At 46.3% G+C, this 144179-nt stretch overlaps 3 protein-coding genes across 9 annotated transcripts; 2 read left to right on the top strand and 1 right to left on the bottom strand.

The window, feature by feature from the left end:
* Positions 1 to 2588: 2588 nt before the first annotated feature.
* On the bottom strand, positions 2589 to 38352 carry LIG1 (DNA ligase 1). 7 transcript variants are annotated; one of them, XM_057711940.1, is made up of 28 exons: positions 37421 to 37499; positions 30544 to 30617; positions 28304 to 28393; positions 25669 to 25810; positions 24415 to 24541; positions 22538 to 22636; positions 20871 to 20978; positions 19874 to 19990; positions 19575 to 19650; positions 16993 to 17073; positions 16656 to 16712; positions 15679 to 15851; positions 14917 to 15083; positions 14425 to 14501; positions 13479 to 13570; positions 13162 to 13261; positions 12178 to 12263; positions 11624 to 11739; positions 10478 to 10573; positions 8368 to 8478; positions 7759 to 7830; positions 7210 to 7354; positions 7010 to 7092; positions 5274 to 5426; positions 5111 to 5164; positions 4358 to 4501; positions 3119 to 3211; positions 2590 to 2954 (listed from the first exon to the last, which is right to left on the bottom strand). In XM_057711940.1, the coding sequence occupies exons 2-28, from the start codon at positions 30558 to 30560 to the stop codon at positions 2871 to 2873; spliced, it is 2760 nt and encodes a 919-aa protein (XP_057567923.1). In that variant the 5' UTR covers positions 30561 to 30617; positions 37421 to 37499; the 3' UTR covers positions 2590 to 2870. The 7 variants fall into 7 exon arrangements, with proteins under 7 accessions (XP_057567928.1, XP_057567923.1, XP_057567925.1 ...); XM_057711942.1 differs by lacking the exon at positions 37421 to 37499 and adding an exon at positions 37224 to 37396; XM_057711943.1 differs by lacking the exon at positions 37421 to 37499 and adding an exon at positions 35221 to 35239.
* Positions 38353 to 39547: 1195 nt separating this feature from the next.
* Positions 39548 to 64081, top strand: ZSWIM9 (zinc finger SWIM-type containing 9). Its single transcript, XM_057713464.1, has 4 exons — positions 39548 to 39615; positions 39696 to 40088; positions 48449 to 48761; positions 61112 to 64081. The coding sequence occupies exons 1-4, from the start codon at positions 39593 to 39595 to the stop codon at positions 63299 to 63301; spliced, it is 2919 nt and encodes a 972-aa protein (XP_057569447.1). The 5' UTR covers positions 39548 to 39592; the 3' UTR covers positions 63302 to 64081.
* Positions 64082 to 70232: 6151 nt separating this feature from the next.
* LOC130838133 (zinc finger protein 239-like) lies at positions 70233 to 76444 on the top strand. The gene is made up of 5 exons (XM_057710892.1): positions 70233 to 70392; positions 70698 to 70847; positions 72067 to 72213; positions 74277 to 74675; positions 75806 to 76444. Exons 2-5 carry the CDS (start codon positions 70842 to 70844, stop codon positions 76442 to 76444), a joined length of 1191 nt encoding a protein of 396 aa, XP_057566875.1. The 5' UTR covers positions 70233 to 70392; positions 70698 to 70841.
* Positions 76445 to 144179: the final 67735 nt, after the last annotated feature.

Raw genomic sequence — 144179 nt, forward strand, 5'->3', positions numbered from 1 at the left:
ATGGATTGTGATTGGAGGCACTGGTACGTATGTACCCATGGATTTCAACATACAGAGAGAGATACACAAGTAAACACATACATCACTGTGTGTGCAGGAACACGGGAACATATATTCTCTGGCTAAGAGGACACAGAAACAGTGACACCTTAGTATTAATGAACACCTCTAACATCCAGATCTTGACTTCTAAATACCATTCTCCATTAAATAGGAACCAAGACTCCTAGAAGCAATGGCTGATTTCATGTCTGGAGCAGGACAAGTATTATAAGATGAGCCTAAAACTTAACATCTTGTTGTGCCCTAAAGCAAGAATGTGCTCAGAGTCAGGGGGGCATGTCAAAAGAACACAGAGGTCAGCTGGAAGACGCTCCACTGGCCATATCATGGGCAATTTGAAAATCAAAGTAATGATAACAAATTATGTAGGATAAATAGAAACCAGGAGTCTGTATAAATATAAATAAAAAGCAGAACGTTTGACAATATCTGGACAGCTTAGAGCACCTCCTCACAAAATACCAGTTTCAAAGGAGAGTCACTTTATAAAGGGGAAACCTGGCAGACCCTTTTCTTAGATGATTAAAATGAACACCATCAGTAATATAACACATCAAAGTGACACATTCCAATTCATATCCAATCACGAATTTTTCCTGCAAACCTCCCTGGCGGCCCTCCGGCAGACTCTTCCCAGAGCCCAACTCCAAGCGTCATCTCTCTGATGGGTTCCAACAGTTTTTAGAAAGAGGAACAGGATTCCACCAGGGGGAATATGGTCTCTGCTGCTCCCCTCAGCTCCAGGCTCATCTCTTCAGGGTCTGCGTACTCCAGCCAACAGCAGGATCTTTTCACCCACAGGCCTTACCATGTCACTTCTCTGCCTGTGGGATGTTTCCACACCCTTGCAGGGGCACACGGGCAGGGCTTGCCATGAAGCACTTTAGTTGGGGACTGAGTACAGGGCCTCCTGCAGACTGCCCAGACCAAATCTTGGCCATTTCTTAGATTGTGAACCTGGGGAAAGTAACTTACATCCTTGTGCCTCAGTGTCCTCATCTGCTCAACGGGGATAATGAAAGCACCTACCTAATGGGGTTATCACGAGGGTTCCCCCCCCCCCCCAACGGCAGAGGGACATGGCAGCCATGCCTTTTCTTTTTTTAATTGGCTGCGTTGGGTTTTTGTTACTGCACACAGGCTTTCTCTAGTTGCAGTGAGTGGGGGCTACTCTTCGTTGTGGTGCGCGGGCTTCTCATTGCCGTGGCTTCTCTTGTTGCAAAGCACAGGCTCTAGGTGCGCGGGCTTCAGTAGTTGCAGCACATGGTCTCAACAGTTGTGGCCCACAGGCTCTAGAGCGCAGGCTCAGTGGTTGTGGTGCACAGGCTTAGCTGCTCTGCAGCATGTGGGATCTTCCTGGCCCAGGGATCAAACCTGTGTCCCCTGCATTGGCAGGCAGATTCTTAACCACTGTGCCACCAGGGAAGCCCTGCCATGGCTGCTTGAGGAGTGTGTTCACATGAGCCTCTCAGGGGTGTGGGGAGGAAGGGCATGTCCCTGGCCCTGCTTTCCTCAGGAAGACCCCATTCCATGCCTAAGGGAACCACAGGCTCCATGCAGAGCCAGACGGTCACTGGGATCCCCAGACATACAATATTTAACACAAATATGTTTCCTTAAATGTTTTATATGGACACACATTAATTTGCCAATGCTTTAAGGCAGAGCTCTTTTAACTATGAGAAGCAAACCCCACTTGTACAGTGGTATGATCACAATGGGATTTAATTATTTTCTCTCATCTCCATCCCACCCCCAGGACAAGCAGCCCAGTTAGGCAGCTGCTGCCTGCAGTTCACTGGTTAAGGGTTGTCAGGGCGATTTTCCTGGCTTGTTCCTCATGCTCACAAAGAGGCAGCCCCAGTGCCAACCATCACATCCACAGTCAGGGCATGAAGAAAGAAAGGGCTGCCACAAGCAGGTCTCCTTTTTCATCAGGAAAAATAGTGCCAACTACATGCCAGGCACTGTGCTATGCGTTGGGCGATGTAAGAATGAGGAAAACAGGTACGTCCACTGCCTGTCCTCCCCAGTCAGGTCTGGAAAACTGTGCTGAGAATTCAGAGGCCAGGCGTGGTGACTAAATGGCAGGTGGCAGAGGTAGGAGTCTCACACAAGTCACTGCACTTAACTGTCTCCCAGCGGGATGGGGACTGCTGGAAAGGTGTGGGGCCTGAGGCTAGACTGCTGAGTCAGAAGCCTGGTGCTGGTCCTCCCAGCTGCAGCCCTGGGGAAGCTATTTCCTCTCTGTGCTTCCTCATCTGCGAAACAGGGCTCTCAACATGCCCATCTGGTAGGCTTGCTGGGAGGTTAAATGAGTTAATATACAGAGTTTAGAAGGCTACTGTCCAATAAAACAGCCACTGGCCACGTGTGGCTATTTAAATGCAAATGAAAATTTGACTGCTCAGTTGCACTGGCCCCACTTCAAGTGCTCAACAACCGCACGTGGCTGGTGACGGTCACACCGCCCAGCATGGACCTGGAGTGTCTCCAACGCTGCAGACAGTTCTACTGAAGGTGCTGGTTTCGACCATTCCTGGCACACTGTTACTCGTTACCAAAGTGTGAGCTGTCAGGGCTGTACCCCCAGAGGCCAGCAAGGACACAGAGCAGGTGTTCAATAATTATTTATTGAAAAAAAATGACCGAACCCCAGAACCCAGCTGAAACCACCCCCTCACACACACACACACACACACACGACTCTTAAAACCCACGCACACAGCAACACCAGATGTGCTGAGCACGAGGCGATGCCCCTGGGTCCCCTCTGCTGCCCTCCACCCCCAGGGAGAGCAGGGGGCCTAGTAGAAATCTTCCAGGTCAGAGTCTGGCTCTGTACCCTGCTGGTTCTGAATCTGACTTTGCTTCTTGTATAGACAGGCCACCTGAGGTGAGAGGGTGGGTGGTGGGGCGGGTCAGAAGCCCTGGGGCTGCCCTACCCACTTCCTCACCGAGCCAGGCCAGAGGCCACCACCCTCTCCAAAGAACAGGCCTGGCCGGGCAAGTCCACCCCTGGGCCAACCACCCACCCCTCTACTGTGGGCCTCACCTGGGCACTGGTGGTGGCCTCCTCTGGCTTCTTGTCCTCACGGACGCGGATAAACCGAGGGAAGCGAAGGGAGATTCCCTTCTCGCTATCCACCTGCAGAGTCGCGGGGGAAGTGGTGATGGGGACCGCCATGAGGGGGACCGCCCGTGGCAGCAATTCCCCATCCAACGTCTCCTCCCCACTCCTGCACCTCTGGCCTGTTTCCTGATCCATACCATGGGGTTAAGGATGGGTCGCTGTAAAAATTAAATAAGGTAATCGAGTGCTTGGGGCCATACCTGGTGCAGGAGTGTGTAAGAAACACAGCTGCGGTGGCTATGCTTTATGCTGTTATTATAATTAGGGCCGAGAGGCACAGGAGCACAGGGCCAGGGGTTGGATTCTAGAACCAGACTATGAGGTTCAAATCCCAGCTCTCAACTCTCAGGAGCTGTGTGGCCCTGGGCCAGTTACGTTCCTTGGGGCTCTATTTTCCCAACTGTAAAATGGGATGGTCGGTGTTTTTGTGAGGATGAGTGTGAACGAATGATGTGCCCGCTTCACCTAAATGCTTGATAAACACTGCTCCCGTTGCTTGCTACCAGGGGACCCCGACTTCCTGAGGTGGAGCACGAGTGAGAAATTTCAAGGAGGAAACTAGATAAAAAGTATGAGATTTGCCTTTACATGGAAGCCGGCTGCTCAGCAGAAAAGCACATCCTAAATTTTGAAGGATTGGAAAAAATTCCAAAGGGAGTGCATATTTAGTTTAATATTCAGTTTAAATATTTAGTTTAATATTTAATATTTAGTTTAATAGTTCTTCAGTCAACTATACTTCAATTAAAGAAAGAAAGAAAAAAAAAGAACCTCCAAATAGATGTCTCTAAGAATCCATAAGAGAAAACAATATAATTTGCATTTTAACAATATTATTAAGATTTGGGATCTCTGTGGATTTTAGGGTTGATCACCTTGGTTGATAATAAGCTGAATTTTTGTGCTAACAAAAGACATGGACCGATAATAGTAAAAAAAAAAAATTTCTTTTTTTTATAATGAGACTTTGACCTCATCATCTGAAACCCAAATAGAACACAAGCTTCAGTCTTCCGAAGCATCACGCAGGAAGAATAGCCATGGGTTCCAAGATTCACCCCCCTCATTCCCCCCCCACCCCCCCCAGCTGGGATTCCTTCAGAGGGTCTACCCTCCTGAAGGAGGTCCTTCCTGCTGCCCAGATGTCCCCCAGTTACTCACCAGGCCCCGGGCAGCGGGGTAGATGGGGGAGAGGGAGAGGTCTGCGCACTTCACCTCCCACACCGCGCTGGGGTCCAGCCAGTGGTCCGGGGCCACGGCGCCGTCAGCTCGGACGTAGGAGCGTGGGGCGGGCAGCACCAGGGCCTGCAGCCGGCAGCAGGGAGGAAGAGAGAATCCTGGATCTCAGGATCAAGGCCGAGGGTTGGGGGCGTTAGGGACTGAGGAAAGAGGGAGGAAGATGGGGGAAGGGGACAGACACAGATGCCCCTCAAAATAAAAAGCTAGGAGTGATGGAGGGGGAAAAGGGAGAAGGGAAGAAAGGACAGAGAGCCTGGGAGCTGAGACAAGAAATTAAAGGCAAGGAGAGTCAGAGAGAGGAACCGAGACTCAGAGATGGGGAGTCAGAGACCGGGGCGGGGCCAGAATCTAGAATGGGACAGGCAGGACCAAAGACACGCAGCAAAGCCAGAGCACACCCCAAACGCCTGCGACCAAGACAGCAAACACCCCCAATGACTAGGGGCTCCACTGGCATCCTAAGGGCGAACTCGGGGAACCAGCAACACGCCCTCCCTGTTGTGGGTGTGGCCGAGGCACTGAGCTGGGCGAGACGAGGCTCCCTGACCGGTGGCTCTGGCTGGTAGCTGGCAGGGCTGGGACGTGAACTTGGACGTGCTGGCCTCTGAAGCCAGCTCCGCACACCCCGAGCCTCCTGGAAGGTGCGAGCTACTTGTACGGGCTGGGAAGGCTCACCTGGAGGGTCTGGTGATGCGCCTCCAGCTCCTCGTCGCTGAAGCCAGTTCCAAGCTGTGAGGGGACAGGTGGTCAGAAGCTCCGCCTCCTCCCAGCTCCCGCCCGCCCCCAGGCTGAGTGGCGTCTACTCCCCTCCTGCAACTGCGGTCCGCCAGCCCGGCACCTTGCATATGGCCTGCAGCTCCTCGCTCTCGTCGTCGTAGGAGGCCAGCAGGAAGCCCCCGTACCGGCCGGCCCGCTTCCCCCGGCCCAGGTAGGCGCCGATCACCACGAGGTCCAGGGTGTCGCCCACACCGTCAAGGTAGTCCTTCTTCAGCTGGGAGGAGGGAAGGCAGGAGATGAGGGGGGCGCTCAGGTGCGGCCCCCACTGCCGGAGGTCAAGCAGTGGCAGGAGGAGGGGCTGGCTGAGAAGACCAGGACTGTCACTGGGAGGAGACTGGATGTGGAACAGGTTTCTAGGCTGAAAGGGCTGATGAGAGAGAGGGGACTCAAGGGGAGGCAGGACTGAGGGGACAGGTCGGGTGGGGAGACCTCAGGGGTCACCCTGGATCCCCCCTTCCTTCCGTACGGGGGCACGTTCCACTCCTTCACACGGAGAACACTTATCCATTCATTCCAGAAACATTAAGTGCCAACTGTGTGCCAGGCAGGAGCTCAGCCTTGGGGATACAACAGCGAATATTTCTTGAAACAGGAAAGGATTGTGTCTGCAGAGCCGCTTACAGCCTGGTGGGGTGGGGGTGGGGGGTGGACCATAAACAACTAATAAACACACGACGAGGGACTTCCCTGGTGGCCCAGTGGGTAAGACTCTGCACTCCCAATGCAGGGGGCCCGGGTTCGATCCCTGGTCAGGGAACTAGATTCCCACACACCAGAACTAAGAACCCACATGCCACAACTAAAGGACCCTGCATACTGCAATGAAGGTACTATATGCCACAACTAAGACCCAACACAGCCAAATAAATAAATAAATATTAAAACACACACACACAGAAACCCCGCCCCCAGGCCCAGCCAGCTGAGCACCCAGGTCTCCTGGCCCCCTGCTCACTGCCCCCTCTCCACTCAAGCCCCATCACCTCTTACCAGACAGCTGCCTCCCACCTGTCAGCTGCCACTACTGCCCAGCACCCCGCCCCCCGCCCCCCACACCCATCGACCACCCACCGAGCAGCCAGAGGACCTATGCCACATGACAACCAGACCAGACGACTTCTCCCAAAACACCTCTGCTGGCTTCCTGAAACCCTTGGAGGAAACCCCAGTTTTATTTTACTGTACTGCGCTGCGTGGTCTGGGACCCACTCTCTGCCCTGACCTCACCTCACGCCTCAATGGTCCTCGACCTCTGCATGCGCCAAGCTTGTTCCTACCCCAGGGCCTTTGCACTTGCTACCCGCCCCACCCCCCTTGGCCGCCACCTGCTCTGCCCCTGATCTTCACGTGACTGACCACTTCCTGTCCACGTCTTAACCAAAATGTTGCCTCTGGAGAGGCTTTTCCCAATCACCCAATGTACTGCAGACCGTGGCTGGCCCCGAGTGGACTTGATTTCTTCACAGCTCTCCTCACTCCCCGACTCTATCCCGTTTGCATCTTGGCTGAGTTTCTGGTGAAAGGCAAACTCAGAGGGAACAGAAAGCTCCTTGGGCTCCCTCACCCTGGCATCTGGGGTGCCTAGCCAGGCAGTTTTCCACCAGTCCTTGGTGAATTTGTTCGTGGGGACTTGCGAGAGGAGCAGAGCCGGGGCCAGCTACAGTGGGAGGTGGGAGGGACTGAGCAAAGGGCTCTGGGGCTTAAACAGGGTGAATGTGGGGAATGGGTGTGGACCACTCAGCAGGGACAGACTTCAGGTCCCGAGCTCAGCAGGAAAAGGCAGATGGCAGGCGGCACCTTGAGCCAGTTGTGCGACCTCTTGGCGATCTCGTAGGTGGCGTCCACATCCAGGGTCTTCACCATCAGCCCCTCGCAGGAGTCTGGGGGAGACATGAGAGCCCTTGTGAAGCCCCAGCTCACAGCCTCACAACAGACACAGGCGGGATTCTGGTCCAGTCGTCCAGGGTGCGGACGCAGACCTCGGCAGATGCCCTCACCTTTCACCGACTGCTCCAAGAACTCGGCGATCTGGTCCGTGTCCTTGGTGTCCAGGGAGGTGGCGAAAACAAACTCGCCCTCCGTCTCCACAAAGTTCTCCCGGAGCAGCTGCCGGCGTCGGGAAAGGGGCTCACGTACCAAGGACTGCAGGGCAAGAGAGAGAGATGGGACGTTGTGGGGGAAATAAAGAGAAGCGGGATGCGGATGGGTCACAAGTCACCACGTGGCTTAAGGCAATGCGTATGAAGAGGGGGTTATTTTATACTTCTGCAAATTCTCTAATGTCTGGCTTAAGAGGGACCGGATTCTCACATCTGCTTCTGCCTTCAGATGGCTGCAGTATGTTGTTCCAGTCGCCAGGCAGGAAGAAAATCCCCCTCACACTGATGCGGAGCTGGAAAGGCGAGGGCCTCACGGACCACACTTTGAGAACCACTGCCTGAGCGTGGCTTCCCAGCTCAGTGAGGAAACCCTGACTGCTGGCTCCCAAGCTCCCCCTCCAACTTCCAGTCACCGCCGGCTGACCCGGACATGACACCGGAACTCACCTCTCCACTGAGGTAGATGAGGTCGAAGGCGTACAGACACACCTGCACCTGGATCTCCGCCGCATCCACCTCCTGGGTCATGGTGGGATGGAGACCAGGAGTGGGTTAAGGTGAGACGGGGTTAAAGTTGAGTTTCTCCCATCATGCCTGAGGCAGACACCCCATCACCTGCCACTCCCCCCTTCTCCCCAGCCAACAGGCTGCACACCTGTGAGGGCAATGCTGCTGGCCACAGGCACTGAATTGTGATGGCTCTTGGCTAATCCCAACCACCTTATTCCCCTCTGCTAGGTATTTGCTCTCCCAGCCTTCCTCGCAGCTATTAGGGGTGATATGACACAATGCTAGCTGATAAGAATAAAGAAGTTTGCTGGGGTGCAGGTTGTGGGGACTCCTAGAACAAATCTTTCACAATGAAACAGATCTTGGAAAAGAGCCCTTCCCTTCTTCCCCTTGGCATGCTGGGATGAGAACGTGATGGCTGGAGCTGTGGCAGCCACCATGCAAAAGGCTGAGAGAACTACATCCCAACTGACAGCTCTGTCTCTCTGGGATTGGGCAGGACTGGGTGGAAGACGAGGGCAGGCGGTGGAGCGGGGCAGAGGCTACCTTGCGTTTGCGGGTGGTGAGCACTTGGAATGGCTGGATCTGCTTCTTTTCCCGGTCCCAAGCCACGGCTTCTGTGTCCAGGATGAAGGATGTGACTGATGGGAGTTTAATCTGAAAGGTGAAGAGGGAGACCCAGGGCTGGTGAGAGGTGGTGGACAAGGCCAAAAGACAGATGCAGGGAAATGCATATCTTTTTCCCCTGCAGCTCTGAAGATCCACTGACAAACTGATGTCAACCTCAAAGAGACACATGTGAACACAGACCCCTTCTCTCATTTCCCACTGAGAGAAAAAAAAAAACTAAGTTTTCTGAGGACTTACTATTTGGTCCCACAAACTGGAAACCCGGGAGCCTCTGTCATCTTCCTCTTCCTCCCTCTTCACTGTCAATTACCCCATGAACTTGTCCATTTCCACTCCAAAATCACTAAGCCATCCACCTGTCACCACCTCGCCGAGCCCAGCCCAGCCTAAGCCACAGCATCCTACCAGTCTCCCCACTCCTGCACTGACCCAGTTCAATCCCCTCTCCTCACAGCAGCCAGGCTACTCTTGGCAAACCCCAAATCTGATCATTGCTCATCCCTGATAAAAACCACCCCATGGCTCCCCCAAAGCTGTGGGAACTCGCCTTGGTCAGCCTGTGGTCCTCCCTCACCTCACCGGACCCCCTCAGACTCACTCTGGGCACCCAACACACTAGCCTGTTTCTTGAATGGGCTGTGCCCCTCCAACCACCAGGCCTTTGCACATGCTATTTACTCTAGAATCTGCACGACTCCGGGGGCACCATTCACACTGTATCCTGGGCTGCGCTTGGTGACAGCCCTGCTTTCCTAACACCAAGCAACGTCTTATTCTTTGAAAGGCTCAGAGAAGGCTGGACCTTTTCTTCAGAGCCCAATCTCTGAGCACACGCATAGAGACAACAGCAGGACTCTGATGAAGACCTGCCTGCCCCACCACCTGTGTTAAAGCCCCAGCCTCCAGCACAAGGCTCAGCACAGGGGAGACGCCCAATAAATACTTGAATGAATGAGTGAAAGAAGCCAGATACAAAAGACCCTGTACTATCACCTCTTACATGAAGCTCTAGCACAGGCAAAACTAACCTGACAGGACAAAAAAGCAGATCTGTGGTTGCTGCCGCAGGGGATGGATGGTGGGGGTGGGGAGGGGGCCTGCGTGGCAAGCGGCGGCACGAGGACACGTCTCAGGAGCGATGACAACACAGAAACGTCCTGTATGCTGATTATGTGGGTGTATGAGCTTGTCAGAACTCCGCAAACTCTAAAAATCAGAATCTTTCACAGAAGCTACAACTTAAATTGGTTTAAAAAAACCAGTGCTTGGCACATAACAGGAACTCTTTTAATGCCTGTGCTGTACTGTTACCTCTGTCCTTGCTGCTTTATAAAAGAACAAATTTCCTAATTAATTAGGGCAGGCCAGGAGAATGGCTCTTAGGCCGAGAACTCCTAAAACAGGTCCAAGACCTGCCCTAGGAGCAGAGATGCCCCTGGCTCCAGGGCCCTGGAGGCCCAGCCCTATTTAGACCACGGGACCAGTCTGCAGGCTGGCACCTCCACCCTCGTCCCAAACCCTCTCCCTGTCAGAGAGCGAGATTCTGGCTTCCCCAGGCTCTGCTGCACCAGAGCGGCTGTGGCACCCAGTGCTGGACAAGGACCCCAAGCTGGAGTCAGTAGGGGGTGGTGGGAGGTATCTAGAAAAGCTCTAACTTTCCTTGTGGGGGGGGACAGAAGCTGGACCCCCTTTCCTGTCTTTCTGTCTGGAAGTGTGGCAGCTACTTGGAGACCACAGAGAATAGGCATTGGGATGAAAAGCCCACCAGCCAAGGACAGCAGAGGACAGAGGACCAAGCTGGGTTGGGGAGGACGCTGGTATTCAGCTGAGCCAACCTAGGGCCACCTGCCTTCAGATGTGTGAAAACATACCATCTGCAGGTCTTGTGTTATTTGCAGCCCAACGCACTCCAGTCTCCCTCCAATCAACCCCTCTGTGCTGAGCTGGCCTGGCTGGGCCTCAGCTCCCTGTACCCGTACCGGCAGCCCCACCCCCGCCCGAGGGAGAGCCGGCGGCAGGCGCCCACCTTGGGGATGCGGCTGATGATGTCAGGGTACCTTCCAGTATTGTCCTCCTGATTCCTGCTGAAGATCTTCACCTCTCCGCCTTCCAGAAAGTGGATCTGCCACAGTGGGGGAGGGGAGAGGGACTCAGAGCCAGTTCCGCCCCTGGTGGCCCCCCCTTTCTCCTCTTGACCACACTCTCACTGGCAGAAGGTTCTAGAAGCTCTACAGGAGGAACTGGCGCGGAGACCTGAGTGAATCCTCTCCCTGGTTCAAACAGCACTTCCCAGCCCTGGGTATGGAAGCCCCCACCACCTCTTCTTCATGTCTGGGCCCTACTCTCTTCCCCCTGCAAGCACAGGTGCTTTGGGGTGTGTGTGTGTGTGTCTGTGTGTGTGTGTGTCTGTGTGTGTGTTGACTTGTCTGGATGTTGTTGTGCCGTAAACATCATTCTGGTTTTTATGATTTTACTCATTTTAACACGTCTGGACCACAGCCCTTGAACAGAGCTATGTATATATACACGTGTTAAGTGTGTATGAAACGGTAGTGTGTATATGATATGCTATATATGATTCAAATATGTACATTTTAAAATCGCTCACTATTGTAAATCATTTTATTTTTTTCTCAGCACTGTACACTGAAGACCCATCTATGTTGCGTCTACTGAATCCACTGTGTGTAGCTGCCTCAAGGCACCACAGGACCGTGCTCGCTTATCCATCCTCGGGCAGGGAACACGGAGCCAGCCCCAACTCCCTCCAGGGCAGAAGAGCCACAACGAGCATCCTTACAGCCCAGACCAAGGGTGTCTCCGGCCCTGGGAGGCCAGACACACGCCCACGTAGCTGCACTGAGGGAGACCTAGGGCACCTGTTCTCATGAACACACCCGCCAGCGGGGCACGAGTGCGGCCCACGTTTCTTGAGCTCCCACTGCTGTGGGTCAGGATTTTGACGGTGTTACTGAATAAATTCGATTTTCTGAGAAGCCAGTCAGGTGGCTATGATCGCACCGCTGCCTGGAGGTAGGAACTAAATCTCCAAGAGACGTGCAAGGGCAGTTGTGGCAGAGGCCGGCCAGCCTTGAACTTGGGCCTGAGGGACCCCACACCCCTGCTCTACGGCGTGGCCCTTTCTGCCGGAGGGACGCGTCCACCCCTTTACCTGGGCCCTCTGCCCGTCGTATTTGTACTCGCAGGTGAAAGCTGCCTCCTCAAAGCGCTTCAGGACCTCGCTGACGCCCCGGGTGGGGTGGGCCAACATTGGCTTCAGGGGGATCCCTGGAGGGGTTGCGGAGAGAGTGAGCTCAGGCAGACAGTGACAACCTCGGGGTGATGAAGTGATGAGACAGAAGGAACTCGGGTGGGTGAGCCCTGGAGCGCAGCGCGGTCCCTCCGTGGCCCCCGCCTCCCTCTGGACTCTTTTATGTACGAGAGAACGAGAGTCTGTCTGCCTGCCTCGCTGCCTTCTGGGCTATCTTTGGTACAGCAGCTCTAACACAGAAGCAGGAACCCCGAGGAGAAAAGGAATGGCGTTTGGCACCGGGGGACGGGAACGACTTTGGAGGAGAGGGTTCTGCGGCTTCTTAGAGGGGTGCTCTCTGAGCAGTGGGCCCTCTCACGGCCGGCCTGCAGGGCAGGAGCCAAGGCCAGGCAGAGGGAGTGGAGCCTGAAGGCGGCCGGCCTCGCCTCCCTGGGCCCAGGGCGGGGGGTAGGTACCTGGGCTCAGCCTGCAGTGCTCCGGGAGCTGCTCCAGGCCATGCTCCAGCAGCACGGGGACGATCCGGTCCAGGTCGGGCACCTCGCTGGGGTGGGGAGCGAGAACAAGGTGAGTGGTGTCTTTCTAGAACTCTGCTCTCTGGTTGCAAGATCCGCCTCTGCCTGCCTGTCACCACGTCCCAGGGTCTGCCCCTGTCTATCCCCGACTCCCCTTGTCACCCTGTCTCTGTCGTGGTCCTCCCTCACTGTCACTATGCATCACTCTGACTCTGTCTCCCTTGAGCCGGCCCGCCATTGCCCACCATCTGTCATCAGGAAACAAGCGATTCTCCATCTGGGCTACATGTCACAACCACTCAGGGATGCATTAGGAAAAGTGTTTCCTCAAGGCCAGCCTCCACCTGCAAAGATTCTGACTTAACTGGCCTGGGGCAGGCAGAGCGACAGTCTGTAAGTGCCCACGCAGAGGCAGCGTTAAAGCTGCCGCCCCGGTGGCCCTGGGGGCTCTGCAGGGCTTGTTCGCCTTGTGTGCCCACCCCCTCCGGGGGGCCCAGCCCAGGGCAGGGCCCTCCTGCTCTCTCTGGAACCCTCCCTGTCGCTCCACGGATGTCCTCTCTGTGACTGTCATGACCCCTCAGTGGGCATCAGTCACCAGCCCCCGTCCGGGGCTCTCGTGGCCTCTGCCCAGGCGCAGTCCTGTCTGGAACGCGGAAACCTGCTCCTCTCCTCACGATCCGTGTCTCTCCTGGTCCCGGCTTCACTGACCCTTCACTGTTTGCCACCTCCCTGATCTCTGTCACCATCCCTGTGCCCAGCGCCAATCTTGTCTGGCTCATTGCCCAGTGCTCTGTCACCAGCCCCATGATGGTCACGGACGCTTGTGGGCTGCTGGCCCTGCCCACTTCACCCATGACCCTGGGGCCCTGCCCACCGCCCCCCCGACTGCCCCCACCCCTCTCGCTCTGCCCAGGGCCGCGATCTCACCAGAACGTCTGCTTCAGGATCATGCCTCGTTCCTCCAGCCACGTCTTCCTGGCCTCGGCTGTCCTGCCCTTCCCGGCATCCACCACGGCTGGGGGGAGTTCTAAGACAGGCCCCAGCAGCAGAGGCTTTGGGGTGGGCCCAACCCCCCTCAGCTAGCCCCTGGGCCACAGTGGGTGGTGGTGCTGGGGGCAGTTTCCTCAGGGCAGAGGAGCCTGGAGTGGCAGCGGGAGTCAAGTGGGGGGTGGGCGTGGACTTCTGAAGAGGAGGGCGGCCAGGTTACTCGGGTGGTGGGCATGGGACCGACCACGTGGGCTCACCTTGACCTGGGGGGGTGAGGCTCACGGCCTGGGCGAGGGCCGCCAGCACTGACTGCTCTGCCAGCCCAAGGCGCAGCCGTCCACTCAGGGCTCTGCGGGGACAGCAGGGTACGGGGAGTGGGCTTGTCTCGATCTGTCTGATCCTGCCCTCTACCCCTTCCTCTTCCCTCCTCCAGTCTCCCCCACCTCGACCCTCTCCTCAAAACCAGAGCAACCTCCAGAGCCGGAAGGGACCCAAGATCACACAGCCCCACTTAACAGAGGAGGAAACTGAGGCCGGCCAGTAACAATCACGACCGCTGGCAGTGCCTGTGGACAGAACTATCGGCCTTGCAGGGCCTCCCTTCTCAGCTGCCCTCTGAGAAACTGGAGCGGCTCAGGGAGAGTGGGGCAGGGGCAGAGCCGGGCCTGGAACTGGAAGGCAGCCTGCCCCAGGGCTGCCAGCGCGTGATGGTCAAGAACCTGTCCCCACCACAGGCCTCGCTTTGAGCCAGTGACCTCGGGCAGGAGGCTTCACTTCCCTGGACCTCCATCTCCCCTTCTGTAAACTGGGGTGAGGCTACCAGGGCCTACCCCCAAGAGCTGCAGGGAGGAAGAAAGCACGTGGCACAGGGCAGGGCACCCAAGAAATACTCCAGTGATTTTGTTTTCACTGTCATGGCAACCACCCAAGTGCCTTCCTTACTGTCCCCACTGAGGCCAAGGCAGACATCACTAATCAATTGTGGCACTCTTCACCCATGATCTCCTACCCTTCTCCAGGCAGCACTACTGAGAAGAGGAGCCAACCTGAAAGGAAACCTATGTTCCCATCCCACCCTCTCAGGGCCTGGGCTCCTCCCTAACGCTGTTCTCATCCAAGGGTGGTCAGGGCACTAGCAGCAATGCAGCTGCCAGTCCCTCTCCACCTTCACCTCTCCCCACCCTCACAGGCTCACACACTCACCTGGCGATGAATCGTGCTTCTGAGTGGCGGCAGGCCACAAAGAGGCCTTTGATGATGTCCATCTTCTTGGCTGTGGACTGAAGAGATGGGGGAAGGGCAGTCAGTGTCAGGGATGAAGGGAGTTGAGGGGACCACACCTTCCCACCATCCACAGTGTCTGGGGAGCTGCCACCCTGGAATACCTGCCCCCACCCCCTGCCTGCTCCCCAAATCCCACGGCCCCGCGCTCACAGCACAGTGAAAAGCTGGCTCTCCTCTCGCCTCCCCCCAGTGTTGCCCGCACGTTTATGGAGTCCTGTCCCACAGCCGGCACCAGACCAGTGCTAGAATCTCAAGAGGAGATTCCCTCCCTCTTGAGAGCAGCAGAAGGAAGGCAAGCTTTGATCCCACAAGCAGGACCGAGGCGATCCTGCCCTGAACAGTCTAACCAGAGCCTTCTGGGTCCCCAGGGGCAGAGGGCCTGGGGAGGGGTGAGCGGCGCTGCCCACTCACAGCGCTGCCGGCCAGCTGCGCGATGTCCCGGAACTTGGCGAAGACGCCTGCGGCGGTGAGGGCGGGCGGGGCCCGCATGAGCCTCTGGGTGCTGCGGCTGCTCTCGGCCACCAGCCCCACGTCGCCCTTCTCGGCCGCCTCGGCCCGGACCGACGCGAGCTGCCGACCTTGGGGGGCGGAGAGTGCGGGCGCTGAGGGCGAGGAGGGCTGTGGCCGCGCGGGGCCCCCATCTCCAGCTCCTGGAGCGCCTCCTGACCTCCCGGCTCCTAACGCTCTCCCCCAGACGCTCTCGCAATACACATGGAGCATTCCAGGCCCTCGGTGGGCAGGGAGTTCCCGTCCAGGTAGCCAGCCTCTCCTAAGCACGGAGGGCTCAGCCCTTACCGGTTGCTGGCCCCACCCACACCCTGCTCTTTCCCCACCTCCCCTCATGGCTCTACTGGTCACAATCCTCTAGGACCTCTGCCACCTCCACAAGCCCCAAGCCTCAGCCCCGACCCCGGGTCCTGCTCTTTGCCTGCAGCATCTCCCCCCACCCTCCCACCTGGTCTCAGCGTAGCCCTGGTCCTGCTCTCCCCCTGCACTCTGTCCATCTGTCCCACCCGGCTCTCTGCCCTCGCTGGCCTCTCTCTCCCCATCTCTCCACCTTCCCAGTCCCTCTCCACTGTCTCCCAGGTGCTCCTGGCCTCTCCACTTCCTCCCTCAAAGCACCCCCTACCCCTGCCCCGGCCCCAAGGGCTTCCTCCACAGCCCCCTCCTCACCCGTGGCCTGGGCCACCGCCTTGAGGAGGATGCCGTCGCCGATGCCAAGCTCCAGGCCCTGCTGGGGCGGCCCCAGGCGGTTGAGGCTGAGGTAGAGGACGGGGAGGAGGTCAGCAGGTGACAGGGCCACCACGGAGCGCAGAAAGTTGCTCAGCGTCTCCACCATCCGGAGCCTGGAGGAGGGGATGGGGGGGGTGTGTGACCACCTGGCATATCAGGGTCAAAGTGGGGCTGGCGGGGGGGGGCGGGGGGGGTGGTAAAAGGAATCCGGGGAAAGAGACGAGGAGAGGGCTCAGGACCAGTGCCCCGTGTGTGACCCAAGCCACAGGCACCATCGCAGGCTGCTGGGGGGAGAGGAACTCCCTTTGACAAAGAAGAAGGCGATGATCATCTATAGAGAAATAAGAGCTGACGCGTGCGGACTGTTTTCTAGGTGCCAGGCGTCGGTGTTACGCCTCCGCGTTCTCTAACTCCCTGAGTTCTCACAGCTCCCCGAGCTAGGCATTATTATTATTCAATTTTACAGGTGACGAAACTGAGGCACAGAAAGATTATGTAACTTGTCCAAGATCACAGAGCAAGTGAGTATCAAGCTGAGATGGGGTTCTTGCCACAAACAAGGCCAGGATGTCCTCTAAGGCCGAGGGATGTCAGCCAGGTCGTGGCTACTTCTGATTGGCTACATTCAGCTCCTGCCACCAGGAGGTGGAGGCTGTTTCCCCACATCAGGGATCAAGGTTCACCCTCGGGTCTTGCTTTGACCAACAAAACGAGGCAGAAATGATGGCGTGGGCCTCCTGAGCCTGGGCCTCCCGCCGCTCTGGTGGCCACGCCTGTGGCCTGTGATCCCGTGCGTGAGGGTGAAGCTGAGAGAGGGGAGGTTAAAAGGATTAAACAGCCAGAGGCACAGCGACTGCCAGAGGGACAGAGTCGGGAGAGCCCCCACGGGCCCTGGCCAGGCCAGCCTGGTTAATTACCGAGCAGAAACCTCCTCGATCTTTTCAAACGTCCGTGCCACAGCCAGATAAGGGACCCTGGGGGAGGAAAAGAGAAAACAAGAGTTGTATGTACATCCACGCTGCCCCTCCAGCCACCTGCCTCCCCAGAGACAGCCTTGCCAAGCCCCAGGTACACACAGGCAACCGCGCCTGCCCACTGCCCAGGGCCTTCTCTCCATCCCCTTCAGAGCAGTTGACAGTCTCCCCAAAACATGGTGGAGAGAGATTTGCCAGTTTCCTCCCATTGAGCCTCCAGAGACAGGGCCTCCCTCAGTGCCAGGGACTGCAGGACAGTCTGGGGAGGGATGGGCCTCACCTCTGGCCCGCCTTCCAGCAGGCATCTTCCATGGGATGGTAGTTGTTCTTGGCAGGATTGTAGCTGGGTGGGTCCAGCTGTCTGTGGAGGGAAAAGGGAGACTGCAGGGTAAATGCCTGGGTTGAAGTCATTCTTCCAACTAATATTTATTGAGCACCTACTAAGTGCTGGATACTATTGCAGGAACGAGGGCACGAAAGTGAATGAAAAGAAGTTTGCTCACCTGGAGCTCACATTCTAGTGGGAGAGTCGGGGAAAAAACAAACAAAACCAAAACACAGAAGCAAATATATCATTTTAGGTATTAAAAATTTTTTAAGAAAACTAAACAAAACCAAGTAGGGGGAGAAATCGGGAAGGTAGATGCTACTTCAGAGGGCAGTAGAAGAAGGCCAGAGGAGACATTTGGGCAGAATGATGTGAGAGGTGGGCAGAGTGGGTACCAAGGAGAAGAGTATTCCAGGTGGAGGGAATGGCGAGTGCAAAGGCCCTGAGGTAGAGACACACCTGGCATCTCTGAGGAACAGAGAAGGGGTCAGCGTGGCTGGAGTGCAGCAGCGTGATCCGAATATTTTTCAGAGTCCACTCCAGGAGGCAAGGACCCCCCCAACCAGGCCTCTCGGCCAACCCCTCCCTCACACTCTGGCTGGAACAGCAGGAGGAGGGTGCGGTCTCTGGGTGCCACAAAGTGCCAGGCACCATATTAAGAGCACTACATCTGCTAGCAATCAGTCTTGCAGACAGGGATCCTTCTAACCCCATATTCACATAAGGAAACTGGGCACAGAGCAGTTAAGCAGCTCACCTGAAGTCACACAGCTAGTAAGCAGCACAGCTCCAGAGCTGTGTTCTAAACCTCTACATCATACATGCCTCTAGAAATGCCTCACACTGACTCTGTTAGAGCCACCACAGTCCAGACTCTGCAGTCACACTCCTTTGGGTTAAAATCCCTGTCCCATCACTGACCAGCTGTGTCGTGGTGAGGAAGTGGCTTCCCTCTCTGAACCAGTGTCTCCATCTATACGATGGAGCTACCAGGAGTCCCTACCCTGACGTTGTGAGGTTAAGGAAGAAATTCTGGTGAGGGTTCCCACTCCTTGGTGCATTTTGTGGGGAGCATTTTTAGAGCAGCAGTGACTCCCCAGCCTCAGGCCTATATCTCTACTGAATATGGGGGGGACAGAAGGGCGAGGGAGGAGACTCCAGATTTTTTCAGCTCTTCAGCTGATGCTGATGCACAGACAGGGCTGAAGGATGGCTGAGAGGGACGGAGCATGTGCAGTGAATGTTAAGGACTCAGCATCTGATAAGCAGTGGTCCTCCTGGTCCTTCCTATTATTGCAGAGAGAGATGGCAGAACGCGGTGGGGAAGAAATTCTACAGCCACGCTACCTGGTTCAAATCCCAACTCTGCCACACGCCCCATCTGTGACCTCAGCAACGCAACCAAAATTAATAACAATGATATTAATAATATATTAATGAATAATATAATAGTAATAATATGCTAATGAATAATAGTGAGAGCAGCCACAACTTGCCAAGCTGGGGCGTGGCCAGACCCTAGTCCAAATGCTTCACACCCTCAGAGAGGCCCAGTCATCTGGCCAAGGTCACACAGCTGACAAAGGTGGAGCTGGGATTTCTAAGCACTCCACCATACTGTCCTGCCTCCAGGTCTCACTTTTCTCACCTGTGAAATGGGGGTATCAACAGAATCAATGCACAGAGCTGCTGTGAGGCCTCGATGCATTAGGATAGGGAAGGCATGCTGCCTGGTGCCTGACACACCATTAACCGTGGATAAAAGGGTGTGCTTTCTCTGCCATCAATAAGCCCCCATTTTAAAAGCGAGGAAACTGGAGGCCCTGAAAGTCTGTCTGTCTCCTGGAGGCAGCCATCAGCGATCAGGCTGGGAAGGGTGTAAGAACAACGATCACAGTATCACACGAAGTAAAAATCAGGACATGAAACTTCATGTCAGACAACAACTTTGTTAGAGAAACGTATTTATAAATAACATAAGCATGGACACAGGCTCAGGAGGCAAGATGGGGCAGTGGTGAAGAGAGAGGCCAGGCTTAGGAACCAAGTGGACCTGGGTTTCAGGCCTGGCCCTACTCCCACCCTCCCTGTGTGACCCAGGGAAGACGACCTAACTTCTCTGGGCTACTAGTTTCAACGTCTGTGCAATGGCTGAAATACTCGCTTCCTCCACAGGACTGCTGCAGAGATGAAGTAAAAAGGCATAAAAGAAACCTTTAGCACCGGACCTGACATACAGTAGGCGTTTAAGAAAAGGAGCAGACCATTCCCACAGTGCAGTCACATGCTGAAATGGGGCCAATTAATCTCACTAATAAGGTCTCGACTAGGGTACAAAATTGCCATTAAGAATACCCCCAAAATTTTTATTAGAATTATCAAACCTAATTCACAAAGTTTTAAAGCTGAAAGGATGTTTGGTGATTACTGGTCTCATTTTTGGAGGCCTACCTACCATCAGATCAGAGAGATCTTAGACTCACTGCCTTATTCTGTTTAATCCACTATCATCTCGACAACAGATCCTGACTCACCCCTTGGTCTCATCCTTTCTCAGAGCGCTGGGTCCTTCTTCTTTCTCTTCTTTTTTGATTGCTGGCTTCCTGGGGGCTGGGAATGAAGAGGAAAATGGTGGGTCCTTTCTGCTTCTGACAACCCCCACCTGCCAACCACTTTCCAGCTAGCATCACCCCCATGCCTGGGGAGATGGTGACATGGTGACACAGTAGGAGGTGAGTTTAGACTTTCTAACCCACGGGAAGGCCACACTCTGGAGAAAGACCCACCCGCTTCTTCCCCATGCAAGCCCGGGAGGTGAGGGGGAGAAACGCACAGAAGAAACTGCTGAGCATCTTGGGAGCTTTGGGGGGAGGCTTAGCCTGATTGTCCTCCTGTGGTCCTTGCTTCACCGCCATCTTGGGTTCTGAAACACTTTCTGTCGGGGGCTCTGCTTCAAAAGCAAGAGAGGTCAGTTGGTGATGCAAACTGGTTTTTTTGTTGTTGTTTTTTTATTTTTTAAAAATTTTTTTGGCCACGCGCCATGTGGGATCTTAGTTCCTTGACCACGGATGGAACCCATGGCCCCTGCAGTGGAAGCGCGGAGTCTTAACGCTGGACCACTAGGGAAGTCCTGATGCAAACTGTTTTGACCCTGAGACTTTTTTTTTTAACCCCAAAGTCGTTCTGACCCTGCAGATGGAAAACATAATCAATTCTGCCCTTTTCCTTCCCATTGCATCAGTTCGTAGCCTCTTGGGCCTGATACTTCAGTACTAACTAATGGAAATCCAGCATTTGGCCTGAAGTTGGATACTTTATGGACTGTGGGAAAAAGAAATCTTGGCACCATAAGAAGAAATGTCCCCACTTCTGCAGGTGCAGAAAATCAGATAAGATCCTGCATCCTAAAAATATCCTCACAGTGTTCTTTCTACCCCAGGAGCCTTCTGGACACGCTGACTGCAGGGACTGTTCTATGGCCTGGGAGGGTTAATTTTAACTTCTAAAAACTTGTGACTCAGCCTGGTTGTCTAACTTAAAAAAGTACTGCTCAGTTAAGAACATTCAGTGCCTATAATTTCTGAAAGATATTTTGTTAGAGGATGACTTGCTCTTTTCTCCCCACATGCACGGAGGAAAAATAATAATAAAAATAATAATAGTAATAGAACCTACGATTTCCCCTAGAATTTGCATTTAGACAACACATTGCAGAATCTTATTTAAGTCTTATCTTATCTAAGCCTTATTTAAATTAACTGTCCTCCAAAGATATCTGACCCCCAAACCAGACAGATGGGGTTGGGGGAAGAAGAGGACCAGAAACTCACTGGAGGTCTTCAAGGGCTCAGGGGGTGTTGTGGGCAGGTCCCCTTCTTCTGCTTCCTTCCTTTTGCCCCCTTCAGGCTCTGTGAGGCTTTCTGTTGGTGTCTCTGCTTCTGATGACCGACAAAAAAAAAAAAAAGCCAGATGGCAAAAGGTCACTATGACCCACTCCCCCCCAACTAGGGCATTTCAATTCCTGAGACACTGTGCCCCTATTTGTCCTTTGCTGTGCTGACTGCACATCTGTGAAGTGACGGGAGGTGTGGGAGCCTGTTCCTGGTCAGTCCTGAGCTGGACAGGCACCTCGAGGGAAACCAAACCCGATGCTCACCTGGGTAGCTGAGAAACTGATAGAGAGGGCCAGTCTTTTCTTATAAACCATTATTTTAGAATTATTCACTGCTAAATAGAATCCGACAGGGTTCAAAATGCCAACGATAACTTGTTAGAGATAAAAATCAAGTGTTGTTTTAAGCTGACTGAAAAAGCAAAACCAAAAAAAAAAAAAGAACAAAAACAAAAAACAAAGCTTACCTCCAGGGTAATAATAAAAGCTGCATCAACTAACTTGGGAAAAATCTGCCTTAGTAGAAAGAAGCCCCTCCCCCCACCCCCCAAACCCCCAGACACAGACAATGGCTAAAACTGCATGATTTACAGTAAAATTTGTTACTGACTAAAAATTGCCGACCGGAAATCAAATCTCCACCAAATTCAGATCTTCCCTGGGAAAGATAAGCCTAATAAGGACCTTTTATTAATCAAACAGACAGTGGCAAAGGCTGCGATTATTTATAAGCTCACACAGGCCCCAAATGATCAACGGATCAGGTCTTTGTAGCTGCATTTCCCAAGAAGGATGTTCTACATTTTCAAGGGAAATTGGTGACATCTGCTGGACACCGTACGACCTGCTAGCTCAAGGTATTTTACTTGTCAGTGTTAGATCACACTCTTTGCAATTCCTGAAGTTAGCTTTCTGAAAAGCTGGGTACTCACTGGTGGCATGATAAAAACCCAAGTATTGCACAAAAATCAACATGGAACAGGCAAAGAGGGTGGCAGCATTCAACTGGATTCCGAAGTTTGAGCAACTGTGCAGTGTCCAGGAGACATCCTATTATAGCAACTAATTTGTGATCATTTAAGAATGAAATAAAATATTTTTCCTTTCAGCGTTATGTATATTATTTTCTCAAACGCCCAAGTTGCTAGAACATAAACAAACAGTTGTTTGGACATAACAACTTAAACAGAACAGTAAAGATATTGGTCCTGGGGCACCATGAAAAAGTTACTAAGACACTATGGGCCCTAGAAGTTTGTGACCCTCTCTGCTTTCTGGTAAGATTTACAATAAAAAAGAATCATTTAGAAGAAAATATTTTCCATACAAGAAACATAAAAACAGAAGAGAAAAATGGGAAACTATATAAATTCATACTGAATTAACATGGTCAAATGAATGTATTCCAGAATGCTTTCATGACAAAATTCGCTGGTGGGGGTGTGGGATTCTGATGGACACACATCAATTCTTGGACAGAGGCGTCAAATCAGTGGGGTCCTCACACCTTGTCCTCTCAGACAGGGCCCTACCCTTCCAGATTACACACACACATACACACACACACAGAGTCCGTCCCCCCACCCACGCCAACCAGGGCCTCACCTTCTTCCTCCTCCTTCTTCCTCTTGGGTTCTCTTTCCTTGTCCTCGTCCTGCTCTTCCAGGACATCCTGAAATGTCCGTTTGGGAAGCTGCTTCCGGGCTGGGGAGGCAAAGGGCTCAGTGTGGCCTCCTCACTGGCCCGCCTGCCCCGCCCCAGGGCTCAGACCCCGTGACGATGAGGCCCTGAGAAGGCTCTGGGCCCCTGCCCTTCCTTGGACTTCAGGCTCTGCTGCTTCCTGGCTGTGTGGCTGACCCTGAGCAGGTTCCTTAACCTTGGAAGCCAACACCCAACATCCTCCCTGCCTCACCACTCGCCACACACTATCCTCAAACCCGCCTTGCTCCCCAAATCGCATCTTAATCTCCAGAGACACGGAAGTGTATGGGATTCCCCCACGTGCTGTGCTGTTCCCACCTCAAGGCGTCTGCTGTTCTTGGTGGCAACACTTCCCTGCCACCCTTTCTCGACAGAGCCAACACTAACCCATCTTCCAAGACTCAGGCCAGACGGCACCTCCCCTGGGCCGCCTCAATCCGGAGCTCCTCCGGTGCCCAGCGTCACCCCTAGTACTCCTCATACCAGCACCATCAATGGAAACACACAGTGAGCCATGCACGTCAGCCTAAACGTTCTAGTGGCCACACTGAGAAACGGAAAAAGAACCAGGCGAACTTAGTTTCAATAACATAGTTTACTTAACCTGATCCAAAATATGATGATTCCAACAGGTTTTGAATATTGAAAGATTAGTAACGTTGTTTTTTCTACGGTAAGTCTTCAAAATCCTATGAGCTTACAAGCACACCTTGATTGGGCACTAAATTTTCATCAGAAATACCTGACCTGTGTTTAGATTTTGTAGAATTTACCGTTGAGAAAGTGGATCCACAAAGCCGAGTTGATCAAAGTATTGCAAGGTTTCAATAATTGAAACCAGCATCAGCTTTCCAATTTAAATTGAATTAAAATAGCATTAAAAATTCTGTCCCTCTACTATATAGCACAGGGAACTCTACTCAATACTCTGTAATGACCTATACAGGAAAAGAATCTAAAAAAGAGTGGATATATGTATAACTGATTCATTTTGCTGTACAACAGAAACTAACATGGTAAATCAACTATACTCCAATAAAAACTTGAAAAAAAAATTCAGTCCCTCAAGTCCCCATGGTTCAGGATCTCAGCAGGCCACATCACCCTGCGTCATGTGGGGGGTCTCTCCCTGTCCCTCCCCTGTACAATATCTTCCCAAACCCCCTGGGGACAGAGGCGCCACTCCTCAGACAGGCTTGCCACAGACTGTCCTTCTCTAGTCTCGTCGCTCAGCCAAAGCCACGATCTGAGCACCAACACATGGAGCCATTAGTGCCCTGAAGGCCTTCTCTACTCACACTCCCCCTGCCAAGGACCCTCTCCCCCTCCTCGGTCCCTGCTCACTCCTCTTCTGTCCTTCAGGGCTCAGCTTGGTTAAGCTCTCTTCTAGAAGTCTCCCTTGAGTCAATGGCTCCTCCCCTGGGCTCCCACAGTGAGCTGTGCGGCCTCCAGCACTGCACACATCATAGTGACAATAACTGACACTTACTGAGCCCTTACTACGGGCTGTGCCCAGTTTCAAGCACTTACACATATTCACTTTTAATCCTCCCAACATCTCTAGGCGGAAGGTACTATAATTCTTATCATCAGATTTACAAATAAAGCCCAGAGAAGGGAAGTCACCTGCCCAAGGTCACACAGCCAGTGGATGGTAGAGCCGTGCTCTTATAACCACAACACTAAGATTAGAGCTGTCATGAGGATGGCCGAATGACGCAGAAATCCCAGTGTGGACAAAGACAGGCAACAGATAAAGGGTGGGGCCAGGGGGTCCTCACCTGTGCGACGCTTCGGGATCCCCGATGGGGAGGTGACCTTTGGAGACGTGCTGGAGAGGGAAGGGCTGCTCTCAGGCAGTGTGACAGGACTGGAAGGGGAGACTTGTGGAGAGTCTGGAGCAGGCTTCTGGAAGGGGAGAAAATGAACAATTCCTGAGTGAGAGGAGGAAGGAGGGAGCATCAAGCTATGTCATTTTCCAAACGCTTGAGTACAGAGGGACTGAGCCCCGCTTAGTCCTTGTCCCCTCATCCCCTCTTACCTGGGCTATCACTCCACCCTCCTGCATAGTTTCATGGTCCCAGACTGTCCCTATCATGGACCCCAATAACAATTCTTTTTTTTCTAAAGTAACAGAATCCTTGATTTTTAACTAGGCATGATATGGCCCAATTAAAAACTACACTTCCCCGGATCCCTTGCAGCTAGGTATGGTCAGGAGCCTGAGAACTACACTTCCCAGCCTCTCCTGCAGTTAGGTATGGTCAGAAGCCCCAGGGCTACACAATGCAACGTCAGGGGAAATGCTATATAGATCCCTTGGTTCAAATAACATTCACCTAAAAGCAAGTAGAGTGCCCTGCTCTTCGCACTGACTGAGTGTGGGCATTCACTTGGACAAGGGCATCTAGGGATGGCAAGCAACAGTACAGAGGCCCCCTGGGGCAGAGTGAGCCAGGGAAAAGAAGCCAATGACAAGGAAGAAGTGGCTCCTGAGGGGCCTTGGAGGCTCCGTAAGGACCAGCAACACCAGGGAGTTTGAGCAGCAGGGAGACAGGATATCACTTCACTGTCAACAGACTGAGAAGTGCTGCACTTCGGACATTATCCTCAGAGCAGCCAACGGGCATGAAGGTCTTAAACAAGAGGAGCAAGTGAGCCGAGGCACGTGGAGAAGATGGAAAGCCCTCTGCCAACAGGAGAGACTGGACAGACTTCCGAGCCCTTCCTCTGCAGCAGGCGTTCTTCTCATGTGAACGCACTCACTGCACCTTCGCGGCCACCCTGTGAGGTGGAGGCTATTGGGAGCTGCCCGTTCCAGCTGAGGCTGCCGAGGCATCACCAGGGCAAGCAGCTGAGCCCAGCCCCAGGGCAGAGGCAAGGTTAGGGGCACCTAAACCAGGCACAACCACTCAACGCCTCCACCCCCTGGGGCATTAGCTCCGGAATTCTGAGCAGCTGCTGTGCCCAGCTCCAAAGGCCAGTGGGAATGCCGGTTTCTTCCGGTAAATGCGGGCAGGCTGCTGGGGCCCTACCTGGCTTTTGGGGGACGTGGGGGCTTCCTCCTCCTCCTCCTCCTCCCCTTCGCTGCCCAGGACCCGGGCCGCCTTCCTCCCCGGCCTCTTCACTGGAGAGTCGTCCTCGGACACCACTCTGTTCCGCTCCTTCAGCGCCACCCTGGAAGGGAAGGAAATGGAGGGTTTTCCAGCAGGCAGAGTGGGGACGCCACACCCCAAGTTCCCCAGCCCCTTCATCGTGCTTCATTCCCTTCCCTGCCTTTCAAGCAGTCAATGAACATTTTCTTGGGGCCTCCTCAGCATCTACTCTTAATCACCCATCCACCCATCCCACCTCTCCATAGGCCTCCCATGTGCTCACCCAGTGATGCGCGATGCTGAGGAGCACGTGCAGTCCCTACTGAGGGCAGAGACTGGCCTCCAACATCCCTCTGGAGACCCTCCTTCTTTTAGTCAGTCATATAAGCCCCTGAGTCCCCAAGGTAAGGACTACACTTCCCAGCCTCCCCTGCAGCCAGGGATGGCCACGTGATGAGTTCTGACCAATAGGATGTAAGTGTTATGACTGACGAATGCAACCTGCTCCTGCCGGCTAGTCCTCACTGATCTCTTACCCCTAGAACTTTGACTTGCTGACCCGCTTTGGTAGTGCAGATGAGGGCAGGACAGAGCAGAGAGGGAGGAAGAGAAAGAACCTGGGTCCCAGGACCATCTAGTGGCACAGAGTCACCTACCTGCCCCAAATTATTTAAATAGCTCAGAATCTTTCAAGTGAGAAAAAGGCAATTTTAACTTTAACCAAGTTTACCACTTCGGTTACTGGTAAAGTGGTAAAGCAGCCAACGACTCCCCCGACACTGGCTGTGAGGAACTCCCAGTCTGGTGAGGAACACAGACACGACCGTCAAAACACAGCATGATACGCACGCCGATGGGGGTCACCTAAGTGGCTGAGGAGACGGCTGATTTCCCACCAGTTTCTGCACTCACAGAGCTCGCGGTCTGCACAGAGACCAAGATGTACACAAACAACTCCCTACTGAGGTCAATGAGGATATGCTCACATCATGGAATCTCATCAAAGAGAATAAAATGGGTTTAGATGAAGCGCGTGGCTCTGAGCCATTTTTTTGTGGGGAGAGAACGGAGTCTGTCAAATCTACGAGAGGAGTTGCTGTTGATTTTATTCACTGCTCACAGGGTCTAGAACAGTGCCTGGCACATAGATTCTCAGTAGGTATTTGTTGACTAAATGAATGTATACAGGATGATTCCCCGAATATAAAAGACACATGCATGTTTGCCCATATGTGCCTACAATTTGCATACAAAATAATCCCGCTTTTCCTATTTAAAAATAAATTAAAAGGTGTATAGTATTATCTGTTATATGTCAGGCACGTGCCAGCTACTTGAGATGTAACAGTGACCAAAACGCGAGTCCCTGCCATGCAATATATAAGCGTGGGAAATACTTATTCATTCCACAAATGGCTATTGAGCACCTACTGTGTTTTCCATAACTGACAGTGTTAGGCGCCTGTATGCTTATGTGAGTAGAAAAAAGGTATGGACGGATACACCTCCAAACTGGTTAAGTTTTTCTGGGGAGTGGACACTGGAAGCACTTCAAATTTTTATTTACCTACTTCTGAGTTGCCGTATTAACAATTTACCACGTGTAATTCCCCATGTGGGTATCTATGCTAGAAAAAAAATCTGCACGTGTGCCCAGGGAGTCACACACATAGACTCAACTGCAGCATGGATTGTTTCGGCCAAAAAGTGGAAAGAAGCTACACATCCATTGGCAGGGAATGTTAAACAGTTTCTCCGGCACCCGCAAAACAGAACACGAGGCAGAAGGTAAAAGGGATCCGGGGATCCTCCGTGTGCAAGAGCAGGAAAAATCTCGAAGTCGCACTGTGGCTGAAGAAAGCAAGTGGAGGAACAATATACACAGCAGGGTCCTGATTTTTCAAGAAACTGAAATATGTCACAGAAAAGAAAACCACGTACAATAAGTGTGTATATATAGCGATGTAAACACAAAAGGGGTGGATCTAAAGGTCAAGAGTGTTGATAAGTTATGACCTAATTCTTACTGCTTAGCATCTTTTATGAACCAGGCATTGTTCTATAGGTTGTAAGTATGTTAACACATCTAACATGTGGAGAGCCTGATGTATAGACCATGATGCCCTGCTACCCGTGCGGAAACTGGGGCACAGCAAGTGAAGTTACTGGCCCAGGCTTCCAAACTGGGGATGTGAGCTAAATCTACCCCGAGTACACGCTCTGAAAAGCTGGTCCAGGGGCAGGGTCTTCCCGAGAAACTGCGACAAGGATGCTGAAGGAGAGAACATTTTTCTCTTCTATTTAGATGCAGCCAGGGGCAGGTTCTCTGCCTCATGGAGAAAGGCTGCTCCAGAATGAAGTCAAGGCACTGGGACAGAGCCCTGAAGACAACTCTGAGGCCCTGGATCCAGCTGTGCCTGAAAGCTGCCCCCACCTTTGGCCTTCCCAGTTACCAGAGTCAACAATTTCCCTGTGGGGCCCTGAGATATTCTGAGCAGGTTTTATAATGCTTGCAGCCAAGAGAGCCCTGACTGATAAAGGAACAGCTTCGCCACATCCCAGCCCTGGAACGTACTTTGGAGGGGACTCTGCTTCTCTGGCGCTGTTGGATGTCTCCTTCTCTGGCTTCTTCACTTTGCCCTCCTTCTTGGGCTGAAAAAATGACCTAGAAGAGCAGAAGGGGGGGCGGGGGGGAAGAGAATGATAACAGTACTAATATCCCCTCTAACACACGCCACGTTCCACAGCTTCTGACACCCATCCCCATCCTAGGACGCAGCAGAAGACTTCAAACAACACCCTAGACCAATAAGGAAACTGAGGCTTGGACGGAGGAGGCAATGCTCTGCTTATTTTTCTGCCCCAACTCGCCTCTCACCTGAGAGAGAGGACACATCCCAATTTCCATTCCACAAGTATTAACAATGCACTTACTACGTACCAGGGCCTGTCCTGGGAACCTAGGGGCCAGGCAAGGACCCAGATACATAGAGCCCCTGCCCTGGAGGAACTGACACGCTGGTGGAAGAGGCAGACATTAAGCAAGTGGTAAATATAAAATGTCCGGAGGTGTGATGTGCTCTGAAAAAGATAAAGGTACCCTCCCCTCTACCTGAGACTGGCTAGACTGAGTGGCTTGCTCCCAGAGAGCAGGGTACTGGTAAGGGAAAACAGGCGCTTGACAGTGGAGAGGTCCAGCCAAGTGAGGAAGGTTAGCATCTCCTATGATGTCTTGGGGATGTCATGTATTCCCAATACGAGGCGAAGAGAGGGCGCTTCACCTCAGTGCCCATAACCCCAGGCTAATTATGAGAGTATCAGACACACCAGACTGGGGGACAGGCTACAGGTGTCATGACAAAGAAAGCCTGGAAACTGTCACCCAGAGGAGACTGAGGAGGCATGACAACTAAATGCAGCGTGGCTCCGAACAGGATTCTGGAACAGAAAAGGATGCTAACAGATAAACTGGTGAGATGCAAATGGAGGTCTGGAGCTTAGTTAACAGGAATGTGTCGCTGTTGGTTCTTTATTGTGACCAACGGACCACAGTAATGTAACGTGTCAACAATGGAAACCGGGTGACAGGTATACGGGGACTCTCTGTACTATATTTACAGTTTCTCAGTATGTCTAAAATAATTCCAAAATTAAAAGTTTCCTTAATCTTTAAAAAATATAATAGGGACTTCCCCGGTGGTCCCATGGTTAAGACGCCATGCTGCCGATGCCGGGGGCATGGGTTCGATCCCTGGTCAGGGAACTAAGATCCCACATGCCACACAGCATGGCCAAAAAATAAAAAGAGTAAAATAAAATAAAACAAGGTGACAGAAAGCAATCAAAAGTGCTATCAAGCCAGGCGAGACTGTCCCAGCGTTCTCATCACCTGACAAAGACTCGACCTGGGATCTGTGTAAGCCACCAACTCCCAGGTCTCTGGGGTGACATCCAGGTCTGCGTCTGTCTAGAATCCACCCCCTCCTTCTGGGAATAGCCCTCCATGTTCCTCTTGGGATGCCCCTTCTCCCACATTCTCTCAGTCCCTATGGTTTACATGGGGCTGCCCTTTCACCCAGGGCACATGCCTCAGGCCTGGCCACTCAAGGCCCTGCATCCCCGGGGCTATTACACTGGCTGGTTCAGGGACTGGCATGCAGCCCAAGGTGGGCCAATGAAACTTAACTCTAGTTAATGTTGTCACAACTGGGAGAGAGACCACCTCTTTCCACTGGGATTGCTGACTCTAGGGTGCCACAAGCCTGAGGAAGAGAGCCTGACAGTGTGATACAACATCCAAGAAAGCAGAGCTGAATGATGGAGACACATTTCCAGTGACAAACTTCGGACAACTGGACCTGACTATTAACTCCAGGTTTCACTACACGAGCCAAGGAATTCCTCTTCTGTTTTTCCTGAAGCCAGCTTGACTAAGTACTGGGTTTCTCAACCTCGCATTACTGGCATTTCACTCTTTGTTGGGGGAGGCTATCTGGGCACTGTAGGATGTGTAGAAGCCCGCCTGGCGTTTATCCACTAGATGCTAATTGGAAACTCCCTCTACCCGCAAGGGGTGACAACCAAAAAATGTCTGATGTTCCCTGGAGGTCTCTGAACCTTGCAACTAAAAATTTCGGCTACCGCACTACCCATTTTTCCGATCCCCCTCCCCACTTTCCGTACTGGTCAACTCCTGGAAATCCCTATGTGAAGACTAGCCCGACTTCTAAGATAAGGCGCAGAGTTACAGAGAGGAGCAGAGAACTTGTAGGATGTAAGCTGGGGGGCAGGCGGGGTGGGGGTGGGGGTACTCACATGATACTTTGCTGCATGATGGCGTCAGAATCCTCCCCTCTGCTCTCCTCCTCCTCTCCTCCGATCAGCAGTTCCTGAAATAGACATCCAAACCCTTGGTGAGGATACCGATTGTGCAGAGACCAACACACATAAGAAATTTCAGATGCCAGCAACTTTCAGGTATTGAGGTTTGGGGAAATCGCCCTGAAATCTACACCACTTGGCTTGAACTTTATGCTAAGTTATGGCCTGTCACACATACAGTGTACAGCTGCTTTAACCAACTCAAGAGGAGAATGCATTTGCCAGAAATAAAGAACATCCACTCTGAAGACAGGGATAAATGCTCCCTTCCTGTGACACCTGGGCTAGGAGCCCTTCAAAGACAAGGTTCCCTTCTCAGGTGCCAAGGCCATACTGACTTGCTGTGTCTGTGCCAATCTGTTTTTTTTTTTTTGAAATCTTGAAGGAATGTACCCTCGGTTGTGTGTGATGTACATTTTTTGTTCTAACAAGATATATAACTGTGCTGAGGGACTTCCCTGGTGGCACAGTGGTTAAGAATCCGCCTGCCGATGTGGGGGACACAGGTTTGAGCCCTGATCCAGGAAGATCCCACAGGCGAAGGAGCAACTAAGCCCGTGCACCACAACTACTGAGCCTGTGCTCTAAAGCCTAAGCCACAACTATTGAGCCCACGTGCCACAACTACTGAAGCCCGTGCGCCTAGAGCCCGTGCTCCACAACCAGAGAAAGCTCGCTGCAACTGGAGAAAGCCCACACGCAGCAACAAAGACCCAATGTGGCCAATAAGTAAATAAATAAATAAATTTATAACAAACAAACAAAAAAACTGTGCTGAAAACCATGCTTCTCTGGAGCAGTTCCTCAGAATTGAAAGGCTGTCTCCCGGGCTATAGTCCTTCATTTGACTCGTATAAAACTCTTTTTTTCTATTCCTATTATAGATCATTTCTTGATTATTTGTGTCGACACCTCTTTTCAGAAAGAAACAAAAAACAAAAAACCCACAAAATCAGAAACATGAGTTTCCCCATCAAGAAGAAACTCCCATTTTTATGGACCAAAATGATTTGCTGGTGAGATTTATTAGTGAAGGAAAAGAGTTCCAAGTCAGGGAATGAGACGCTTCCTTTACCGTGTGGAGACTGCTTTTTGTCTAATACAAAGCCATACTGAAGGCCGGCACGTTTTGTTCAGTTGGCTTTTTTTTCAGCTAAGTTTTTAGGTTAGTGAAAAACTGTTTTTAGGTGATTATATAATATCCTTAAATGACTGTGAGATGTAGCAGTGCATCAAATCATAGCCGCGGGTCTAAATAAATCAGCTATTGAGTAGACCCTCGTTGAGGGGGGGGGGGCCTATCTCAAAAGGGTGTATCCTGTGCATACTGGATGATTCTATTTAGATGACAAGAGATGAACCAGGGGCTGGGGGCTATGAAGGGACAGCACAGAGCTCTTCTGGAGATGGAACTGCTCTGCATCTCAGTTGTGGTGGTGGGTCCACAGATCTCTGCAGAGGATCAAACTGCATAGACACAGACAGACAGACAGACAGACACACACACACAGGAGCACATGTAAAAACTGAACAAGGGCTATAATCCAGCTAACAGTACTGTCCAAGGCTAATTTCCTGCTTTTAATACTGGATTACCATAATATGAGATGTCACCACTGGGGGAAGATAGGTGTACTATTTTTTACAACTTTCTGCGAGTCTCTAGTTTTATTTATTTCAAAATAAAAAGTAAAAAAACAAAACAGAATGAAGGCACTATTACTGCTATGGAAAGAAGGCCTAGATCTAGTAACATTTTAACTAATAATGATAAGTAATAGAGGAGGCAGAACAGTGGGTGTAATTGGCTGTTGATTTTGTAAGACAGGGGAAATAAGAACATATGTGTCCGTTAAGTACTGCTCACATTTGCCAAATAGAGACTCTGGAAAGATAACCAAGAAACCAACAGAAGGGGCTGGAGGCAGAAAAGTGTGAGCCAGAGGTGTCACTGTGTACCTCTGTCCTGATTTGACTTTGAACACACACATTTATTACCAGTTCAGTTTTGTAAAAGAAATAGTGTATCTGGGCCCCAGGTAAGTTTTCTAATTCTTTTCCCCAGCCCTCACCTCCTTCCTCTAGGCTCTTCCCTCTGGAGAGGCCTTGCCCCACCCCTAAGGGCTGTAACCGGGAAGAGCTGAATCAGACTCCATGTTAGATGTTTCTTTGACTTTAATCTTTGCTTTTTGCTGCTTTTGTTATTACGATCATACATGGTGGCCTGCCTCAGGGAACACTGCCCCTCTGCCTGAATGTTAAACTAAAATGCCTCTGTCCAGCGCACAGGCAGACACTCTGCCCTGCCCACCTGTGGGAATGGCTGAAATTAACATATCTCCTCACAGAGGCTGGTCATTCTCTGAGATCTTTTGCAAGACTGATGGCCCTTTCACTTTACTCCCTCACAGCCTCTCCCTCTCTGATTCTATAAAACAAACTGGCATCCAGACCCCGATAAAATGGTTTTTAGGAGACTCTTAGTCTGCCATCTTCTCGGTCTGCTGGATTACCAAATAAAGTCGTAATCCTTGCCTCAACACCTCGTCTCCGATTCACTGGCCTGTCATGCAGCGAGCAGAGCGAGCTTGGACTCAGTAACAGGGCCAGGCCCCTTCGGCCCAGCTCGGAGCTGATGGATGGCCAGGAAGCCTCCTGTGGGCACCAGCTGTAAGAGCCGCTCACTTTCCTGGCCTCTCGTGGTGGTTAATTGGTATTTCTCTCATCACACTTCCTGCCTCCACCCCGTGTTCCCCGGATTACATTCGGAGTTTAACTTTCAAATCAGACATGGGGCCCTGGAGCCATGGTTCACTCCCATCTCCTCCAAAAAGTATTTCCCAACCTTCAGACATTCTTCACACCACCTTGGCAGTTTCCACCACATCTACATAAAACCTGATTTTTTTTCACTGAATTATTTTTTTCTGTGAAAAGAATTTTTATTAACTGGGAGCTTATTGGGTGGCAGGCACTATTCCAAGTCCTCATATGAATTAATTCATGCAAAAGCTATTACAATTCATCACTGTCCTGATTTTACAAATGGGGCAACAGAAACACAGAGAAGTCGGGTAACCTGCTCAAGGTCACACAGCCTAATGGGCTGCAGAGCCAGGATCCAAAGTCAGGTGTCTGGCTGAAGAGTCCATGTCCTTAACCACTAATATTCTGCAGGTGAGGAAGGAAGGAGCCCCTCCGTATTGGGATCGAGGGAGATGGAGGCAGCCCCTAGATCTGAGGGCTGTTGAGATTACAGCTGTACCAGTGATAATGCGGTACCATCCTCCCAACCACCCACTCAAGCGTTTTCAATTGTTATCCCCATTTCACCGATGAGAAAAGCGAGGCACAGAAAGGTTAAATCGCTTGTCCTGAATCACAGAGCTCGTAAGTGGCAAAAGTGGGGTCCAAATTCAGACAACCCGGCTCTAGATCCTAGGCAGCCTGCGCCCCCGTTTCTTTCACTTCCACAGACAGAACAACAGCATCGCTTGTCAGAGAGAGGAGACGGCCGCAAAAATAGAAAGAACAAAACCAGTTGGTTAGGTTCTAGTTAAAAGCATTGGCTGCTGGAGGCTCTGAGCCCAGGCCCGCAGCCTTCTTTTTGTTCAAAGGGGTAATTAGCCAAGTGCTAGAGAGGGCTGTGAAAGACACTTGGCACCAAACTGAGCTTTTCTCTTTAAGACAAACTGAAAGAGAATGTAAAGGGATTAACTTTCTCCTTATGAACGTTACTGTTATTTAATGTCATACCCATACACCACCTGGTTTCCTTAAGTAATTCTGTTAATTTTTTTATGTGTGAAACACAAATCAGAAAAAGCCTTTACTGCTTAAAAGAAATATGCTGAAATAAATAGGGATAAAATGTTATGATGTCTGTAAAGTACTTCAAATATTTCAGCAAATGCCTTAAGTTTGCTTTAAAATAATTCAGGGGATTTTTTTGAGGGGGAATTAAGGAGCATATAAATGAAATAAGAATGGACATATTTTGATAATTCCTGGGCCTGGGTAATGGGTACACAGGGTTTCGTTACATTACTCACTCTACTTCTGTGTGTGAAACTTCTACAGTAAACATTACATTCTTTCATTCAGAAAATTAGACGGTGCAAACACAGCAAAATGTTAACAGCTTTAAATCAAGGTGGTGGCATGTTATCCTAGTTGCTCTATTTTTCTGTAAGTCTGAAAATTTTTATGAGTCAAAGATGAAAAAGTAACCTAAAATTGGGAATAAAAATATAATTTGCATATACAGCACAAAGCTCGGAATTTGTGAAAATCAAGGTAGTGAATAACCCAGTCCCTTTCCCCCTCAAAAAACTCAAGTATTGGTACAAGTCCCTCACTTTAGAAAGTTCTATCCTGGACGTGAATTATTTGTAAAAGTCGAGATCAGTTTTTCCCAATCAGTCAGGAAGCCCCTGGATTCACTTCCACACAAGGAAGAACAGAGCCTGGGGCAGAATTCACTGCAGGGCTCCCAAGACTTTTGGTTTCGGGGACAAACAGGAAAGGAAACCTAGTCTCGGTCTTGAAAAAGCTCCCGGACCCCACACTCTCCAAGATGTGCAAGGTACATAAGGATGTGATAGGACTCACATTTTATCCTTCGCTCCAGCAAAGGACAGACCAGAGGAGACTGGAAAAAATGAAGGAAGGAATGAACAAACTCATTAACGAACTCGTCTAAAATCCAATCTCTTGATTCAAAGCTCTTGGGGCTTAGGGCCCTGGCATTAAATACCACTTATATGCTGATTAACACCTCGATTTCAAACAGCCTATTCTCCACCACCACCTCTAAGTCGCCAGCCAACTTCCTCCAGGAACCCAACTCCAAAAATTCCCAGCCCTTCCCTAAGTCCACAAACCAGTCCGTCCTCCCTCTTTTCACTGTCCTTCCCCATCACGTCTTCCCTTCCTGCCTTGACTCGCGTAGATTCCAGTGCAACATTAACGTCTTTCATCACTCTCTTGTTCCTGCCTCTCGCCCTCCGTCTCACCGGGCAAAACCCCTAAGCTGCTGATTCCAGCTAACTCTCCATCTACTCCGTGCCTGAACCCGTGGAGCAGAGCGGGACTGGTCCCCACGGGTCCTTGGGGCTGCAGCCCAAGCCTCTCCATTTCCCCAGACCATTCAACTCTCCTGCTGTCCCAGACCGTCCTTCACGCTGGCTTCTCCAGCTGCCAACATCGCCCCCACCCCCTTCCTCGGCTGAGGAAATGGAAGCCATCGTGAGAAACATAAATTCCCACCACTTTATCTCTGTCCACAACTGCGCCTGCAGGCAGGCCCTCTGACTCCCAGCTGTCAGTACCGCGACCACTCAGCTGTGCTCTCATTTAAGGCCAGTCCCTCGACCTGCGCACCAGATCTCATGCCCTCTCACCTCCTCAAACCCCATGCTCCAGCAAACCTCTCCTTCCTCTCCTGCATCATCAACTAGACCGTCCCTATCAGTTTGCAAATTTGTGACTTCTCCATTTAAATAAAAAACAAAAAACAAAACCCCCCTCTCTTGACCCCACATGCTTCTGCAGCTATAGCCCCGTTTCTCTGCTCCCCTTTCCAGAGAAGTCATAGAAATAACTGTCCCAAGACACCATCTCCAGTCTCTTTCCTCCCACCCCAGCTTGAACCTTCAAGTTTTCCCACATCACTGGGCCCACCCTGCTCATCAAGGTGCTTGAGGACCTCTGGGCTGCTACATCCAGAAGTCATTTCTTGTTCCTCATCTTGGCCCATCAACAGCATGAGAAACTGCTGATTCCTGGGACCTCCCTGGTGGCGCAGTGGTTAAGAATCCACCTTCCAATGCAGGGGAACGGGTTCAATCCCTGGTCTGGGAAGACCCCACATGCCACAGGGCAACTAAGTCCGTGAGCCACAACCACTGAGCTTGTGCTCTAGAGCCCACAAGCCACAACTACCAAAGGCCCTGCGCCTAGAGCCGGACGCTCCACAACAAGAGAAGCCACCAAAGTGAGAAGACTGAGCACTGCAACAAAGAGTAGCCCCTGCTCACAGCAACTAGAGAAAGCCCACATGCAGCAACCAAGACCCAACACAGCCAGAAATAAATAAATAATTTTAAAAATGACTAAAGAATTTAGGGTTTGTAAGCAAGATCTTTCAAACCTGGAGAAAGGGGTGATGTAAAAGGGTCTTTAGGGGTGAACCGTTTGAGGACGACAGGCCAGAGGCTCAAGTCTGCATTTCTTCGAGTTAGTAAAAGCTCACGTTTCCTGACCTGTCCCCTATCCTCACCCCACCTCTGTGAAATATTTTACACCTTTCCCCTAAAGGTGTAAAACATGCTACTCTCCCTCCTGCTCTGAGGTTTAAAACAGCTCAGCATCTCCCAAAAGACAACTCAAGAAGCTGAGACAGGAGAGGCAAAGTGTCTTGTCCAGGGCCATATTGTGGGTCAATGGTGGATACTAGAAACGGAGGGTGCCAGTTCGGAGAACCGCCTGGGATTCGCGTTTAAAACATCCCCATGCCACTCCCAGAACTACTGAATCAGAATCCGGGGAATGGAGGGGGAAATCCGCGAGCTCCCAGGGGATCCTAAAATAAGATGAAATGAAGGAGGTCTTACTTAACGCCTCCTCTCTGCCTTTCCCTCATGCATTCTTCGCAGGCTGCGAAGCGGGGCTGAAATGGGGATGGTGGCCAAGGATTGATGTCCTTAATTCCATTTTCTGCTGTCTCTCCTCACTGATCCCCCTCAGCTTTCAGATGCCAGCTCTCCTTTCCAAATGCTCCTCTCTTCCTGCCAAGTGCCTTCCCCCTGACCTGTGAAGCTTCCCTATCACTGAAGGGCCTCAAGTTCCTTCCCTCTTCTCTCCCCAAGCTCTTCTGGCCCTCCCTCCACCACCTTGGGCAACAATAAGCCCAGATCTTCCAGCTACCCTCTCCTCGGCACCCCCCTCCCCAAACCTCCCCTAAAGCCTCGCCCCTTCCCAGGCCTCGGCCTCCTCCTCGCCGTCCAGCCCGCCCCTTCACTGCCCTTCCCTTGGCTCCGCCCTCTCATCAGGCATACACAAGGCCAGACCTCTCCCCGTCTAGAAGCTTTCTGACCTTTCATAAGGCCTTCACCTAGACCTAGATCTTACCATTGACTTCCCCCTGGCCCCACCACCATCTGCCTGAGATCACCCCGTTAAAGCTGATCCCTCTCCTTCAACCTTTCCCCCGGCCCCGCCCACTATTAAACTTTCCCTAGCCCCACCCCCTTCCAGGTGGGCCCGCCTCCCCCGGCCCTTCCAACTTCCGGATGGCCCCACCCACCCACAGCCTTTCCCCGCCCCGCATCCGTATATAACCACGCCCCTTCCAGGTAGTCCTTCCCCGCCAAGCCTCTCCTCAGATACCGTACGGTCCAGGGGTTTCGGCCCTTGTCTACCTCCTAGCTGGCCCTGAACCTCCGACGGACACCGCCCCACCCCCTCCAGCGGCCCGCTGCCCGCCCTCTCCCCTCCGCAGCGCGCTCCCGGCCGCCTCAGAGTCCTCCACGTCCGCTCCTCTGCAGCCGACCGACTCGGCGAAGGCATGAGCCCCGAATTTACGACACGCGCGCCGTTCCCCAGCCCTGCAGCCCCGCACGGCCGGCGCCACTTGCCTCGCGCCGGGCCTGCGCGCCGCTGTCCTGAGCGTCACACCCGGAACAGCTCGGCGCTCCACTGCAGTCCCAAATTCGCGCCACGGGCTTCGCGCGCAGACTTCGGCGGGCGGGGGCGGGGCCGAGCCGAGGGGCGGGGCCGGGCGACGCCCGCGACGCCGGCGCGCGGAGGGCCCTGGGAGTTGTAGTCTCCCGGGGGAGAGACTGCCAGGAAAGCGGGTGAAGCGAGGAGAGCCCTCCCGCAGAGCACGCTGGGAAGCGGCTCGGAGCCTTCCGTTGCTCTGGATGAGTGGGTGTGGCTGCGGGTCCGAGGAGTGACCAGCGGGAAAAGGGAGATTCAGTGGAAGCTGTTGCGCGAGGCACGGCGGGAAGAGAGGCGGGAGGCCGCGCGGGGCATCCCGGGAGCAAGGGCCGGGCCGGGCCTCAGCGCGGGGCATTGTGGGAGGTGGACGCCGCTCCGGGGCGGGTAGGTGAGTGGGGAGGGGCGGGAAGGGTGCACATCTGGGGGAGGGGAGAGGCACAGCTGTGTGGGACAGCCCGGATGGGAGGTTCCGCGGCGGGCGGGGCTGGGAGGGATTGTGGAGGCTGGAGCCGGCTGGGAGGGGCTGCACGAGGGGGGAGGCGCAGCTGGACGTGGGGGAGCATCTGGGGTGATGAAACCCATGTAAGGACGACGGGCCATGTTTAGGACGAGGACGCATATCTGGGGGTGGATGATAGCTGTAGATGGGAGGAGGGGGCCATAGCTGGGCTGGGCGGTGCATCTGGGCATCAGGGGGCCACAGGTGAATATTGGTGACACTTCTGAGAATTGGCCACAAGTGAATGGGGCACACACCTGTAGGCGAAGGGGCCTTACGGGATGTGGGGAGGACGTCTGGATATGGGAGCATCTCTGGGAAGCAGGGGCACAGCTAGATGTGGCAACCCATATGGGGTCACATCTGGGAGAGGGGCAACAGCTGCCCAGTGTCTGAGACACATCTGGGGAGGAGGGAGCCACAGGTGCATGAAGAATATGACTGGGGAACAGGGGTCCATGACTGGACGTGCAGAGCACATCTGGAGATGGAACAACTTTAGAGGAGGGCACAGCTAGAGGTGGGTTACAGCTCCTGTGTAGGCACGTGGAAGGAGGAGTTACAGTTGAATGGAGGGACTAGAGGTTACCGCCAAATGTAGGAGGCACATCTAGAAGGGGGGGAGGTCCTACCTGGAAGCTGAGAACACATTCGAGAAGGTGTCCATGATCGAGTTTAAGAGTCTAATTTTGGGAGAGGGACCCCAGCTGTACCTAGGGATCACATCTATGGAGGAGGCGACCAGAATTGGAGTTAGAGATCAGGATGACAGGTTCCAGCTGTCGCAGGTATAAAGCAGGGGGTGAGAGGGGGCCAGAGATGGGCTGGAGGTTCATGTCTAGAGTTTAACGGGTATATCCCGCCCAAGGCCCCACCTGGATAGAGGCATCAGCACCGAAGAGGCGGGCCGAGAATGGAGGAAGCGGGACGCTTCGGGAGGGGATGAATCTGATATCCACGTGTCCTCCCCACCCCTCCCACCCAGGCGCCCCAGGATGGAGCCCCCACCCGGCATGGCCGCGGGGCAGGAGGAGCAGGAGTTGCGGGAGAGGGCCTTCTTCTCGTGGGCCGAGTTCAGCCGCTTCTTCGACGCGTGGTGCCAGCAGCGGCTGGCGCTCTTCTTCGTCAAGAGCTCCATGCACCTGGCGCGCTGCCGCTGGGCCAGCGCGCCCCCGCTCTACACGCTCATCGACGTGCTCAAGTACAGCTACGTGCGGCTGGTGTGCAAGGACGTGCGCGCGCCCAGCCGGCCCGCCGTGGGGTGCGTGAGCTGAGCCCCCGGTCCTGCTGGGAGCTGGGGGGAGGGACGGCCCGAGGGAGGGGGAGGCCGCGAGCCCCCACCCCAGAGACTGGGAGGGGAGAGGTGCCAATTAAAACCGCTAAATACACCTTGAAGAGAGGCCGAGAGGGTCAAGGAAGGAGGCTTCCTGAGACGGAGACAGAGCCAGTTTGCTGGAGGGACCGAGGCACATACAGAGGGTGGGCCCCACTTAGAGATTTTAGTAGAGATCCGTGCAGGCAGCGAGATAGACACACACACCCAAGAGACATTAAAAAAGGAAATTCCAGAAACATGGAGACATGGCACCAGAGACACCAACCAGCCAGAAAAACAGGTGAGAGCCAAATGTGGGACACCTACAAAGAGATCAGAGGCTGAGCTGCAGAGAAAGCCGCAGGACAAAAATAGAAAAAAAAAAAATCAAATCCCTCTATTCAGTAAATACAGGTCCAGGTCCCATGTTGCAAGCTAGGGATATTTTACCTGGGGAAGGCGGGGAGTTTAGCAAGACAGAAAAATTCCCTGCCCTTCTGGAACTGTCATACCAGACAGAAGACTGACATGATGTGGACAAGCTCACAAATAGTTGCATCCAGCTGTACAAAAGGCTTGAGGAATCCAGGAGGGCTAGGAAACATACCCAGGTGGCCAGGAGTGTTTTAATTGACCTCAATTTTAAACCCTTAACATTCCCCATACAGTGTTGGGTTTCCAGCTTCCCTTGAAACTCGGGAGGAGCCTGTGACCCTGTTCCTTCATGGCAGAGGGTCACCCCGATCAGAGGGGCATTGGCGCTAGGGTTTGCCCCAGATGCCACTGCTCTCTGCCACCTCATCCTTTGTCACTTCCTTGTGTTGCCTGTGTGGTTCCTGTCAGTGTGTGAGTTGGAGACCCTTGGGTGGGAAGCCATGGACAGAGGGGTGTGCTTAAGAACACAGATTCTGCCTGCTGGCTGCTTTGAGACCGGCTCCATCACTTCCTGGGTGGGTCTCTTTTGGCAACGGACTTCACAAGTCCAAGCCACCGTTTTCTCATCTCTGAAAGGGGGTTAGTGCAGTACCTGCCTCGTGGGGCTGTTAAGAGGTACCATGAGCAGGAAGGCATTTACCCAGTGCCTGGAACACAGGGCGGCTGGGTACAGGAGAGCTGTTACAGGAGTTAAGAGCACAGACCAGGGAGCTGGCAGTCTGGGTACACACCACGGCTCCACTGTTGATAAGCCCATGACATTGAGCTCGTGACGTCCCCTTTCTGGGCCTCAGCTGCCTCCCTGGGAAAATGGGAGAAGTAATGGTATTGATCGCATACATTTTGTGAGGATTAAATGAGCAAATACATGCAAATCCTTCAGAAGAGGGTCCAGGTGAGCGCTCAGTAACTGCGATTCTCACTCACAGTTTTTTAAACATCATTGTGAGAATTACAATTCTCAGTAGCTTAGTCACTGCTTATTCTAGAAACAGACTTGGAGATCCAGAAGCAGAACAGGATCAAACACCCATCATCACCCAGATACCTAGAACATGAAAGCTTGCCAGAAGCTTAGGCCTGATCTGGAACCTCTTCTTGTTAACAGAACCCAATTCAAAGCAACACTTACTGAGCCCCTACTGTGTACATGCTCTTCATGGGGTATGTGGAACCCAGAGAGCTGGTCTCTGCCAGGGTCTTCATGGAGCAGCTCAGGATCTAATGGAGGAGACAGAGATCCCCCCCAAAAGGCCCTAAGTAGTGAGAAACACATTGAAGATGGAGATGGAGGAGGGTAAAAGAGGAATGGTCAGCTCTACTGAGAGCCCCCAGGATGGATCTGGAAGGCTTCCTGGAAGAGATGACCAGCAAATGGAGCCTTGAAGGATTTTGTTTATGTATCTGTGTATGTACAGTGTTTGACTTAACAAACACATGGCACATATACTATGTGCAGGCAGGCACTGTCCATCTACACATATCAGAGGGAGCTGGGGGGCAGGAGGGATGGGAGGCTGTGACAGGCTGGCAGGGGGGCAAGAACAGTGCCTTGGGCTCGGGCCTGGCGACTGGGTGGACAGTGGGTTGGTCCCTGGATGGGGAGCCCAGGAGCAGAGGTGGTTGATGAGCTGGTGGCTGGTGACGTAGGACCCATCGCTTCTGAGCCCTTCTATCCCTCCAGCTGCTCAGAAAGGGCCTCTCCGGTATCACAGCCCAGAGACAGAGGACGGAGTCTGGGGAATTAGTATGTGAGAAAAGTCAGGAGACGTCGCTAGAATGGTGTCAGGCCCAGACCTGCAGGGTTGAGTCCAAGGACTGGGACTTTATCCTGGAGCACTGGAGAGCCCCAGGAGGGCTGTGAGCAGGGTCAGCTCTGGGGGTGGGAAGATCCTCTGGGACCTCATGGGGGATGGACTGGAGGAGGAAAACCAGAGGCCAGGGAGGCGGCTAAGGCAGAGGGTCCAGGGAACACACAGAAGGGCTATCTTTGCGGCCACCCCTTCCCACTTTTCCAGAGGTCGCACAGTGACCTCCAAATCGCCATCCTTGCATCTTCCCCACTCTAGCCCCAGCTCTCTCCCACTCCTTCCTTCCACAGCACTTCCCTCTCTAGAACAGGATGGCCAAGCTTTCCCAATACACACCAGCCTTTGAAAACACAAAGCTCTTGAGAACCTGAAAGATCCAGAAGAAATGGACACGTGTAGTGCAAAACAAAGCAGTGGTTTCTTGTGGGGGGAGGGGGGTTGGCCACGCAGCTTTCCGGGATCCTGGTTCACCGACCAGGGATGGAATCCATGCCCTCAGCAGTGAAAGTGCAGAATCCTAACCACTGGGCCACCAGAGAAGTCCTCACAATGGTACTTTTAGAAGAAGAAAGATGTTTGAAAATAGCAGCTACTTTTTATTAACTGTTTACTAGACACCAGCCCCTTTTCTAATCATATACGTAATTTAATCCTCATATTGAATCCTCTCAACGATCCTGCAAGGTCAGTATTATCATTAGCTCCGATTTCCAGGTGAGAAAACTTGAGGCCCAGAGAGGTTAAAGGACTTTCTCAAGATGACACAGCTGCCAAGAGGGAAAACCAGGATTTGGACTCACACAGTTTGACCACAAAGCCCATGCTTTTAATTACCATTCTATCTCCATCTCTCTCCTCCCTCTCCCCTTCCCTTTCCGCTCATCATTTCAGTCATGGGTCGTTAATATGAGGGTTAAATGTGCCCACACCCTAGAGACTATTTGATCCTAGGCACCAAGCTGTTCATTCATCCAAGAGGTTTGTTTCGAGCGCCTGCTGTGTGCAGGGTGTATGTGTTTTAGATGCTGGGGTTTCAGTGGGAGCACTCTGCATTCAGTGTGGAGCATTCATTACAGATGGGTATCAATCAAATCACCACCCCAATATGTGATGGAATCTGCCTGGGGGTGGTCAGGGAAGGCTTCCTGGAGGAGGTGACTCTGGCTCAGAGATGTGAAGGTTGAGTAGGAGTTAACTAGATGAGAAGGGTGTTTCATGAAGAAGGAAAGAACTTACAGTAGGTTGGTCACAATGGAAGTGGAAAAAAAGTGGATGATTTGAAGAGTCTAGAGATAGGCAGGACATGGTGATGGGTGGTTTCAGTGGAATGATTGATGAGTGGTGTGTCTGGGTGCCTGGGGTTCAGACAGTGGGATATAGCTGTTCACTCATCGTATATTTACCAAGCACCTCCCAGGGGCCAGGAGCTGTTTTAGGTACTAAGGATATACAACAGTAAATAAAACAGACTAAAATTCCTGCCCGCCTGGAGTTTACAGTTAGAGGGGGTGGCACTATTCGCCCAGATAGATGGAGAGAAATGGCATGTTGAGGCCGCCGTAGACCACTGTGTGAGATACTGGGACCCCTGCAGAGGGGACGTGCCATTCTTTGATAAGATGCACGGCTTCCCAGAAGAGGTGACCTCCCCTGAGTGGGGGCTTGTTCTAGGGGCTGAAACACCCAGGCCCAAAGAGGTCAGACCAGAGAGTTTCACAAAAGCCCATGAGTTTTTCTAGATGAATGTACTGGGTAGAAGCCCTTGAACTTGCCATTTTGGTAGATCGGGAATGGCTGCATGTTGGGAATTTCTTTGAGTCTCAGCTGATACCATCATGGTGGCTCCACATTTGTACTTTATTGAGAATGATTTGTACACTTACTATTCTTCTAAATTTGCATTTTTTTCTTTTACTTTAAATTAGGCAAAAAAGTCTCAAACGCTTTATGTAGATTTTTAAGATCTGTCTGTCTCCTGGGTTTTACTTTACTTTCTGCGAAGAAAAGGGGTGTGTCAAGGGTTCCCTTCTGATTTTTGTTTTTTCTTGTTTTTAAAAGAGAACTTATTTATTTATTTATTTGGCTGTGTTGGCTCTTCGTTGCTGTGCATGGGGCTTTCTCTAGTTGTGGCAAGTGGGAGCTTCTCTTGTCGTGGAGCATGGGCTCTAGGCACGTGGGCTTCAGTAGTTGCGGCACACAGGTTCAATAGTTGTGGCTCTCAGGCCCTAGAGCGCAGGCTTAGTAGTTGTGGCACACTGGCTTAGTTGCTCCGTGGCATGTGGGATCTTCCCAGAGCAGGGCTCAAACCCACGTCCCCTGGATTGGCAGGCAGATTCTTAACCACTGTGCCACCTAGGAAGGCCCCCCCCCCCCCCCGCCTTCTAATTTTTCAAAGACAACTCTTAAGTATTTAGACTGGTTCTCAGGGTGAATCCTGAGAAGGCTCCCTCTCCTCAGGAACTGTTTGGAAACACTGTGAAAGCATTTTGAAGTTGTGCTACTGGCATTTACCACCTGGGAGCCAGGCTTCTTAACTATATGCGAGGCCCCAGATGGTCTATGTTACAAGGGTTGGCAAATGAGGAGCCTTTGGGCCAAATGCAACCTGCAGCTCATCTTTGTAAGTAAAGTTTTATTGACACACAGCCACACCCATTCATTTACATATCACCCATGACTGTGTCTGCAATATAGCAACAGGACATATCTACCATCTGGTCCTTGGCAGAACAAGTCTGCCGGACCCTGCTCTATAAACATGAAATGTACCAAAAATGCTGATCTCACCTCCCCTTGGAGAAACACAGACCTGCTTTCAGACAGCAGATGACAATTTAAATATTATCAGGGCAATATACTCTGATTTTCTTTTCCCCTATTTTCTTTTGTTTTTTTACCATATGGATGCCCCTCCCTAAATTGATGTCAGGTGATGGGCCATTCCCTGCAGTTTGAAAACCACTGTCTGAGACAGACTCTTCCTCACGCACAGAGATGTATAAGAGGGTGTTTGTTCAAGTGTTGTTTGTAAGAAGGGAGAACTGGAGACAACATAACAGTTGGCAGAGTTGCAGAGTGGAATATTAAGCAGCAAATAATGAAACAGAAAAGTCTTGAGGAGCTGATGTGTGAAGAAACAAGCTACAAAAGGATATATAGAGTGTGACGCTTGTATTAGTTTCCTGTTGCTGCTGTAACAAATTACTGTAGTAGCTTAAAATAATACAAATGTGTGATCTTACACCTCTGAAGGTCAGAAGTCCAGCACGGATCTCGGTGGGCAAAATCAAGATGTCTGTAGGGCTGTGTTTCTTCTAGAAGCTTCAGGGGAGTATCTGTTTCGTTGCCTTTTCCAGCTGGTAGAGGTCACCCACATTCCTTGGTTTGCAGGCTCTTCCTCCCCTTTGAAAGCCAACAGCATAGCATCTTTCAATCTTTCTCTGATTCTGATGTTTCTGCCTCCCTCTTCCCCTTACAAGAACCCTTGTGATTACATTGGGCCCACCTGGATAACCCAGTGTCTTATCGTGAGAGCCAAATTTAATCATATCTACAAAGTCCACTTGCCATGTACAGTAACATTGCCTGGCTCCTGTGACTAGGATGTGAATATCCTTGTGGGGCTGTTATTCCACCCACCATCATGCTAGAAAACAAAAATTTCCCAAGTATACTTTTATTTATTTTTTTTAAATATTTATTTATTTATTTGGCTGTGACAGGTCTTAGTTGTGGCATGCGCGATCTAATTCCCTGACCAGGCATCAAACCCAGGCCCCCTGCTTTGGGAGCACAGAGTCTTAACCACGGGACCACCAGGGAAGTCCCCCAAGTATACTTTTAGAAAAAATGTAATACACATTCAAAAAAGTGCACACATCCTACATGTGCAACTTGATGAATTTTCCCCAACTAAAATGCACATGTAACCAGCACCCAGTACAAGAGACAGAATATGTCCACTGCCAAGAAGCCTCCCTCCATTGTGCCCCCCATACCCATTCAGGGTAACCACTATCCAATCTTTGGCCAGCAGAGGTTCGCTTTACCTGTTATTGAACTTTCTATATAAACTACAACCTTGTGGTGGGTCATCTTTTGTGTCAGGCTTCTTTCGTACAGGTTTGTGAGATCATCCATGTTTGGGAGGATAGTAATGGTTTGTTTATTCTTCTTGTTGATTAGTATTTTATTTTTAGAAATATAACTTATTTTCCTATTCTATTCTCTGTTTGGGTTGTTTCAAGTATTTGGCTAATACGAATGGTGCCGTTATGAACATTCTAGTACACATCTTTCTGTGCTCATCTGCAGGGATTTATCTTGAGTGGAAATGCTGTTCACAGAGGAGGCACATGCCCAGCTTTAGTAGGTACTGCTACTCAGTTTGCCAAAAGTGATTGTACCATTTCACACTGCCATCAACAACATCTGAGAGTTCCAGTTGCTCCACATCCTCATCAACACCTGATGTTATCAGTCTCTTTTATTTGCTGATGTGTAGTGGCATCTCCCTAGGGCTTTTTTTTTTTTTTTTAATTTTATTTTATTTTTATTCCCTAGGGCTTTTTAAATTATTATTATTATTGAAATATAGTTGATTTACAATGTTGTATTAGTTTCAAGTGTACAGCAAAGTGATTTAGTTACACACACACACACACACACACATTCTTTTTCGGATTCTTTTCCATTATAGATTGCTACAAGATATTGAGTATAGTTCCCTATGCTATACAGTAGGTGCTTGTTGGTTGTCTATTTTATGTATAGCAGTGTGTATATTTTAATCCCAAACTGCTCATTTATCCCTCTCCCCTCTTTTGCCTTTGGTAACCATAAGTTTGTTTTCTATGTCTGTGAGTCTGTTTCTGTTTTGTGAATAAGTTCATTTGTATAATTTTTTTTAGGTTCCACATATAAGCAATATCATGATATTTGTCTTTGTCTGACTTACTTCACTTAGTATGATAATCTCTAGGTCCATCCATGTTGCTGCAAATGGCATTGTTTCATTTTTTTAATGGCTGAGTAATATTCCATTGTGTATATATACCATGCTAGGGTTTTAATTTGTGTTCCCTTGATGCCTAATGAGTTTGAACCCCTTTTCATGTGTACAAAGTTTTAAAACCTAGTAACATACCTTCCATTGTTTATAGGTACATTAAAACATGCGGGAATGCTCAATACCTAATTTGGGTAGTGGCTACCTCTAAGGTCAGAAGGAGGGAGGGGACTTTGTTCAGACACGGTTCACAGATTGCCTCAGCTTGCAGTGTTGTTATTGCTAAATCAGAAGTGGATACAGGAGTATATAAAATATTTTATTTCTTAAAGTTGGTTGAGGTAAGTATAATAAACAATGCATTCACTTTTAATAGAGCTGGGGGTGGTGGGTACAGCATTCTAGCAAACAGAGAGCACTCCCCCACGTTCCAGACTCTTTTTTTCAGTGCTTTCCAGGTATCAACTCTTAATCCTCACAACAACCCTATGAGAAAGGTATGATGGTTATTACTTGTGTTTGAAGAGGAAACTGAGGCCCAGAGACCCAAAGGGACCTGCCTAATGTCACAAAGCTGAGATATTCTTAAGACCCTCTACTCTTCTCTGTGCTTGAAACATTTCTTTTTTTAAATTTTTATTGAAATATAGTTGATTTACAATGTTGTGTTAGTTTCAGGTGTGCAGCAAAGTGATTCAGATAGATATAGATATAGATATAGATATAGATATAGATATAGATATAGATATAGATATAGATATAGATACAGATATAGATATAGATTCTTTTTTTTTTAGATTCTTTTCCATTATAGATTATTACAAGATATTGAGTATAGTTCCCTGTGCTATACAGTAGATCCTTGATGGTTATCTATTTTATATATGGTAGTGTGTATATTTTAATCCCAAACTCCTAATGAATTCCTCCCTCCTGAAACAATTCTTAATGTTAAAAAAATTATAATAAGAATAAAGGAGAGAGAGAGAGAAGGCAGAAGAGGGCAGGCGGCAGGGTGATGTGACTGGCGGCCGTGGTCGTTCCTCCCGCAGGCCCCCCCAGCCCGGCTGCCCGGCCTTCATCATCGTCAAGCTGAGCCCGCTGCGGGACCGCCTCGTGGTGACGGAGTGCCAGCTGACCCACTCGCACCCGGCCTGCCCGCTCGAGTTCGCCTACTACTTCCGCCCGGGCCACCTGCTGGCCAACGCCTGCCTGCCGGTGCGCACCACCAACAAGATCTCCAAGCAGTTCGTGGCCCCGGCCGACGTGCGCCGCCTGCTCTCCTACTGCAAGGGCCGCGACCACGGCGTCCTGGACGCCCTGCACGTGCTCGAGGGGCTCTTCCGCACCGACCCCGAGGCCAAGGTGGGGTCTCCGGAGAGGCAGCCTGGGGGCGGGGGAGAGCCACGCCTGGGACTCGGGGATCATTCATTCATCCACCCATCCATCCGCCCACTCATCCATTCACGCTTTTCATTCATTCCTTCGCGCATTCATTCATTCATTACTTATCGAGGCGTGGGGTGGGGGTGGGGGCGGCCGCCAGCAAGACACACACGGCCCCTACCCTCAGAGAACTCATCCTCTAAGGCAGTGCCCTCCGGTAGAAGTTTCTGCGGTGATGCGAATGCCTTGTGATTCTGCGCTGTCCAGTATGGTAGCCCTGAAGCCACACGTGGTTATTGAGAACTTGCCCTGCAGCCAGTAGGACTGAGGAACCGATTTATTTTTATTTTATTTTTATTTTTATTTTTATCTGCCGCACCTTAAGGACATGTGGGATCTTAGTTCCCGAACGGGTCCCGCCTGCAGTGGAAGTGCAGTGTCTTAACCGCTGAGCCGCCAGGGAATTCCCAAAATTTTAAATGGTGCTTCATTTTCATGAATCAAAATGTAAATAGCCACTTCTGGCGATTGGCTGCTACAACCTTGCAGTTGTGGAGGGAGAAACCAAACATAGACAGACATCCAAATATGATATATCACGGCACTAGGGTTGCGGCTAGGAGGAAGAGGATCCAGAGTGATGGAAAGTGCTATTTAAGAAAAAAAAAATTTTTTTAACTGAACTACACACATAGAATATGCACAAATGAAAAGTATAGAGTTTGATTAGTGTTCGCAAAGTAAAAACACCCCTGTGCCCACTACCCAGATCGCATCTTAGTAGGGAGGGTGCTACATGACATAATATGATGGATTGGGGAGGAGAATAGGGTGAGGGCGTGGACAGGGACAGTTGTAAGGGTGCTATTTTAATGTGAGTGGTCAGAGAAGGCCTCTGTGAGGACATGATGGTGAAGCAGAGGAGACAGACTGGAGGGAGGGGATCCCCCATTTGGGCTTCAGAAGGAAGGAAGTTCCAGGCAGAGGGAACAGCCAACGCAAAGGCTCAGAGGCTGGAGTGAGATCCATGTGTTGGAGGAACAGTGAGAATACCACTTGTCCGTGGGCAATCTTTGTGTTGCTTTGATCCAACTTCAGAGACAGGGTGGACTTGAAGGGAAGTGAGGAGGGAAGGAAGGAAGGACGGAGGGAGAGAAGAAGGGAAGAAGGAAGGAAGAGAGGGAGAGAAGAAGGGAAGAAGGAAGGAAGGGAGGCAGGGAAGAGGAAGGAAGGAGGGAGGGAAAGAAGGAGGGAAGGAAGGAAGGAAGGAAGGAAGGAAAGAAAATTGGTTTCTCCTTCTGGCTGTGCTTTTCTCTCATGCATGGAAGAGGTCTCAACTCAAGATAGAGATGAGGTGTGAACCCACTCTCCAGAATCAAGTCCAGAGCACTCTTCCCATCTCCATCTCATGCCCAGTAACCAGCCCTCTTCAAGCCACCAACCCAAACCCACCCCTCTAGCCATACATACTATTGATCATAATTTAGCTAATGTTTATCAGGCACTTAGTGTGTGCTGGGTGCTACCCTAAGTGCTTTATAAATTGTAATTCATTTAAATCTCACCAGCACACTGTGAGGAAAGAATCCACCATTCTCATCTTCATTTTACAAATAAGGAAACTGAAGCACAGAGAGGGCAAGTAACTGACTTGAGGTCACACAGCTACTTGACAACAGAGCTGGACTTGAGACCTACACAGTCTGGATTCAAGGCCATGCTCTTCACCACTCTGCTATTCCCCAGTTTGGAAATGAGGCTCAGGCTCCTCCCTGTCAGTTCTAGCTCTTCCCTGGAAACACCCTATGTAGGGTCGCCCCTGCAAGAAGCAGCATATTTATAACAGAAAGCCTTCAATGTCAAGGGAGCATCCTTTAACTTCCAGTTTGGAGACTGTCATGAAATCTAGCCTAAACCAACTTTGGCTCCTGGGTCTATGATTTGCCCCACCTTAATTTTTTTTAATTGCATTATAGTTGATTTACAATGTTGTGTTAGTCTCAGGTGCACAGCAAAGTGATTCAGTTATACATATATACATATCTATTCTTTTTCAGATTCTTTTCCCTTATAGGTTATTATAAGATGTTGAGTATAGTTCCCTGTGCTGTACAGTAGGTCCTTGTTGGGTATCTATTTTGTATATAGTAGTGTGTACATGTTAACCCCAAACTCCTAATTTATCCCTCCCCCACCTTTCCCCTTTGGTAACTATAAGTTTGTTGTCTATGGCTGTGGGTCTATTTCTGTTTTGTATATAAGTTCATTTGTATCATTTTTTTTTAAGATTCCACATGAGTGATATCATATGGTGTTTGTCTTTCTCTGTCTGACTTACTTCACTTAGTATGATCATCTCTTGGTCCATCCATGTTGCTGCAAATGGCATCATTTCATTCTTTTTTATGGCTGTGTAATATTCCATTGTATATATGTACCACATCTTCTTTATCCATTCATCTGTTGCTGGACATTTAGGTTGTTTCCATATCTTGGCCATTGTGAATAGTGCTGCTGTGAACATCAGTGTATCTTTCCAAATTAGACTTTTCTCCGGATATATGCCCAGGAGTGGGATCGCAGGGTCATATGTTGGCCTGCCTTAATATTTTTGAAAGAAATGAAGAAGTTCTAGAAAACCAAGAAACAGACTAGTGAAAGGGTTCTTCCTTTTTAAAAAAATATTTAAATATTGGCTTTTTGAATATGTAAGACATTCACATGGTCCTAAATTCAAAAGGTACAAAGGGGTATGTAGTGAAAGGTCCCCTTGTCACCTCCTGTGCCTCAGGTCCCCTCCTCAGAAGCCTCTGGAGTGTCAGTGGCTTATGAACCTTTTACACATCTTTCTGTTTGTGACCCAGCGCTGTCCAGTGGAATTCTCTGTGATGCTGGAAATGATCTGTGTCTGCGCTGTCCAGTAGGGTAGCTCTTGTGGCTATCGAGTGATTGAAATGTGGCCAGTATGACTGAGGAACTGAATTCTTTTTTTTTTTTCTTTTGGCCGCACCGCTCAGCACGCGAGACCTTAATTCCCCAACCAGGGATCGAATCCGTGCCCCCTGCAGTGGAACCGCCGGACTGCCAGGAAAGTCCCCTGAATTTTTAATTAACTTAACGGAAATTTCAACAGTCCCATGTGGCTAGTGGCTTCTGTATGGAACAGCACAGCTCTGTATACAGATGCATTTGCATGGCTTTATTTTTAACTGTATTTCCCCTTGCCCCCTCCCCCAGCAAGGTAGCACATTATACCCACTTTTCTGCATCTTGCTTTGTATATTGGGGCATGACAGATGTTAGCATCTTTTGTTCTGCCTCTGGGGTGGGTCAAATTCCCCTGAGAAAACTCCAGCCACTTGGCTGGCAGGTAAAGGCCAGGCTGGCAGCTTTTGGGAGCCACTTTGGGGAAGAGGACTGGAGAGCTGGCCTTCCATCAGCAAGATACACGGAACTACGTGCCCTCCCCCCCCTCCCCCGCCACTGCCCTGCTATCGGATGGATCCAATGTCCCCAGGGCCAGCAACCCTTTCTCTTTTACCATCTCCACAGAATAAGCATGAGCTTAAGAGATCTAACTGCTTCTAAAACAGTCCTCATACCGTTTGTTTTAACCTCCCTGCAATGGTGGGGTTTGCCAATTCCTTTTGAGGACTCTACTATTGGTCCCAATTGATGGGGTTTTGAGGGGGTTGTTTTTTTTTTTCTTTTTTGCTGGGGGGAGCAGTGGTCAGCTTGTCCATCTGCTTTCCAACTTCTGAAGTTTGGGTCCTGTTGTCTCCTTTCCAATTGCCTCTATATCTTTAAAAAAAAAAAAATCCCTTTTCTATAGATGTACTTGAGGGTCGGGAAAGAGTGAAATCAGCAAGATGTGTTCAGTCTGTCACCTTTACACGGAGGTTTCATCTGGCTTCTTTCACTTATAAGAGACAGCAGAAGAGTTCTGGATATTATTCTCTTCGCTTCTAGCACTTTCCTGAAGGAGGGTTTATATTTGAGAAGCTGAATGCCTGGAACCCTCTGTGCTGAGGTTGCTCACTTGGTCTTGGGAGGAGGTCAGACAAGAAGAGTGTACAACAAAGCCACGGCCATGGTTTGTGGGCAAGACTGAGTGGCTGCTTCAACCAGGGAGGTGTTAAGACCTTTCATAATCTGCCCCGAGGCAGTGATGACAGGCTGAGGTGTCCAGTCTCATCTCCATTACCTCCTTTGTGGCAGGCTCCAGGGTAACCAGCAAACAAGCTGGCTTTCTGGGTAGAGATGGCTCTTACACAGAAATGTTGCAGCCCTCTCTCATGTGTGTGCTTTGCCTTCTGAGAAAGGTGAACATTGATCTGAGTATGCTCCTTTTAAGAATACTAACTGGTCAGCTGGTACAATCTCAACAGAGGACAATTTGTCAATATCTATGAAAACGACCAAGTCACTCACACTTTGACCCTCTCCCTCTCCCATTACTGGGAATTTATCCTGCAGATGTAGTTGCACAGATGCCAAATGATTTCCATGCAAGGTTAATCATTGTGCTTCATGAAAGCAAAATATTGGAAACAACCAAACCCCACTCATGCGTAATGGTTATGTAACTGGTGGGACATCTGTCCACGGAATACTATGTAACTTTAAACGAGAATGAGAACAGTTCTAGGAACTGACCTGAACAGATCGCTCAGTTACAAAAAAGGGGGGAAAAAAGCAAGGAGCAAGACAGTGTACATAATATGTTGGAGGAAATAGGAATTATATACCTGGCTTGCTTGTATTCGCATAAAGAAGCTCTAGAAGAACAGCAGGAGATGTGGATGGACGTAGGAATAGTGAATGGCAACAGAGTGGCTAGAAAATACAAGTAGGAAGAGGACCTGATGCTGGATAGCTTTATATTTGACTTTGGGACCTTGTGAATTTTGGCACACTTGAATAATTCATTTTAAAAGAGAAGATAAAAAATAGACAATCGTCCCAATGTGCCTCACTGATCTGTTTCTCTCTAGAAAACTTTGGGGTGAGTGATGAATATCCTAAGATGTGACAGTCAGGATGGCCTGGGTTTTGCCTTAGTAACAACCAGCCCTGGAATCTCAGAGGCTTACCTCATTGGTGTTTACTTCTTGCTCATTGGCCAAAGCAAGTCATGTGACCCTGGTGAACTGCAGGAGGGTGGAGAGATGCAGTCTTGCCAAATGCCTAGGACAGGAGAAACCTGTGATCACTTGGCACAGGGGAAAAAGACAACCACAGCCTTACAGAGCTGTTTCTGAGGGTCTCCCAGAGCCCTGTCTGAATCTGGGGCTCATGTTTCCCCTGCTCTGTAGGTACCCTGGCCTCTCGTGGCTCAGTCTCAGCCTTTCTGCCTTTTCCTGTCTCCCCAAGGGAATCTTCTGTGTGTCCAATAGGCTATGTTTACATCAGAGCAGCCATTTGGGGGGTGATATAGTAACAGCTAGAAACTTGATTTTATTTGTACAGATATACACTAAAAATTTTATATACGTTCTAGCTGTGCCATTTCCTGGCTGGGGAACATCGAGTAAGTTGTGAACAAGTTATGTAACTTCTCCAGACTTTGGTTTGTTCATCCGTAGAATGGGGATAATAATAGATATTACCTCATAGGGTTGTTAGGGTTGTGTGAGGGTGTGTGTGTGTGTGTGTGTGTGTGTGTGTGTGTGTGTGTGTGTGTGTGTGTGTGTAACAGTGCCCGCAAAGTAGGAAGCTCTATATGGTTTAGCTATTTAGCTATTATTTTTATTCCCTCATTTTGGGGAGGTGGGGAAACTCTGGAGAATAGTATTATTCTGTTCACGAGAAAAGAGAGGCTGTGTGCCCGAATATAGGAAGAGGTGTGGGTGGGAATGTTACGTGGCATGGTTTCCAATGTTCACATTTGTGGAATCCGGTCTATGGTCGACGCATCCCAGTGCCACCCATTTGTGTGTCTGAGGCAGTATCTGTGCTCATTCGCATCCTCCAATCTGCTCCTCCCTGGGCTGTTGCATCCCCTCCATCCACTGTGCACCTCAACTCAGAGGCCTGTGAGTCAGGACCATGCGATCGATCACTTTTGTGAAGAGTCTAGTGGTCAGGTACACGGACCCTGGGCCCAAACTGCCCTGATTCAAAACCCAGCTCTGCCGTTTACTATGCATGTGACCCCAGGCAAGCAACGGAACCTCTCTGTGCCTCAGTTTCCCCACCTGAAAAATGGGGATAGTAATAACAGGACCTATTGTTCAGGATTCTTATGGGGGTTGAAAGAGTTAAGGCCGTGGAACTGTGGGGTTAGTTCTCCCCAGCACTTTACACGTGTGAAATCTCCTGTTCACATTTATTCATCTTTGGTTTGCAAACACCTCTCTCTTCCCACTCAGAGGTGTCTTATTGGCCCTCTGTGGTGCCTGAAGCAGCACTTGGCACATCTGATGTGCTCAGTAAATATTTGGTAGAGAAATTCATTCATTTATATATCCCCTCCCACCTTCATCAAATGTCACCACACCCCTTCAGTGTCACCCACACATCTTTCTCCACTTTTTTTTCCCCCACCATCCTTAATGACCTGGACTTGAATCCCAATCCTGCCACTTGTTAGTGCCATGACCTGGGGAAAGTCACTTCCCTGGTGTATTCAGGGTCCCTAAGCCCACCCTCAGGTTCAATGGGGCCTCACAGAACTCAGCAAAGCCGTTATACTCACAGTTACAGTTTATTACAGTGAAAGGCTACAGAGTAAAATCAGCAAAGGGGGGCAGGGGGTGGAGTCCAGGAGAGACCAGTGGTCTTTCCCATATGGACACTGCTTGTTTCTCCCAGCAATGATGTGTGACAGCATTCATGGGGCATCGCCCACCAGGAAAGCTCACCTGAGTCTTGACTCCAGGGTTTTTATTGGGTTGTTTTTTTTAATATACATTTATTTATTTATTTATTTGCTGGGTTGGGTCTTTGTTGTTGTGTGCAGGCTTTCTCTAATTGTGGTGAGTGGGGGCTACTCTTTCTCGTGTTGCATGGGCTTCAGTAGTTGTGGCACACAGGCTTAGTTGCTCTGCAGCATGTGGGATCTTCCCAGACCAGGGATCGAACCCGTGACCCCTGCATTGGCAGGCAGATTCTTAACCACTGCACCACCAGGGAAGTCCCTTTATTGGGGTTTGATCATGTAGACATGACTGCCTGGGTGGCTGACCTTAGTTTCCAGCCCTTCTGGAGGTCAAGCCCAAGGCCCCCACTATAAACCAGTCGTTAGCAGAGACTATTTAGAGTGGCCCAAGCCCCCCAAGTGAACCAAGACTCTCTTATTGGGCAGGACATTCCAAGGGTTTAGAAAGGAGTCAGGAAGGAGCCAGACCTCTCTTTGGAATGTGCAGGGTTTGGACAACTCAGACCTGCTGAGTTAATCCTTTACTGCAAACCTGGAATCTCTCAGCCTCAGTTGCCTTATCTGCAATATAAGGAAAATAATGGTCCCCTCTTAGCAATCACCTTTGCTCAGTCAGAGGGCCCCACACCAACCTCTGTCTCATTAGCCTTTCTTTTCAGGATGCCCTGCATGCTCAGGTAATAATAATAATAATAACAGCTGTCACTCAATACACACTGACCTCGTGCCAGGCACTGGTCTCCATGCTTCATTCTATTAACCCAATTAATCCTCATAGCAACTTTATAAGGGCAGTGCAGTTAAGCTCCCCACCTTTGCGGATGGGAACAGCTCAGGCACAGAGAAGTCCAGACACTTTCCCTAAGTCACACAGCTGGTGCATAAATGCACACAGTTAGTAAAAGGAAGAACCTGGATTTGGATCCCTACAACCTGGCGCCAGGGTCCAGGAACCCTTAACTATCCAGTCATTGGGCCTCTTGGCTGAAAGCAATACTAGTTGTGTTATTCATGCAGACTTGGCCAGTTCAATAGGGCAGGACTTGCACCTGCCTCGTTCAGTCCCATCTCTCTTCTCAAGGCTAACACAGTGTCAGGCACATAGTAGGTGCTCAATAAACACCATTTAATGAACAAATGGCTGTGCAAGAAAAGCTTATGTGCCCTCTTTAGAAAGAAAACCCAAGATCAGAAATCTAAGTTTTCTCTTTAAGGAAGGAAGTCGGCTTCTAATTAGGCAAGTCCTGGCCAGTTCTGAAAAAGTCTCAAGGCAAATACGTTTTGCTGTATTTACTTTTCTCTTATTCCTTTTCCCAAGGAGAAAAAGAAAAGACCCTACCTAGTACTATAGAAACATGTGAGGTGGTTTTTTCTTTTTAACCTATTACAACTATTACGATTTTCTTTTTTTTTTCTTTAATTGAAATATAGTTGATTTGCAATGTTGTGTTACTTTCTGCTATACAACAAAGTGATTCCATTGTACATACTTTTACATTCTTTTTTTAAAAATTTATTTATTTATTGTATTGGCTGCGTTGGGTCTTCGTTGCAGTGCACTGGCTTCTCACTGCAGTGGCTTCTCATTGTGGAGCACTGGCTCTAGGCGTACAGGCTTCCGTAGTTACAGCATGTGGGCTCAATAGTTGTGACTCTCGGGCTCTAGAGCACAGGCTCAGTAGTTGTGGCTTGCAGGCTCTAGAGTGCAGGCTCAGTAGTTGTGGCGCACGGGCTTAGTTGCTCCGAGGCATGTGGGATCTTCCTGGACCAGGGATCAAACCCATATCCCCTGCATTGGCAGGCAGATTCTTAACCACTGCACCACCTGGGAAGTCCCTACATTCTTTTTCATATTCTTTTCCATTATGCTTTATCACAGGATATTGAATATAGTTCCCTGTGCTCGACAGTAGGACTTTGTTGTTTATCCTTTTTTTTTTTCTTTTTGGAGATGTAATTGACATATAACATTCTATTAGTTTCAGGTGTACAACATAAGGATTTGATATTTGTATCTATTGTGAAATGACCACCTCAGTAAGTCTAGTTAGCATCCGATGACTTTTATCTTTACGTTAGTTTCTAGACGAGCGCCGTCAAATAGAACTTTCTGTGGTGATGGAAGTCCTCTGTCTGCACCCCTACATAGAGTAGGCCCTAGTCTTGCATGGCTATTGAGCAGTGAAATATGACCAGTGTGACTGAGCAAGTGAATTTTTATCTTTTAAAATCTTAATTTAAATGTAAATTGCTACTGTATTGGACAGAGCCATCCTAGATGGAAACATCTGCTAAGATAAATTACATCGTAAAGTAATAGTAGGTATAAAAATTAACGATAGTTGAAAAACAGTGATAGTGGTGGTGTAACTAATTCAGTGATAAGCTGTCTAGGCTTTACCATAAAATTTATTGAATGCCTCTATCTATTTAAGATGCTGAATGTATAATTTTAGGGTGAGGAGAGCAATCTTCTTGTGCTTTTTGGACTCCACTAGACTTTTTTTTTTTTTAAATAGACTTGTTTTGTTGTTGTTGTGGGGTTTTGGGGTTTTGGTTTGGGGTTTTTTGTTTTTGTTTTTGTTTTGCCTTGAAAGTGGAGAACTGTGCATTGCTTTTTTAACCGGTTTCATAAGACGAGGGCAGCTTTTGGCAGAATGGTTTGCAGAGAGATCTGTGCTTGAGCTGTATTCCAGTCCTGAGTCTGCAGCTATGGGCCAGCTCTGCAGGGACTGGCTGAAACAGCCTAGCCGCCTGCCTGGGAGGCAGGGCCATAGCTCATGGCTGCTAATCTCCCTATCCCATTAAGTGGCTTTTGGGCAAAAAGAATGAGGCCAGAGTGGCTGAGGCCAAGGCAGGTGAAAGGGACAGAAGATGAGGTCCGAGAGCCTGATCGCCCAGCGCACAGCTGTGGCGTGAACCCTGGATTTGCTCCGAAGTGTGATTGGAAATTCTGGGACAGGTTTTCAAGCAGGAGAGGGAGAGATCTGATCAGAGTCTTGAAAATGGCCCCGGGCAGTGAGAGACAGGGAGCCCAGGTGGAAGCAGCTACAATAATCCAGGTGAGAGATGGTGGTGGCTGTGACCAGCGGCCATGGGGGTGGGGAGAAGGGGTCAGATTCTGGATTCATTTTGAAGGCTGCTGCTAGGATTTGGGGTGGATTGCATGCAGAGAAGCCAAGCGTCAGCCCTGAGTGCTGGGGACTGAGCTATAAAGTGGATGATGGAGCCGCTGCGGAAGAGCAGGTTGGGGGGAAGTGAGGTTGAAGGGTGGCTTCAGGCCATCCGTCTCAAGGGACACATGAGCTGTCCAAGGGGCCATGTTGCTGCAGAGGCAGGTAAGTAGGTGGGTCTGGAGCCTGGAGATACAGAACTGGGAGTTATCAGCTTAGAGATGCTGAAGACCGTGTGACTGGATGAGCTCACCTTGGCTGAGCCTAGAGACACGAGGCAGGAGAAGAGAGGGCCAAGATGGGCTCTGTGGCGCAGCAGCATTTAGAGGTGGAGCAGAGGAGGAGGGGCACGCAAAGGGGACTGCGGAGGAGATGCCTGGGAGGAAGGAGGAAAGCCAGGAGTTTTCAAGGTGACAGAAAGCAAGAGAGACCTCCGTTCCAGGAAGGGGGCCGGGTCACTGTACTGAATGCTGTTGAGAACTCAAGTAAGATGGTAACAAGAGCTGGGATTTGATACACGCCAAGCATCAGTCTAAGCTTTAGACACGGATCATCTCAATTTAGCCTCACCACAAGTGTTAAGTAGACATTGTCTATTCCCATTTTGTGTAAAAGGAAACTGAGGCTAAAATGCCAGGAGAGGGAATTTCCTAGTGGTCTGGTGGTTAGGACTCTGCGCTTCCACTGCCAGGGGCCAGGGTTCAATCGCTGGTCGGGGAACTAAGATCCCACAAGCCTCAAGGGATCTTAAGGGAAAAAAAAAAAAAAAAGGGCAGGGGAATCCACTTGCCCGAGGTCTCACAGCTAGGAAGAGGCAAAACCAGGATTCAAAACTAGGATTCAAAGCCAGGATTCCCCGAACTTCCACTCCAGAGACGTTCACACATTCACTCACTCACTCGTTCGGAATGTGTTGAACTGTGGCTCAGGCCAGGCACCATTCAAAGCAGCAAGGGATGCAAAAGTGAAATGAAACCATATCCTTGTGGGGCTCAAGTCTTAGGGAGGGCACACAGGCAGTAAGCAGAGCAGCAAATACAGATGTAACATGCTTCAGGGTGGTAAGAGCCGTGGCGGGAAGCACCTAGAGAGAGCCGCAGTGTTCACTTAGATGGGATGGTCAGAGAAGACCTTTATGAGCATGTGATCTTTAATCAGCGATGATAGTTACGGTAATAAGGAACACTTCGAGAGCACTTACTATCGGTTGAGTGAGTATTGTTGACTAATGGTAATATTACGGGGGGTGAGTCAAAAATGATCCGCACGCTGGCTATAGAATTTACAGAAGTTTTAACAGAACTGGAGTGTGGATAATTTTTGACTCACCCTCCTATTTGTGCCAGACATGTTCTAAATGCTTTCCTTCATGTCATCTGTCCAATCACACTCTCATCATCGTCATTTTGCAAGTGAGATAGAGGTCATGGAAGTCACCAGAAGCCACACAGGTGGGGAGTGGGGGCTCCAGGCCCGTCTGGCTCCAGGCGCTATGCTGGACCAGACCCTCCTTGCATGAAAGAATGACTATTCAGGTCCCAGAAGGGGAACCTGGGAAACGAGGAGGTTAAGAAGGAAGCTGAGGCACAGAGAGCTTAAGTCACAAAGTCAGAAAGTGGTGAGGCCCGTACTCAAACCCAAGCAATCAGGCTCCACAGTCTATGCGCTTTACTTCTAGACCAGGGGCTCTCAGATTTGAGCATGCGTGGGGATCCCTGGGAGGGCTTGTCAAAGTAGGTTCCTGGGCCCACCACCGGAATTGCAGACTCAGCAGGGCTGAGGTGGGCCTGAAAATAGGCATTTCTGTCAAGGCCCCAGCAGGTGATGCTCACGCTGCTGGTCCAGGGCCTACACTTTCGAGAACAACTGCCCTAGACTGCCTCTGGGCACAGGAAAGAATGAATACCCAGTTTCCAATAGGGGGAACTGAGGCTCAGAGAGGCTGTCCAGTGGGCAAAAACCACACAGCTCTCAGATGGTGGTGCTAGCATGGCAAACCCAGGCAATCCAAAGTCCGCGTTTTTAATCATTCCCCTGCACTGCCTCCTGCTGGTCAAAAGGATAAATGCACGCACGTAGGAAAGGAAGGAAGGAAGGGAGGGAGGGAGGGAGGGAGGGAAGGAAGGAAGGAAGGAAGGAAGGAAGGAAGGAAGGAAGGAAGGAAGGAAGGAAGGAAGGAAGGAAGGGAGTCCCCTTTCCCCAGAGCGGGCAATCGTGGGCGGGGCGACCTCGGCCCCTCCCGACCACTTTCCCCGCCTCTCCGCCCCCGCCCGCAGGTGAAGCTGGTGTTCGTGGAGGACCAGGCGGTGGTGGAGACCGTGTTCTTCCTGACATCGCGCACCCGGGCGCTGCTGCGGCGCTTTCCGCGCATCCTCCTGGTGGACCGGCTACCGGGGCTGCAGGGCGCGCTGGATCTGCTGGCAGTGCTGTGCGTGGACGGCGCGGGCCGCGCGCGCCAGGCCGCCTGCTGCGTGGCGCGCCCGGGCACCCCGAGCCTGCTGCGCTTCGCGCTGGCCTCGCTGCTGCAGAGCGCGCCAGACGTCAAGGGCCGCGTGCGCTGCCTCACCGCCGGGCCCGAGGTGGCGGCGCAGCTGCCTGCCGTGCGCCAGCTGCTGCCGGGCGCGCGCGTGCAGATCTGCCGGGCGCAGGGCCTGGAGACGCTCTTCAGCAAGGCGCAAGAGCTGGGCGGCGCCGGCCGCGAGGACCCGGGCCTGTGGCCGCGCCTGTGTCGCCTGGCGGGCGCCCCGTCGCCCGCCGCCTACGCCGAGGCGCTGGCCGAGCTGCGCGCCCACGGCCCGGCCGCCTTCGTCGATTACTTCGAGCGCAACTGGGCTCCGCGCCGGGACATGTGGGTGCGCTTCCGTGCCTTCGAGGCGGCCCGCGACCTGGACGCATGCGCCCTGGTCCGCGGCCACCGCCGGCGCCTGCTGCGCCGCCTGAGCCCCTCGCGCAGCGTGGCTCAGTGCCTGCGCGACCTGGTGGCCATGCAGTGGGCCGACGCGGCCGGGGAGGCGGCGCCGGATGTCTCCGACGATGGGGGCCCTTGGCTGGAGGGTGAGCCGGGGAGAGGAGCCCAGGTGGAGAACGAGAGGATGAAGGGCCTGGAAACCGGAAACTGGGGAGGGGCGCGGAAGGAAGGAAGTTTTTGGAGAGAAGCCCAGTTAGAGAAGGAGTGGGTCAGAGGGCTGGAGACCAGAGACCGGGGAGGGGCTCAGGTAGAAAGTGAGAAGGGGAGAGGGTTGCAAATCCGAGACAGGAGAGGGGTCCATTTGGAGAACCACAAGGTGAGGGGGCTAGAAGGGAGTGTCTGGAGAGGGTCCCGGTTGGAGAACGAGCACCTGAGAGGACCCGAGATCAGAGACTGGAGGGGGGCGCCCTTGGAGGGTGAGAAAGATTGGGGACTGGAAGGTTATATCTGGAGGGGGGCCCAGGTGGAGGACCAGACGTTGAAAGGATTGGAAGGGTATACCTGGAGGCTGGCCCAGCTGGAGGACCGAAGGATTAGGGTGCTGGAGACCACAGACAGGCGCGGGACCCAGTTGGATTATGAGAGGACCAGGAGTCTTGACGGGAGCTCCTGGAGGGGGGCCCAGTTGCACGAGGAGAGGGCGAGTGAACTGAAAACCAGAGACTGGAAGGGGCCTCAGTTGGAAGCAGAGAAGCAAAGGGGACTGGAGGTCAGAAATTGGAGGGGGGTCCATGTGGAGAAGTCCCTGGAATCAGTCCCTGAAAACGCAGACCCAAGAGGGCCCCAGTGGGGAGATGGGAGGCAGAGAGGGCCAGAGACTAGAGAAGAGCGAGGAGTGAGGTTAGGTGTCAAAAGAAGAAGGGACCTGCAGGATGTAGTTCTGGTCCAACTGGGGGACACAAGGGTGACAGGCCTGGAGAATGGAGATGGAGGGGGAGCCCAGGCTGGGGGCCCCAAGAGCAGAGGAGGGCAGGGAATGGAGTGTAGGGACACAGGAGGGGGCTGTCTAGGGCTGGGGAATGGAGTCCCATGCAGCACCCCCATGGGGACTGTGTTGGAGGGTGACCCAGAGTGGGCAGTGACGAGGAGGATGTACCTCGCAGCTGGGGAGAGCACGCAGGAAGGAAGTGGAGGAGAAGGCCCAAGGGAACCAAAGAGGCCTTGCTGCCCCTCGGGGGAGGAGGAGGTGGACTGGGAGCCCCTGGCCAAGTTCCGAGCAGCCTGCGGGCCAGAGCTGGCAGAGCTGGTGGCTGAAGAGCTGGCCTTCGCGCGGCAGCACGGGACCCGCGGTTTTCACTGGACAGGAGCTGGCTTTGCTCTGAAGGACGGCACCTCGGACTTCTTCCTGGACGGAGCCCTGACGCGCTGCAGCTGCTCCATCCACGCCGCCCGCCGCCTGCCCTGCCGCCACCTCTTCGCAGCGCGCCTCCTCACAGGGGCAGCCTTATTCCACATGGACCTGCTCAGGGATTGCTGGGGGAGAGCCCCCGAGCCCTGAGCCTGCCAGCCCCTGCCCATCACCCTCCACGGTGGGGGCAGGAGGGCACTCTTCGATCCCAAAGATAACAGGGCTGAGGGCCAAGGAGACCACCCCAGTCCCCCCCACCCCCGGCCACCTCCTGGGGCATCCAGCGACTTCATCTTGGCAGTTTGCCTCTCTGGGTCCTAGAGGATGCAGACGGTGTGGTCTTGGAGGTCCTGGAGCCGCAGCTGTGGCAGATGGCGGTGGCCAGGGTGGATTCTGAGGGCTTCCCTCCGGAGAGCAAATGTGTGGTTGGGTCGGGACAGGAGAAGGAAGGGGATAAAGCTGGGGGAGGGGAGGACACCAGGACGTGGGGGGAGCCTGGCAGGAGAAGGGAAAAGCCGGCGATAATAAAGGAGAGGGAAGGGGAGGAAAGACAAAGGGGACGCAGACATGGAGGAGAGAGGACAAGAAAAGAGACAGAAATGGAGAAGAAATAGGGACAAACGGGGAAGGCAGGAGAAGAGGGGGGTGGGGGAGGGGAGGAGGAGTCGAGGATGGAGGAGAGGGAAGAAAAAAAGGAGATGGCAAAGGAAAGGAATGGGAGTGGGGGAGAGAAGAAACGAGAGGGGAATGATTTGGGGATTTCTCTAAGGCCCAGAGTCTTGGATCCCCTTCGCCTCCTGGTTGGTCATTCCTGGAAGAGGCAGAATAAGAGGGCCCCCTCCCCCCCCCCCCCCCAGTCCCATGGGTTGGGCTGGAGGCTCTCCAATGGGGGAGGGGAACCATCTGGACTCTTGTGCTTCAAGATTGGAATAAAACAGTATTTTGGTTTCCGTGCTGAGTTCTTGGCTTGTGGGGGAGAGTGGGAGGTCCAGACCCAGAGGGCAATTGAGATGGTCCAGCTTTCCTCCACGTTTTTCAATCAACAGGCCCTACTGGGGCTAGATGGGATGAAGGGACCCAAAATAAATCCATCTCCATGGCAGTGCAGGCCTCAACCTCCCTTGCCTGGACCAGTGTGCCATGGGGGCAGCTCGCCAATATTCGTGGATCCTACCCTCCAATGACCAGTCTGTGCCAATCTTGGCCACTGTGCCGGTGATTGGTTTAAGAATGGGTGTGTGGCCCTATCCTGGCCAATGGGTCTGCTTAGGGTGGGAGGCTTCTAAAGGTTTTCTCAATCCTAAGGAGAAGCCCCAGAACAAGATGGTTAGGCCTAGACCTGCTTGCAAGCAACGTGATAGAATGTGAGAATGAAGGATGTCATTGAGGATGACAGAGCTAAGAGATAAAGAAAATCTGGGGCATTCCTTCATGGTCCAGTGGTTAGGACTCTATGCTCTTACTGTCAAGGGCCCGGGTTTGATCCCTGGTCTGGTCAGGGAATTAGGATCCCATAAGCTGCAAGGCCAAAAAAAAAAAAAAAATCTGTATCTGGTTGAGTCCCTAGAGTCTGCTCTACTGGGGGGCTTTTTAAGTAAGATAAAAGATATTTTAATACTTACGGCAGTTTGAGTTGGGATTTCTCTTATCCCAGCTAGTGAGGAGGACTGAATTCTACTGCAGGTGATAGAAATCTAGGTAGAAATAGCTCAGCACTTCTTAAACTATGAATGGATGAATCACCCAACAGTTGGTCTACGGGGGAGCAAAAGACTGTAGAAGGTTCTCCAGTGATGCCATAGCTGCTGGATTGTGGAGCACACTTTGAGTAGCAACAAAGGAGCTTAATGTAAAAGGTCATCCAGCCATTCGTGTCACTGGGAAATCAAAGGCTTCAAGTGCAGCTGCATCCAGGGGCTCGAATAATGTCAGGTTTCTCGCTTGTACTTCTGCCCTCTGTATCATGGCTTCCTTCAAAAGAAGGCTATCTCCTTTGGCTGAGAAAGATAGCAATTTGAAGCCCTAATCTCATATCCTCAGATCTTGATCCCGAAAGCCCTTTCTACCAGCACCTCAGTATCAAATCTCAAAGAAGAAGCCAATTGGGTTTACTAAGTGTATCAGCATCAATTATCTATGGTTATGTTAATGCCGTGTAACAACCATGACACTTCAAAGGTATTTAATGATAAGCATTTACTGTTTATGTCTTCTATTGTTTTTTTTTGTTTATGTGCTGCTCAAAGTTGAGCAGGCCTCAGGAAATTGATTACCCAGAGACCTTGTTAAAATACAGGCATCCCCTGAGTTTCTAATTGAGTAGGTCTGAGATTGGGTCTGAGAATTTACATGTCTAATCAGTTCCCAAATGATGCCAATGCTTCTGGGTCAAAGACCGTGCTTGGAGAGTTACTGCTCTGAGCAGTCAGCCTGGACATCTGCCCATTCCTGGGGCAGACCGACAGGGCAGACAGAATGTACAGGGTCACAGAGAGTGAGGAGGGGAGTTGTTAGAGAAAGGAGGCAGGAGGAATCCTGGGCAGGCAAACCCAATAGCAGTCTCGTGCAGACAATGTCCCAAACCTCCCCACTTGACTCTTTTATCCTTAGACTCTTGGATGTGGTTTAGGGAGAGTCCTGGGGAGGGAAAGAACTCAGGCCATAGTATAAATTGAAGAAGGGCTAGTGGGGGGGGGGGGGTGTCAGAGTGTGAAAAAGGGAGAGGTAAATAGTGACATCAGGACCATATAAGTACAGAAGGTGGTAAGTCTTTATTCTGGGAGCAGTGGGAAACCATTCAAAAATTTTCATGCAGGGTCATGGCTTGATTGGATGTACAAAAATAAAATTACCCCTGGCGGCTTTATTGTGACAAATGGATTGGATGTGAGTCCAGGGGAGGAAGAGATTTATGATCAGCAAAACAGGACAGAGCAGAACTTTCTTTCTTTCTTTCCTCCTTTCTTTCTTCCTTCCTTCCTTCCTTTCTTTCTTTCCTTCTTTCTTCCTTTCTCTATTTTTTTGTTTGTTTATTTTCTGGCTGCGCTGGGTCTTTGTTGCTGCATGCGGGCTGCCCTGGTGCATGTGGGATCTTAGTTCCCACCAGGGATCGAACCCACCTGCCCTGCATTGGGAGGTGGATTCTTAACCACTGGACCACCAGGGAAGTCCCCCAGAACTGTATCTTGAAGGATGCATTTAACAGGGGAAGAATGGGAAAGTGCATTCTGGGCAGAAGGAACAGCGTGTGTCACAGTTTGCCCTTGGGGAAGGCAAGAGAAAAATCCAAAGTGACCCTTGGGCCTCTACATGCCCCACAAGCCCAGCACAATCCCTTTAGGCTTCTGCTCAAATGTCACCTCCTCCTAAAAGCCATCTCTGAACAGTCCGTTTAAAGAGTCATCCCATCCCCTTTCTCTGCTTTATTCTTCACAACAATTACTACTGCCTGAAATTACACTACACATCTCTACCAGTTTAGCACTGCAGTTAAGTTTGCAGAGTATTCTCAACTACAGTTGGCACTCGCCATAGGCATTTGCCACCTACCTCTACACAGATCAAATCATGTGCTGCTACAGCTGCTGACTATCAACACCCCCTGAAAGGTGTTCAGGGTGGAGGGCTGAAATGAGGCACTCTGTGCTCTGTGAAAAACTGGCAGAACAGGTCTTTAGAGAGTTAGATATTTTCAGGAGCCAACTTTGTGGGCCCAGTTCTTGTATCTCCTCATATCTAGAAAAACACTAAAATCCTTCATGGTGACGACTGCTCCTTGGGACTAGCAGTAACCTTCTGTAAATAATATGTGCTTGATTGCATGTTTTTCCCTTTCACCAAACCAGGTATATACTGAGCTTCCCCGCTGCCCCTTTGAAATAGTTTCTCAGAGCTATCTGGGATGCTGTCTCCTGGGCCGCAGTCCTAATTTTGCCCCCCCCCCAAAAACTTAACTGGCAACTCTCACATTGTGCATTTTTTGTAAGTGGACAGTATGAAGCCAGATGGTGCTGTTCACATCCCAGCTCCACTACTTGCTACCTGCCCTGCTATTGCTTAATCTGTTTGTTACAGTTTCGGGATAATAATAGTGCCTATCTCACAGGGCTTTGTGAGATAGATGAATTCATGCGCCTACCAATGTTCCCACATGATCTGCATTTCTACCTCTCCCAGATCGTCTCAGTTACCTATTAATATACCATTTTCTGTAGCGATCTGCGTTCCTCATAGTTATTAATAGTCAATCTCCCCCCACCAAAGTATAAGCTCTATTTTGTTTCTCACTGTATCTCCAGTGCCTAGAACAGTGTCCAGTGCAAACTAAACACTGAACGAGAAAGATGAAAGAATAAAAATGGCAGACTGGCTACTATGGCTAGTGCTTCATCATGCCTCACTGTTGTTATGGTGATTATGGAGCCTGCCTGAGGAATCTCAGCTTCAGTAACCTTGTTTCTATCAGGCTCACCCATTGGCCGTCTGTGTCTCCGATTGTAGTAGCTAGAAAACTACAACTCCCGGCAGGCCGAGCGCCTCCAGAGCGGTCCGCTAAGCGTGAGGGCCTGCGGAGTAGAATCTGCCGCCGGCGTTTCATCGGAGGGTGTTCCGCATGTAGGGCGCTCGGTCGAATGCGGGCAGAAGAATGGGGAGAACGCTTTGCTCTCTGAGCGTTGTGGTGCCCCCTATTCTCTCCCGGCTCTCTCGGGTCCGAAGGGTCTGGGCCCAGAACAGCCGTCTCGGCGTGAGGGGGGTGGAGAAGACCGCTCTGGTTTCCTTGGTGATGGGCCGGGGTAGGTGGGCGCAAGGGATTGCTGTGCGAGAGATAGGCATCAAAGAAGAGCGTTGCCATGGTAACCCTGGCGGGGAAGGGGGCGGGAGTGAGATGAAGGGGTTTAAGGGTTGTCGTGGGAGGAAATAAAGTAACAGCCGAGGAACTGAGGTGCTCTTGGAGGAATGGAGAGTGTGATGGGGGAATCGGTGTGAAATAAGGGGAATTGGGGAGTGGGAGTGTCCTGGTAAATTCATATGTAAAAGGAACGAGAATTGGGTTGTTTGAGCATTGTGCAGTTGTTACAGGATTCTTCTAGAGGCGAGTGGAGGCTTGTAGGGAGCACTGAGATGTTTTGGGAGCGTGGGGGAGCTATAAGACGAGTTTGATGTTTTGAGGTGTAATGGGAAGTTGCATAGCCATGTTGTCCAGTACTGTAGCGGGTAGCTGAAGTAAATTAATTAAAATGAAATCAATTAAAAACTCAGTTCCTGAATCCCACTCACTCCATTTCAAATACTCGGTGGCCCCACTGTATTGGACAGTGAAGACCTAGAACATTTCCATCATCGGAGAAAGTTCTGTTAGTCAGCGCTGGTAATACAGGGTAGATTGGGATGTTACCCTATATATGTGAATGTGGAGTTTCCTGGTGCCTAACTGTCCGGCCATACCTCTCATCACTTGCCCTCCCGCCTCACCTACGGCGGTCCACCCCGTTTCCCAAACAGGATCAGCTTAATCCAATTTTTGCCTCTGCCGTTCCCTCTGCCTGGACTGCCCATCCAACTCTTTCACTTTCAGGCTTAATGTCACTTCCCAGGAGAGGATGCCCTGGACAGCCCTATTTAAATGAGCCACCACCCCCTTCCCACCACCAGCAACTCTCCCATCCCCCTGTATTATTTCCTTCAGAAACTTTTCAGGATCTAAAAAATTTTGTTCGTTTATCTTTTAATTGTCTATATTCCCCGCTAGGGGGAGGCCTTGTGCTGTTTACCGTGAAAAATTCCAGTGCCCAGAAGTGTGCCTGGTACAGAGAGAACACTCCATAAATTATGTTGATTAAATGAATGGAGGCGATCCAGAATTTGAGAGCAGTGATATTACAGGGGAGGTTAGGAGTGTTAGAGAAACAGAGTCATAGCGGAGTGGGGAGACATAGAAGAGAAACTGATACCAGAAATTCAGGTGATAAAAGGATTGGGGCACAAGTGTTACATTAGAAAACAAATGCGGGGGTGGTAGACGAGGACTTGGGATGTTCTATGGAATTCATTGTTATTTGCAGAATTATTAACTGCCCAGTACCTCGGTCTCCTCATCTGTAAAATGGAAATAATAGTAATAATCCATCTCATGTTTGAGGAATAACTGAGGTAGTACATGGGATGTGTTTGTAAGACTGCCTGTCATCATCAAAATTATTTCTGAAGTTAAAGCAGGGGTTGGTATACACAGGGTCCTGCCTCTTTGCCCCACCCCGCCCCCCAACTTGGCCTCATAAACCTGGGAAGAGCCCTGAGGTTCCAAAAAATGGTTTGACATCCAGTCTGCTGAAGCAGGCCATCTCAGACTATGGGCCTGTGTTCTTTGTAGCAACAATTGGCAGGAGACAGGTAGCAATAACTCTTCTCTGTGTGGGTGGTACAGAACTCTCTTCATAGCTCCCCATCTGGCCTTCTTCACTCCTCAAAATCCTATGCCTGCCCCCATGCTGCTGTTTAATTAGCCCTCAACTGCATTGTGCTGGGTGATTTACCTACAGTATCACCCCAAATACCCCAGGAGGTGGCCATTGTGCCTGTTTTCCAGCGGGGGAAGTTAAATCAGAGAGGTTCAGTAACTTGCCCAAGGACACACAGCTGAGAGGAGGGGAGTTCCCTGCTCGACCTCCACCCCTGCACTTTCAATGACTCTCATTTAACAGAAGGAGTGCCTGAATGGAATCATACACAGCAGGCTCCCAATGCGACTGTCACGCACTTGTTGAGGCTCCTTCTCGCTGAGTTTCAGTTTCTCCACGGGGATAATAATAACTCGCCAATGTTGTTTTGAGAATTGAAAATACTGTGCTTAATGCTAACTAACTAAGCACGTCAGTAATTGGTTGTTATTGTATATCAGCCCTCCCCGTTTCTTTTGAGAAACTGAAGCAGTGGGCTGACGTTTGAGGAGAGTTTCGTGACGCTACAGAGGCAGGCAAGACGCCCCTCATCAACCTCCTCTTAAAAACCAGCCACGGTACCAGAAACGCACTACGCATGCGCATTCGGGGGGCCGGAAGCGCCGCTGCCCAGAGTCCTACAGTGGATGGAGACGCCTGTGAACCGGCAGCATACGTGGACCGAACGGTGACGCGGCGAAGTTTGGGAAGATACGGGTCAAATCTGAAAGGCACCAGGGGAGCCAGAGGTCCGGTCAGTCCCTAGTTGAAGGGACTGCCTCTCCCCCTCACCCCCCAACTCTGGTAATGGTCTCGCCCGATTCCCGTTCCCTTCTACCACTCCAGGACATAGCAAGTTTCCAGCAGAGGGGCGGGGGAATGTCAGGGAAGGAAGGTGGGGCCTCTGGATGGGCGAGTTCATTGGGTGGGGAGGTGGGAGGTTGGGGTGGGCGAATTATGTGTCCAAATGAGGGGGATGAATGGTTGGGAGAGACCATTATTTGTATGGGGAGATCTGGGCAGTGCTTGGGAGTGACCTCTGCGGGTATGAATGGGGAGGGTCAGGGTGAGTGTGTGTGCGGGTAACAGGTTTGCATTGTGCCTTGAAGCAGGAGTTGGATTCTGACGGAGGCTCTGAGATGTGGGCGAACAACAGGTGCAAACGCCCCATGATGGAAGAGTTAAGGATCTACTTGCAGAAGGAGGGTCTGCCAGTTGGAATGTAAGGTCCGTGGGCACATACATCAAGAGTGATGCTGGTGAGTATGCAGGGGACGTATCAAAGGGGCCTGGACTGCCGGGCTGAGGGGCCTGATGCTGTCCCACGGTACTGGGGAGCCATGGGAGGTTTGTGAGCAGGAGAGGGGCAAGATCAGCTCTGGGTTTAGACCGACCTGTCTGGGGCCGTGTGGGGGATGGACTGGAGCAGTGAGGTTGGAGGTGGGAGGCCAGAGGGGAGGCTGGGGTGATGATCCCAGAGGAGAGGAGAAGACCTGAGCTGGGACTTCCCTGGTAGTCCAGGGGTTAAGACTCCATGCTTCAACTGCAAGGGATGTGGGTTCGATGCCTGGTGGGGGACTAAGATCCCACATGCCCACCAGTGCGGGCAAAAAAAAAAAAAAAAAAAAAAAAAACTGAGCTAGGGCAGGGGCCATGGGGACAGAAAGGAAGATACAGAAAATGTGGGAAGGATGGGACCTGGGGACTGACAGATGGGGGAGGGGTAGTGAGGAGGAGGAGGGAGAGATGAGAACCTCCCTGAAGATCTGGCCCAGTGACTGGGTGGACCATGAGGCCACCCACAGATGGGGACCCCAGGAGAAGGAGTTTGTTTGGAGGACTCCGAGGTCAGCACAGAAGTCATGAATGTGAGGGGCTTGCAGGTCATCTGGGGGGCTTGGAAGTAAGGTTCTGGTGCTGTCAGCTGTGGTTCATCCTTGGTACTGTGAGGGTCGTTGGGCTAACTGGAGAGAGGGAAGTGAAGTGGGAGGCAAAGTTTCATTTCAAGAGGCCATATTGTGAAGGGCCTTGAACGCCAGATTGAGGGGCTCATTTTTCTACTGGGAGTGCTGGGGAGCCATGGGAGGAATTGAGCAGGGAAGAGGCAGGAGCAGCTCTGGAGGACAGAAAGATTCCTCTAGGGCCACATGGGGGATATGGACTGGAGGGGGGGGGCCGGAGGCAGGGAGGCCCAGGAGGAGGCTGGGTGAGGACATGCATGATGGAGAGTACAGTGCGTAGCTGGTGGTGGAGGCCGTGGGAATATCCTCCATCCTTCCGAAGATGGTCTTGGAGAGAGATGGCCTCCCTGGGCCCCCAGGGCAGATGAGACCTTGGAGGAGACCTCTCTCCCAACACCAGCAGCATGGAGAAAGTCCTCCCTGTCGCCTCCCTTCTCTCTTCCTCAGCCCCCTTTGCCTCCTCACTACTTGGAGCTGGCCAACAGCAGCCCTGCCTAACTCTCACTTCATCACCCAGAGCCCAAGGGCTGGGTCAGGGAACAGACCCCACCCCATGAAGGTGGGAGATGGAGAAGCGGGTCCTGGAGACCCCCCAGACTGTCTGGGGTTTGACCCATCTCACCTGAGGATACACCCTGAGGAGCCTGAGGTCCCAGAAGACGAGGTGAGCATCCCAACCCCCACCCACCCCAGGAGTTGGGTCTCAGTAGAAATAGGCATTCAGGCAGCTGTGAGTTTGATTCCCAGATCTATCACTCTCCAGCTTTGTGACCTGGCCCATGGACACGCTGCTCTGAGCCTCAGTTTCTGCTTCTGTGAAGATGGCACCTTTCCTGTTGTGGGGATTCTGGGAGATGGTGTCAGATTCAGAGCAATTACATGACAAATGTACTCATTACTTTTGTACTTAGACCAGGAGGCAGTGATAGATGTACGATCGTGCTGGATCTCAAACCTGAGAGCCATTTGAGAAAGTGAGGATTCCCTCGCTTCCTACCCCATGGACATCTTTCAAGTCTTTGCTTCAATATCACCTTCTCAGCGGGCCTTCCCAGGTCATCCCCTTTAAGGTGGCATCCCCATCCCACCCCTGGCCTTTCCTATCCCCTTTCCCTGCTTTACTTCTCAGGCTTTCATGAAACCATTGCATTTCCTATGACGTCTGACACCAATTACCACAACTTGGTGACTTAAAACACACATTTATTCACTTACAGTCTGGAGGTCAGAAGTTCAAAATGAGTTTCACTGGGCCGAAATCAAGGTGTCAGCAGGGCTGTGCTCCCTCAGAGGCCTTAGAGGAGAAACCATTTCCTTGTCCCTTCCAGCTTCTAGAGCTGCATTTCTTGGTTTCTGGCCCCTTCCTCCATCTTCACAGCCAGCAGCCTAACATTTGGGTTCAGTGGCCACATCGCCTTCTTCACCTGAATCAAATCTCCCTTTGCTTCCCTCTTATAAGGACACGTAAGATTACATTTAGGGTCACCCAGATAATCCAGGATAATCTCCCCATCTCAACATCCTGAATTTAATCACATCTGCAAAGTCCCTATTACCATTTAAGGCAACATGCACAAGTTCTAGAGATTTAGGAGGTGGAGATATATTTAGAGGCCATTATTCAGCCCACCATATGACAGAAAACCCCAACTCAGACTTGCTTAGGCAACAAAAGGTATTTTATTGCCTCACTAAGCAAAGAGTGGAGGAAAGGATGCTTAGGTATAGCTAGATCTAGGTGCTCATCAGAAAGCTGTCTCTCTCTCTTCTCTTGGGACTGTTCTCCTCTATGGATATGTCATTGCCAGGCTGACTCTTACCAAAAGGGTGCAAAAGATGGACACAGGCAGCTCCAGGCTCACATCCAAAGATAAGTGCAATGGAGAAAAGTAAAGCCAGGAAGCAGGTAGGAAGAATCGGAGGGGTAGTATGAGTTTCAATTTTAAATAGAGTGGTAAGGAAAGGCCTCAGGGAGAAGTGACATTTGACCAAAGACCTGACCAAGGTGAGGGAGGAACTGTGTCACTGTTGAGGGGGAGAGGGTTCCAGGCACCAACTCCATTGAGGACACCTTGAGTGTGGCCAGAGCTTAGTGAACAAGGGGAGAGGGCGAGAGATGAGGTCAAAGAGGGAATGGTGGTGGTCGTGGTGAGGACTTGGACTTTCCTCTGAGTTAGAGGGGGGAGCCAGGGGAGGGCTCTGAGCTGAGAAGGGACACGAGCTGACTTAGGTGTTAACCGGTGCTTTCTGGCAGCCGTGTGGGGAACAGACCTGGGGGATGGAGGGCCGAGGCAGGGAACCCAGAGAGGAGATAACAGCAATAGCCCGGGGGAGAGATGATTTGAGCTTCCAGGAGGATGCTGGCAGTGGCGATGGTGAGAAGTGGCCTGATTCTGGCTGTATTTTGAAATGAGAGCCAATAGGCTTGATGAGGGATTAGAAGAAGGTATGTGAGAACGGGGTGTCAGGTTTTTGCCCCGAGCACTTGGAAGGAAAGAAGGGGCTGCCTTTTGCTGAAACGAAGGCGTCAGGAAGGGCAGGGGGTGGGAGTGGGGGAGCAGGACTTCAATCTTAACCCATTTAATCCTCATCGCCTCGCCAGGACGGAGGTCCCGTTATCGGCCCGTTTTACAGATGAGGCAGCTGCAGCCCCAAGCCCACCATCACGCCTGGGCAGGGGTAGGATGGGGGGATGACCCGAGGACTGAGCCCTCTCTCCTCTCCCAGGCTCCTGGAGGAGCCGAGGTGGTGGCTCCGGCCCTGGTGCAGCTCATCGACGAGCACGGGGCTTACTTGACCGCGCGCCTGGTTCCCGATGGTTCGGCGGAGAAGCGCTCTGGGAAGGGGGCGCCAGGCTCGCTCCGCAACGGCTGTGAGGGCCGGGAGGGGCTGGCGCAGCCCAGGCCGTTCAGCTGCGCGGCCTGCGGGAAGGCCTTCAAGCGCGCGTGGGAGCTGCTGAGCCACGAGGTGGTGCACACGGCGGCGCGGCCCTTCCGCTGCGGCCTGTGTGCGGCCGCCTTCAAACGCCACTCGGACTGCAAGAGCCACCGGCTGGTGCACAGCGACGAGCGGCCGCACCGGTGCGACGCCTGCGGCAAGCGCTTCAAGCGAGCCAGCAACCTGCAGGTGCGGACCTCGGGGCGGGCCCGAGGAGAGGCGGGGCCTGGGGAAAGGGGCGGGGCAGGGCGGAGGACCAGAGGTGGGCGGAGTCTGTAGGACGGGGAGGGGCCTGCGGGAAAGGAGCAGGGCGGGGGCAGTGGACCAGATATAGGGCTGGATATGAGGGGAGGGGTGGAGCTTCCTGGGACCAGGGTGAGCAGGACCAGTGAGGAGGGGCAGAGCCCAGCGGAAGAGGGGGAGCAGGGCTGGGCCTGAAAGGGATGGGGTCAAGGTGGGGAGGGGTTAAGTGGATGTGGAGGTAGGCTAGACGGTAGAAGCAGCCCAGGAAAGATGTGAGGAGAGAAGCTTAGAGAAAGTAGTCTTGCCACTCAGGGAGGTGGCAGTTGGGTTGATCATGACATGATAGGAAACTGAGAGTGGGTTTTCGCGGAGGGTAAAAAGGAGATAGGGGTCAGATTTGGAGGAAAAGGTACTCCATGGCTGGGGAGGGGAGGTGGACAGGAGGGGGAGATGTGCAGAGGGCCTTGATGGGAGGAAAGGAGAGGCAGGGAGTTAGCCTGGAGGCAGCCCAGCTCTCAGAGCACTACCCTGGATCCCTCTGTTACTGGATGCTGCTCTGACCTTCTCCTGCTGCCCCTCTTTGTGTGGCCAAGAGGACAAGAGACCCTGGGATTCCCTACCCAAAGAGCCCAAAGGCTGCTTCCAGGGCTCTCTCTGGATCCACCATCCCCAGGGTGCACTTTGCCTTGCCGGTGTACACACCCTCTAGGCTGGAAGGGTGGCAGGGAGGCTTGGGCATGTGGGCTGGGCTGTCCATTTGTAGGGGCGATATCCCCCAGCCAGCTCTCCTGGGCCACCAAGTTCTAGGGTGGAACTCTGAGGATTCCAAAAATTATACATTTGAACCTGGCCTTGCAGGTCGCTGTGAAGGTCTGTTTGTCAAAGTGGGAGGAAGAATGTATTTTACGTACTAGTTTGATTTGTAATTTTAAAATTTTTAGACGATTGGTAAGTGTACCTTCATTTGGTCTCCTTCACGGAGACCTGCAAGGACTAGGGGTGAATCTGCCTGGAGAGGGGTGTCCTACAGAGGTGAAACCGCTGTCCCTCACTCCCTGTGCTGTCACTGTCCTCAGGAGCACCGCCGCATCCACACGGGCGAGCGCCCCTTCCCCTGCCCGTCCTGCCCGAAGCGCTTCAAGACCCCCTACGAGCTCCACCGCCACGAGCCTCTGCACGCCCCTTCGCGGCCCTTCCCCTGCCCGGACTGCGGCAAGGCCTTCGCGGCCGGGCCGGCCCTGCTTCTGCACCGGCGGCAGCACTGCGAGGACAAGCCGCACGCGTGCGGGCTATGCGGCAAGCGCTTCACCCACGGCCACAGCCTGCGGGTGCACGAGCGCGTGCACACGGGCGATCGGCCTTTCGTATGCCCGCTGTGCGCCAAGGCCTTCAAGCAGTCCAACGCGCTGGCCTCTCACCGCAGCGTGCATTCGGGCAAGCGGCCCTACCCGTGCGCCACGTGCGGCAAGGCTTTCAAGCAATCCTCCTACCTGGCCGTCCACCGTCGCACGCACACGGGCGAGCGGCCCTACGCCTGCGACGCCTGCGGCAAAGCCTTCTCCCGGCCCTCGCTGCTCCTGCAGCATCGCCGCGTTCACAGTCCCGTGCGCCCTCACGCCTGCCGCTTCTGCCCTAAGCACTTCAAGGACCTGAACTACCGCGCGGTCCATGAGAAGGTGCACATGGGAGAGACGCCCTACAAGTGCGGCCTTTGAGGCAAGGGCTTTGCACACCCCAGCAACCTGCTACAGCATCAGAGGGTGCATCGCGATGGGTGAGGGCGGGGTGCCGGGCAGGGGGCTTCTAAGGAGGGCTCAGTGTCCCCAGAGACGGAATAGGGGCTAACCATGTGCAATGGAGGCCCGATTTAGGACAGCGCAGTCCAACAGCGTCTCTGTAGAGAGAAACATCCGGCATCCGCGCCGTCCAGTATCTTAGCCACCAGGCACATGTGGTCCTTTGAGCATTTGAAATGTGGCTAGTGCCCCTGTAGAAGTGATTTTTTGGGGGGGTGGGGTGGGGTAACTTTTTAGTTTGAACAAGAAGTTGCAAAAATAGCACAGAACCTTCCCATGTACGTTTCACCCAGCTCCCCCCACGGACGCCATCTTAGGTAACCTTAGGGTATTGTCAAAACCCAGGAGATCAATTCTGGTGCAATTCTGTTAACTCGGGTACCGATCTTATTCAGAGTTCACCAAAACATAAATGAATATTTAAACTCACTAAATTTGAATCAACTTCCATTTAAACAGCCACGGGTGGCTAGCTGCTGCCACCCTGGACCACACAGGTCTAAGGCATGAAGGCATGAGGGGTGCCTGGTAGTGGTTGTGACATTTGAAGAATTGCCACAGATGCCCATGTAAGCCACTTAATATACTTCATATTCTTGAGAAGGACTTTGCAGAGGGCCTTCAACAAAACTTTTTTTTTTTTTTTTTTTTTTTTTCCCCTACAAAGCTAAGAGGAAAGTTTATAAATCTCATTCCAGGGTAGAAAGTGTACACACCCAACCAAGCCCACTGGTTACATGGTATACATGTACATGGTAATAACTTGAATCAAATCAGAGCTGCTACCATGTGTAACCTGTTAGGTGGCCCTGTAGTTGTGTCCATGTTCCTCATTTACTAAAACATCAATGTGGTAATGAGGTCATCTGGTGGTGAGGACTTCCCATTGGTGGCATAAAGAAGCCACAGATTCAGGTAGGAGCTGTAGGAGCCTTTCTCCATCGTGAGCACTTCCGGATCCTCCTCCACCACCTGTATGTAGACCTTTGGTACTAAGGCCTTGCTGGTGACTTTCATCAAATTTAAAGAAGTTCACAGATGGGTGGGTAACTCTTCAGTGAGGACACCCTGGGTAATGTCCTTGTGCATAGGACAGCAAAACCATTGGTGCTGAGATCTTCTGGTTTCTGGTGTATGGCATTTTAGGAACAATTGTTTTGCCAGACATTAGAGTGACCTACACTTCAGGTGGGCATCCCATCTCTGTTGGCTGCTTCCTGGTCCCCATCTGTCAGATCAACGTGTGGTGGTGGGAGACCTTTCCAGACCATCCACAATGTTCCCTTCAACCCCAGCATCAGCTCCATGAGCCCTACCTTTGGATGGAGACACTCTCATGGACCTTGCCTTACAGGTGGTTGGAAGTGTGATGAGATGGCTTACGGGATGGTGGTTAAGATGGTGTCCAGAATTTGTGTTGTCCCATCCCAGTCCTGAGATCAGCTCTGCAGATAGTATTTTTTTTAAGCCAGTAAAAAGATGTCCCCTGGGTGCTGAAGAGGTCCCCTGGGTGGTTTGTGGGATTTTTCAGAACATCAGTATTGCCTCCCACCCGCCCATACTCCACTCTCAGCCCTTCACTGATCTGCTAGGTAAAGAGAGAGCGGAATTTATGGACAGAGTTCAGCATAAGGAAATATGTCGAGGTCACTGGGGCTGTGATCTTGGTGATTTGGGACATTTCCAGAACACCTTCAGCTCTCCCTCTCCCACCTCTTGGTCTGGCCTCAGCTCCATGGATTCTCACCTTCTGAATCCTGTTTCTTTCAACTCCTCCATTTCACCTCCATGGTGTGTTAGAGATTCCTCCGCTCTGGGAATTTATGTAAACACTTAATAGCATTGGGGGAGGAGCTAGGAGTTTGCCTGGGAGGCAGCAAAAGGTGGATTCTGTCCCTGTGGCATCACAGTTTAAGGTCCACTCTTAGTCCTCCCCACCCCAATATGCAGCTGTGCCTTTGATGGGCTTGCATTTTAAATTTGATCAAATGTCTTACTGGCATCTATTAAGATGATTCTGATTTTTCTCATTTGACCTATTAATATGATAAAGTATAGTATGTTAAAAAGAGCAGAAATATCCTTACATTCCTAGAATAAATCTCACCTGCTTATAGTATACTCTGTTTTAATGATTTTTCTTCACCAGTATTTTATTTAAGCATCTAAATTCATAAGGGAGTTTGGTGTAAAGCTTTCTCTTTTTAAAATTATCTTTTACCCTCAGAATGTGTTCTTTTTCTCATTTAAGCAATTTTCTTAATATCGATATAGCATAAAAACAGATATTTTCCCCAAAAAGGCTACTTCTATTTAATGTAATGATCCTGCTATTTTAAAAATTACAGTAAGTCCCCTACATATGAATGAGTTCTTTTCTGAGAGCATGTTCATAAGTCCAATTTGTTTGTAAGTCTAACCAAGTTAGCCTAGGTACCCAACTAACACAATTGGCTGTATAGTACTGTACTCTCATAGGATTATAATACTTTTCACACAAATAATACACAAAAAATAAACACAAAAAATAAAGAAAATATTTTTAATCTTACACTATAGTACCTTGAAAAGTACAGTAGTACAGTACAACAGCTGGCATCCAGGGGCGGGCATCAAGTGAACAGACAAGAAGAGTTGCTGACTGGAGGAGGGAGAGGAGGTGGGAGATGGTAGAGCTGAAGGCTTGTCAGCAATAGGAGACGGAGGGCCAGCTGCAGTTTCACTCATGTGTGACGTGGATGGCATGGGTCCTGGTTCCCTGCTGGATTCAATTCTATCTACCCTCTTGAAAAAATGATCCAGTGATGTCTGGGTACTAGCTCTTTTTTTCTTGTCATAGATGACACGGTAGCACCGGATTGCATTCTGAACGGCTGCTGCAACCTTCGTGTCCGCTTCTACATTGGGGTCCTGTGCCTCAAAAACTAACAATGCCTCCTCAAGTAAAGAAAATCCCCTTGCCATTTCCTGCATCGTGAATCTCTTTGGTTCTTCACTTGGTTCTTCTTCCTCTTGTCTCTCTTCATCCTCTCTCTGGGCCTCCAATTCCATCAGGTCTTCATTAAAAGCTCCTCGTGTTGCATAGCAAGGAGTTCAATGAAGTCATCCTCTTGCAGATCTAGCTTGAAATAAAGATACTGTACTACTGTACTCTAGACAGTACTGTACAGTGAAGCACACAAAAGCACAACCACTTGTAGAGGGTGCACACATGGGACAGTGTACACCAGACATGTGAACTAACTTACGTGATTGGACATGTGAATGCACACTCGCATCTTTGAAAGTTCACAACATGAAGTTTCATACGTAGAGAACTTACTGTATATCCAAAGTTGTTTGAGTGAAGTAGCAGCCACATTTTTAAAAGAGCAAAATCAAGCAGATATAGTTTTAATCATACATGTATAATATATTTTGTTTAACCCAAATATTGTCTTTAAACAGTAGTCAATATGAAAATTATTAATTTCATATTGATGTACTCTTTTGCTGTAAGACTTCCAACCTGTGTGTATTTTTAATAGATGGGTTGTCTCAATTCATACCTTGCCTCATTTCCATGTTCAAGAGCCACACAGCATTTTTTTTCCTTCTATAAATCATTATAGAGACCCCTCTATTGTCAAGGGAAGTTGTGGGTGTGAGAACATCTATTGAATGTTTTTGGGGAAAAGACCGTTCTCATCTTTGAAAGAGAAGAAGTCAGTTTGGAAGTAATCCTATTATTTTTCATGAGCACAAAAGGACAGATCATTGGATAGCAGGAAGAAATTATCCCAGTTATTCTCTCCAGGTTTGGATTTCTCTCAGGTTTATGAAAGAAATAGACAAGAATGAAGTTGTTTGAGCAATAAAAGGAAACAAAGCAACTTACCAGCAAAAGAACAGTGTGGGTGGCTTTGATTTCAGGAGATGACTGGAAAGAGAGGCTGAGGCTGTGAATGTGCTGGACTCTTTGGCGGTGTTTGTAGAGGAGATTCACCATGTAGACACTGGACCACATCAAGAGGACCACAAAGAGGAGATCTCGAATCACTATTACACTCAAAAATGCCATTGAATAGTGGTGTTCCAATTGCCTAGTCTGGCAGTAGAGTGCAGAATACCCAGAACCAACAATTGTGAAATTGCGTCTGGCTACTACCGTTCTGATGATGTGGATGTAGATGAGCGTGTTGATGATCCAGAAGAAGAGGAATGAGGGGTAAATGCACGTGGAGAGCTTAGATTTAAGCCACGCCCACTTAGAGTTCCTAGGACTGATGGTGATGGCTTGGAATGCACTCAGGAGAGTGGTGGCACAGACAGAAAGACCCCGGGTAACTCTGTATGTGAACAAAGTTGCCTTACAACCCACATCGTCCAGAAAATGTCTTACTCCAAAGGATGACATGACATCTGGTATCAACTTGAACATGATGGTCAGAACGTTGACCAAGGTCAGGTGTATACATATCAAATCTATGGGCTTTTTCAGGTGATTTTGATTTAAGAAGATATACACATATAGCATGAAAAGCAATGAGTTCCCCATGAACCCAATACAAATTTGAAATATGAAGAAAAGTCCCCAAATCACATCGCTTGGAAACATTATCATACGGATGTTTTATATACTATAATTGGGTAAACCAGGTTTCAAGTGAAACAAAATTGATTATATTGTGAAGTTATAAATAATGGAGGTTGTGGACGGGTATGATGATTGACAGTTCAGTGTAAGGGTAAGGGGTAGCAATGTTTAACTCTTCCGTCTTTCAGGCCAAGATTGTGTCACTTCCAGATACTGGATTCCAGGAATTCTTGAGAACCTTTGATATAGAATTAGGTTTCTAAGGAGGCTAGAATTCAAATTGCTAATTGAAATGGGGGCAGGAAAGAAAAATGTTAACACTAGAAAAGGAATAGCAATGAATTCTAAAAAGATAATAGGAATTGATACAAGTAAAAGAAGAATTTAACAGATAACCCTTGGGCTTCCCTGGTAGCACAGTGGTTAAGAATCCACCTGCCAATGCAGGGGACACGGGTTTGAGCCCTGGTCCGGGAAGATCCCACATGTCACAGAGCAACTAAATGCGTGCGCCACAACTACTGAGCCTGCGCTCTAGAGCCGGCAAGCCACAACTACCAAGCCTATGCACCTAGAGCCTGGGCTCTGCAGCAAGAGAAGCCACCACAATGAGAAGCCTGCATGCCACAGCAAAGGGTAGCCCCCCCCCCCACTGCAACTGGAGAAAGCCCGTGCACAGCAATGAACACCCAACACAGCCAATAAATAATTATATAAATGATAGATAGATAGATAGATAGATAGATAGATATCTAGATAGATAGATAGATGATAGATAGATAACCCTCATGTGGAAAAGAAAAACAAATTCAAAAGTCAGGTCCTTCAAGTGAACAATATACTTAACAAGTCTATGAGACTGTAACACTCTCCCATAGGAACACACAAATAATATCAGGATTGAAAAACGTTGAAGGGACAGCAGTGGAGAAGTGGCAAATATTAGAAGATAACATGATACTACAAGTATCTAAATAAATTTGGAAATTTAGGAGATTTGGGAACAAAACTCTAGAAGACTTAACTTACCCCCAAAATATATGGAAATAATAGAAAGACAAGGAAAATCTTCAAATTGCTACAAAAAGTGCATAGTCTTTTCTCCTTGGTCATAATATGGTATAGATATGTTCATAAATAGCTATTGTTACAGATTTGTACAGTAAGAAATAATAAAATAAGTACTTGGACGGAAGCAAAGATAAAAGAAATATTGATCTACTGTTGCAGGTCATTTGCACCCAAACCCTCTCTTTTTCTAGTCATGTCAATGACTAAATTTCTATTGTTTGTTAAATCAAAATGGGTCATTGTAACATGTTATTAAAGAAGCCTGGCTAATCCAAAAAAAAAAAAAAAAAGAAAGACACAAATGTGTAAGGCTCCTTGAGATAACATTGAACAGTTGGAAAAATTCTTCCAGAAGATATTTCAAAGAATGCTTCAATGTTGAAGTGTGCCAAACACACCAGCTACAAATAACATCTATGAACCACTGCTAAGGAGAAAATAATGGAAAATATTCCATTAATCACATTATGAGCTTAGCATAACTTTGGCAGCAAAAAATAACAAGTATGAAAAAGACAGTGCAAACTCTATTTCATAAACTGTTTAAAAACCTGTACAGAATAACTGTAAAATTATGTTTACAGTACATTAAAAAAACAGGCATTTGACCAAAGGTTTATCCCAAACAGAAAAGAGAAGTTTAACAGTTGAAACTTCATCTGCGTGACTACTCATTAGTAGTCTACTCTACTAGTCTACACTAATAGACTAAAGGAAAAAAATATATGATCACTTCAATATATGCATAAGAGCATATGATAAAACTCAAGATATTCAATGTATATTTACTTATTTTTTCAACATATATTTATGATCAAAATATTTAGTTATTAGCAACAGAAAGAAATAATCTTACCGTGACAAAAACATCGACAATGACGAGAGTCCTATTTCAGGTTGCATATCGAAAGCTTTACATTTGATATCAGCTCTGAGTAAAAATATCTTCTAGCAACACTTCTTTTCCTTATATTTTCAGATTTCATGGGCTTTCCTGTAAAGAAAGAAAGTAAAATTTATAATAATTGGGAAAAAGGAAGACTATTTTTTTTTTATCATGGACCGTTTATATAAGTTGTAAGAAGGAAACCAATAGCATCATTGGTTAAATTATTGGAATATTTGAGTGATTTTCAAGGTAACTGAAAGCAAAGTCAGTAAAAAAAATTATTTGGACTTCTATACGCCAGCATAAAAATAGTGTTTAAATGCAATTTAAATAGTGATACCATTAACATATCATAAAAATTTGTTAAACCCAGGAATTAATGTATGATTAAAAAATGTGTAAAACTGGCAAAACAATGGTATACATTTCTCTGCATGCAATCAAATGAAAATGACCTATGATAATTTGAGATACATGGTGTTATCCATAAAAATAGAATGACAAATGGTGTTATCTGTAAAAATGAAATGAAAAATAGAAAAACAAAAGTGAGACATACCAAGGATTAGAAAAGGAATGAAGTGAAACTAAGGGGCAAGTTTTATGAAATGCAAATATCAACTAAATGTAGAGAATAAAGAATAAGGGGTGATATTAGCCAAGACATGGACAGTATGGAATTTTCAAATAGTTGTTCATAATAAACTGAAAGTCAAAATACAATGAAGAAAGGGTGATGTGGTTTAAACTGAAACAAAATAGGGAAATGAAACAGTAGTGGAGAGCTGTAAGAGATTCTAGTGAATAAAAGAAATGAAAGAACGAAGACAGTAAAAGCAATAGATACGGAAGAAAAGAATGGGTCAATAATATAAGAAAGAAGATAAAGTATACTGCTATCAAACATAAGATCAAGTGAAAGTTAAATCTGAAAAAAAAATCAAAGTCTTTGTAAGAAATCTTAGGATGGGGAACAGGAATATTGAAAAGGTCTCCATACCTTGGCCCCTTTCTCAAGGCTGTGTCTCACATCGTTATGGAAAGCAATCGGATTCCCCAAGAAGCTGAGGCATCTTGGAGAGGCTGGGTCTGACCCACAAAGACTGTATATCAGGGATGGGCTGGCAGGACGTCTCCTCCCAGTGGGTCACCTCGTCCCCTGCTGTCTCCAGGACCTTGTTTGTTGGGTGTCATCCTGATGTGCCCAGAGGGGCAGCAAATCCCTCTCCCAGATGCAGAGTGATTCTCCTGGGAAACTTCTTAGGTGTATTGATGAGGAGGCACTGTCACCATCTGAGGATGGACATTTCCCCAGTTGATCTACATCATTAAGTCAACTTTAGCATCTAGAAAATTGGATCAAAGTTAGTTTCCACTTTGCTGATGGAAACTCCCCCAGGACTTGATAAAATCTGACCTCAGAGCAGCTCCTGGGAAAACAGGTTCTCTCCTCTCTCAGGGCTTGTTCCCAGCACCCCCACCCCAACTCTTTTGAAGTGTAATTGACATATAACATTGTGTAAGTTGAAGGTCTACAAATGTGATGTTTTGATGCAAGTATATGTTGCAAAATGATTAATAATAAAATTAGTTAACATCTCAATAGCTTACATAATCAGTATCCTTTTTTTATGATGACAACGCTGAAGATCTATTCTCTTGGCAACTTTCACATACACAATACAGTGTTCTTAACTACAGTACCCATGCTGTCCATTAGATCCCTAGAATCTATTCATCTTAGAAACGAAAGGTGTACTCTGTGATTAAGATCTCCCCATTTCCCCCCCACCCCAGGCCCTGACAACCACCAATCTGCTTTCTGCTACTGTGAGTTTGGCATTTTTAAATTCCACGCATAAGTGAGATTGTACAGTATTTGTCTTTCTCTGTGCGACTTGTTTCACATAACATGATGCCCTCAAGATCCATCCACACTGTTGCCGGATTTTCTTCATTTAAAAAAAAAGTTTTTATTGAAGTACAGTTTATTTACATTGTTGTGTTAATTTCTGCGGTACAGCAAAATGACTCAGTGATACACATATATATATATTGTTATTTATATTCTTTTACATTATGGTTTATCCCGAGATATTGAATATAGTTCCCTGTGCTGTACAGTAGGACTTGTTGTTTATTTATTCTGTATGTATAGTTTGCCTCTACTAACCCCAAACTCCCAGTTCAACCCTCCCCTTCTTCATTTTTTTCAATAGCTGAATAATAATAGAGATAGATAGGCAAATAGATAGATAGATAAATACATACATACATACCACATTTTATTTATTCATTCATCCATTGATTAACACAGAGTTTGTTTCTCTGTCTTGGGTTATGAATAATGCTACAAAAATGGGGTGCATATATCTCTTACAGGTGGGGATTTCATTTCCTTCAGAATAAACCCCAAAGTGGGGTTAGTGGATTATGAGGTAGTTCTGTCTAATTGTTTGAGGAACTTCTCTCCTGTTTCGCAGTGTCTGTGCTTATGTACATTTCCACCACCAGGGCACAGGCATTATTCCCTTTTCTCCACACCCTCGCCAACCCTTGTTACCTGTTGTCTTTTTGATGATGGACATTCTAACAGGTGTGAGATAGTCTCTCCTCGCACTCCCATTTAATTTAATTTAATTTAATTTAATTTAATTTAATTTATTTTTCATTGGCGTGTACTGGGTGGTCAGTGCAGTGGAACACCTTTCCATCTCCTCATGGGCCATTCGTGTGGATTCTTTGGAAAATTGTCTATTCAGTTCCTCTGCTTTTTTAAAAAATCAGTTTCTATATTTATTTTTCCATTGAGTTGTCCTAATTCTGTAAATATTTTAGATATTAACCCCTTATCAGGTACATGATGTGCAAATATTATCTGCCATTCCAGTGGGTAGACTGTCGATTGCCTCTTTTGCTATGTGGAAGGTTTTTCTTTTTTTTTAATTTTATTTATTTTATTTATTTTTATTTTTTTGGGGTACACAAGGTTCAATCATCTGTTTTTATACACATATCCCCGTATTCCCTCCCTTCTTTGACTCCCCCCCCTTGAGTCCCCCCCACCCTCCCCGCCCCAGTCCTCTAAGGCATCTTCCATCCTCGAGTTGGACTCCCTTTGTTATACAACAACTTCCCACTGACTATTTTACAGTTGGTAGTATATATATGTCTGTGCTACTCTCTCGCTTCGTCTCAGTTTCCCCTTCACCCCCCTGCCCCCTCCCATACCTCGAGTTCTCCAGTCCATTCTCTGTATCTGCATCCTTATTCTTGTCACTGAGTTCATCAGTACCATTTTTAGATTCCGTATATGTGAGTTAGCATACAATATTTGTCCTTCTCTTTCTGACTTACTTCACTCTGTATGACAGATTGTAGTTCTATCCACCTCATGACATATAGCTCCATCTCATCCCTTTTTATAGCTGAGTAATATTCCATTGTATATATATGCCACATCTTCTGTATCCATTCATTTGTTGATGGGCATTTAGGTTTCTTCCATGTCCTGGCTATTGTAAATAGTGCTGCAATAAACATTATGGTACATGTTTCTTTTGGGATTATGGTTTTCTTTGGGTATATGCCCAGGAGTGGGATTACTGGATCATATGGTAGTTCTACTTGTAGTTTTTTAAGGAACCTCCAAATTGTTTTCCATAGTGGCTGTACCAACTTACAGTCCCACCAACAGTGCAGGAGACTTCCCTTTTCTCCACACCCTCTCCAACATTTGTTGTTTCCAGACTTTGTGATGATGGCCATTCTGACTGGTGTGAGGTGATACCTCATTGTGGCTTTGACTTGCATTTCTCTGATGATTAGTGATGTTGAGCATCTTTTCATGTGTGTGTTGGCCCTCTGTATGTCTTCTTTGGAGAAATGTCTATTTAGGTCTTCTGCCCATTTGTGGATTGGGTTATTTGCTTTTTTGGTATTAAGCTGCATGAGCTGCTTGTATATTTTGGAGGTTAATCCTTTGTCCGTTGTTTCATAGGCAATTATTTTTTCCCATTCTGAGGGTTGCCTTCTAGTCTTGTTTATGGTTTCTTTCACTGTGCAAAAGCTTTTAAGTTTCATGAGGTCCCATTCGTTTATTCTTGATTTTATTTCCCTGATTCTAGGAGGTGGGTCAAAAAGGATGTTGCTTTGATGGATGTCATAGAGTGTTCTGCCTATGTTTTCCTCTAGGAGTTTGATAGTGTCTGGCCTTACATGTAGGTCTTTAATCCATTTGGAGTTTATTTTTGTGTATGGTATTAGGAAGTGTTCTAATTTCATTCTTTTACATGTTGCTGTCCAATTTTCCCAGCACCACTTCTTGAAGAGGCTGTCTTTTTTCCATTGTATACTCGTGCCTCCTTTGTCAAAGATAAGGTGCCCATATGTGTTTGGGCTTACTTCTGAGTTCTCTATTCTATTCCATTGATCGTCCTTTCTATTTTTGTGCCAGTACCATACTGTCTTGATCACTATGGCCTTGTAGTATAGTTTGAAGTCAGGAAGCCTGATTCCACCAACTCCATTTTTCCTTCTCAAGATTGCTTTGGCTATTCGGGGTCTTTTGCGTTTCCATACAAATCGTAAGATTTCTTGCTCTAGTTCTGTGAAAAATGCCATTGGTAATTTGATCGGGATTGCATTGAATCTGTAAATTGCTTTGGGTAGTACAGACATTTTCACGATGTTGATTCTTCCAATCCAGGAACATGGTATGTCCCTCCATCTGTTTGTGTCGTCTTTGATTTCTTTCATCAATGTCTTAAAGTTTTCTGCATACAGATCTTTTGCCTCCTTAGGCAGGTTTATTCCTAGGTATTTTATTCTTTTTGTTGCAATGGTGAATGGGAGAGTTTCCTTAATTTCTCTTTCTGCTCTTCCGTTGTTAGTGTATAGGAATGCAAGAGATTTCTGTGCATTAATTTTGTATCCTGCTACTTGACTAAACTCATCAATTAGTGCTAGCAGTTTTCTGGTAGAGTCTTTAGGGTTTTCTATATATAATATCATGTCATCTGCAAAGAGAGACAATTTTACTTCTTCTTTTCCAATTTGGATTCCTTTTATTTCTTTTTCTTCTCTGATTGCTGTGGCTAAAACTTCCAAAACTATGTTGAATAATAGTGGTGAGAGTGGACACCCTTGTCTTGTTCCTGTTCATAGAGGGAATTCTTCCAGTTTTTCCCCATTGAGAATGATGTTGGCTTTTGGTTTTTCATAGATGGCTTTTATTATGTTGAGATAATTTCCTTCTATGCCCATTTTCTGGAGAGCTTTTATCATAAATGGATGTTGAACTTTGTCAAAAGCTTTTTCTGCATCTATTGAAATGATCATATGGTTTTTATCCTTCAATTTGTTGATATGATGTATCATGTTGATTGATTTGCGTATATTGAAGAATCCTTGCATCCCAGGGATAAACCCCACTTGATCATGGTGTATGATTTTTTTTAATGTGCTGTTGGAGTCTGTTAGCTAGTATTTTGTTGAGGATTTTTGCATCTATATTCATCAGTGATATTGGTCTACATAATGATCAAGGGATCCATTCAAGAAGAACATATCACAATGGTCAATATTTATGCCCCCAATATAGGAGCACCTCAATACATAAGGCAAATGCTAACAGCTATAAAAGGGGACATCGACAGTAACACAATAATAGTGGGAGACTTGAACACCCCACTTACATCAATGGACAGATCATCCAAACAGAAAATAAATAAAGACACACAAGCTTTAAATGACACATTAGACCATCTCGACTTAATTGATATGTATAGGACATTCCATCCAGAAACGACAGACTACACTTTCTTCTCAAGCGCACACAGAACATTTTCCAGGATAGATCACATCTTGGGTCACAAATCAAACCTCAGCAAAGTCAAGAAAATTGAAATCATATCAAGCATCTTCTCAGACCACAACGCCATGAGACTAGATATCAATTACAGGAAAAAAAACCGCAAAAAAAGACAAACATATGGAGGCTAAACAATTCACTCTTAAACAACCAAGGAATCACTAAAGAAATCAAAGAGGAAATCAAAAAATATCTAGAAACAAATGACAACGAAAACACAACAACCCAAAACCTATGGGATGCAGCAAAAGCAGTTCTAAGAGGGAAGTTTATAGCAATACAGTCCTACCTTAAGAAACAAGAAAATGATCGAATAAACAACCTAACCTTACACCTAAAACAACTAGAGAAAGAAGAACAAAGAAACCTGAAAGTGAGCAGAAGGAAAGAAATGATAAAGATCAGAGCAGAAATAAATGAAAAAGAAAGGAAAGAAACCATAAGAAAAATAAATAAAACTAAAAGCTGGTTCTTTGAGAAGATTAACAAAATTGATAAACCATTAGCCACACTCATCAAGAAAAAAAGGGAGAAGATGCAAATCAACAGAATTAGAAATGAAAAAGGAGAAGTAACAACGGACACCTCAGAAATACAAAACATCATGAGAGACTACTGCAAGCAACTATATGCCAATCAATTGGATAACCTGGAAGAAATGGATACATTCTTAGAAAAATACAATCTTCCAAGACTGAACCAGGAAGAAATAGAAACCATGAACAGACCAATCACAAGTACGGAAATAAGGGAGTGATTAAAAATCTCCCAGCACACAAAAGCCCAGGACCAGATGGGTTCACGGGCGAATTCTATCAAACATTTCGAGAAGAGTTAACACCTATCCTTCTCAAACTCTTCCAAAATATTGCAAAAGGCGGAACACTCCCAAACTCATTCTACGAGGCCACCATCACCCTGATACCAAAACCAGCCAAAGATGTCACAAAAAAAGGAAGGTTTTTAATTTAATGTAGTTTCGCTTGTTGCTTTTGGCTTCTGTGGCTTCTGCTTCATTAGGGACATCGTATCTCCTTTTTATTTAAATTTGACATTAATTGGTCATGGAAATGACGAGGATAGAAGGTGGGACCTCTGTGATGAGTGAGTGATGTCTCACTTGACTGAGGGATGTCAAGTCACTCAAAAGCCTCCTGAAATCAGACACACTTTTCTTCTTTTCCTGTAAACATTGAAGTGTCCTGAGAAAGTAGGAGTGACCAAGACAGCACCTGGCTGGAAATCCACTAGGAAAGAAAAGATTAGAGGATATGAGAAAGCTCAATGAACCTTCTTTACTTAGTGTTTTAGGCATTCCGTTGGTTTTAGTTATTTTTTCCCCACTACTAACAATGTTTCGAGGAAATTGTCTCCATTCTCTTTCCCCACATACAGAGGCGTTAACCATTTAAATCCAATTTTCAAGATAGGCAAACGCACAGAGACAGAAAGTAGTTTAGTAGTTGCCAGAGGATAGGCCAAGGGGGGAGTTGGGAAGTATGGGACTTCTTTTTGGGATGAGAGAAATATTCTGGAATTAGGATTGGTGATGGTTGCATAATATTGTGAATATATTTGACAATCACTAAATGGTACACCTTAAAATGGTGAAGTATATAAATAGTGGATTAAAAACATTTCCAGAAACATTAAAATTGATAAAATTCCTATAAATTAAATAGCTTAAACTTGATTGAGAGGTGTTTTCCCTGCTCAAATCGAAAAAGAATTCAATTGTCATTTTAGAGATGATAAAACGAGTTGGCAATCTCATTGCTCACTGTTGAGAAATTGTACTGTAAATGCCATTGGAAATTTCAGAACACATCAACCTTATTTTTTACTTTTACTTTTTATTTTTTACAAAAACAAAACAATGATTTTAATTAAAAACATTTTAAGTACATCATAAAATATACACTTACATACAGTTTCTTTTTCCAAAGAAGCCTATTAAACATTATCAGCACATGGCTGGGTAAAGACACCAGAATGTTCCTACAATGAACACAAACCTGGTATATTTTTGATGTAAAAACATTTTCAGGCAGCAGCGGAAACTAAAGTAACCTACCCTATAGGTTTTCATCAGTTCGTGTAGACTCTACTCAAATTTTCTCTGAACCTATGTTGATTTTCTCTAGAACCACCATATTATGAATTTTTCCAGTAAACAGTCTCCAAACCCACATGTATTAGAAAATCATCTAACCTCTCCAGGTTCTTCTTTTCCTTTCACTGTAAAGTGAAGAGTTTACATTCTATAAGTTACCATCTTCTCCAGGGCCATTAATGCCAGAGACCATTCTAAACATGCACTTTATTAAAGACCAGAATAAGTGTCTTTTTCCATTTCTCATTGGGAAATCAGTTCAGTATTGTGAAAAATATATGAAAAAAAGCTGGACTACAGACTTGATTATAAATGAAATATTGATTTACTCTCTGGCACTATCTACTCAAGGACAAAATAGCTGAATGAAATCCGAAAAGTCAGAACACGTCAACTTTATTGATTTATTTTTATGGAAGAATTTCCTTTATTTGCTGTTCAAAATTGTAGTTGGCTTAATTTCTGCTGTACAGCAAAGTGATTCAGTTATACTTACATATACATTCTTTTTAAAAAATATTCTTTTCCATGATTGTTTGTCACAGGATATTGAATACAGTTCACTATGCTCTACAGGGGGACGTTGCTGTTTATCCATCCTATACATAATAGATCACATCTGCTAACCCCACTTCCCACTCCATCCCTGCCCCAATTGTCTCTCTCTTTTCAGGTAGTATGGTAATCTCTACTTGCATTCAAGAACACATCAACGTTAAATGTTAACCCTCTTTCAATCCATGTTTCCACTTAGGGTGGGCTACCTCAAGCGGCTAAGTGTGACACTGTATGCATAGAAATAGCTACTGCTAGGGCACTTTTAATAAGAAATGTCAACTGAAAAAAATTGCGCAGCCTAAAAGCTGAGAATTGAGTTTATCTGGCAGAAAAAACTGAGGATTTAAGCCCAGAAGACAGTCTCTCAGATCACTCTGAAACACTGCTCTGAAGAGGTACGGGAGGAGGCAGGATATATTGAAGTTTTTGCAACAAAACCCAGGTGCTCGGAACATCAAAAGATGACTGTTAATGAGAGAAATCCAGACATCTCAAGTTAAGGAATTTAGCACACTTGTCTGTGTATGGGAAGATGCAAGGGTCTGGGCTCATTGAAATCATTCCTTTGATATGCCCCTTAGTTGTCTAGGGCCAGTATCCTGGTTTTCTCCATGCTAAATCCCCTTGTGGTGCACAGTGGGGGTGACTGCAGTGGCTGCTGGCTCATGGCTTCAGCAGCCTTTGTTTACTGACATGCAGGTGACATTTTTCATTCACAGAAATTAGGGGAGTCCCTGGTGATCTAGTGGTTAGGACTCTGCGCTCTCACTGCCAAGGGCCCAGGTTCAATCTCTGGTCAGGGAACTACAATGTCAAGGGCGGGGCGGGGTGGGGGGCGTTGCTACTCATCCACAGAAATGAGAAGGACCAACTGCCGGATCATAGTGGGGCACTTGAAATAGATTTAGGGTTTTGGCTACATGACCTAGTATGCACCACAAAATGATGACTATACCAAATGCCAAATAGTTCCTCTCTGTTATCGTTTTGGAAATACTTAATATGATTAATACTACTTTCCCCATTTTCCATTTTTAACATGGTCTTATATGAGACGAATAAATTAACAGATGGTATTTTGCCAAGAATCCATTTGTTTGGAAACTACAATGTATTTTGCAACCCACTGAGTAAAATTCAGATTCTATCAGTCTTTTGTATTATTTCCAGGTGAACATAGCCAGACACAATAAAATAGGAGCTAAAAAAAAAAGAAAAGAAAAGAAAAGAAAATAGGACCTAAAGTTTAGGGGTTGCCCATGGAGTGAGGTCTGCAGACACACACCATGGAGCACAGACACAGAATGGAACTCGAACCTAAGGGAATATTAGTGGAGACTCAGAGATAGCTACACAGAGATACTGTGGAATTAATGAGAAACACATTAAAATTTAAAATGATTACAGTAGATGGTATTATTAGTCCAGTTAGCAGCCACTTTTCACGGGGAATGACTGGCGAGGGCATGCCAAGAGTTCTGGGAACATCTGATTCTTGATCTGCTGCTGGGCACATGGGTGTGTCCACTGTGAAAATTCACGGCGTGGTATATTTGGCATAAAAGAGGTGAAGAAAAACACCTGGACATACATCTGAGAAAGAGGATGACTGATGCTTTAACTTGAATTGGGTTTGGAAGATGAAGGCAAAAGAAAAATTTCAAATTGTGTTGGTCAAAAGAGAAGAAAACCATGATGGGGATAAGGCCACAGAAGTGATGTGGAGAGTTATCTAGTTGTTCTCTATACTTCCATTTGGCTACTTTCTATTGACATCGGATACAAAGGTTCAAGTAAAAGACACACATCCAATATGGAGTCAGATTTGTTCTCCCCTGTTACAATCACTCTGGCAAGTTTATATGTTCAGCCTTGTGAACATTTTAGTAAGCAAAATAAAAGGTATGAAAGACAAAGAGTTCCTACAGGTATCTGTGAAACTTTCTGCACCCTTTGTTTCGTATTGGGCACAATTTGTATTTTCCAGGACCAAACACGACATTATTGTTCCTTCGTAAAGACGCACCCTTGTTCTTCATTTTTGCATAACACCTAACAAAGGCCACAGGCACAACACGATTGCATGATTAATGCTGCTCAAGGGAATCATTTGGACTCCAGTTTTCCATCAGCCAGAGCTCCTGGGGTGCAGTTCCTGGTATTCAATGTGATGGCTCCTCATGGTGCATCCAGTAGAGATGTTATGATCGAAGCATTCAGGAAAATAAAGTTGGATATCTAGGATTAACCAGCACAACCAGCATAATCATAATTCAACCTGTGGTTCATCATTTCACAAACTGAAATGTTTTTGTTTCCTAGCCTGAATTCTCTTTCATTCATTTGAGTCCAAGATATTAAGTACACACTTTGCTTTCGACATTTAAATACTTTATACCTTCATTTTCAGTTTAATTTGAGTAGTAAGAACTCTTCTGTTGTATCAACATAGAATCAGATGGATTGCATGGACTTTATTCCACTCAATCTGTATGATGGGAGAGTACCTCTACTTCTATTTTGCTGCAGGAAGGAACAACTGAAGGACTGTTTCCAAGCAGCCGCATTTTAAAAAAAGAGCAAAACCAAGCAGTTTGTTAGTTTTAATGACATATTTATAATATATTTTGTTTAACCATAATTCCTATAATTAAAATAAGCCATCAATATGGAAGTTATTAAATTCACATTTAGGTACTCTTCTTCATTGTAAGACTTCAACCTTGGGGGTGTTTCTAAGTTTCCATTCATCTACGTTTCCACCCCATGTAATTCCAGCCCCAATTAAAGTGTTCATGTTTCCCTAGTATAGATTATTCTGGAGACTTCTGTGTTTCCAAAAGAAGTTGTATCAGATCATCTGCTAAGTGTTCTTTGAGAAAAGGCAATTTTCCTCTGTGAAAGGGAAGAAGTCCATTTGGAAATCTTGTTTTTCATCAGCACAAAGGGGCACAGGGTTGGGTAGCAGCAGGAAATCATCGCAGAAATGCTCTCCATTCTCAGATTTTTCTTGGGTACATAAAACAAATAAAGGGTAACTAAGTTGTTGATGCAAAAAAAGGAAACAAAGCAACCTACCAGCAAGAGAATGGTGTGGGTGGCTTTGATTTCAGGAGATGGCTGGGAAAAGAGGTGGGGGCTGTGAAGATGCTGGGCCCTTCGGCGGTGTTTGTAAAGGAAAGTCACCATGTAGAGACTGGACCACAGCTTGAGGACCACAAAGAGGAGATCTCGAATCACCATGGCACTCAAAAATGCCGATGAAACGTCAGGTTCCAAAGGCTTAGTTTGGCAGTAGAGTGTAGAATACCTGGAATTAAAAGCTGTGAAGTTGCGTCTGGCTACTACAGTTCTGATGATGTGGATATAGATGAGCGTGTTGATGATCCAGAAGAAAAGGAATGAGGGATAAATGCACGTGGAGAGTTTAGATTTAAGCCACGCCCACTTAGAATTCCCAGGACTGATGGTGATGGCTTGGAATACACTCAGGAGAGCAGCGGTACAGATGGAAAGACCCCGGGTAACTCTGTGTGTGAACAAAGTTGCCTTACAACCCACATCGTCCAGAAAATGTCTTACTCCAAAGGATGACATGACATCTGGTAGCAACTTGAACATGATGGTCAAAATATTGATAAAGGTCAAGTGTACGAATATCATATCAATGGGCTTTTTCAGACGTGACTGAGTGAAGAAGGTGTATATATTTAACATGAAGACCAATGAGTTCCCCATGAGCCCAACAGAAATCTGAGATATGAAGAAAAACCCCCAAATTGCTTCACTTGAAAACATTATCTTACTAATGTTTAATATGTTTTCCTTAGGTTAACCAGGTTTCAAATAAAGCAAATTATTCTTTGAAAGTAGAAAGAATAGAGCCTGTTGAAGAACGTGATATTTGATGCTTCAGTAGGAGAGGAAATTGGAAGCTTCAGCTTTTCTTTGTTTCAGACCATGATGTGTCGTTTCCAGAGATTAGATGCCAGGATTTCTCATAAGTCTTAGAGGACAGAATTCGGTTTATAAAGAGGGTAGACTTCAAATGACTATCTTGAATGCAGGGAGGAGGGAGAAGAGAATGAGACGAGCAACGAAATAGCAAATTAATCCTTTAAAAAAAAGGGTGGACTCAATACAAGTAAAAGCAGAAATTAAGACATAGCAACTGCATATGGAAAGAAAAAACAAATCGAAAAGTCAGGTCCTTCAGAAGAGTCATAAAATCAGCAAACCTATGGGAGACGATAACACCTCCCCAAAGGAAAGCAAAATTGATATCGAGATTAATTTTTTTTAAGATAGCACTGGAGGGACTTCCCTGGTGGGGCAGTGGTTAAGAATCTGCCTGCCAATGCAGGGGACATGGGTTCCATATCTGCTTGGGGAAGCTCCTACATGCCGTGGAGCAACTAAGCCCATGTGCCATAACTACTGAGCCCATGCAATGCAGTGTTGAAGCACACATGCCTAGAGCCTGTGCTCCGCAACTAGAGAAGCCACTGTAATGAGAAGTCGGCGCACCAAAATGAAGAGTAAGCCCCGCTCTCCGCAACTAGAGAAAGCCTGTGTGCAGCCACGAAGATCCACTGCAGCCAGAAAATAAGTAAGTAATTAAAAAATAATGCATATAAAAAGATAGCATTGGAGAAGTTGCCAATATTACACAATAACATGATACTATGATTATGCTAATACATTTGGAAAGTGAAGTAATTTGTGGGCACATTTCTAGAAGACCTAACTTATCAAACAAAGATATTGGAATAACAGAAAAACTTACACATGTGATCCTCCTCGTTGTAACATTGAACAGTGCCAAAAATGGTTCCTGAAGAATTCTCATACAACATGTCAATGGTGAAGCTCGCCAAACACATCAGAAGCAAATGATATTGGTGACCCACTGCTGAGGAGAGAAGAAGGGAGAACACTCCATCACTCACATTAGGAGGCTGGCATCAACTTGGTAGCAAAACTGAGTAAAGATAATGTGAAAAGAGCAATTTTAAGACTATTACATGAACCAAAGGAAAAACAATCTATACAAAGTAACTGGAAATTTGAGTCTACCATGTATAAGAACAATCAAGCATTTGACCAAGTAATCATCTCAACCATGGGAATTAAGGTAAACATGTGAACCTTTATCTGCATGGTTATTCATACTACTAAAAGCACACAAAATTGTAGGATGACTTTCATGTATGCATGAGATCATGTGATAAAATTCGACACATACTTAGGATAAAATTATTAGTTACATGGCAATCAAAAGGAATATTTTGACCCTGTGAAAACATCTACACTCTCTAAAGTGTCTTAGTAAGTGTTTAATATTGAAAGCTTTTCCATTGAGATTGGCTATGAGTAAAATTATCTGCTATCACCACTTCTATATTTCATTTGTTGCATTTCCTGGATTTATCCTATAGGAAGAAAGTAAAATGTATAATAATTGGAAACAAATAACACTGTGTTTTCATTGACAGATTATATACATAAATTTTAGGAAGGAAACCAATAAAATTGTTGATTAAATTATTAGCAACTTAAGGAGTGATTTTCAAGATGACTGCAAGCAAGGGAGTATAGGAATCATTTGATACTGCGTGGTAGCCTATGTAGGAAAAGAATCTGAAAAAAGAATAGACATATGTATAATGGAATTAGTTTGCTGTACACCTGAAACTAACACAATGTGGTGAATCAACTATACTCCAATATAAAATGAAAATTAGAAGCAAAAAAAAAAAAACCAAAAACATTAGAGCTGGATATTAAGAAACAGCAACAAAATCATTTGCATTTCTTTTTTCTTTCTCTTTTACCGTTTCTTTTTTTTGCCACACCTCATGGCTTGTGGGATGGAACCCAGGTCTTTGGCAGTGAAGGTGAGAAGTCATAACCAGTGGACCCCCAGGGAATCCCCTCCTTTGAACTTCTATGTGCCAGTGTAAAAGTAAATTTCAAATGCATTTCAAGAATGATACCGTTCAACTTACAAATTAATATATGATAATAAATGGGTAAAACCTCTTTAAAAACAATGTTATAATTAATCTAACTGTGATTAAAACCTTATAAATGCAAAAGATGTATGATAATTTGAGAGAAACTATGCTATCTATAAAAATGGAATGATGCTGTGGAAAAAAGTGAGATGAACAGATGATTAGGAAAGAAAGTGACTATTACTACACCTACAATAGAGAAACAACAAGGATCTACTGTAGAGCACAGGGAACTATATGCAATATCTTGCAATAACCTGCCAAGGAAAAGAATCTAAAAAGAATAAATATATATATTATATATGTATGTATAACTGAATCACTTTGCTGTATACCTGAAACATTGTAAATCTACTCTACTTCAATTAAAAGTCTTTAAAATAACTGAGAAAAGAAAAGAAATAGTGAAACTAAGAGCCAAGTTATATCAAATGTAAATAAATATCAATTAAAGTGTAGAGAATAATAACCATGAAAATAGAAGTAAGGGGAGAGATAGCCAATACATGGAATGTATGGAATTTTCAAACCATTGTTAATAATAAACTGAAAAGAGGAATCCGCTATGATGCAGTAGGTAAGACTCCATGCTCCCAATGCAGGGGGCCTTGATTCGATCCCTGGTCAGGAAACTAGATCCCACATGCATGCCGCAATGAAGGAGCCCCCTGCCACAACTAAGACCTGGCACAACCAAAGAAATAAATACATAAAGAAATAAGAAACTGAAAAGTCAAACTACAATGAAGACATCTGATACACTTTTAAAGTGAAGCGTAATTAGAGTGAAAGTAGTGGAGAGCTGCAAGAGATACTCAAAATAAAAGAAAGGAAAGAATGAAGAAAGTAAAAACATCAAGTGTGGAAGGAAAGAGAAACAGGGATGATAAAGTGAGAAAGAAGATGACTATATCTCTGTCAAACAGAAAAGTAACAGGAGGTGAAATCTGAAAGAAATGCAAGGGAGCCGTGGATGGGGGATGGGAATATTGAAAAGGTCTCCATACCTTGGGCTCTTTCTCGAGGCTAAGTGTCTCACATCCTTACGGAAAGCAGTCACATTCCCCAAGAAGCTGAGGCAGCTTGGAGAGGCTGGGTCTGACACGCAAAGAATGTATATCAGGGATGGGATGGCAGGACGTCTCCTCCCAGTGGGTCACCTCGTCCCCTGCTGTCTCCAGGACCTTGTTTGTTGGGCGTCATCCTGATGTGCCCAGAGGGGCAGCAAATCCCTCTCCCACATGCAGAGTGATTCTCCCGGGAAACTTCTTAGGTGTACTGATGAGGAGGCACCGTCACCATCTGAGGATGGACAGTTCCCCAGTTGATCTACATCATTAAGTCAACTTTAGCGTCTAGAAAATTAGATCAAAGTTAGTTTCCACTCTGCTGATGGAAACCCCCCCAGGACTTGATAAAATCTGACCTCAGAGCAGCTCCTGAGAGAACATGTTCCCTCCTCTCTCAGGGCTTGTTCCCAGCGCCCCCACCCCAACTCTTTTGAAGTGTAATTGACATATAACATTGTGTAAGTTCAAGGTCTCCAATGTGATATTTTTATCCAGGTATATTTTGCAAAATGATTACTGATAATGTTAGTTAACTTCTCAATAGCTCACATAATTCGTATCCTTGTTTTATGATGAGAACACTAGAGCTCTATTCTCTTAGCAACTTTCACCTACACAGTACAGTGTTGTTAACTATAGTACCCATGCTGTCCAATAGATCCCTAGAATCTATTCATCTTAGAAATGAAAGCTTGTACTCTGTGATTAAGATCTCCCCATTTCCCCCATGCCCCAGGCCCTGACAGCCACCACTCTGCTTTCTGCTTCTATGAGTTTGGCATTTTTAAATTCCACACATAAGTGAGATCGTACAGTAGTTGTCTTTCTCGGTCTGATTTGTTTCACATAGTATAATGCCCTCAAGATCCATCCACACTGTTGTCAGAGTTTCTACATTTATTTTCAATTTATTTTTCTTCTGAAGTGTAGTTGCTTTACAGGGTTGTGTTAATTCCTGGTGTACAGCAATGTGACTCGGTTATACACATAAATGCATTCCTTTTTATATTCTTTTACATTGTGGTTTATCCCAGGATATTGAATATAGTTCCCTGTGCTATACAGTAGGACCTGTTGTTTATGCATTTGGTACGTAATAGTTTGCATCATACAATCCAAAACAATTGGCTTTCAGGAATTTCCTTCCATCTTAACAATTGCAACCTGATTTCTTAAACAGGAACCAGAAGGGAAAACCCAATATACTGGCTCAAAAGGTTAGCTGAGGAAAGGGGAGGATAATCCAAAGTTGTAGGGGCTCTAAAGCAAAGGGCAATTATTCTTTTCCTCCCCCTGTATCCCAGCCTATATTGATGGTGCAAAGACAAAGAAGGATGGGTGCTCCCTCAGAAGAGGAGACCAGTCAGGTGCCCACCTGGCCACTGCCCCATGGGGAACTTAGGTGCCTCTTAGGTTTGATGGGTGGTATAGAACCCCGACATGAATCTGACTTGTAGGGAGGGACTGGGTCCCCCAGAATCAGATACCGCCCTGAGCTGTATGAGGTCACCACAGAACTGCAGGTTAGGGCCCACTCAGACTCCGTGGCCACGAAGGCCGTGGAGCCACACAATCGTCCTGGAGCGAGGACAAACCAGGGCATGCACTGACACACACCTTTAGACCAGAGCTTATCACAGTGATTCCCCCCTCCAGGAAAGTCCCTAACTGGTGGGTGCCTCCCCTCCTCTGGGAAGGTCCCTACCTGGTGGTCTTCTTACAGAAGACCTTAGGTGGTGATCAAGCTCCTATTCTGTCCGGAGATGGGACCTGACTGGGTTTAGTGCCCCAGAGCCTTACGCTATCCTGTGTCTGCTCCTGGTGAGATGGTCCATCCCTCCAATAAGTCCGGTTGGGGCACAGCTGTCCTGAGAACCAGAGCACTGGTCCAAAAGAGAACCCAAAATACCATCGGGTGGCTCGCCTCCTCTTTTGTCTTGGAGCTCCTTCACCCCAACCCAGCCGAGCCACCGGTCTGGAGGCTGAAGGGGCCAGAGTGCTTGGAAACTTGCTGGGGCCTCCAAAAATGTTGCAGAAATTGATCCCATGAGAAACCAAGCACCACACTGGCAGGGTTGGTGAACTCAGGTTTATTGAGCAGGAGGACCCAGATGAGTTAACGCTCCAAACTTTTGGGCCCCGTTCCAAGTGAATTCTCTCCTTCTATAGGTTAAGACACATAGCTATAGTTGGCATTAATTGATTGGCTACAGTTGGCTTTAATTGATTGGGTTAACTGATTGGCTACTCAGTTTCCATAGGTTACAGGTGATTAACAAGCACGGGAGTTGCTAGGGGTTACATGCAAAGGGTTTTCAAACAAAGGCGAGCAGGAGCAGGCACAGAACATTCCATACTTTTCTGATCCAGTTGATTGTTAAGCTATTTTGCCCTCACTCTAGTGCAGCAAGCAGGTTTTACAGAGGCAGGGCAGGCACAAAACTATTTCCTAGCTGTGTATGAACTCCAGAGTTTCCTCATCAAGGTGAGGGAGCAAATCCTGATTATCTGGAAGAAGAGTATTCTAGGGGAAAGACAGACAACGCACTCTGGGAGAGGATCTGTTTGTGGACACGAGGCGCGCAGAAGACGCCATCGTGGCTGGAGGAGACCAAACAGGGAAGGGAGTCGTGGGAAGAAGGAGTTGGCAGATGCAGCCCACACGGAGGATCCGAGTTTCCAAGAAGTGTTTCTCCTTTATTCTGGGTGAGATGCAAAACCATTGCAGTCTCTGGGAAAAGGATCAGTGTCAATGGTGGCTTCTTTTGTTGCGGATCATCCTAGGATCACCCTAGCTGTCGGGTGAAAAATAGACAAAATGGGCAAGAATCGAGGGTGGATGCCTATGTCCAGCTCCTATGCTATTACAGTAACGCATGGGAGATGTGAACAGGCTGCACCAGGATTTGTTGTGGGAGGGGTGAGCAGAAGGGATAGATTCTGGAAATTTCTTGAAATTGGAGCTGACAGGATTGAGTGCCCATCTACATGTGGTGTCTGATCAAATGTGGGGTCAGGAATGACATCCATATTCATTCTTTCTATCCCATTAGTCTAGGGACTTTCCTGGTGGCGCATGGTTCAGAATCTGCCTGCCAATGCAAGCGACATGGTTTGATCCTTGGTCAGGGAGGATGCCACATGCCGAGGAGCACCTAAGCCTCTGTGCCACATCTACTGAGCCTGTGTGCTGCAACTACCAGAGCCCAAGCACGTAGAGCCTGTGCTCTGCAGCAAGAGCAGTCACGGCAACCAGAAGCCCGTGCACCACAATGAAGAGTAGCGCCCACTTGCCACAACTACAGAAAGACCGTGTGGGGCAACGAAGACCCAATGCAGCAAATAAACAAATAAATACATAAATAAGCACACAAATACATAACTATCCATTAGTCTAGACCATTCAGAATTAAGTTTTAAAGAAGGCAAAATCAATTCTCTCACATCGACATAAAGATAAACACACATTAGAGATTTTATTTGATTCATGAATCAGTGAGGGAACCAGGTTAATGTTATAACCAGTTCAAAAGAGAAGTCCAAAAAAGCACAAATTTATATGGCCTAAAGGAATGAATGTTGGAAGGAATGGGCAAATGAAGGCCAAACTGGCTTCTTCCATAGCTGAGGAGAGAAGTCAAATGAGAATAAACAAATGAACCTCTATGGGACAGAACAGAATTTACATGTCTTTGGATGGGAATTATGTTGTGTTCCTATCAGTTATCTACAAGCTATAGAGTCATAAAATAGCTCAAAGGCAATGAAAGACTTGAATCAGATCATCAGAAGGGTGTGATTGCCACTGAAGCACTTTTGAAAACATTCATGACTAGTCTACTTTCTAAATATGTCTCAAAAATTGTTCTCATCTCTGCAAGTGCTGTCACTGTGGAGGTCCAGAAAAGTGGCATGTCATTTGGAGAGAAAACCACGCTTCTAAACACTGGCCCTGCCCACACTCTCTCTTCCAGCAAGCCACTGGAGCTTCAGAATGATCTCACATCTTACTGCTGAGAGACTAAATATACAAATGGACAATGGACAGACTGAACATATGTGAACTGGAACTCTGACCCAAGATTTTCAGCAAACAGCCCAGGAAGCCAGCCTACTTTCTACAGGTCAGACTTGTAGGAAGTCAGACCACGATCTCTAGTAACCAGTGCAGGAAACCAATGATAAACCCTGTCCCAACTGGCCTCAAACTGCTAGGATTTGAGGAATACCTGGCAGCTGTGATCATTTTTGGCCCGACTTCCAACTTAGTACCAACTGGAGAAAGCCAAATATGCACCCCTATCCAATCACATAGCCTGCTCTGTTCTAGTTCACCTCACCTGTTCTTGCTTTGCCAGGGCTTCCCTGAAGCCTTCCCTTTTTTTCTGTTATGAAACTTTCCCTCTCTGCCTGCCTTTGAGTCTCTGCTAATGGAGGTGATGGTGGCCAACTCCCTTGCAAGAGCAAGTTTTGAATAACAGCCTTTGCTTTTTCTGCTTTGGCGGGGGGTTCTCTTTGCATTGTCTTAATCCTGTGTTCAGTAATCCACAAGTATTTCCATCACATTAATGAAGCTCTGCATGGTTATTCTCAAACTAGCCTATGTCCCTCTGCCAACATAACTCATTCTTCAATTTCTATCTCCATATATTCTAGCCGGTCATAAGGAACCACGCAACGTGGACAAAAATAGACTATATATTTCCCATGTTGGCATCTTTGCACGTTTGCCCTTCACACGGCCCTGATCCTTAGTCTAAAAAATAAAAGCCTCAACCCACACGTCACCTCCCTTGTTTCATAGCTGCATGTTTCTCTTTCCTCTTGGTTTTTTACATGGTTTAACCTTTTGCTGTCTGCAAGGAAGCACCCACCTTCAATAAAAGGGGAATCCAATGTCACCATTGGATAACTCATCAGTATAACGGAAGTACATTCTTGGGGGTTCATTTTCACTTATCATGTTTTTATTGTTGGCAGTCAAGTAAATGGTGCTCCAGTTTCGAATCCACTAAAAAGATCATTTATGTTGAGTCATATTAGGAAATCCTTTGCTCTGTGCATGCTTACTTGTGGGCCCCCCCAAACCGTAGGAGAAGAAAAGCTTCTTGTGTTATTTCATTATTCAGGGGTGAAACTGGAAATACAAGAATCTTGAAATTAAAGAAGATTCTCCTTTGCACAATGGTGCACTGTGGGTTAATGGCTTACAGTATAAACTTGACCACCACTTCTTGTGATGAGCTGTCACAATTCTAGTGCTTTGATTTTTGCGCTGGAGGCACGTCAAGGGAAAACTCTAATGCTACACCCACACACCATACACACACACACACACACACACACACACACACACCCATACACACACATGCCTACCCACAGCAGACAGTACCACATATATTTAAACAATTACCTCTTCTAGCTGCTGCATTTTCTCCTCTATTTCCATTTCTTCTTCTGGATGTTGGGCGGTACAGTTCATGCCTAATGCAAGAGTCCAAAGTAGAACATTCATCCTGTTGTACGTGATTCCTCAAGTTCTTCAGCATCAGTGAATTTGTTGTTGGTTGTTAAGAGTTCCTGACTACTCGACTTGCTTTTATAGGAGTTGTGTGTGGGCATGGCATATTGTGACTGGCTTGTTCTTACCTGCCTATGTGTAATCTTACAAAGAAGCAAATAACCCAATGGAAACATGGGAAGAGGCCCTGAACAGACATTTTTCCAAAGAAGACATACACATGGCCAACAGGAACAAGTAAAGGTGCTCAACATCACTAAGCATCAGGAAAATGCCAATCAAAGCCACAATGAGGTATCACACCTGACACCTGTGAGGATGGCTATTGTCAAAAGGTCAAGAGATAAGAAGGACTGGCAAGGATGTGGAGCAAAGGGGACCTTTGTACACAGTCTGCGTGTTGGCAGCAGTGAACGTGAAAGTGGCCTTGTAGAAATGGGTCGAGTTTTGTTATTGGATCCTTAAGTGAAGAACGCTTACCAATTAATAAATGAGGTTTTAAGGAGTATGGTATTTTCAATTCTCCTCTTCAACCTTTAGTATTAGGAAAATCAATATAAGAAATGTTGTTAACCATCCTGTGTTCATTTTTCAGTTTGGTCAAGGGATCTATTTATATTTCCTTTCCAATGATTTGGCCTTTAGCTCTCTGCCTTACTTTCTCTAAGTGTGTGTCCACTGAAGTGTACCTTTGGATCACATCTAACACAAATAAGGTTACCTTGACATCATGTTACCACGTCCAAGCCTGTACTGCTTGCTGTAGGACAGGCCAATAAATTGAGAGGTGAGTTGTTGAGACAGGGATCGAGGTTTTAATTAATTAATTAATTGATTGATTTGTTTATTGGTTGTGTTGGGTCTTCCAGTTGTGGAGAGTGGGGAGTACTCATCATTGTGGTGCGAGGGCTTCTCATTGTGGTGGCTTCTCTTGTTGCAGAGCACAGGCTGTAGATGAGAGGGCTTCAGTAGTTGTGGCACCTCGGCCCAGTAGTTGTGGCTCACAGGCTCTAGAGCGCAGGCCCAATAGTTGTGGCACACGGGTTTAGTTGCTCTGTAGCACGTGGGATCCTCACGGACCAGGGCTCAAACTCGTGTGTGTCCCCTGCTTTGGCAGGATTCCTAAGCACCGCACCACCAGGGAAGTCCCGGGAATAGCAATTTTACTCAGAACGTCAGCAGACCAAGACGATGGTGGACTAGTATCCTACACAAACATCTTCTCTGAGTTAGAATTCGGGCATCTTTCATACTAGAAGGGGAGGGGGTAAAGGCCGGGTTCTGAGATGTGTTCATTTCTTCCTTCCTGTAGCCATTCACAGGTGGGCCTGGGCAGCATGTTTCCTGTGAGCTAAAAAAGCTTTTTTAGCTTAAGGTTCAATACCTGGGAGGCAGGGTTCCCAGAGATGGGCCATTAGGTACAACTGATGCTTTTAGGCAACATCCTTTCAGTGAGTCATTTGTAGCAAAAGCAATCGGATACAAAGGTTCAAGTAAAAGACACACATCCAATATGGAGTCAGATTTGTTCTTCCCTACTTACAATCACTCTGGCAAGTTTATATGTTCAGCCTTGTGAATGTTTAAGTAAAGAAATTAAAAGGTATGGAAGATAAAGAGTTCCTACAGGTATTTGTGAAACTTTCTGCACCCTTTGTTTCGTATTGGGCACAATTTGTATTTCCCAGGACCAAACACCACGTTATTTTTCCTTCCTAAAGACACACCCTTGTTCTTCATTTTTGCATAACACCTAACAAAGGGTACAGGCAGAACATGATTCCATGATTAAAGCTGCTCAAGGGGGTCATTTGAACTTGAGTTTTCCATCAGCCAGAGCTCCTGGGGTGCAGTTCCTGGTATCCAATGTGATAGCTCCTCATGGTGCATCCAGTAGAGATGTTATGATCGAAGCATTCAGGAAAATAAAGTTGGATATCTAGGATTAACCAGCACAACCAGTACAATGAAACTCAACTTACAGTTCATCATTTCACAAACTGGAATTATTTTATTTCCTAGCCTGAATTCTCTTTGGTTCATTTGAGTCCAAGATATTAAGTACACACATTGATTTTGACATTTAAATAATGTATACCTTCATTTTAAGTTTTATTTGAGTGGTAAGAACTCTTCTGTTGTATAAACAAAGAATCAGTTGGATTGCATGGGCCTTACTCCACTCAATCCATATGATGGCAGAGTAACTCTACTTCTATTTCGCTGTCAGAGCAGCAACTGAAGGATTGTTTCCAAGCAGCCGCATTTTAAAAAAAGAGCAAAACCAAGCAGTTTAAGTTAGTTTTAAGGATGTATTTATAATACATTTTATTTAACCATGATTAGTATAATTTACATAAGCCATCAATATGGAAATGATTAATTGCACATTTGTGTACTCTTCTTCATTGTAAGACTTGAACTTTGGGGGTGTTTCTAAGTTTCCATTCATCTAAGTTTCCACCCCATGTAATTCCAGCCCCAATTAAAGTGTTCATTTTTCCCTAGTATAGATTATTCTGGAGACTTCTGTGTTTCCAAAGGAAGTTGTATCAGATCATCTGCTAAGTGTTCTTTGAGAAAAGGCAATTTTCATCTGTGAAAGGGAAGAAGTCCATTTGGAAATCTTGTTTTTCATCAGCACAAAGGGGCACAGGGTTGGGTAGCAGCAGGAAATCATCGCAGAAATGCTTTCCATTCTCAGATTTTTCTTGGGTACATAAAACAAATAAAGGGTAACTAAGTTGTTGATGCAAAAAAAAGGAAACAAAGCAACCTACCAGCAAGAGAATGGTGTGGGTGGCTTTGATTTCAGGAGATGGCTGGGAAAAGAGGTGGGAGCTGTGAAGATGCTGGGCTCATTGGCGATGTTTGTAAAGGAGAGTCACCATGTACAGACTGGACGACACCATGAGGACCACAAAGAGGAGATCTCGAATCACCATGACACTCAAAAATGCCGATGAATCGTCAGGTTCCAAAGGCTTAGTTTGGCAGTAGAGTGTAGAATACCTGGAACTAAAAGCTGTGAAATTGCTTCTGGCTACTACAGTTCTGATGATGTGGATATAGATGAACGTGTTGATGATCCAGAAGAAAAGGAAAGAGAGGTAACTGCACGTGGAGAGTTCAGATTTAATCCACGTCCACTTAGAATTCCCAGGACTGATGGTGATGGCTTGGAATACACTCAGGAGAGCAGTGGTACAGATGGAAAGACCCCGGATAACTCTGTGTGTGGACAAAGTTGCTTTACAGCCCACGTCTTCCGGAAAATGTCCATCTCCAAAGGTTGACACAAGATCTGGTATCAGCTTGCACATGATGCTCAAAATATTGATAAAGGTCAGGTGCATGACTATCACATCAATGGGCTTTTTCAGACGCGACTGAGTGAAGAAGGTGTATATATTTAACACAAAGACCAATGAGTTCCCCATGAGCCCAACAGAAATCTGAGATATGAAGAAAAACCCCCAAATTGCTTCACTTGAAAATATTATCTTACTAATGTTTAATATGTTTTCCTTAGGTTAACCAGGTTTCAAATAAAGCAAAGTATATTTTGAAAGTATAAAGAATAGAGCCTGTTGAAGAATCTGATATTTGTTGATCCAGTAGAAGGAGAGGGAGTTGGAAGCTTCAGCTTTTCCTTGTTTCAGGCCACGATGTGTCATTTCCAGAGATGAGATGCCAGGAGTTCTCGAAAGTCTTAGAGGACAGAATTTGGTTTATAAAGACAGTAGACTTCAAATGACTATCTCAAATGCAGGGAAGAGGGAGAAGAGAATGACACTAGCAACGAAATAGCAAATTAATGCTACAAAGAAATAAATGGAATCAGTACAAGTAAAAGCAGAAATTAAGAGATAGAAACTGCATGTGGAAAGGAAAAACAAAGTGAAAAGTCAGGTCCTTCAGAAGAGTCATAAAATCAGCAAACCTATGGGAGACGATAACATCTCCCCAGAGGAAAGCACAGTGGATGTCAAGATTAATTTCTTTTTAAGATAGCACTGGAGGGATTTCCCTCGTGGTGCAGTGGTTAAGAATCTGCCTGCCATTTTCACAGAACTAGAGCAAGAAATCTTACGATTTGTATGGAAATGCAAAAGGCCCCGAATAGCCAAAGCAATCTTGAGAAGGAAAAATGGAGTTGGTGGAATCAGGCTTCCTGACTTCAACTATACTACAAGGCCACAGTGATCAAGACAGTATGGTACTGCCACAAAGATAGAAAGGAAGACCAATGGAATAGAATAGAGAACTCAGAAGTAAGCCCAAACACATATGAGCACCTTATCTTTGACAAAGGAGGCACGAATATACAATGGAAAAAAGACAGCCTCTTCAAGAAGTGGTGCTGGGAAAATTGGACAGCAACATGTATAAGAATGAAATTAGAACACTTGCTAACACCATACACAAAAATAAACTCCAAATGGATTAAAGACCTACATGTAAGGCCAGACACTATCAAACTCCTAGAGGAAAACATAGGCAGAACACTCTATGACATCCATCAAAGCAACATCCTTTTTGACCCACCTCCTAGAATCATGGAAATAAAATCAAGAATAAACAAATGGGACCTCATGAAACTTAAAAGCTTTTGCACAGCGAAAGAAACCATAAATAAGACTAGAAGGCAACCCTCAGAATGGGAAAACATAGTTGCCTATGAAACAACGCACAAAGGATTAACCTCCAAAATGTAGAAGCAGCTCATGCAGCTTAATACCAAAAAAGCAAATAACCCAATCCACAAATGGGCAGAAGACCTAAATAGACATTTCTCCAAAGAGGACATACAGATGGCCAACACACACGTGAAAAGATGCTCAACATCACTAATCATCAGAGAAATGCAAGTCAAAGCCACAGTGAGGTATCACCTCACACCGACCAGAATGGCCATCATCACAAAATCTGGAAACAACAAATGTTGGAGAGGGTGTGGAGAAAAGGGAAGTCTCCTGCACTGTTGGTGGGAATGTAAGCTGGTACAGCCACGATGGAAAACAATTTGGAGGTTCCTTAAAAAACTACAAATAGAACTACCATATGATCCAGTAATCCCACTTCTGGGCATATACCCAAAGAAAACCATAATCCCAAAAGAAACATGTACCATAATGTTTATTGCAGCACTCTTTACAATAACCAGCACATGGAAGCAACCGAAATGCCCATCAACAAATGAATGGATACAGAAGATGTGGCATATATATACAATGGAATATTACTCAGCTATAAAAAGGGATGAGATGGAGCTATATGTAATGAGGTGGATAGACCTAGAGTCTGTCATACAGAGTGAAGTAAGTCAGAAAGAGAAAGACAAATATTGTATGCTAACTCACCTATACAGAATCTAAAGATGGTACTGATGAACTCAGTGACAAGAACAAGGACGCAGATGCAGAGAATGGACTGGAGAACTCGAGGTTTGGGGTGGGGCGGGGAGTGAAGGGGAAGCTAAGAGGAAGCAAGAGAGTAACAGAGACATATATATAGTACCAACTGTTAAATAGATAGCCAGTGGGAAGTTGTCATATAACAAAGGGAGTCCAACTAGAGAAGGGAAGATGCCTTAGAGGACGGGGATGGGGAGGGTGGGGGGGACTCGAGGGAGGGTGGGGGGAAGTCAAGGGAGGGAGGGAATACGGGGATATGTGTATAAAAACAGATGATTGAACTTGGTGTACCCCCCAAAAATAATAAATAAATAAATAAAATTTAAAAAAATAGAATATAATCCAAAAAAAAAAAAAAAATCTGCCTGCCAGTGCAGGGGACACGGGTTCTATCTCTGCTTGGGGAAGATCGCACATGCCATGAAGCAACTAAGCCCATGTGCCACCACTACTGAGCCCATGCGCCACAGTATTGAAGCCCACGTGCCTGGAGCCGGTGCTCCGCAACTAGAGAAGCCACTGTAATGAGAAGCCGGCGCACCAAAATGAAGGGTAGGCCCCGCTCATCGCAACTAGAGAAAGCCTGTGTGCAGCAATGAAGACCCATTGCAGCCCGTAATTAATTAGTTAATTAAAAAATAATATATAAAAAAAATAATATATAAAAGAAGATAGCATTGCAGAAGTTGCCAATATTACAGAATAACATGATACTATGATTACGCTAATACATTTGGAAAGTGAAGTAATTTGTGGGCACATTTCTAGAAGACCTAACTTATCAAACAAAGATATTGGAATCATAGAAAAACTTACACGTGTGATCCTCCTCGTTGTAACATTGAACAGTGCCAAAAATGGTTCCTGAAGAATTCTCATACAACATGTCAATGGTAAAGCTCGCCAAATGCATCAGAAGCAGATGATATTGGTGACCCACTGCTGAGGAGAGAAGAAGGGAGAACACTCCATCACTCACATTAGGAGGCTGGCATCAACTTGGTAGCAAAACTGAGTAAAGATAATGTGAAAAGAGCAATTTTAAGACTATTTCATGAACCAAAGGAAAAACAATCTATACAAAGTAACTGGAAATTTGAGTTCACCATATATAAAAAGAATCAAGCATTTGACCAAATAACCATCTCAACCATGGGAATTAAGGTTAACATGTGAACCTTTATCTGCATGGTTATTCATGCTACTAAAAGCACACAAAAATGTAGGATGACTTTCATGTATGCATGAGATCATGTGATAAAATTCGACATATACTTAGGATAAAATTATCAGTTACATGGCAATCAAAAGGAATATTTTGACCCTGTGAAAACATCTACACTCTCTAAAGTGTCTTAGTAAGTGTTTAATATTGAAAGCTTTTCCATTGAGATTGGCTATGAGTAAAATTATCTGCGATCACCACTTCTCTATTTCATTTGTTGCATTTCCTGGACTTTATCCTATAGGAAGAAAGTAAAATGTATAATAATTGGAAACAAATAACGTTGTCTTTTCATCGACAGATTATATATATATAAATTTTAGGAAGGAAACCAATAAAATTGTTGACTAAATTATTAGAATCTTAAAGAGTAATTTTCAAGATTACTGAAAGGAATGGAGTATAGAGATCATTTGATACTGCATAGTAGCCCATGTAGGAAAAGAATCTGAGAAAAGAACAGACATATGTATAATGGAATTAGTTTGGTGTACACCTGAACCTAACACAATGTGGTGAATCAACTATACTCCAATATAAAATAAAAATTAAAAACAAAAACCAAAACAAAAAAAATTAGAGCTGGATATTAAGCAACAACAAGAAAATCATTTGAATTTCTCTTTTCTTTTTTTTGTTCGTTTTTGTTTTTTTTTTTTTGCTTGGTTTTTTTTTGGCCACACCCCATGGCTTGTGGGATGGAACCCAGGCCTTTGGCAGCGAAGGTGAGGAGTCCTAACCAGTGGACCACCAGGGAAGCCCCTCATTTGAATTTCTATGTGCCAGTGCAAAACTACATTTGAAATGCATTTAATGAATGATACCATTCAATTTAGGAATTAATATATGATAAGAAACGTGTAAAACCTCTTTAAAAACAATGTTATAAATTAATCTGTGATTAAAATATTTTAAACACAAATGATGTATGATAATTTGAGATAAAATATATTATCTATAAATATAGAATGATACTGTGGAAAAAGTGAGATTAACAGATGATTAGAAAAGATAGTGACTATTACTACACATACAATAGATAAACAACAAAGATCTACTGTAGAGCACAGGGAACTATATTCAAAATCTTGTAATAACTTGTAAAGGAAAAGAATCTAAAAAGAATAAATAAATATATATTATATATAAAAATATATATAATATATATTTGAATATACATAGTATATATGTATATATATACTATGTATATTTATTATATATAGACTTGAATATATATATTATATATGTATGTATAACTGAATCACTTTGCTGATACCTGAAACATTGTAAATCTACTATACTTCCATTAAAAGTCTTAAAAAAAAACCAAAAAAAAGAAAAGAAATAAAGTGAAACTGAGTCAAATTATCTCAGATGTAAATAAATATCAACTCCAGTGTAGAGAATAATAACCGTGAAAACATAAGTAAGGGGAGAGAGAGCCAAAACATGGAATGTGTGGAATTTTCATACCGTTGTGAATAATAAACTGAAAAGAGGAATCCCCTGGTGATGTGGGGGGAAGACTCCACGCTCCCAATGCAGGGGGCCTTGATTCGATCCCTGGTCAGGGCACTAGATCCCAGATGCATGCTGCAAATAAGGAGCCCCCATGCCACAACGAAGCAGCCGCCATGCTGCAACTAAGACCTGGCACAACCAAAGAAATAAATACATAAAGAAATAAGAAACTGAAAAGTCAAACTACAATGAAGACATCTGATACAGTTTTAAAATGAAACATAACTGAGGGAGTGAAACAGTAGTAGAGAGCTGTAAGAGATATTCAAAAACAAAAGAAATGAAAGAATGAAGAAAGTGAAAACAACATGTGTGGAAGGAAAGAGAAATAGGGACAATAAGGTGAGAAAGAAGATGACTATATCTCTGTCAAACTGAAAAGTAGCAGGAGGTGAAATCTGAAAGAAATGCAAGGGAGCTTAGGATGGGGAAAGGGAATATTGAAAAGGTTTTCATACCTTGTGCTCTTTCTCGAGGCTGAGTGTCTCACATCCTTACGGAAAGCAGTCACATTCCCCAAGAAGCTGAGGCATCTTGGAAAGGCTGGGTCTGACCCGTGAAACTGTATATCAGGGACGGGATGGCAGGACGTCTCCTCCCAGTGGGTCACCTCGTCCCCTGCTGTCTCCAGGACCTTGTTTGTTGGGCGTCACCCTGATGTGCCCAGAGGGGCAGCAAATCCCTCTCCCACATGCAGAGTGATTCTCCCGGGAAACTTCTTAGGTGTACTGATGAGGAGGCACCGTCACCATCTGAGGATGGACAGTTCCCCAGTTGATCTACATCATTAAGTCAACTTTAGCGTCTAGAAAATTAGATCAAAGTTAGTTTCCACTCTGCTGATGGAAACTCCCCCAGGACTTGACAAACTATGACCTCAGAGCAGCTCCTGAGAGAACATGTCCCCCCCTCTCTCAGGGCTTGTTCCCAGCGCCCCCACCCCAACTCTTTGGAAGTGTAATTGACATATAACATTGTGTAAGCTTAAGGTCTCCAATGTGATGTTTTGATGCAGGTATATTGTGCAAAATGATTACCAGTAATGTTACTTAACTTCTCAATAGCTCACATAATTCGTATCCTTGTTTTATGAGGAGAAGAGTGGAGATCTATTCTCTTAGCAACTTTCACCTACACAGTACAGTGTTGTTAACTACAGTACCCGTGCTGTCCATTAGATCCCTAGAATCTATTCATCTTAGGAATGAATGCTTGTACTCTGTGATAAAGATCTCCCCATTTCCCCCACACCCCAGGCCCTGACAGCCACCATTCTGCTTTCTGCTTCTATGAGTTTTGGCATTTTTAAATTCCACACATAAGTGAGATCGTACAGTAGTTGTCCTTCTCTGTCTGATTTGTTTCATATAGCATAATGCCCTGAAGATCCATCCACGCTGTTGTAGGAGTGTCTACATTTATTTTTAATTTATTTTTTTACTGAAGTGTAGTTGCTTTACAGGGTTGTGTTAATTTCTGGTGTACAGCAATGTGACAGTTATAAATGCATTCCTTTTTATATTCTTTTACATTGTGATTTATCCCAGGATATTGAGTACAGTTCCCTGTGCCATAGGGTAGGACCTGTTGTTTATGCATGTGATACGTAATAGTTTGCCTCTCCTAACCCCAAACTCGCAGTCCATCCCTCCCCCTCTTCATTTCTTTTTTAAAGCTCTGTATTGGAATAGAATTGCTTTATACTGTGATGCCACTTTCCGAGGTCCACCAAAGTCAATCAGCTCTATCTATACATATATTCCCATATTCCCTCCCTCCCGCGACTCCCTCCCACCCCCCTATCCTGCCCTCTAGGGCGTCACCCATCATAGACTTTATCTCCCTATGTTATGCAGCAACTTCCCACTAGCTATCTATTGTACATATGTCAATGCTGCCCTCGCACTTTCCCCTCTCCATTTTTAAATAGCTGAATAATATTTCCATATAGAGATAGATCAGCAAATACATCGATGGATAGACAGATGGACAGAGACATACTACCTTTTCTTTACGCATTCATCCACTGATTAACACACAGCTTGTTTCGCTATCTTGGGTTATGAATAATGCTACAGAAATGGGGTGCATGTCTCTCTTACAGGTGGGGATTCCACTTCCTTCAAAACAAACCCCACAGTGGGGTTAGTGGATTCTGTGGTGGTTCTGTCTAATTGTTTGAGGAACTTCCCTCCTGTTTCACCCAGTGTCTGTGCTCATGTACATTTCCACCACCAGGGCACAGGCATTATTCCCTTTTCTCCACACCCTCGCCAGCCCTTGTTATCTGCTGTCTTTTTGATGACAGACCTTCTAACAGGTGTGAGATGGTTGCTCCCCTCCCTCTTTATTTTATTGTATTTTATTTTTCATTGGCATGTACCGGGTGGTGAGTGCAGTGGCACAGCTTTACATGTCCTCATGGGCCATTTGTTGGAGTTTTTTGAAAAGTGTCTATTCAGTTCCTCTGCTTTTTTAAAAAATCAGTTTCTATATTTATTTTTCCATTGAGTCGTCCTAATTCTGCATATGTTTTAGATATTAACCTCTTTTCAGGTAGATGATGTGCAAATATTATTTACCATGCCAGTGGGTAGACTGTCGATTACCTCTTCTGCTATGAGGAAGATTTTTAATTTAATGTAGTCGCACTTGTTGCTTTTGGCTTGTGTGGCTTCTGCTTCATTAGGGACATCATATCTGCTTTGTATGTTAAATGTGACATTAATGGGTCACGGAAATGACGAGGATAGAAGGCGGGACCTCTATGATGAGTGAGGGATGTCAAGTCACTGCACAGCTTCCTGAAATCAGACACACTTCTCTCCTTTTCCTGTAAACATTGGAGTGCCCTGAGAAAGTAGGAGTGACCAAGACAGCACCTGGCTGGAAATCCACTAGGAAAGGGAAAAGATTGGAGGATAAGAGAAAGCTCAATGAACCTTCTTTACTTAGTATTTTAAGCATTCCGTTCCTTTTATTTATTTTTTCCCCACTGCCAACAATGTTTCGAGGAAATTGTCTCCATTCTCTTTCCTCACATACAGAGGTGTTAACCATTTAAATCCAATTTTCAAGATAGGCAAGTTCATAGAGACAGAAAGTAGATTACTGGTTGCCAGAGGATAGGCCAAGGGGGAAACTGGGAAGTATGGGACTTCTTTTTGGGGTGAGAGAAATATTCTGGAATTAGGATTGGTGATGGTTGCACAATATTGTGAATATATTTGACAATCACTAAATTGAACACCTTACAATGGTGAATTAAATAGTGAATTAAAAACATTTCCAGAAACATTAAAATTGATAAAACTCAGTATAAATTGAATAACTTGAACTTGATTGAGAGGTGTTTTCCCTGTTCAAATCGAAAAACAATTCAATTTTCATTCTAGAGATGATAAACCGTGTTGCCAATCTCCTTGTTCACCATGGAGAAATTGTGCTGTAAATACCTTTGGAAATTTCAGAACACATCAACCTTATTTTTTATTTTTGTTTTTTATTTTTTACAAAAACAAAACAATGTTTTCAATAAAAAAAATTTGAAGTACATCATAAAATATACACTTACATACATTTTCTTTTTCTAAAGAAGCTTATTAAACATTTACCAGCACATGGCTGGGTAAAGACACTGAATGTTCCTACAATGAACAAAAACCTGGCATATTTTTGATGTACAAACATTTCCAGGGATCTATTGAGACTAAAGCAACCTACCCTATAGATTTTCATCAATTTATTTAGACTCTACTCAGATTTGTCTCTGAATCTATGTTGATCTTCTCTCTAACCCCACATTCGTACTAGAAAATCACCTAACCTCTCCAGGTTCTTCTTTTCCTTTCACTGTAAAATGAAGAGTTTACATTCTATAAGTTGCCATCTTCTCCAGGACCATTAATGCCAAAGACTATTCTAAACATGTACTTTATCAGAGCCTGGGATAACTGTCTTTTTCCCTTTCTCATTGGGAAATCAGTTCAGTATTACGAAAGGGATATTCAAAAAACTAGAGTAGGAGATTTGAATTATAAGTGAAATATTGATTTACTCTGTGGTGCTATCTACTCAGTGACAAAATAGCTGAATGAAATCTGAAAAGTCAGAACACATCAACTTTAAATGTTAACCCTCTTTCAAGCCATGCTCCCACTTAGGGTAGTCTACCCCAAGACACTAAGTGTGACACTGTATGCATGGAAATAGCTACTGCCAGGGCACCTGTAATAAGCTATTTCAACTGAAAAATGTTGCACAGCCTAATAGTTGAGAATTGAATTTCTTTGGCAGAAAAGACTGAGGAGTTAAGCCCAGAAGACAGCCCCTCAGATCACTCTGAGGGACTGCTCTGAAGAGATAAGGGAGGAGATAGGACCTACAGAAGTTTTTGCAACAAAACCCAGGTAGTCAGAATATCAAAAATTTACTGCCAACTAGAGAAAACCAGACATATGTATGGGAAAATGCAAGGGTCTGGGCTCATTGAAATCATGCCTTTGATGTGCCCCTTAGCTATCTAGGGCCAGTATCTTGTTTTTCTCCATCCTGAATCCCCTCAGGTTGCACAGTCGGGGTGACTGCAGTGGCTGCTGGCTCATGGCTGCAACAGCCTTTGTTTACTGACATGCAGGTGATAGTTTTCATCCACAGAAATGAAGGGAATTCCCTGGCAGTCCAGTGGTTAGGACTCTGCACGCTCACTGCTCAGGGCCCAGGTTCAATCTCTGGTCGGGGAATGAGGGTAGAGGAGGTAGAGGATGAGGAGACTGAATGAGAGCTGGTGGAGCTGTTGGTATATAGGGCAGAGGCAGAGGGGGCTCTTCTTCAGGGTCCTCCTGGTGAATAACCTTGGCCGGTTTACTTTACTGTTTCTTGAAGTTGGTTGGGCTACAAAGATCCTACACTGTCCCTGCTTATTCGAGCAGAACTGAACTCACAGAGGCAGCTGAACAGCAATTTGTAACCAGGAATCTATGTATGGAAACTGGTCTGGGTGCCCGGGGGTCCCTGTCACTGCTTGGTACACTGCTCTAACCGTAGGGAGATTCAGGGTACCCTCCATAGGCCATCCTACCCCAAAGGTGGGTCACTCCAGCTCACACAGCGTACGGAGTTTTCACATGGTCATCTTAATGCCATAATCTCTGGAAAAACCTTTCTCAACGTTTTTCATCATACAGTCCAAAACAGTAGGCTTTAAGGAATTTCCTTCCATCTTAACAAGTGCAACCTGTTTCCTTAAACAGGAGGGAGAAAGGAAAACCCAATATACTGGCTCAGAAGGTGAGCTGAGGAAAGGGGAGGATAATCCAAAGTTGTAGGAGCTCTAAAGCAAATGGTAATTATTCTTTTCCTCCCTGTGTATCCCACCCTGTATTGATGGTGCAAAGACAAACAAGGATGGGTGCGCCCTCCGAAGAGGAGACCACTCAGGTGTCCACCTGGCCGCATCTCTGTGGGGGACTTAGGTGCCTTTTAGCTTTGGAGAGTGGTATAAAATCCCGACTTGAATCTGACTCACAGGGAGGGACTGGGTCTCACAGAGGCAGATACCACCCTGAGCTGTATGAGGTCACCACAGAACTGCAGGTTAGGGCCCACTCAGACTCCGTAGCCATGAAGGCAGTGGAACCACACAATCGTCCTGGAGTGAGGACAAATCAGGGTGCTCACTCACACACCCATTCAGACCAGAGCTTATCACAGTGCTTCCCCTCTCCGGACAAGTCCCTAAATGGTGGGTGCCTCTCCACTTTGGGAAGGTCCCTAACTGGTGGGTGCCTCCCCTGATCTGGGAGGGTCCCTACCTGGTGGTCTTCTTACTGAAGACCTTAGGAGGTGATCAAGCTCCTCTTCCGTCCGGAGACAGGACCTGACTGGGTTCAGTGGCCCAGGGCCTTACCTTATCCTGTGCCCGTTACTGTTGGCCCGTCCCTCCAATGAGTACGGTTGGGGACTGGCCATCTCGCATGTCAGAGGGCCGGTCCAAAAAAGAACCTGTAATACCGGGGAGAGGCATGCCTCCTCTTTCTTCTGGAAGCTCCTTCGCCCCGACCCGCCCGAGCCACCAGTCTGGCACCTCAAGGGGCTGGTGTGGTTGGAATCTCGCTGGGGCCTCCAAGAATGTTGCAGAAATCGATCCCATGAGAAACCAAGCACCACACTGGCAGGGTTGGAGAACTCAGGTTTATTGAGCCAGCAGTTCCAGACGAGCTAACTCCAAAATTCTGGGCCACGTTCCAGGTGAATTCTCTCCTTCTATAGGTTAAGACACATAGCTACCGTTGGCATTAATTGATTGGCTACAGTTGGCTTTAATTGATTGGATTAACTTATTGGCTACTCAGTTTCTATAGGTTACAGGTGATTAACGAGCACGGGAGTTGCTAGGGGTTACATGCAAAGGGTTTTCAAACAAAGGCGAGCAGGAGCAGGCACAGAACATTCCATACTTTTCTGATCCAGTTGATTGTTAAGCTATTTTGCCCTCACTCTAGTGCAGCAAGCAGGTTTTACAGAGGCAGGGCAGGCACAAAACTATTTCCTAGCTGTATATGAACTCCAGAGTTTCCTCATCAAGGTGAGGGAGCAAATCCTGATTATCTGGAAGAAGAGTATTCTAGGGGAAAGACAGACAACGCACTCTGGGAGAGGATCTGTTCGTGGGTACAAGGCACGCAGAAGACGCCATTGTGGCTGGAGGAGACCAAACAGGGAAGGGAGTCATGGGAAGAAGGAGTCGGCAGATGCAGCCCACATGGAGGATCCGCGTTTCCAAGAAGTGTTTCTCCTTGATTCTGTGTAAGATGCGAAACCACTGAGGTCTCTGGGAAGAGGGTCAGTGTCAATGGTGGCTTCTTTTGTTGTGGCTCACCCTAGGGTCACCTAGCTGTCGGGTGAAAAATAGACAAAATGAGCAAGAATCGAGGGTGGGTGCCTATGTCCAACTTGTATTCTATTACAGTAACATAGAGGAGAGATGAGAACAGGCTGCACCAGGATTTGTTGTGGGAGGGGTGATGAGAAGGGATAGATTCTGGAAATTTCTTGAAATTGGAGTCGACAGGATTGATGCCCGTCTGCACGTGGTGTCTGATCAAATGAATGGTCATGAATGACATCCATATTCACTCTCTCTATCCCATTGGTCTAGGGACTTTCCTGGCGGTGCAGTGGTTAAGAATTTTCCTGCCAATACCGGCGACATGGTTTGATCTCTGGTCAGGGAGGATCGCACATGCCGTGGAGAAGCTAAGCCTATGTGCCACATGTACTGAGCGTGTGTGTTGCAACTACTGGAGCCAAAGCACTTAGAACCTGTGCTCTGCAGCAAGAGAAGTCACGGCAACCAGAAGCCTGTGCACCACAATGAGGAGTAGTGCCCAGTTGCCACAACTACAGAAAGACCGTGTGGGGCAAAGAAGACCCAATGCAGCAAATAAATAAACAAATAAATACATAAATAAGCACACAAATACATAACTATCCATTAGTCTAGACCATTCAGAATTAAGTTTTAAAGAAGGCAAAACCAATTCTCTCACATCGACATAAAAATAAACACACATTAGAGATTTTATTTGATTCATGAATCAGTGAGGGAACCAGGTTAATGTTGTAACCAGTTCAAAAGAGAAGTCCAAAAAAGCACAAATTTATATGGCCTAAAGGAATGAATGTTGGAAGGAATGGGCAAATGAAGGCCAAACTGGCTTCTTCCATAGCTGAGGAGAGAAGTCAAATGAGAATAAACAAATGAACCTCTATGGGACAGAACAGAATTTACATGTCTTTGGATGGGAATTATGTTGTGTTCCTATCAGTTATCTACAAGCTATAGAGTCATAAAATAGCTCAAAGGCAATGAAAGACTTGAATCAGATCATCAGAAGGGTGTGATTGCCACTGAAGCACTTTTGAAAACATTCATGACTAGTCTACTTTCTAAATACGTCTCAAAAATTGTTCTCATCTCTGCAAGTGCTGTCACTGTGGAGGTCCAGAAACATGGCATGTCATTTGGAGAGAAAACCACGCTTCTAACCTCTGGCCCTGCCCACACTCTCTCTTCCAGCAAGCCACTGGAGCTTCAGGATGATCTCACATCTTACTGCTGAGAGACTAAATATACAAATGGACAATGGACAGACTGAACACATGTGAACTGGAACTCTGACCCAAGATTTTCAGCAAACAGCCCAGGAAGCCAGCCTACTTTCTACAGGTCAGACTTGTAGGAAGTCAGACCACGATCTCTAGTAACCAGTGCAGGAAACCAGTGATAAACCCTGTCGCAATTGGCCTCAAACTGCCAGGATCTGAGGAATACCTGGCAGCTGTGATCTTTTTTGGCCCGACTTCCAACTTAGTACCAACTGGAGAAAGCCAAATATGCACCCCTATCCAATCACATAGCCTGCTCTGTTCTAGTTCACCTCACCTGTTCTAGCTTTGCCAGGGCTTCCCTGAAGCCTTCCCTTCTTTTCTGTTATGAAGCTTTCCACTCTGCCTGCCTTTGAGTCTCTGCTAATGGAGGTGATGGTGGCCTACTCCCTTGCCAGAGCAAGTTCTGAATAACAGCCTTTGCTATCTCTCCTTTGGCGGGTGGTCTCTTTTGATTGTCTCAATCCTGTGTTCAGTAACCCACAGGGGTTTCCATCACATTAATGAAGCTCTGCATGGTTATTCTCAAACTAGCCTATGTCTCTCTGCCAACATAACTCATTCTTCAATTTCTATCTCCATATATTCTAGCCGGTCATAAGGAACCACGCAACGTGGACAAAAATAGACTGTATATTTCCCATGTTGGCATCTTTGCACGTTTGCCCTTCACACTGCCCTGATCCTTAGTCTGAAAAATAAAAGCCTCAACCCACACGTCATCTCCCTTGTTTCCAGACCTTCATAGCTGCATGTTTCTCTTTCCTCTTGGTTTTTTACATGGTTTAACCTTTTGCTGTCTGCAAGGAAGCACCCACCTTCAATAAAAGGTGGTTCCAATGTCACCATTGGATAAGTCATCACTATAACAGAAGTACATTCTTAGGGGTCCATTTTCACTTATCATGTTTTTATTGTTGGTAGTCAAGTAAATGGTGCTCCAGTTCACAAACCACTAAAACAATATTTAGATTGAGTCATATTAGGAAACCCTTTGCTCTGTGCATGCTTACTTGTGGGGACCCCCCCCCCCCCAGCTGTTGGAGAAGAAAAGCTTCTGGTGTGTGGGAAGACATTCAGGAGTCTTTCTGAAACCTTGAAAATGTTAAAGTATGTGGGCCGAGCGATGGGATTCAGAATGTCCTGCTTGAGCAGTGGAGGAGCTGAGGGTGCGGGGCGTGGAGACTATGGGGGCATAGGCAGAGGATTGGCCCTCTCTGGGGGCGCAGCCCCTTTCTCACTTGCACACCTCATATCACCCTGTTTGGCCCTGGAGGATGGCTGGTTAGCCAGAGACGGGTAAGATTCCTCAGGGGAGGAACAACCTAAGACAGGCACAGTCGCAGAGGGGCCAACAGGGGTGGGGCACAGATCCCTAATATCTGAGAGAGGTCTCCTGCCCCCAGGGCTGTTTTGCTCTCCACACCCAGCTCAAATCCGCACCCAGCTCAAATCCACACCTGCTCAACTTGGACCCAGGAGGCAAAGATCATTGCCCTAGTCATGTGAAGCCTTTGATTCTTTATGGGATTAACCTGAGGAGTGTTAGCCAGGAAACAAATAAAAGCAACGTGGGATGAACCAGCAAGGCTCTTGATCCTAGAGGTCTTGAGTCCCCCGGTCCCATCTTTCTCTCCAGTCTGTGTCTGTGTTTTCTTCAAGCTTGCGACACCTGTCCCTCACCTCGAGTTGCCGAGCTGGTCTTGGCACTGGTGTTATTTCATGACACAGACTGAAGAGAAAGATGGGCCCAGGGGACTCAAGACCTCTAGGATCAAGAGCCTTGCTGGTTCATCCCACGTTGCTTTTATTTGTTTCCTGGCTAACACTCCTCAGGTTAATCCCATAAAGAATCAAAGGCTTCACATGACTAGGGCAATGATCTTTGCCTCCTGGGTCCAAGTTGAGCAGGTGTGGATTTGAGCTGGGTGCGGATTTGAGCTGGGTGTGGAGAGCAAAACAGCCCTGGGGGCAGGAGACCTCTCTCAGATATTAGGGATCTGTGCCCCACCCCTGTTGGCCCCTCTGCGACTGTGCCTGTCTTAGGTTGTTCCTCCCCTGAGGAATCTTACCCGTCTCTGGCTAACCAGCCATCCTCCAGGGCCAAACAGGGTGATATGAGGTGTGCAAGTGAGAAAGGGGCTGCGCCCCCAGAGAGGGCCAATCCTCTGCCTATGCCCCCATAGTCTCCACGCCCCGCACCCTCAGCTCCTCCACTGCTCAAGCAGGACATTCTGAATCCCATCGCTCGGCCCACATACTTTAACATTTTCAAGGTTTCAGAAAGACTCCTGAATGTCTTCCCACACACCAGAAGCTTTTCTTCTCCAACAGCTGGGGGGGGGGGGGGGGTCCCCACAAGTAAGCATGCACAGAGCAAAGGGTTTCCTAATATGACTCAATCTAAATATTGTTTTAGTGGTTTGTGAACTGGAGCACCATTTACTTGACTACCAACAATAAAAACATGATAAGTGAAAATGGACCCCTAAGAATGTACTTCTGTTATAGTGATGACTTATCCAATGGTGACATTGGAACCACCTTTTATTGAAGGTGGGTGCTTCCTTGCAGACAGCAAAAGGTTAAACCATGTAAAAAACCAAGAGGAAAGAGAAACATGCAGCTATGAAGGTCTGGAAACAAGGGAGATGACGTGTGGGTTGAGGCTTTTATTTTTCAGACTAAGGATCAGGGCAGTGTGAAGGGCAAACGTGCAAAGATGCCAACATGGGAAATATACAGTCTATTTTTGTCCACGTTGCGTGGTTCCTTATGACCGGCTAGAATATATGGAGATAGAAATTGAAGAATGAGTTATGTTGGCAGAGAGACATAGGCTAGTTTGAGAATAACCATGCAGAGCTTCATTAATGTGATGGAAACCCCTGTGGGTTACTGAACACAGGATTGAGACAATCAAAAGAGACCACCCGCCAAAGGAGAGATAGCAAAGGCTGTTATTCAGAACTTGCTCTGGCAAGGGAGTAGGCCACCATCACCTCCATTAGCAGAGACTCAAAGGCAGGCAGAGTGGAAAGCTTCATAACAGAAAAGAAGGGAAGGCTTCAGGGAAGCCCTGGCAAAGCTAGAACAGGTGAGGTGAACTAGAACAGAGCAGGCTATGTGATTGGATAGGGGTGCATATTTGGCTTTCTCCAGTTGGTACTAAGTTGGAAGTCGGGCCAAAAAAGATCACAGCTGCCAGGTATTCCTCAGATCCTGGCAGTTTGAGGCCAATTGCGACAGGGTTTATCACTGGTTTCCTGCACTGGTTACTAGAGATCGTGGTCTGACTTCCTACAAGTCTGACCTGTAGAAAGTAGGCTGGCTTCCTGGGCTGTTTGCTGAAAATCTTGGGTCAGAGTTCCAGTTCACATGTGTTCAGTCTGTCCATTGTCCATTTGTATATTTAGTCTCTCAGCAGTAAGATGTGAGATCATCCTGAAGCTCCAGTGGCTTGCTGGAAGAGAGAGTGTGGGCAGGGCCAGAGGTTAGAAGCATGGTTTTCTCTCCAAATGACATGCCATGTTTCTGGACCTCCACAGTGACAGCACTTGCAGAGATGAGAACAATTTTTGAGACGTATTTAGAAAGTAGACTAGTCATGAATGTTTTCAAAAGTGCTTCAGTGGCAATCACACCCTTCTGATGATCTGATTCAAGTCTTTCATTGCCTTTGAGCTATTTTATGACTCTATAGCTTGTAGATAACTGATAGGAACACAACATAATTCCCATCCAAAGACATGTAAATTCTGTTCTGTCCCATAGAGGTTCATTTGTTTATTCTCATTTGACTTCTCTCCTCAGCTATGGAAGAAGCCAGTTTGGCCTTCATTTGCCCATTCCTTCCAACATTCATTCCTTTAGGCCATATAAATTTGTGCTTTTTTGGACTTCTCTTTTGAACTGGTTACAACATTAACCTGGTTCCCTCACTGATTCATGAATCAAATAAAATCTCTAATGTGTGTTTATTTTTATGTCGATGTGAGAGAATTGGTTTTGCCTTCTTTAAAACTTAATTCTGAATGGTCTAGACTAATGGATAGTTATGTATTTGTGTGCTTATTTATGTATTTATTTGTTTATTTATTTGCTGCATTGGGTCTTCTTTGCCCCACACGGTCTTTCTGTAGTTGTGGCAACTGGGCACTACTCCTCATTGTGGTGCACAGGCTTCTGGTTGCCGTGACTTCTCTTGCTGCAGAGCACAGGTTCTAAGTGCTTTGGCTCCAGTAGTTGCAACACACACGCTCAGTACATGTGGCACATAGGCTTAGCTTCTCCACGGCATGTGCGATCCTCCCTGACCAGAGATCAAACCATGTCGCCGGTATTGGCAGGAAAATTCTTAACCACTGCACCGCCAGGAAAGTCCCTAGACCAATGGGATAGAGAGAGTGAATATGGATGTCATTCATGACCATTCATTTGATCAGACACCACGTGCAGACGGGCATCAATCCTGTCGACTCCAATTTCAAGAAATTTCCAGAATCTATCCCTTCTCATCACCCCTCCCACAACAAATCCTGGTGCAGCCTGTTCTCATCTCTCCTCTATGTTACTGTAATAGAATACAAGTTGGACATAGGCACCCACCCTCGATTCTTGCTCATTTTGTCTATTTTTCACCCGACAGCTAGGTGACCCTAGGGTGAGCCACAACAAAAGAAGCCACCATTGACACTGACCCTCTTCCCAGAGACCTCAGTGGTTTCGCATCTTACACAGAATCAAGGAGAAACACTTCTTGGAAACGCGGATCCTCCATGTGGGCTGCATCTGCCGACTCCTTCTTCCCATGACTCCCTTCCCTGTTTGGTCTCCTCCAGCCACAATGGCGTCTTCTGCGTGCCTTGTACCCACGAACAGATCCTCTCCCAGAGTGCGTTGTCTGTCTTTCCCCTAGAATACTCTTCTTCCAGATAATCAGGATTTGCTCCCTCACCTTGATGAGGAAACTCTGGAGTTCATATACAGCTAGGAAATAGTTTTGTGCCTGCCCTGCCTCTGTAAAACCTGCTTGCTGCACTAGAGTGAGGGCAAAATAGCTTAACAATCAACTGGATCAGAAAAGTATGGAATGTTCTGTGCCTGCTCCTGCTCGCCTTTGTTTGAAAACCCTTTGCATGTAACCCCTAGCAACTCCCGTGCTCGTTAATCACCTGTAACCTATAGAAACTGAGTAGCCAATAAGTTAATCCAATCAATTAAAGCCAACTGTAGCCAATCAATTAATGCCAACGGTAGCTATGTGTCTTAACCTATAGAAGGAGAGAATTCACCTGGAACGTGGCCCAGAATTTTGGAGTTAGCTCGTCTGGAACTGCTGGCTCAATAAACCTGAGTTCTCCAACCCTGCCAGTGTGGTGCTTGGTTTCTCATGGGATCGATTTCTGCAACATTCTTGGAGGCCCCAGCGAGATTCCAACCACACCAGCCCCTTGAGGTGCCGGACTGGTGGCTCGGGCGGGTCGGGGCGAAGGAGCTTCCAGAAGAAAGAGGAGGCATGCCTCTCCCCGGTATTACAGGTTCTTTTTTGGACCGGCCCTCTGACATGCGAGATGGCCAGTCCCCAACCGTACTCATTGGAGGGACGGGCCAACAGTAACGGGCACAGGATAAGGTAAGGCCCTGGGCCACTGAACCCAGTCAGGTCCTGTCTCCGGACGGAAGAGGAGCTTGATCACCTCCTAAGGTCTTCAGTAAGAAGACCACCAGGTAGGGACCCTCCCAGATCAGGGGAGGCACCCACCAGTTAGGGACCTTCCCAAAGTGGAGAGGCACCCACCATTTAGGGACTTGTCCGGAGAGGGGAAGCACTGTGATAAGCTCTGGTCTGAATGGGTGTGTGAGTGAGCACCCTGATTTGTCCTCACTCCAGGACGATTGTGTGGTTCCACTGCCTTCATGGCTACGGAGTCTGAGTGGGCCCTAACCTGCAGTTCTGTGGTGACCTCATACAGCTCAGGGTGGTATCTGCCTCTGTGAGACCCAGTCCCTCCCTGTGAGTCAGATTCAAGTCGGGATTTTATACCACTCTCCAAAGCTAAAAGGCACCTAAGTCCCCCACAGAGATGCGGCCAGGTGGACACCTGAGTGGTCTCCTCTTCGGAGGGCGCACCCATCCTTGTTTGTCTTTGCACCATCAATACAGGGTGGGATACACAGGGAGGAAAAGAATAATTACCATTTGCTTTAGAGCTCCTACAACTTTGGATTATCCTCCCCTTTCCTCAGCTCACCTTCTGAGCCAGTATATTGGGTTTTCCTTTCTCCCTCCTGTTTAAGGAAACAGGTTGCACTTGTTAAGATGGAAGGAAATTCCTTAAAGCCTACTGTTTTGGACTGTATGATGAAAAACGTTGAGAAAGGTTTTTCCAGAGATTATGGCATTAAGATGACCATGTGAAAACTCCGTACGCTGTGTGAGCTGGAGTGACCCACCTTTGGGGTAGGATGGCCTATGGAGGGTACCCTGAATCTCCCTACGGTTAGAGCAGTGTACCAAGCAGTGACAGGGACCCCCGGGCACCCAGACCAGTTTCCATACATAGATTCCTGGTTACAAATTGCTGTTCAGCTGCCTCTGTGAGTTCAGTTCTGCTCGAATAAGCAGGGACAGTGTAGGATCTTTGTAGCCCAACCAACTTCAAGAAACAGTAAAGTAAACCGGCCAAGGTTATTCACCAGGAGGACCCTGAAGAAGAGCCCCCTCTGCCTCTGCCCTATATACCAACAGCTCCACCAGCTCTCATTCAGTCTCCTCATCCTCTACCTCCTCTACCCTCATTCCCCGACCAGAGATTGAACCTGGGCCCTGAGCAGTGAGCGTGCAGAGTCCTAACCACTGGACTGCCAGGGAATTCCCTTCATTTCTGTGGATGAAAACTATCACCTGCATGTCAGTAAACAAAGGCTGTTGCAGCCATGAGCCAGCAGCCACTGCAGTCACCCCGACTGTGCAACCTGAGGGGATTCAGGATGGAGAAAAACAAGATACTGGCCCTAGATAGCTAAGGGGCACATCAAAGGCATGATTTCAATGAGCCCAGACCCTTGCATTTTCCCATACATATGTCTGGTTTTCTCTAGTTGGCAGTAAATTTTTGATATTCTGACTACCTGGGTTTTGTTGCAAAAACTTCTGTAGGTCCTATCTCCTCCCTTATCTCTTCAGAGCAGTCCCTCAGAGTGATCTGAGGGGCTGTCTTCTGGGCTTAACTCCTCAGTCTTTTCTGCCAAAGAAATTCAATTCTCAACTATTAGGCTGTGCAACATTTTTCAGTTGAAATAGCTTATTACAGGTGCCCTGGCAGTAGCTATTTCCATGCATACAGTGTCACACTTAGTGTCTTGGGGTAGACTACCCTAAGTGGGAGCATGGCTTGAAAGAGGGTTAACATTTAAAGTTGATGTGTTCTGACTTTTCAGATTTCATTCAGCTATTTTGTCACTGAGTAGATAGCACCACAGAGTAAATCAATATTTCACTTATAATTCAAATCTCCTACTCTAGTTTTTTGAATATCCCTTTCGTAATACTGAACTGATTTCCCAATGAGAAAGGGAAAAAGACAGTTATCCCAGGCTCTGATAAAGTACATGTTTAGAATAGTCTTTGGCATTAATGGTCCTGGAGAAGATGGCAACTTATAGAATGTAAACTCTTCATTTTACAGTGAAAGGAAAAGAAGAACCTGGAGAGGTTAGGTGATTTTCTAGTACGAATGTGGGGTTAGAGAGAAGATCAACATAGATTCAGAGACAAATCTGAGTAGAGTCTAAATAAATTGATGAAAATCTATAGGGTAGGTTGCTTTAGTCTCAATAGATCCCTGGAAATGTTTGTACATCAAAAATATGCCAGGTTTTTGTTCATTGTAGGAACATTCAGTGTCTTTACCCAGCCATGTGCTGGTAAATGTTTAATAAGCTTCTTTAGAAAAAGAAAATGTATGTAAGTGTATATTTTATGATGTACTTCAAATTTTTTTTATTGAAAACATTGTTTTGTTTTTGTAAAAAATAAAAAACAAAAATAAAAAATAAGGTTGATGTGTTCTGAAATTTCCAAAGGTATTTACAGCACAATTTCTCCATGGTGAACAAGGAGATTGGCAACACGGTTTATCATCTCTAGAATGAAAATTGAATTGTTTTTCGATTTGAACAGGGAAAACACCTCTCAATCAAGTTCAAGTTATTCAATTTATACTGAGTTTTATCAATTTTAATGTTTCTGGAAATGTTTTTAATTCACTATTTAATTCACCATTGTAAGGTGTTCAATTTAGTGATTGTCAAATATATTCACAATATTGTGCAACCATCACCAATCCTAATTCCAGAATATTTCTCTCACCCCAAAAAGAAGTCCCATACTTCCCAGTTTCCCCCTTGGCCTATCCTCTGGCAACCAGTAATCTACTTTCTGTCTCTATGAACTTGCCTATCTTGAAAATTGGATTTAAATGGTTAACACCTCTGTATGTGAGGAAAGAGAATGGAGACAATTTCCTCGAAACATTGTTGGCAGTGGGGAAAAAATAAATAAAAGGAACGGAATGCTTAAAATACTAAGTAAAGAAGGTTCATTGAGCTTTCTCTTATCCTCCAATCTTTTCCCTTTCCTAGTGGATTTCCAGCCAGGTGCTGTCTTGGTCACTCCTACTTTCTCAGGGCACTCCAATGTTTACAGGAAAAGGAGAGAAGTGTGTCTGATTTCAGGAAGCTGTGCAGTGACTTGACATCCCTCACTCATCATAGAGGTCCCGCCTTCTATCCTCGTCATTTCCGTGACCCATTAATGTCACATTTAACATACAAAGCAGATATGATGTCCCTAATGAAGCAGAAGCCACACAAGCCAAAAGCAACAAGTGCGACTACATTAAATTAAAAATCTTCCTCATAGCAGAAGAGGTAATCGACAGTCTACCCACTGGCATGGTAAATAATATTTGCACATCATCTACCTGAAAAGAGGTTAATATCTAAAACATATGCAGAATTAGGACGACTCAATGGAAAAATAAATATAGAAACTGATTTTTTAAAAAAGCAGAGGAACTGAATAGACACTTTTCAAAAAACTCCAACAAATAGCCCATGAGGACATGTAAAGCTGTGCCACTGCACTCACCACCCGGTACATGCCAATGAAAAATAAAATACAATAAAATAAAGAGGGAGGGGAGCAACCATCTCACACCTGTTAGAAGGTCTGTCATCAAAAAGACAGCAGATAACAAGGGCTGGCGAGGGTGTGGAGAAAAGGGAATAATGCCTGTGCCCTGGTGGTGGAAATGTACATGAGCACAGACACTGGGTGAAACAGGAGGGAAGTTCCTCAAACAATTAGACAGAACCACCACAGAATCCACTAACCCCACTGTGGGGTTTGTTTTGAAGGAAGTGGAATCCCCACCTGTAAGAGAGACATGCACCCCATTTCTGTAGCATTATTCATAACCCAAGATAGCGAAACAAGCTGTGTGTTAATCAGTGGATGAATGCGTAAAGAAAAGGTAGTATGTCTCTGTCCATCTGTCTATCCATCGATGTATTTGCTGATCTATCTCTATATGGAAATATTATTCAGCTATTTAAAAATGGAGAGGGGAAAGTGCGAGGGCAGCATTGACATATGTACAATAGATAGCTAGTGGGAAGTTGCTGCATAACATAGGGAGATAAAGTCTATGATGGGTGACGCCCTAGAGGGCAGGATAGGGGGGTGGGAGGGAGTCGCGGGAGGGAGGGAATATGGGAATATATGTATAGATAGAGCTGATTGACTTTGGTGGACCTCGGAAAGTGGCATCACAGTATAAAGCAATTCTATTCCAATACAGAGCTTTAAAAAAGAAATGAAGAGGGGGAGGGATGGACTGCGAGTTTGGGGTTAGGAGAGGCAAACTATTACGTATCACATGCATAAACAACAGGTCCTACCCTATGGCACAGGGAACTGTACTCAATATCCTGGGATAAATCACAACGTAAAAGAATATAAAAAGGAATGCATTTATAACTGTCACATTGCTGTACACCAGAAATTAACACAACCCTGTAAAGCAACTACACTTCAGTAAAAAAATAAATTAAAAATAAATGTAGACACTCCTACAACAGCGTGGATGGATCTTCAGGGCATTATGCTATATGAAACAAATCAGACAGAGAAGGACAACTACTGTACGATCTCACTTATGTGTGGAATTTAAAAATGCCAAAACTCATAGAAGCAGAAAGCAGAATGGTGGCTGTCAGGGCCTGGGGTGTGGGGGAAATGGGGAGATCTTTATCACAGAGTACAAGCATTCATTCCTAAGATGAATAGATTCTAGGGATCTAATGGACAGCACGGGTACTGTAGTTAACAACACTGTACTGTGTAGGTGAAAGTTGCTAAGAGAATAGATCTCCACTCTTCTCCTCATAAAACAAGGATACGAATTATGTGAGCTATTGAGAAGTTAAGTAACATTACTGGTAATCATTTTGCACAATATACCTGCATCAAAACATCACATTGGAGACCTTAAGCTTACACAATGTTATATGTCAATTACACTTCAAAAGAGTTGGGGTGGGGGCGCTGGGTACAAGCCCTGAGAGAGGAGGGAACACGATCTCTCAGAAGCTGCTCTGAGGTCAGAGTTTGTCAAGTCCTGGGGGAGTTTCCATCAGCAGAGTGGAAACTAACTTTGATCTAATTTTCTAGACGCTAAAGTTGACTTAATGATGTAGATCAACTGGGGAACTGTCCATCCTCAGATGGTGACAGTGCCTCCTCATCAGTACGCCTAAGAAGTTTCCCGGGAGAATCACTCTGCATGTGGGAGAGGGATTTGCTGCCCCTCTGGGCACATCAGGATGACGCCCAACAAACAAGGTCCTGGAGACAGCAGGGGACGAGGTGACCCACTGGGAGGAGACGTCCTGCCATCCCGTCCCTGATATACATTCTTTGCGTGTCAGACCCAGCCTCTCCAAGCTGCCTCAGCTTCTTGGGGAATCTGACTGCTTTCCGTAAGGATGTGAGACACTTAGCCTCGAGAAAGAGCCCAAGGTATGGAGACCTTTTCAATATTCCCATCCCCCATCCACGGCTCCCTTGCATTTCTTTCAGATTTCACCTCCTGTTACTTTTCTGTTTGACAGAGATACAGTCATCTTCTTTCTCACTTTATCATCCCTGTTTCTCTTTCCTTCCACACTTGATGTTTTTACTTTCTTCATTCTTTCCTTTCTTTTATTTTGAGTATCTCTTGCAGCTCTCCACTACTTTCACTCTAATTACGCTTCACTTTAAAAGTGTATCAGATGTCTTCATTGTAGTTTGACTTTTCAGTTTCTTATTTCTTTATGTATTTATTTCTTTGGTTGTGCCAGGTCTTAGTTGTGGCAGGGGGCTCCTTCATTGCGGCATGCATGTGGGATCTAGTTTCCTGACCAGGGATCGAATCAAGGCCCCCTGCATTGGGAGCATGGAGTCTTACCTACTGCATCATAGCGGATTCCTCTTTTCAGTTTATTATTAACAATGGTTTGAAAATTCCATACATTCCATGTATTGGCTATCTCTCCCCTTACTTCTATTTTCATGGTTATTATTCTCTACACTTTAATTGATATTTATTTACATTTGATATAACTTGGCTCTTAGTTTCACTATTTCTTTTCTTTTCTCAGTTATTTTAAAGACTTTTAATTGAAGTAGAGTAGATTTACAATGTTTCAGGTATACAGCAAAGTGATTCAGTTATACATACATATATAATATATATATTTATTCTTTTTAGATTCTTTTCCTCGGCAGGTTATTGCAAGATATTGCATATAGTTCCCTGTGCTCTACAGTAGATCCTTGTTGTTTCTCTATTGTAGGTGTAGTAATAGTCACTTTCTTTCCTAATCATCTGTTCATCTCACTTTTTTCCACAGCATCATTCCATTTTTATAGATAGCATAGTTTCTCTCAAATTATCATACATCTTTTGCATTTATAAGGTTTTAATCACAGTTAGATTAATTATAACATTGTTTTTAAAGAGGTTTTACCCATTTATTATCATATATTAATTTGTAAGTTGAACGGTATCATTCTTGAAATGCATTTGAAATTTACTTTTACACTGGCACATAGAAGTTCAAAGGAGGGGATTCCCTGGGGGTCCACTGGTTATGACTTCTCACCTTCACTGCCAAAGACCTGGGTTCCATCCCACAAGCCATGAGGTGTGGCAAAAAAAAGAAACGGTAAAAGAGAAAGAAAAAAGAAATGCAAATGATTTTGTTGCTGTTTCTTAATATCCAGCTCTAATGTTTTTGGTTTTGGTTTTTGTTTCTAATTTTTATTTTATATTGGAGTATAGTTGATTCACCACATTGTGTTAGTTTCAGGTGTACAGCAAACTAATTCCATTATACATATGTCTATTCTTTTTTTAGATTCTTTTCCTACATAGGCTACCACGCAGTATCAAATGATTCCTATACTCCCTTGCTTGCAGTCATCTTGAAAATCACTCCTTAAGTTGCTAATAATTTAATCAACAATTTTATTGGTTTCCTTCCTAAAATTTATGTATATAATCTGTCAATGAAAACACAGTGTTATTTGTTTCCAATTATTATACATTTTACTTTCTTCCTATAGGATAAATCCAGGAAATGCAACAAATGAAATATAGAAGTGGTGATAGATAATTTTACTCATAGCCAATCTCAATGGAAAAGCTTTCAATATTAAACACTTACTAAGACACTTTAGAGAGTGTAGATGTTTTCACAGGGTCAAAATATTCCTTTTGATTGCCATGTAACTGATAATTTTATCCTAAGTATGTGTCGAATTTTATCACATGATCTCATGCATACATGAAAGCCATCCTACAATTTTGTGTGCTTTTAGTAGTATGAATAACCATGCAGATAAAGGTTCACATGTTTACCTTAATTCCCATGGTTGAGATGATTACTTGGTCAAATGCTTGATTGTTCTTATACATGGTAGACTCAAATTTCCAGTTACTTTGTATAGATTGTTTTTCCTTTGGTTCATGTAATAGTCTTAAAATTGCTCTTTTCACATTATCTTTACTCAGTTTTGCTACCAAGTTGATGCCAGCCTCCTAATGTGAGTGATGGAGTGTTCTCCCTTCTTCTCTCCTCAGCAGTGGGTCACCAATATCATTTGCTTCTGATGTGTTTGGCGAGCTTCACCATTGACATGTTGTATGAGAATTCTTCAGGAACCATTTTTGGCACTGCTCAATGTTACAACGAGAAGGATCACACGTGTAAGTTTTTCTATGATTCCAATATCTTTGTTTGATAAGTTAGGTCTTCTAGAAATGTGCCCACAAATTACTTCACTTTCCAAATGTATTAGCGTAATCATAGTATCATGTTATTGTGTAATATTGGCAACTTCTCCAATGCTATCTTTTTGTATGCATTATTTTTTAATTACTTACTTATTTTCTGTCTGCAGTGGATCTTCGTGGCTGCACACAGGCTTTCTCTAGTTGCGGCGAGCGGGGCTTACTCTTCATTTTGGTGCGCCGACTTCTCATTACAGTGGCTTCTCTAGTTGCGGAGCACAGGCTCTAGGCATGTGTGCTTCAACACTGCATTGCATGGGCTCAGTAGTTATGGCACATGGGCTTAGTTGCTCCACGGCATGTAGGAGCTTCCCCAAGCAGATATGGAACCCATGTCCCCTGCATTGGCAGGCAGATTCTTAACCACTGCCCCACCAGGGAAGTCCCTCCAGTGCTATCTTAAAAAAAATTAATCTCGATATCAATTTTGCTTTCCTTTGGGGAGGTGTTATCGTCTCCCATAGGTTTGCTGATTTTATGACTTCTGAAGGACCTGACTTTTCGATTTGCTTTTTCTTTCCATATGCAGTTGCTATGTCTTAATTTCTGCTTTTACTTGTATTGAGTCCACCCTTTTTTTTAAAGGATTAATTTGCTATTTCGTTGCTCGTCTCATTCTCTTCTCCCTCCTCCCTGCATTTGAGATAGTCATTTGAAGTCTACCCTCTTTATAAACCGAATTCTGTCCTCTAAGACTTATGAGAAATCCTGGCATCTAATCTCTGGAAACGACACATCATGGTCTGAAACAAAGAAAAGCTGAAGCTTCCAATTTCCTCTCCTACTGAAGCATCAAATATCACGTTCTTCAACAGGCTCTATTCTTTCTACTTTCAAAGAATAATTTGCTTTATTTGAAACCTGGTTAACCTAAGGAAAACATATAAAACATTAGTAAGATAATGTTTTCAAGTGAAGCAATTTGGGGGTTTTTCTTCATATCTCAGATTTCTGTTGGGCTCATGGGGAACTCATTGGTCTTCATGTTAAATATATACACCCTCTTCACTCAGTCACGTCTGAAAAAGCCCATTGATATGATATTCGTACACTTGACCTTTATCAATATTTTGACCATCATGTTCAAGTTGCTACCAGATGTCATGTCATCCTTTGGAGTAAGACATTTTCTGGACGATGTGGGTTGTAAGGCAACTTTGTTCACACACAGAGTTACCCGGGGTCTTTCCATCTGTACCGCTGCTCTCCTGAGTGTATTCCAAGCCATCACCATCAGTCCTGGGAATTCTAAGTGGGCGTGGCTTAAATCTAAACTCTCCACGTGCATTTATCCCTCATTCCTTTTCTTCTGGATCATCAACACGCTCATCTATATCCACATCATCAGAACTGTAGTAGCCAGACGCAACTTCACAGCTTTTAATTCCAGGTATTCTACACTCTACTGCCAAACTAAGCCTTTGGAACCTGACGTTTCATCGGCATTTTTGAGTGCCATGGTGATTCGAGATCTCCTCTTTGTGGTCCTCAAGCTGTGGTCCAGTCTCTACATGGTGACTTTCCTTTACAAACACCGCCGAAGGGCCCAGCATCTTCACAGCCCCCACCTCTTTTCCCAGCCATCTCCTGAAATCAAAGCCACCCACACCATTCTCTTGCTGGTAGGTTGCTTTGTTTCCTTTTTTTGCATCAACAACTTAGTTACCCTTTATTTGTTTTATGTACCCAAGAAAAATTCTGCGATGATTTCCTGCTGCTACCCAACCCTGTGCCCCTTTGTGCTGATGAAAAACAAGATTTCCAAATGGACTTCTTCCCTTTCACAGAGGAAAATTACCTTTTCTCAAAGAACACTTAGCAGATGATCTGATACAACTTCTTTTGGAAACACAGAAGTCTCCAGAATAATCTATACTAGGGAAAAATGAACAGTTTATTTGGGGTTGGAATTACATGGGGTGGAAACTTAGATGAATGGAAACTTAGAAACACCCCCAAGGTTGAAGTCTTACAATGAAGAAGAGTACCTAAATGTGAATTTAATAACTTCCATATTGATGGCTTATTTTAATTATAGGAATTATGGTTAAACAAAATATATTATAAATATGTCATTAAAACTAACAAACTGCTTGGTTTTGCTCTTTTTTTAAAATGCGGCTGCTTGGAAACAGTCCTTCAGTTGTTCCTTCCTGCAGCAAAATAGAAGTAGAGGTACTCTCCCATCATACAGATTGAGTGGAATAAAGTCCATGCAATCCATCTGATTCTATGTTGATACAACAGAAGAGTTCTTACTACTCAAATTAAACTGAAAATGAAGGTATAAAGTATTTAAATGTCGAAAGCAAAGTGTGTACTTAATATCTTGGACTCAAATGAATGAAAGAGAATTCAGGCTAGGAAACAAAAACATTTCAGTTTGTGAAATGATGAACCACAGGTTGAATTATGATTATGCTGGTTGTGCTGGTTAATCCTAGATATCCAACTTTATTTTCCTGAATGCTTCGATCATAACATCTCTACTGGATGCACCATGAGGAGCCATCACATTGAATACCAGGAACTGCACCCCAGGAGCTCTGGCTGATGGAAAACTGGAGTCCAAATGATTCCCTTGAGCAGCATTAATCATGCAATCGTGTTGTGCCTGTGGCCTTTGTTAGGTGTTATGCAAAAACGAAGAACAAGGGTGCGTCTTTACGAAGGAACAATAATGTCGTGTTTGGTCCTGGAAAATACAAATTGTGCCCAATACGAAACAAAGGGTGCAGAAAGTTTCACAGATACCTGTAGGAACTCTTTGTCTTTCATACCTTTTATTTTGCTTACTAAAATGTTCACAAGGCTGAACATATAAACTTGCCAGAGTGATTGTAACAGGGGAGAACAAATCTGACTCCATATTGGATGTGTGTCTTTTACTTGAACCTTTGTATCCGATGTCAATAGAAAGTAGCCAAATGGAAGTATAGAGAACAACTAGATAACTCTCCACATCACTTCTGTGGCCTTATCCCCATCATGGTTTTCTTCTCTTTTGACCAACACAATTTGAAATTTTTCTTTTGCCTTCATCTTCCAAACCCAATTCAAGTTAAAGCATCAGTCATCCTCTTTCTCAGATGTATGTCCAGGTGTTTTTCTTCACCTCTTTTATGCCAAATATACCACGCCGTGAATTTTCACAGTGGACACACCCATGTGCCCAGCAGCAGATCAAGAATCAGATGTTCCCAGAACTCTTGGCATGCCCTCGCCAGTCATTCCCCTTGAAATGTGGCTGCTAACTGGACTAATAATACCATCTACTGTAATCATTTTAAATTTTAATGTGTTTCTCATTAATTCCACAGTATCTCTGTGTAGCTATCTCTGAGTCTCCACTAATATTCCCTTAGGTTCGAGTTCCATTCTGTGTCTGTGCTCCATGGTGTGTGTCTGCAGACCTCACTCCATGGGCAACCCCTAAACTTTAGGTCCTATTTTCTTTTCTTTTCTTTTTTTTTTTTTAGCTCCTATTTTATTGTGTCTGGCTATGTTCACCTGGAAATAATACAAAAGACTGATAGAATCTGAATTTTACTCAGTGGGTTGCAAAATACATTGTAGTTTCCAAACAAATGGATTCTTGGCAAAATACCATCTGTTAATTTATTTGTCTCATATAAGACCATTTTAAAAATGGAAAATGGGGAAAGTAGTATTAATCATATTAAGTATTTCCAAAACGATAACAGAGAGGAACTATTTGGCATTTGGTGTAGTCATCATTTTGTGGTGCATACTAGGTCATGTAGCCAAAACCCTAAATCTATTTCAAGTGCCCCGCTATGATCCGGCAGTTGGTCCTTCTCATTTCTGTGGATGAGTAGCAACGCCCCCCACCCCGCCCCGCCCTTGACATTGTAGTTCCCTGACCGGAGATTGAACCTGGGCCCTCGGGAGTGAGAGTGCAGAGTCCTAACCACTAGATCACCAGGGACTCCCCTAATTTCTGTGAATGAAAAATGTCACCTGCATGTCAGTAAACAAAGGCTGTTGAAGCCATGAGCCAGCAGCCACTGCAGTCACCCCCACTGTGCACCACAAGGGGATTTAGCATGGAGAAAACCAGGATACTGGCCCTAGACAACTAAGGGGCATATCAAAGGAATGATTTCAATGAGCCCAGACCCTTGCATCTTCCCATACACAGACAAGTGTGCTAAATTCCTGAACTTGAGATGTCTGGATTTCTCTCATTAACAGTCATCTTTTGATGTTCCGAGCACCTGGGTTTTGTTGCAAAAACTTCGATATATCCTGCCTCCTCCCGTACCTCTTCAGAGCAGTGTTTCAGAGTGATCTGAGAGACTGTCTTCTGGGCTTAAATCCTCAGTTTTTAATGCCAGATAAACTCAATTCTCAACTTTTAGTCTGCGCAATTTTTTTCAGTTGACATTTCTCATTAAAAGTGCCCTGGCAGTAGCTATTTCCATGCATACAGTGTCACACTTAGCCTCTTGGGTAGACTACCCCAAGTGGAAACATGGATTGAAAGAGGGTTAACATTTAACGTTGATGTGTTCTTGAATGCAAGTAGAGATTACCATACTACCTGAAAAGAGAGAGATAATTGGGGCAGGGATGGAGTGGGAGGTGGGGTTAGCAGATGTGATCTATTATATACAGGATGGATAAACAGCAGGGTCCCCCTGTAGAGCATAGTGAACTGTATTCAATATCCTGTGACAAACAATCACGGAAAAGAATATTTTTTAAAAAGAATGTATATGTAAGTATAACTGAATCACTTTGCTGTACAGCAGAAATTAAGCCAACTACAATTTTGAACAGCAAATAAAGGAAATTCTTCCATAAAAATAAGTCAATAAAGTTTATGTGTTCTGACTTTTCGGATTTCATTCAGCTCTCTTGTCCTTGAGTAGATAGTGCCAGAGAGTAAATCAATATTTCATTTATAATCAGGTCTCTAGTCCAGTTTTTTTTCAAATATTTTTCACAATACTGAACTGATTTCCCAAGGAGAAATGGAAAAAGACACTTATCCCAGTCTCTAATAAAGTACTGTTTAGAATGGTCTCTGGCATTAATGGTCCTGGAGAAGATGGTAATTTATAGAATGTAAACTTTTCATTATACAATGAAAGGAAAAGAAGAACCTGGAGAGGTTAGATGATTTTCTAATACATATGTGGGTTTGGAGACTGTTTACTGGAAAAATTCATAATATGGTGGTTCTAGAGAAAATCAACATAGGTTCAGAGAAAAATTTGAGTACAGTCTAAATGAATTGATGAAAACCTATAGCGTAGATTACTTTATTTTCCGTCGCTGTCTGAAAATATTTTTACATCAAAAATATGCCAGGTTTGTGTTCATTGTAGGAACGTTCTAGTGTCTTTACCCAGCTATGTGCTGATAATGTTTAATAGGCTTCTTTGGAAAAAGAAACTGTATGTAAGTGTATATTTTATGATGTACTTAAAACTTTTTTAATTAAAATCATTGTTTTGTTTTTGTAAAAAAATAAAAAATAAGGTTGATGTGTTCTGAAATTTCCAATGGCATTTACAGTACAATTTCTCAATAGTGACTAATGAAATTGCCAATGCATTTTATCATCTCTAGAATGAAAATTGAATTGTTTTTCGATTTGAACAGGGAAAACACCTCTCAATCAAGTTTAAGCTATTTAATTTATGGTGAATTTTATCAATTTTAATGTTTCTGGAATTTTTTTTAATCCACTGTTTGTATAGTTCGCCACTTTAAGGTGTACCATTTAGTGATTGTCAAGTATATTTACAATATTATGCAACCATCACCAATACTAATTCCAGGATATTTCTCTTACTCCAAAAAGAAATCCCGTACTTCCCAATTTCCCCCTTGGCCTATCCTCTGGCAACCACTAATCTACTTTCTGTCTCTGTGCGTTTGCCTATCCTGAAAATTTGATTTAAACGTTTAAGGCATCTATATGTGGGGAAAGAGAATGCAGAAAATTTCCTCGAAACGTTGTTTGCAGAGGGCAACAAAATAAATAAAACCAACAGAATGCCTAAAACACTAAGTAAAGATAGTTCATTGATCTCTCTCTTATCCTCTAATCTTTTCTCTTTTCTAGTGGATTTCCAGCCAGGTGCTGTCTTGGTCACTCCTATTTTCTCAGAACAGTTTAACATTAACAGGAAAAGGAGAGAAATGTGTCTGATTTCAGGAAGCTTTTGAGTGACTTGGCATCCCTCAGTCAAGTGAGACATCCCTCACTCATCATAGAGGTCCTGCCTTCTATCCTCGTCATTTCCATGACCCATTAATGTCAAATTTAACATACAAAGGAGATATGATTTACCTAATGAAGCAGAAGCCACAAAAGCCAAAAGCAACAAATGAGACTACATCAAATTAAAAACCTTCCTCATAGCAAAATAGGCAGTCGACAAAATGAAAAGGCCACCCACTGGAATGGTAGATAATATTTGCAAATCATCTATCTGAGAAGGGGTTAATATCTAAAATATATGCAGAATTTGGACAACTCAATAGAAAAATAAATATACAAACTGATCTTTTACAAAAGCAGAGGAACTGAATAGACAGTTTTCCAAAGAATCCACACAAATGGCCCATGAGGAGATGGAAAGGTGTCCCACTGCACTCACCACCCAGTACATGGCAATGAAAAATAAATATAATAAAATACAATTAAATAAAAGGGAGAGAGAGGAGAGACTATCTCACACCTGTTAGAATGTCCATCATCAAAAAGACAACAGGTAACAAGGGCTGGCGAGGGTGTGGAGAAAAGGGAATAATGCCTGTGCCCTGGTGGTGGAAATGTACATGAGCACAGACACTGGGCGAAACAGAAGGGAAGTTGCTCAAACAATTAGACAGAACCACCACAGAATCCACTAACCCCACTCTGGGGTTTGTTTTGAAGGAGATGGAATCCCACCTGTAAGAGAGACATGCACCCCATTTCTGTAGCATTATTCATAACCCAAGAGAGCAAAACAAGCTGTGTGTTAATCAGTGGATGAATGCGTAAAGAAAAGGTAGTATGTCTCTGTCCATCTGTCCATCCATCGCTGTATTTGCCGATCTAGCTCTATATGGAAATATCATTCAGCTATTTCACAGTGAAGAGGGGAAAGTGAGAGCGCCGCACTGACATATGTACAATAGATAGCTAGTGGGAAGTTGCTGCATATCATAGGGAGATAAAGTCTATGATGGGTGACGCCCTCGAGGGCCAGGATAGGGAGGGTGGGAGGGAGTCGCGGGAGGGAGGGGATGTGGGAATATATGTATAGATAGAGCTGATTGACTTTGGTGGACCTCAGAAACTGGCACCACAGTATAAAGCAATTCTATTCCAATACAGAGCTTTAAAAAAGAAATGAAGAGGGGGAGGGATGGACTGCGAGTTTGGGGTTAGTAGAGGCAAACTATTACGTATCGCATGCATAAACAACAGGTCCTACCCTATAGCACAGGGAACTGTACTCAATATCCTGGGATAAATCACAATGTAAAAGAATATAAAAAGGAATGCATTTATGTGTATAACCAAGTCACATTGCTATACACCAAAAATTAACACAACCCTGTAAAGCAACTACACTTCAGTAAAAAAGTAAATTAAAAATAAATGTATGAAAAAAATAAAATAAAATAAATAAATAAATGTAGACACTCCAGCAACAGTGTGGATGGATCTTGAGGGCATTATGCTATGTGAAACAAATCAGACAGAGAAGGACAACTACTGTACGATCTCACTTATGTGTGGGACTTAAAAATGCCAAACTCATAGAAGCAGAAAGCAGAATGGTGGCTGTCAGGGCCTGGGGTGTGGGGAAATGGGGAGATCTTAGTCACAGAGTACAAGCATTCATTCCTAAGATGAATAGATTCTAGGGATCTAATGGACAGCATGGATACTGTAGTTAACAACACTGTACTGTGTAGGTGAAAGTTGCTAAGAGAATAGATCTCCACTCTTCTCCTCATAAAACAAGGATACGAATTATGTGAGCTATTGAGAAGTTAAGTAACATTATTGGTAATCATTTTGCACAATATACCTGCATCAAAACATCACATTGGAGACCTTAAGCTTACACAATGTTATATGTCAATTACACTTCAAAAGAGTTGGGGTGGGGGCGCTGGGAACAAGCCCTGAGAGAGGGGGGGACATGTTCTCTCAGGAGCTGCTCTGAGGTCAGATTTTTATCAAGTCCTGGGGGAGTTTCCATCAGCAGAGTGGAAACTAACTTTGATCTAATTTTCTAGACGCTAAAGTTGACTTAATGATGTAGATCAACTGGGGAACTGTCCATCCTCAGATGGTGACGGTGCCTCCTCATCAGTACACCTAAGAAGTTTCCCGGGAGAATCACTCTACATGTGGGAGAGGGATTTGCTGCCCCTCTGGGCACATCAGGGTGACGCCCCACAAACAAGGTCCTAGAGACAGCAGGGGACGAGGTGACCCACTGGGAGGAGACGTCCTGCCATCCCGTCCCTGATATACAGTTTCACGGGTCAGACCCAGCCTTTCCAAGATGCCTCAGCTTCTTGGCGAATGCGACTGCTTTCCGTAAGGATGTGAGACACTCAGCCTCGAGAAAGAGCACAAGGTATGGAAACCTTTTCAATATTCCCTTTCCCCATCCTAAGCTCCCTTGCATTTCTTTCAGATTTCACCTCCTGCTACTTTTCAGTTTGACAGAGATATAGTCATCTTCTTTCTCACCTTATCGTCCCTATTTCTCTTTCCTTCCACACATGTTGTTTTCACTTTCTTCATTCTTTCATTTCTTTTGTTTTTGAATATCTCTTACAGCTCTCCACTACTGTTTCACTCTCTCAGTTATGTTTCATTTTAAAACTGTATCAGATGTCCTCATTGTAGTTTGACTTTTCAGTTTCTTATTTCTTTATGTATTTATTTCTTTGGTTTTGCCAGGTCTTAGTTGCAGCATGGGGGCTGCTTCGTTGTGGCATGGGGGCTCCTTATTTGCAGCATGCATCTGGGATCTAGTGCCCTGACCAGGGATCGAATCAAGGCCCCCTGCATTGGGAGTGTGGAGTCTTCCCCCCACATCACCAGGGGATTCCTCTTTTCAGTTTATTATTCACAACGGTATGAAAATTCCACACATTCCATGTTTTGGCTCTCTCTCCCCTTACTTATGTTTTCACGGTTATTATTCTCTACACTGGAGTTGATATTTATTTACATCTGAGATAATTTGACTCAGTTTCACTTTATTTCTTTTCTTTTTTTTGGTTTTTTTTAAGACTTTTAATGGAAGTATAGTAGGTTTACAATGTTTCAGGTATCAGCAAAGTGATTCAGTTATACATACATATATACTATATATATTCAAGTCTATATATAATAAATATACATAGTATATATATACATATATACTATGTATATTCAAATATATATTATATATATTTTTATATATATTATATATTTATTTATTCTTTTTAGATTCTTTTCCTTTACAAGTTATTACAAGATTTTGAATATAGTTCCCTGTGCTCTGCAGTAGATCTTTGTTGTTTATCTATTGTATGTGTAGTAATAGTCACTATCTTTTCTAATCATCTGTTAATCTCACTTTTTCCACAGGATCATTCTATATTTATAGATAATATATTTTATCTCAAATTATCATACATCATTTGTGTTTAAAATATTTTAATCACAGATTAATTTATAACATTGTTTTTAAAGAGGTTTTACACGTTTCTTATCATATATTAATTCCTAAGTTGAATGGTATCATTCATTAAATGCATTTCAAATGTAGTTTTGCACTGGCACATAGAAATTCAAATGAGGGGCTTCCCTGGTGGTCCACTGGTTAGGACTCCTCACCTTCGCTGCCAAAGGCCTGGGTTCCATCCCACAAGCCATGGGGTGTGGCCAAAAAAAAACCAAGCAAAAAAAAAACAAAAACGAACAAAAAAAGGAAAAGAGAAATTCAAATGATTTTCTTGTTGTTGCTTAACATCCAGCTCTAATTTTTTTTGTTTTGGTTTTTGTTTTTAATTTTTATTTTGTATTGGAGTATAGTTGATTCACCACATTGTGTTAGGTTCAGGTGTACACCAAACTAATTCCATTATACATATGTCTATTCTTTTTTCAGATTCTTTTCCTACATGGGCTACTATGCAGTATCAAATGATCTCTATACTCCATTCCTTTCAGTAATCTTGAAAATTACTCTTTA

Source organism: Hippopotamus amphibius, chromosome 16 (assembly GCF_030028045.1).
Source record: "Hippopotamus amphibius kiboko isolate mHipAmp2 chromosome 16, mHipAmp2.hap2, whole genome shotgun sequence".
Classification (NCBI taxonomy): domain Eukaryota; kingdom Metazoa; phylum Chordata; class Mammalia; order Artiodactyla; family Hippopotamidae; genus Hippopotamus; species Hippopotamus amphibius.

Excerpts from the sequence above, each read along its gene's own strand:
- LOC130838133 (XM_057710892.1), top strand. Across the intron at positions 72,214-74,276 it reads CTGAGGTCCCAGAAGACGAG|GCTCCTGGAGGAGCCGAGGT; the intron begins GTGAGCATCCCA and ends CTCCTCTCCCAG. Across the intron at positions 74,676-75,805 it reads AGCGAGCCAGCAACCTGCAG|GAGCACCGCCGCATCCACAC; the intron begins GTGCGGACCTCG and ends CACTGTCCTCAG.
- LIG1 (XM_057711940.1), bottom strand. Across the intron at positions 14,502-14,916 it reads CGCAGCTGGCCGGCAGCGCT|TCCACAGCCAAGAAGATGGA; the intron begins GTGAGTGGGCAG and ends CCATCTCTTCAG. Across the intron at positions 11,740-12,177 it reads GCACTGCAGGCTGAGCCCAG|GGATCCCCCTGAAGCCAATG; the intron begins GTACCTACCCCC and ends CAACCCCTCCAG.
- ZSWIM9 (XM_057713464.1), top strand. The coding sequence starts at position 39,593 with ATGACAGGTTCCAGCTGTCGCAG. Across the intron at positions 39,616-39,695 it reads ACAGGTTCCAGCTGTCGCAG|GCCCCACCTGGATAGAGGCA; the intron begins GTATAAAGCAGG and ends ATCCCGCCCAAG. Across the intron at positions 48,762-61,111 it reads GCACCGACCCCGAGGCCAAG|GTGAAGCTGGTGTTCGTGGA; the intron begins GTGGGGTCTCCG and ends CCCCGCCCGCAG.